Raw genomic sequence first — 132,865 nt, forward strand, 5'->3', positions numbered from 1 at the left:
AGAAACTTCAATATTAGGGCCAAGCTGAGGTTTCTGACTTTCAGCGGGCCTCTTCTTTGTTAAAAAAACATGTTGCCTGTATCCTAAACAAAGTTATTGGATAAAAATCCCCAGCAATTAATATCCTATTTTAAAGATTTCTACCATAAAGCAATAAAACTGTCTTGAAGAACACTAGGATTAATTTATACCATTAATTAAAATATCTCAGGCCTTAATTGTAAACATTCCTGGTTCCAACTGAAATATTACATTTCATACAAAATATTACAAAGTGTCTCTTTATTGGCCAAGTGTAATTGGACACACAAGGAATTTGTCTTTGCTGCATATGCTCTCAGTGCACATAAAAAGACAAGATACATTTGTTAAGAATCATAAGGTACAACACTTAATGATAGTCATAGGGTACAAATAAGCAATCAAATCATAGTAGGAAACAATCAATAGAAATCATAAGGATACAAGCAACAAGTTACAGTCATGCAGTCATAAGTGGGAGGGGATGGGTGATAGGAACAATGAGAAGACTAATAGTACTAGTAATGCAGACTTAGTGAATAGTTTGACAGTGTTGAGGGAATTATTTGTTTAGCAGAGTGATGGTGTTTGGGGGCCTGGTAGTTCAGCAGACTAAAAAAAGCATTGTGATTAACACCAGCTGTCTGCAATTATTGTAAATTCGAATCTCATCAGGCTCAAGGTTGACTCAGCCTTCCATCCTTTCTAAGGTAGGTTAAACGAGGACCCAGTTTGTGGGGGCAATAAGCTGACTTTGTATAAATATACAAAAGTATGAAGGCTATTGCTTAATGCATTGTAAGCCACCGTAGCTTGGTTCTGAAAGGGCTGTAGTCCAGGAGATGGGGACCCTGACCTAGACTGAAATTTTTCCAGTGGGCATAGTATTTATCAGTCCAGATTTCTGAGGAATCTTAAAACTTTTAGTATTCCTGAAATATAATTGTTCTTTTTAAATTTGAAATTTAACGACAGTTGCTAATGCATTTATTTAATTTTATTGATCAAATTCATTGGATAAAAATGTAATCGGAAAAGTTACTGCTAAGTATTTGGCTGCTGTATTTTAATATTTATTTATTTTAGAAATAGTGGGAATTATTTCATTATAGGTAGAATAACAGTCTGAGTCCAAGCTGCTAACCTTCGCTATAAGGAGGTTTGATTCTTTAATATAATATACTCCTAAATACCAGTTGATGAAAACAATATATACCACTGGTTTATGCAGCAGTTTTGGCCATATAACTTCTGCCAGTCTTAACATTTCCTCTGGTCATCATCTGATGGTCAAACCACAAAGTTTAGTGAACTCACACACAGACAATCACTTTGCCACATGACTGCTTTTTTTTTTTTTTTTACAGAAGATGGCTTCACTGGAGAATATAATGGGACTTGGAGGCAGAGATAACCACAATCAAGTGAAATAAAGATAACCTAACTGCTAATGCACTGAATCTGCAAATCCTGATACAGAATCAATATTGCCAGCTCCCAGGAGAAACAAGGCCTATTCTGGTTTACTGAAAGTTAAGTAGCAAGCTTATAGAGAAGACATACCCCACATGTCTGTAATTCTTTTTCCAACTATGGTTCTTCCAGAATCTCACTGGCAAGAATTTATTAATTTATTAAGAAGTAAAAGGTTCAGGTTACATGAATTCCATTAACTGACATATTTCCTGACATATATCCTCAACAATCATTACAGAGGAGTCTTACTCATTTTCTTACTGCCTTTCTATGACCTAATAAACTGGTGAGTCTCTTTACTGACACCAAAAGAGCTTGTAAGTGGCTGTATATCCTAATTTTTTATCAGTAGGAAAGAATCATACTTAACTGTGTCAGACAATTATCAAACCATTTTTAGGCAGGGTTGTTGAAAACGTGATTGGGCTTTAACCACAGACTTTCTTTCCTGAGACAGATTATTTGGATCCCTTCCAATCAGGATTCGTGTATGGAATAGAAATTGTATCATTCACATGTGGATGACCTATGATGGTAACTGATCAGGAATGACACACACTTTCTCAGTGGCATTTGGTATCATCAATCATGGTTTCCTAATGGCTACCAAAAAGAATTAAGTATTGAAGGTCCGTTGGCCACTACTGGACTGCGGCCCATTGGGAACTGGGCCACGCAAGCAGTGGGCAAGCATGCGAAGTTCCATTTGTGTGAGCAGCGGGCACACAGGTGAAATCATCTTTTCTTCCCGCCACTGTTGATCCATGGAGCCAAAAGGTTGGGGACCATTGCTATAGTGGTTCAACTTCTTTCCGGTGTTATGGGGAAATAAGCCTTTGGACACTGTAAAGTGGTATATACTTTAACACCAGGATTAACATCAAAAAAGGACTCAAGAAATAAATGCTGGAATCACGGAACTACCAACTCAAACAATCAGGTAGTAAATGATAGACTAATCAAGGAACTACAAAAGAGAAAACATCCCCATCAGCAATGACAGGGCAAACCGCTATATATAAACAAAGAGCAAACTCTACTCCCTTTTAGCACGGAAGATGTTACCTAGTCTACAAGCAAACAACCAAGTTCAGATGGCACCAAGGACTCCATAAAGTGGTATACTCCAGAGCTTGGCCTTCCGTCTCCCCCTCAAGGATCAGACTACTGGGAAAAGTTATCCATTGTTTTGGAATTAGAATATGCCCTTTTCCATTCTTGTCCAGTTACCTAAAGTAACACAGTGGTTAGAATGCAGTATTGCAGGCTAACTCTGCCCATGTCTGAAGTTCAATCCTGACGGGCTCATGTTTGATTCAGCCTTCCATCTTTCCGAGGTCAGTAAAATGAGGATCCAGATTGTTGGGACTTGGGAGTAATATGTTTTTTTTTTTTATTCATTTTATATTTTAAATTACTAACATTACAAACAACATATACAATATTTCACCCTGTGCTATACATAAGAAAGGAAGATTTGGTTCTTCGGATATATCCTCATGATCGCCAAAATCCACGTTCTCGGGGTACAGGTACTGAAGCATCCAATTTTCCCAGCGCATAGTCCACAAATGGTTTCCAAATTTTCCAGAAAATATCTTCTTTATAGTCACCATTTCTAATTTTAATATCACATGTCATTTTATCATTTAAAGCTAATTTCCACATTTCACAATACCATTCTTCTATTCTAAAATTCACATCTAATTTCCAATATCTGGCTATTATAATTCTACCCATTATAATCATAATTCTAATCAATTCTTTCTCATATTTTGTTGGTTCTATTTCCTTAATTATCAACAGTAATATAGTTTCTGGTCTCAATATTATTGCTTTCCCCATCATTTCAAATATCATTTCCTCCAATTGTTGCCAAAACTTTTTAACTTTATCACATTTGTACCACATATGTTCATAAGTCCCTAATTCCATGTCACATCTCCAACATTGTTTACTAATTTTTTTATCCATCAATGACAATCTTAATGGAGTCAAATACCATTTCCAAACAACCTTATAATTATGCTCTTTAATCCTCACAGATAAAGTCTTCATAATTCTACTCTTCCAATTCACGTTCCAATCTAAATCTGATATTTTAATATTAAGTTCTTTTTCCCAATTCATCTTCATCACCCTTTGTGGTTTTCCATCAAAATTTATAATCTTATATATCTTACTAACGAGTCCCTTTAGCCCAATTTCATCTTTCATAATTTGGAATACTAAATATTCAAATTCAGTTTTACTTCTACTTATCGAACAATTGTCCCTTACCTTCTTAGTCCATTTTTCTATCTGTATTTTTTCAAACCAGCCTAAACCCAATTTTTCAATGATTTCTTTTTTCCTCCTTTCATTTTCTGAAGTTTTTAACCAATCTATTATAGTTTGTATATTTTCATCTTCCATTACCCTATCACGACTTATATTAGTTTTAATTGGCCAATTTTCAATTGTCTTCCCTAAGAAAATTATATCTGGAATTAAAATTTTAACAAATTTGTTCCAAATTTTACTCAGTCCCTTTAACCAATAGCTATTAATTACACATTTTGATTTTGCTTTATCTAAAAACCATGTTGAGCCAAATCTCTTGATGTCCTTTAATTCTAAATCTCTCCAATGACTATCTTCACCTTTAAATATTTTTACCACAGTCCGAATAGCATAAGCCCAATAATAATTGAGTAGTTTGGGGATTCCTAATCCACCTTCCTTTTGATTTTGATACCACATTTTCTTCACTAATCTAGGTCTTTTCCCACCATTGCAAAATTTATTTATGAGAAAAAGATAGATAAATATAAAATGATAAAGTTGTCTTGGTTTGGTAGAATTGCAATGTGTAAGATGATGTTGTTGCCAAAGTTTAATTTTTTATTTGAGATGTTACCGTTAAACTTGACAGAGAAAGATATTGAAGGATATCAGAAGAAATGGGACTTGGGAGTAATATGTTGACATTGTAAAATGCTCAGAAAGTGCTGTAAAGTGGTATATACAGTAAGTCTAAGTGCTATTGCCTATATCTCATTTGGATCCAGTTTTTCCCCAGCCTTTCTCTTTCCTTCCTCATGCAACCATCTTCATATTCATGCTAGAAAGGCGAATGTGTGATTATGCTTTTGTGTGTCAATGTGGTTTCCACTTGTGACAGTGTTTGATATATGTAAATGAATAACTTATTTTTATTAATGGTAGATTTATAATTAATTTTAATCATGAATTCAATTAACGCACATTCATTTTTGTCATTCTCTTACCCTTTGGAGGGTGTGGGCATGCATGTGTATGAATTTACCAGGTATAGTATACACACATACACACACACACAGTTTGTGTCAAATACAGTCTTTAGGATTGTTTTCAGCTGAGACTAATAAATCAAATTAACAAGTTTGGGGAGTTGAGCATTGCACAGGATTTTTGAATTTTTAATTTGTTTCTGTTCTACTTTTTCTTTAAGCCAGGATCATGTGGCAAGATGGGTGAAAAACAAATTTAATAAACAAATAAAAACTCGAAAGCCTTTTTTGTGAATACAATGCTTCCTAATACTAAAGAATTAATTAATTAATTTTAAATTGATCTTAACTGTTTATGTAATTCTCTGTTGTTTTTATAAGCCGCCCTGAGTCCTACGGAAGAAGGGCAGCATATAAATTACATAAATAAATAAATAGATAGATAGATAGATAGATAGATAGATAGATAGATAGAAACAATTAAGCAGAAACCAACAATAGTTAACAACTATGTTATACAACATATTCCTCATAAGTGCCTCACTTCTGTAATTACCACTACCCTGTACAATCAATAATGCAGAATTAAAATGTGTCAATTTGGGAATAACAAAATGCATTAAAGTGTAAAAGTTAAGATAGCTTATAAATTGTGACTGAGGAAGATTCAGAACATTTGTGTCAGCAGACTATAAATGTACAATAAAGGTCTCATTCTTTTATGATGAAAAAACACCAGAGTTAAGGAAGGATGTTTTTAGAATTAAAGTAGTATATTTCTGTGACTAAGTTCAATATGAAGGCAATTTATGAAAATTAAATAAGTTACTTTGGATTCACAAAGATGCTTTTTCTTAAGAAAGTGAAGTTGCCTCTTGAAAAAGCACCTTTGGGACAATCATGATCTGGATGACTAAGAATCTCCATAGACATTTGCTTTGGGTTCCCTTTTCTTCTATTGATAACAGACTTGGGATATGTGTGATTCTTATTAACAGAACAGATAACCAAACACATACCGAAAGCAATACTGAAAAGGCTTATCTGTATGCATCCCATGATTAAGAGAAATTGTGAAGCTAATGTGTAGCCAAATATGCACAAAGGCTATTCAGCAGTGTGAACAATTTGTCCAAGTACTTTCAAATTAGTTATGTAAGAGACCAAACACTAACCCAAGTAGCTCTGAAAAGAAGCTTCCTCCAAATGAAGAGAAAGCACTTGTGTGACTTCATTTATCTGATATCAACAATATACAAACACACATGCACAAAATGAACATTTTTTTCACAAAACGTCTTCATGGTTTTACCCAACCTAGTACCCCACTTCAGCTAAATATAAAAACAAAATGCTTTGAATAATATGAAATTACAAATTCTTGGTATTTTGGATTAGATAGAACACATAAAGCTGCTGTGTGAGCTAGTTGGCTCACATTGGCTAGTTTAGGTTTGATATAATATAGGGAGTTTGCTGACAAATAGGTGGGTGCATATATTGAAGGCTTAGCTTGCTGCTGCTATCATGAGGCAACTTGGGCCCGTGACAAAATCATCCCCCTCAATGGCTCATCTCTGTAAGCCAGGGGTGTCAAATTCGAAGACTACCTATGCTAGCAAGAGAAGAGTTGCTGCCTGCTCTAGATAGAATGAAACTATGCTTGAAGCAGGAGCTCCACAACTCCTGGATTCTCAAGTCTTACTAAACAGCAGATGAAGGCTGTTCCAGAGGGGTCTGATTGGGAAAAAAATGGGCTCTTATCTGGGGTGGGAAAACTTTCCTACAATGCCTCATGCCTTTGTCATCATCCACTTAGAATATTGCAACATCCTCTACTACATACAGTTGCCTTTGAAGGTACTGCTTAAAGCATGTTACACCAATGTTGAGGGACATACACTAGTTACCAATAGGCTTCTGGGTGAAATTTAAGATCTACATAGCTTGGGTTTTAGTTATCCAGAGCAATAGTTCTCAACCTGTGGTCAGTAAACCCTGGGGGAGCCGCAGGGAGTCTGCGAAGGCTTGAAGAAATGTTACAATTTAAATCTTGAGTTAAAGCACAGTTAAGGTCTGTGACCACAAAAAGTATTTAAAGAGGTGAAGAAAAGGTTGATCTAATAAATTTGGTTTTATTAATTTTATTCTGTTTTCTTTGGTTTGACATTTTAGTTCTATACTTTTACTGTATATTGTTTTTTTTAACCATATAAACCACTAAGAAACCTTAGGGATTGATGGTCTATAAATGTGATAAATAAATATTATTCTAATGCCATGTGAAAAAAAGGCAGATTTTCTTTTAAAGCTCTGGATTTTCATAGTTTAACTACCGGTATGTAAATTTAACTATTAAATTAATAACTGTTTATGAGTTAAATAAAATATTAATATCTGTCTGTCTATCGTAGAAGAAAATCTCTATCATATTCAGGTGAGAATACTATGTAATACTTCCTGGATGTCTTGAACCTTCCTGATATGCTCATTACCAAACTTGAATCTATTTTTCTTTCAAATCACAATACAATTTGTTGAAAAATTTCCCTATAACAAAGCTGCTAAAGATATTGTTGACATATCTGTAATAGTGCCTTGGAAAATGTACTCATCCATCTATAGCACTAATGAACTGCATTATCCATCATTCTGTGAGGTCAGCTATTCATGTCATTTTCAAGTATGATTTATGCTTCTGATTCTAATCAGCAAGCCTATCCATTCTGCAGTTTTTATTATATGTTAATTGAAAAGTATGCCATCAAAATTCTAACTACAGAAGACATGGACAATCTACACTGTGACTGCTCAAAGTCTCAAAGGTGTATTTATGCCATTAATTGTATTTTAACTGTAGAAACAGGCAGCTACTTTAGGTGTGTGTATGTGTGTACACACAGAGACAGGTAGACATACACTTATAATGTAACACACACACACATTGTCTTTTAGCAATGCCTAGATGTAGTGATACCAAATGACAGCAATATCAGAAAGAAGAAATATGAGAAGCTGGAGAAGTACCAGGGCCTAAAGGAGGAACTAGAGATAATGTGGAAAGTAAAAGCTAAAGTGGTCCCCAGTGATAGTAGGAGCACTCGGGGCTGCGACTAACCTGGAGAGTGGCTCCAATAGATTCCAAGAACAACATCAAAGGTGTGTGTGTATGTGAATGAGTGAGTATGTGTGTCTCTCCCTAGAATAGTGACATCTGTGAGACAGCCAGTAGAAATAAGTGATGAAATTCTAGTGATTCAGTGCTGAACAACAGGCAAGATAATAGCTCACTTCAAATATCATAACTTTGTGTTGAGCGACTCATTGCTCAGAATCCAAACTAAGGTGAAAATACAATTGCATTCATGGCTTTCTCTGTATATTTCCATACTTTTCTACAATTCTTTGGATGAAAAACAGTAATTATTATTCTGACTTGTTAATTTGGGCATCACCTGAAATCGATTTCCACAAACAAGGAGTTACAAACAACTTTATGCTTTCCAGTTGTGACCTGCCAACTTATACAAAACAGGGTTTATCGGTTCTGACACTATACCACAACTTATGGTTAAGGTTCCCTAATTTTTATTAGGCATGTCTAAATTAAACCAGAAAGTTTAATCAAAATAAAACATTCCGTTTTCAGTAATAACTGTAGAAATAATGCACTGTGACTGTTCAGTCTCGTAATCATAATTGATATGAAAAGTGCTGACACTGTACCATGCACAACCTTGTTCTGGAATAACTAGGGTTCTGTTAAAGTAAAATATCTATTACTAGGCAATTTAGGAATGATTATTGTTGTATGAATATTCTTTTTCCCACGGTGCTTTAACTTTTCATCAGTAGCCATTCCTAATTTATGTCTTTAACATTTTAAAATGAAATTTACACCTACTATAATTTATTTTAGCACCGGGCAGCTACTTTTCCCATTCCAATACACAAGTTAAACCTACCTACTAAGGATACCATCACCTCATCCATTAAATAAGCATTATAAGGAGCTACCCTAAAGAGAAATAAAAAATCCAAAATCTGTGTACTTTTGTTTACCGCTTAGGGTAGATAGAGAAGAGAAAACCAGTTTCGAGAATTGAGGCTCAAACTTTTCCCCGATGCAATTTAACTTTCCCTTGAAACTTTAATCCTACCCAGTCAAATGCTGGCAATGCTTTTTAGCGCCTCAAACGTATTGAAAAACCTCCTTCCAGTATTAGAGATTTACAAAAGCTGGAGAAGTTTAGCTGAGAGTATTTGCCCGGTTTTAACGCAAACGTTTTGTAGCAAAGAGCTCCAGGATGGGGTTTGGGACTGCATAAAGAAAATGCAAATTCCTCCCTCGGGAACCTAGTTGCAGAACTGGGAGGCAGCCCGCATACCGGGTCACATAAAGCCCTCGGGGGGGGGGCGGTTAGTCTTCAATGCATGGGAAAGCCGAGGCCACTTTGGCCGCGGGGGCGGAGTCTCTCGCCGTCTCGTTGCCCCCTCTCCCTCCCTCCTTCCCTCCCTCCCGTCCCATCGCCGCACTTTTTGTCTGAAAAGCGCGGAGAGTCACAACACAACTCTCTTTTCCGCGAGTTGCGACGCGCCCTTTTGCCGAAGCGGATCACAAGATCGGCAGGAACAAGATCGATGACGCCGGCGTCTCGCTCTGCGCCCGGCAAGAAGGGGCTCCCACCAGCGCTTTTGATTTTTTTTTCCCCTCCGGGTTTCAATTCGCGAAGGGCTGGGAGGCGGTGGTGGAATATAAGGAACCGAGGACTATCTCCCCCCCCCCCACCTCCCCGTCGCTTCCCTTCTGAGAGGGAGGGGGCCAAATAACAGGACATCCACACGCATACGCACGCACGCGCGCGCGCGCACGTCTGCCTCAACTCTCCGCAATTCCAAACTCACAGAAAGGAGATTACGGGAGGGGGGGAGAGAGACGAGGGGGGGGCATAGAAACTCGCCGCTTCGAATTAAGAGCCCCTTACCTCACACTTCCCCTCTCTCTCTCTCTCTCTCTCAGGAATAACGCTGTTTTTAGCGAAGAGGACTGGGGATTTGTGTTCCCAAAATGGGTTTCGGGGCTTTCTTTTTTTTTTCCCCTCCCCCCCTCCTTCTCTTTCTTTCTCTCTCAATCTCTCCCCCCTCCCCTCCCCCACACCGTCGACCCCCCGGACTTACCTCGCGCCACATTCCATCTGCTTGGGTCGGTCCAGCGCGCGCATGCACGATGGCGCGCGACCGCTAGCCGCGCTTGCAGCCTGCCTGTCCTTGGCGAGGATTAGGGTAGTAGAAAGCCGCTCGGCTGGGCTCGCCAGCCAGCCAGGCAATCCCTTCCTCTCTCCCGCCACCCCCCCCCCCCTTCCCATCTCTCGCGCTCCCGAGTGTACTAGAATTTAGCCCCGCCCAAAAGGAGGCGGGCGCAAATTAAAAAATCATCAACATCATCATCAATAATAATAATGCTACGGCCGGAGTAGCTTGGGTGGAGATTAGGATCTCTCTCTCTCTCTCTCTGTCCGACCCTCAGAACTGATTGGCTTCTAGAGGTAAAGGAACCAGCGAGAAGATCTTTCCTTGGAGGATTTAAGGAAGAAGAAGAATTATACAAAGGCAGGGTGGGCTTGGAGATCCCGAGCCAGATTCCTCCACTCCTCATCTCCTTGCTAGCTCTTTTAAGTACGGGTTTGAAGTTTGCCCCTCCTCCAAAACAAAACACAACACAACAGAACAGAACAATGCCAGGGCTCTCACAAAAGCGAACTGTTTTGTTTAAAGCATTTGAGTTTTTGAGAGGAATCAAGCGGGACTTTGAAAGCCTGGAAGGATCCGCTTCTTGGGGGGGGGGGCAGACGAATGTCTTTCGTAAAATAGTGCGAAGATCTGTTAATTCGTGGGAAGATTTAACCATTTTGTGATCCGAATCTTTTTCTCTGTCACCTGTCCTGTTTTCCATGGTCTTTTCTGGTCCACGCTTCTGCCTTCCTGGCTAACAATTTTGCCTTCTTCCCCCAACCTATCGGCACATGCCAACAGTCTCCGTCTTCATTCCTTCAATAGTAGCATTATTTTTTAAAAAAAGTTTTTTATTTTAAACACATTAAAAACACATTAAAAATCAAACATATACATACAACAAAAAGTAACACAAAAAAGAAACATATCACTTTTCTTTTCAGCATTATTAATGAAGTTGTTTTAAAAATGGACATACCCTCCTGTATTCCTTCGAAGAAAATATTAAAACTGTTTATACTGGGTGTGTTTTGCATGAAGGATAACTAATAGCAGAAACTTCTTTTGTGTATCCTTTCTCATAGTTTCCTAATCTTAGTGATTTACAAATAAAACTCTTTAAAAGAATACTGACATCAATCGATAGATTAAGACATCCTTCCTCAGGCAACAGATGTTCACTGCACAAAAAAGCAGGAACACATTAAATTTGTATATTTGTATGCTGCACGATTTACACTCTAAAGCTGCAGTTCCAAATATTTGGAAGCCGTCCCATTTAAAGTGGGTGTTTTGGGACCGTTTTTTTAGTTTTGTTTTTGAGTTCAGGAAATATGTATCCTTCTAGCAGAAACTTCCTAGAAGTAAGATTTACTGTATTAAATGTAAAAAAAAGGATCCAGGAGTTGAGGTTATTACATATGTTTGAAAGAGATACACTAAGCTAAGTTAATAAGCAGCATAGTCTTTTTTTTAGCTGCCAAATCTATAATAAATTAACAACAGAAACTTTTAGACAATTAGCACTTGAAGAATGGCGTTCGGATGTGTGATCTATGCCTATGGTTGAAAAAAGTATGGCTAAAATTCAAATTGTAAATGCATGGAAGGCAGAATCATAATTGCATTGAAGCTGGAATGCTTCTATAATACAAAGTAATAAAGTGTAACATTGTGGCAATGAAATGTTTATTCCAAATATTGTGAACTTGGAATGTTATAGGAGTAATATATAAATCAAGCAAGATTTAAAGGAAAATGAAAGTTGAATATTTATTTTCTTCCCCATCAACTTTAAGCAGCAGATTTTAGCAGGCACAATATTGTTTTTTCTACACCTAGGCACCTAGGCAGGAAAAAACAAAGATACAAGTACAGATTAGGTGAAACCTGGCTTAAAAATATTAACTGTGACAGGGACCTTGGAATCCTAGTGGGCCAACACTTAAACGTGTTAAATATGCAATTGTGCATTTTATTGTTGTGAGCTGCCCTGAGTCCATTGGAGATAGGGCGGCATATAAATCACATTAAACTTAACTTAAACTTAAACTTAAACTTAAACTTAAACTTAAACTTTAACATGAACCAGCAGTGTGCGGCAGCAGTCAAAAAAGCTAATACAATCCTTGGTTGTATAAAGGTATAGAGGAAAAGAATCAAAATCATGTGAAGTATTAGTACCACTTTATAAAGCCTTAGTAAGGCCACACCTGGAATACTGCATCCAGTTTTGGTTACCACATTATAAAAAACATGTTCAGACTTTGGAAAAAGTGCAAAGAAGAGCAACTAAGATGATTAAAGGTTTGGAGACTAAAACATATGAAGAACAGTTGCAGGAATTGGGTACGGCTATTCTATAGAAAAGAAGGACTAGGGGTGACATGATAGCAGTATTCCAGTATTTGAGGGGCTGCCATAAAGGAGAGGAAGGTCAATGTATTTCCAAAGCACCAGAACGAAGAAACAATAGTTGGAAACTAATGAAGAAGAGAAGCAACCTGGAATTAAGGAGAAACAGTGAGAACAATTAATCATTGGAACAGCTTGCCATCAGAAGTTGTAGGTGCTTCATCACTGCAGGTTTTAAAGAAAATGCTGGACGGCCATCTGTCTGAAATGGCACAGGGTCTCCTGCTTCAGCAAGGGGTTGGACTAAAAGATCTCCAATGTACCTTCCAGCTCTCTTCTCGTTAATATATTGCTACTGAGGGTGTTTCTATGATTGCAGATTGTAAGACCTCTGCTTTGTGTATCCGAGGGGGTGGGATGGAAGACTCCTACCTTGTAAACACTGTGAAAAGTTACAGTGGGAGTAACTTGACTTTTCTTTCTTTTTCTTTTCTCTTTCACAGCCAGCCATTCAACAAAATCTTTCGTCTTATCAGTTCTGAGGAAAAAAATAGGTAAGCAAGACGTACAAGAAGGGAAGAGGAACTAGCAACATACCAGTATTTCAAGAAATAGAGATTAATAAAAGTTATAATAACAATTTAGCCATCTTAATTTTCAAATGGTAATCAGCACTTTAGCCTATATGAGAGACGTTGTGGGGGGCACTGCAGTGTCCAGCAATTGTCATCATAATCCTATTTATTTATTTAATTGATTTGCTTGATTAAATTAATAAGAAATTTAATGGTCTGAGTAAAAAAAAACATTTAAAATGTCTTTAAACATTCTATTACAAAGGAATAGACAGAGTATGTTTTTTTTCATATTTGTGTAAATGAGAGGCAGTATGGTGTAGTGTTTAAAAGGAACTAGGAAACTCAGTATTTTGGGCATGGAAATGATCCCATTCACTTGCCCAATCTATTCCATGGGAGTTATTTTTGTGGAGGAAAAATAAGAGAGATCTGCATATTAACCAGCAAGCTCCTAGAGAAAAAAGATACTCATTTGACAAATAGAAAAATTAGGTTCATGCAAACCATACAATATATAAAACATAATGTAGGTTTATTTCAGTGGTGGGTTGCTACCAGTTCGCCCTGTGTCAGGCGAACTGGTGGCGGCGGCAGGAGGCTCCGCCCACCTGCCCAGACACTTATGCACATGCGCAGAAGTGGTGTACATGCGATCACGCACCCATGAGCAATCCGGTAGTGACAGGTTTTGAAACCCACTATTGGTTTATTTATACCAAATGTGAAAGATTATCTTAAGACATTTTCATTAAGACAATGCATATAATTAAACTTTAAAATAAACTTCAATGGTTACAAATTGAATTAACATTGGATTCCCTATTGGTTACGGCAACATCACTCTTCTTGAGAAATTAGTATCTACTGCATATTTAATTCATATCTAAGAATTATTTCAGAAGTTTGGAAAAGTTTCTTTTTTTCCTTCATTACTCTTTCATTCTCTAATGAGAATAAGTATGAGAGTAAATATCTTTAGTAAAAATATTGAAAAATTCTGGAAGGATGATTTGAATTTTATTAAGCTTATTGAGACTCTTGTAGTATAAATTCATTTTTAAGTTTATTTTAGCAAGTCAGTCAAAATTGTCCACTACAGTACAGATCAATGAAATTATATTGAATACTTTGTAGCCTTTGCAGTTGGTGGAGTTGTAAGTTGCTTTACTATCCATTTCTCCTTAAGAATAGAAGTTGAATAAATATAAGAGACTGTTTTACTTCCTGTTACTAGGTGTCAGGTTTATTATTGCAAAACACTACTGTACAAAATTAATAGCATCTTTTTTTATCAGTAGTATTTTCAAACATAGTATTTCCACTATTGAAAAATTTAATACAATAACAAAGAGCCATTACAGCACCTAGTAAAGGATAGCAATCACTTATTAATTCCTATAATAATGTTTTTTTTAAGATTAGCTTTAACTCACCAGTGTTGTCCTAATTAAGCTGAATATAGAGTTTTAAATGATTGTATTTTTCTTTAAATTCATATATTCTTTTCTTTATTCTTTATTTTGTTCTCTGGTGTATTTCTCTTTTTAAACCTTTTGTTTGACTAAAAGAATGTTTTAAAGAAAGTGTAATCTACAATGTCATAATAAATGGTGCTTATTTATTTATTTATTATTTATTTATTATTTCATTTTGTATACCGCCCTACTCCTGAAGGACTCAGGGCGGTGAACAGCCATAGAATAAAACATATGAGTACAAAATTTAAAATAAAGTAAAACGAATTAAATAATTTGGCTGAAAATTTAAAACCCCAATAATTTAAGACCAAATTTAAAATTTCCATTTAAAAAGGGGAAAAACTTAGGTCAGGCCAGCTTGATGAAATAAGAACGTCTTGAGCGCACGACGGAAGGTACGCAGATCCGGGATCCTCCGTATCTCCGGGGGGAGCTCGTTCCAGACAGTAGGTGCCCCCACAGAGAAGGCTCTCCCCCTGGGGGCCGTCAGTCGACATTGTTTGGCCGACGGCACCCGGAGGAGCCCCTCTCTATGGGAGTGTACTGGTCGGTGGGAGGCTATTGGTGGTAGCAGGCGGTCCCACTTATAATTATCATTAATGGAGCATTGATGTGCACAATACAAATTTTATATTGAATCAATGCAATGAAATAAATTACTTTTCATTTATTCCAGATTCCTATTCCATTAGTTCAAAATGGTTTCCTGTCCTTTGAATAGGAGGAATAAACAGAATATATAATCAAGTATATATTATTTCTTGCAGAGGTAATAATAACATTATCAAAACAGCATCATGATAATGATTTTTCTACTTTTGATTTTAAGAATATTAGAGGTTTCTGAATTCCATGCTTACAAAGGAGAAAAAAATTATTATATTGCATGTAATGTATGTATAATTTGCTCTAAGTCTTTAGGAAATAATTAATAATATTTTATTTTAAGAAACTAAAAAATTATAGAGAATTAGTCAAGTTTGGTATCTTTGATAGATGAGTGATCCATTAAAAAAGCAGAATTAACTGAAAGCAGCTACACGGTGAACACATGAAACAGCCTAATACTGAAAAATGTTCCTTTTATTCACTACAGACTTCAATTATTGATAACCTGTCACTTAACACAAAGCCAGATATCTCACGAACACAGCATTGTCAGTCTTGGCTATTTCATCAGGAAAGGAAATCTATTTTTAACCAAAGGGTGTATTCACTTGACATTGTAATAACTTTTTTTCTCTGACCATTAGGAAGATGGCCAAGAAAAGCAGAAGAAAAGGTTACAATTACAATTTAATACTGAATGTGCTTCTTCTAAGAAATTATATTAGATTGCTTTTTGTTTTCAATAATTAAAAATATATTTCTTTTTTTAGTTTGCTAAGAATTTAAGAATAATCTGTAGTCTTGTAGATCATATCTCATGGAATAAGAAAAGAATAGATCTTGTGCCATTTATTAACAAAGAACCGATAATGGCATATGTCTGTCTGGGTTAAATTCCACTTAATCAGATACATGATTCTCCATTCTCCTAGCATTCATATATTCACAATATACAATCCCATATATGTCTACCTATAAATAAGTCCCTACTTACTTACATATTGAATTTTAACTTAATATTACTTAAAATTAGATGCTTTAACCAATAATATTCATCTCAGTGAGGTACGGAAAATGTAATTTTAGATGAAAATTTAAAATCAATCAAGTGTCCACAACTTTTTAACAAAATACTCTACAGAAATAAAAAGAACAAAAGAAAATAGAAACTCCTATTTGGAAAACTATAGGCCAAGTCTTTATTGCTTATGAAAGTAAACATATAATACTACTCATAATAAAATACTTCCTAACAGTGAGAACAATTAACCAATGGAATGGCTTCCCTTCAGAAACTGTGGTTGTTCCATCACTGGAGGCTTTTAAGAAGCGACTGGATAGCCACCTGGGTGAAATGATATAGGATCATGATGGTGAACCTATGGCACGCGTGCCACAGGTGGCACACGGAGTCATATCTGTGGGCATGCAAGCGTTGCCCTAACTCAGCTCCAATGCGCATGCATGCACTGGCTATCTGAAATGGGCTGTTCCTGCCTCCGGAGGGCCTACGGGGAGTAGGGAAGGCCGTTTTCACTTTCCTCAGGCTCCTAGAAAGCCTCTGGAGCCTGGGGAGGGCAAAAAACGGGCCTTCCTGTCCCACCGGAAGTTGGGAAATGGGCTGTTTCTGGCCTCCAGAGAGTCTGGAGGAGTGGGGAAGGCCATTTTTGCCCTCCCCAGGCTCCAAAAAAGCCTCTGGAGTCTAGGGAGGGCGAAAAATGGACCTATGTGGCCCACTGTGCAAAAGCGTGCCAAAATTGTGGGTAGCGTGGGGGGGGGGTCACGCGTGCATGTGCTGGGGGGACGCATTGAATTATGGGTGTGGGCATGCACGCGACCTCCCCGCACTCCCCCCGCTTTTGGCACTCGACTGCCAAAAGGTTAGCCATCACTGATATAGGATCTCCTTCTTGGATTAGGAGACCTCCAAGGTCCCGTTCAACTCTGTTATTCTGTTACTTTGCACTTATTTCTTCTGATAGTTTAAATCAAAATCAATATAGTAAATATATAAATAAATAAGAAGTAAATAATAGGTAAATAATTATTATTCTAAAGCCATTTGAAATTATTTTTAAAAATAATTAAAGGTAAATTGGAGAAAAATATTACATTAACTCAAGAAAATATTAAAGTAATCCTATATATGTCTGCTGTACAACCACACTGTGAGGCCAATTAGATTTTGGTTGATTTCTTCGCTTATTTTTTGGTTTTTCAAAGTTGAAACATAATCCCAGTAACCTTGGTGTATCTCTAAGGGATCTAATGGTGTTGCTGCGACTTTGACATCCTTTCCAGATTTAGAAAATCTCTATTTTTATTTATTTTCTCATTTATTTATTACAAATAAATACTTACGGATAAGTAAGTAAAGTAACATGATGGGGTGGAGTGTGAGAGTGTGAAGATGCATAAAAGAGCACATTTAAAAAAAACAATGCTTGAAGAATTAATTAAATTAACATTTAACATTCATCAATTTAAAATGGTGGTGTTTTGCCCTCCCTGGGCTCTGGAGGCTTTCCTTGAGCCTCCGGGAGGGCGAAAATGACCTCCCCAGGCTCTGGAGGCCATCTGGAGGCTGGAAACGAGCCCATTTCTGGCCTTCCTGAACTTTCGGTAGGCCCGTTTTTCACCTTCCCTGAGCCTCCATACGTGCCCTGCACTTACCTGCATCCAAAACGGGCTGTGTGGGGACTCCTGGGAGGGGCGGGGTGGGAGGGGCCAACCAGGAGTGGGATTTGGTGGTTCTCCAAACTGCACAGAATCTTAGCTAGATTCTGCGAACCCCCAGCAGCCACCCCTGCATATATCCCATAACTAAATTAATACTTAGGGTCCTTTTTTGAGGTCAGTAGTTTATTGCGACTACTACTCCGTTTTACAATTGATCTGGTTACTGGACTCTATATATTGCTGAGCTACAATTCCCCCAATCCCAGCTAGCATGTCTAATGAAGTAGGGATGATCATTCAGCAACATCTAGGGCACAAAAGATGCTTGTCCTGATTTAAGGTTTGAATACTCAATACATATGTAGTATTTAATAATTAAGGTGAAAGTTAAAATTCTCATGTTTATTTATCAGCTACAATGTATTCATTAAAATAAGGTTTTATGGGTGGCATGAAAAGGAGCCTTGGTGGCGCAGCGGACTAAAGTGCTGTTAAATAGTACCAGCTGCCTGCAATTATTGCGAGTTCAATTCTCACCAGGCTCAAGGTTGACTCAGTCTTCCATCCTTTTGAGGTAGGTAAAATGAGGACCCGGATTGTGAGGGCAATAAGCTGACTTTGTATAAAAAAGAATACCGCTTGGGGGGGGGGCGAAAGCCCTACTAAGCAGATATATACAAAAGTATGAAGGCTATTGCTTAACGCATTGTAAGCCGCCCTGAGTCTCCGGAGAAGGGCGACATATAAATCGAACCAATAAATAAATAAATAAATAAATAAATAAATAAATAAATAAATAAAGGGAGAAAATTGGAATATTCCCAGGAATACTGAGAATGGCTATAGTAAAACATTATCTTGGATTGTTACTTTTGCTAGACTTTCTGAATCAGAACATTGAAGATATTCGTACTGTATACAAGTAGCTTCCTTTAGCAAAACTAGTAGCGAAATCCTCCACGGGTTGCCACTGGTTCGCTGCCTGTGCATGCGCAGTCTGTGCCAGATGTGCACTGTGTGTGCGTGCATGCACAGTACACACCAAACGCACACTTCGCATGGAAAAAGGAGCCATTTGAAGGTAAGTTGAACAGTGAGGGTGGGAAAATAGCTGTGCCGCGCGATTTAGATTCGCTAGAAAGCAGGATTTCCTGATTTCTAGCGAATATAAATCACGCGGCACAGCTGATCATCGGAAATACCAGTTCAGATGAACTGGTAGCTTTTATTACTACCAGTTTGCCTGAACTGGAGCGAACCAGTACCATTTCACCCCTGGTTTATACTGTTTATTAGTCTGGATATGCAACATCTTTTTTGAAGTCAGTTGTAAAACTGATTTTAATATTATTTGGCACAGAATTTGAATATATTTAAATTCACAAATTGGTTTCTGTGGTAAAACATCAATGACTCATATGGTATATCTTATCTTTGTTATTGAGTGATTAATTGAACTACAGTGCAATCTTAATTACAAATAATAAACTGACAATATAAATTAGATATCAATTAGATCTGCATTCCTTTCATTTATTAATACGTAATAATTCAATATTGTAGTGTTGTGCTGGAAATTGTTCAGCACCTTGGAGAGTACCGCATCTTGTAGAGAAGCTAAGAGCATGAATCAGAAGCACTTGCATTACTGTTCTATATGCTATCAAAGAGAATATTACATTTTCAGAATGGTTGAAATTAGAATTAAAAGTGGGTCTCTTGGCACTGTTCTTTCCCTCTGCTGTTCTTTCCCTTTCCTTGACTTTTTCTCCATTTCTTTGCTCAGAACTGATCACATCACTGATCTTACTTCTCACAATACACTTCTAAACCATTATTCTCTAATAAAGGGGGAAGCTGAAACTGTTTTACTGTATAAGGAGCATATAGAATTAGACTTGTTTTCCATCTTCCAGATTCATTCTATCAACAGAACCTAGTGTCTTTATAAATGGACATATTTCTATAACGGTAGCTAGTAATGCGTTTATTCTGCCGAAAATATGTTAAAGTTCAAAACATTTTAGACCAATACAGCATTAGTTTACATTCACAATATGCCTAATCTGGAATCTGCATGTATTTTATAATTGCAATTTTGATTAAGATTAAAATATATATCAATATTAAATATTAATATTAAATATTAATTAAAGGGGGATGAAACCAGTGGTGAAATCCAACATGTTTTACTACCAGTTCTGTGGGTGTGGCTTGGTGGGCATGGCTTGGGGGGCATGGCAGGGGAAGGATACTGCAAAATCCCCATTCCCACCCCATTCCAAGGGAAGGATACTGCAAAATCTCCATTCCCACCCCACTCCAGGGTACTGCAAAATCCCCACTCCCTCCCCACTCTTGGGGGAAGGATATTGCAAAATCTCCATTCCCACCCCACTCTGGGGCCAGCCAGAGGTGGTATTTGCTGGTTCTCTGAACTGCTCAAAATTTCTGCTACCAGTTCTCCAGAACCTGTCAGAACCTGCTGGATTTCACCCCTGGATGAGTCCCTTCATTCACTCTGGGTCTGAGGCACATAACCAGATCTTTAGGGTCTACAAAAGACCAGCAGCATCAGGGCCAGCCTAATCTTTAGAGAGAGAATGTTGCATAGAGCAAATGGTACCCCAGAAAAAGCACAATTCTTCCCCCCCCCCACCAGCCAGCATTCCCTGGTCAATGCCCTGTCTTCCAGAATGGATTGGACAGGTAGAGACAACTGGGAAAAGACAATCCTTTTGGTAGCCTGATCCCAAGACATGAAGGGCTTTAAAGATAGTAACCAACACCTTGAATTGCACCCAGAAACAGACTGGCAACCAATGCAGCTCACAGATAATGGTGTTACCTTTGTGGAATAACTGACACCATTTGCTACCTGCATTCTGCACAGTTGAAGTTTTCAAATTGTTCTTCAAAGGCAGCCCTGCTTCAAAGTAGACCCTGTGTAGAGCTCATCACAGACAGGAGAGCATGAGGACATGAGTGGCAGTAAGGAGAGCTTCCCAGTGCAAGAATGGGTGCAACGGGCACACAACTCAAAGTCCCCAAAGTCCTTACTAGCTGTTGCTTTTGCCTGCTTTTCCAGAAGAAGCCATGAGCCAAAGAGGACCTCCTGATTGTGCACCAGGTCCATCTGAGGCAGTGCCATTCCATCCATGACCAACAATGGAAAGTCTCTGGCACAAAGGCCATTTGATTGGGATGAGAAGAAATCTGTTGCATTCCATCCAGATTCCCAAAGGTTCCAGACGCTGGAACAGCATCACCCAGGAATCTTGGTTGGGAATATGAAGCTGATATCATCAGCACACTGGTGATACATCACCCAAAACCATCAGTTCTACTTCACCCATGTCCTCATGTAGTTCTTAAACAGAAAGAAAAAAGAACTGAGCCTGTGGCACATCACAAAGTAGGGGCCATGGGCTAGACTTCTCCCCTCCTATCAACACTGACTGGAACAAGCCCTGGAGAAAGGAGGAAAACCAATAGAACACAATGCTGTCCACTCCCAACTCCCAAAACAGATCCAGAAGGTTACCATGATCAATAGCAGTGAAAGCTGAATTATAGCTATCTTGGGTTTGTGCAGTAAATATGTAATATAAATATTTAATAAATATATGGCATCCAGTAAGAAATATACATAACTTGTAGGGCACTAATAATTTTGCATTGCACAAATAGCACCTTGTGCTAATAATAAACTCAATTGATCAATGTCAATAGGATTGTAGCCAGAATAACACCATTTAATAAGAAGAAGGTATAAGCATGTTTGTGAAAATTCAAAAAAAAAAATGACAGAAGCCCCATATTTAAATCCTGGAAGAGGAAAAAAAAACCTGCAACCCATTTAGGATTAGATAAAATGCTAAGTATCTACTAGGGAAGACAGAAAACCTGATTGGGATTGAAATGGAATGGGAAATGGAATGGAATACACTGCAATTTTATTTTAATGTATTTTTATATAATTTCCATCATGCCTATGTACGTGAAAGAGTTCTCTATTGAGGAGATCAAAATAGCCCTCACCCCTCCGTATGTCATTGATCACATGGAAAGGGCAGGATTTTCACACACACACCATCACTATGGACACTGCCAGAATTTGGTTGAACCTAATTGCAAGATTTTATATCAATGTAACAAAAAATAAAAGCCCAAAACCTAACACAAAGAACTTTCATTAATGGATAAGACATGTGTTTGTTTTTTTAAAAAAAACATGGATTCTAAAGTACAAATTGCCCCCATTCCCCCAATATGCTTAACTAGGTCAATGGGAGGATATAAGGCATCAAGACAGCATAAAGATCCAAATAATCCAGTCAAATGAGATAAAGCAGCTTAAATGTATCCCAGGACTGTCCCAGTATGCACAGTGTTAAATTAACTCTCTACTGTCAATTATATCATAGAAACATATAAGCCTTGTTAACCAGACCATTTGGTATACAGAGTCCCTCAAGAAAATAGAAAGAGAAACTGAAAAAAGGATGCCTGTCCATTACAGATCCTACTGTGCAGCCTAGCAGTACAGTTACATGTTTTTCAAACATGATGGGCTGCAGTGATGCAGTGGAAAAGGGGATAGAAATATCATGTAGCTGTGCCCGTAATTTTCTAGTGCAAGGATTCATGGGATACCAGGCAAAAATGGGTAATGCTGCAATAACTTCAAATTGGTAATTTTTGAGCCAATTGTGTGCCAGAATTGTGGTTATAGAGATTAAACTGAGTTAGTGGCTAGCTGGCTCATATGTGTTTTAAGAATAATGGCCATTATTAATATCTCAGCTGAAAACTTATTGGAAATGTGTTCCAATGTCATCTTCCATTTCACTTCTCCATGCCTTTAAAGATGTATTCAAGATTCTCCAATCATTTCACTATTTGCCCATTTGATTAGTATTGTCCTAGCATTCACAGGTTTTCCTAAGTTACCCCTTGGGAAAATATGTCCTGTTGTGTGACACAAAGGTCAGACTTTATGGCACATCTCATAATGAGCTTTAGGCTGCACAGATTTAACAGCTAAAGCTCATTATATTGCAAGTTGTTGTCATGCCCTTTCAAAGGCTATTGTGAAAAGATATTTTTTATAAAAGGAGCTTATCTTGCAGCTCAGTAATCTGTGAATGAGTATTATAGAAGTCTTGAATTAACTAAATGCACTAAGAGTTGGGCAGAGTTCAGTCTTACAAAGAAAAGAAATTCAAATCCTCCTCTTCTAAATGGAGAGCTAGCTGTAATCTGAAGCAAGCAGCTAAAGCATTAGTCACTCTGTGAAAACAGACCAAAAAGAAGAATCTGTCTCTTTCTTTCCCTTCAGAGGAAATACAGAAAGCAAAAGAGCCTTGGCGCAGCAGATTAAAGTGCTGTTAAGTAACACCAGCTGCCTGCAATTACTGCAAGTTCAAATCTCACCAGGCTCAAGGTTGACTCAGCCTTCCATCCTTCGAGGTAGGTAAAATGAGGACCCGGATTGTGGGGGCAATAAGCTGACTTTGTATAAAAAAGAACACCGCTTAGGGGGGACCAAAAGCCCTACTAAGCAGGTATATACAAAAGTATGAAGGGTATTGCTTAACGTATTGTAAGCCGCCATGAGTCTCCAGAGAAGGGCGGCATATAAATCGAACCAATAAATAAATAAATAAACATGGCTGGAATAGAATGAAATTTTGGAGGCAAAGACATTGATGATTGACAATAACAAACATTCCACACTTCAATCTTTTGTTAACAAGTATAGGTAAATTTAATTTGTTCCATTAATTAAATGTTTTAAATAATGTCATCATCATCAATCTTGTCGTCATCATCTTATTTTCCCCCTGAGAAACACTATGTTTTCCTGAAGATAAGACCCAACTGGAAAATAAGCCCTAGCATGACTTTTCAGGTTGCTCGTAATATAAGCCCTACTCCAGTAATATAAGCTCCAGTTAAGAGGGACGCATTTAGTACTGTTTTTCTCTGAAAATAAGACCAAACCGGAAAATAAGCCCTAATAGCAATAGCACTTAGACTTATATACCATTCATAGTGCTTTTACAGCCCTCTCTAAGCAGTTTACAGAGTCAGCATATTGCCCCCAACAATCTGGGTCCTCATTTTACCCACCTCAGAAGGATGGAAAGCTGAGTCAACCTTGAGCCGGCAAGATTTGAACTGCTGAATTGCAGCTAGCAGTCAGCTGAAGTAGCCTGCAGTACTGCACTCTAACCACTGTGCCACCTCGGCTCATACGCCTTTTGGAGCAAAAATTTATATAAAACCCAGTCTTATTTTTGGGAAAACATGGGTGGGTTGGGTTGATCTCCAGTTTAGCTCAATAGTTAAAGGGGGACTTCAATCTGATTCAATAACAACACTTGCTCTTGGTTTAAAAAAGCTGTACAGTTAGTTCAAAGGATTAAAAAAATTAAGAGAGAGATTGTGTAGAAACCTACTGAAACTATAGAGGGCATTAAGTTTTTTATGATATGTAATTAAAATTGTCAGGTCTACCATTCAAGAGAAAATCCCAAAGGTTCTGATTGCACCTGTACCAAGAGATCTTCAGATTCTAGTTCAGGTACAATTCACAATATTTGGGGAGAGGTGAAAGTCTCAAACTAAAGGAACACATTTATTGCTGCACATATTAACTTACCTATACCATTTCCCCCCTAGTCTTAAATATTTAAACAATAAAGTTATCTTCATCTGGGTGTCCTTCAGATGGACTGTAATCCTGAACCATAATCCTCATAAATCCCTATTAGCAAATTTTGGACCACGCTGACTGGGAATTATGGTCCAGCCTTTATGGAAAACACTGTTTGAAAATCTGAATGGCTCACAGCTGCAGAAGAGAAGTTGCAGGCACTCTACAATTTTATTGTCAAACATAGCAGCAAAGAGCGCTGCAATTTATAGAAGAAGCATTGTTGTTGTTCCATTTGTTTTCTGGCGTTTCCCTCTTTGTAGGGACTCCAAACATGAGGCTTTCTCATAAGAAAGCTCTGTGAAGATATAATTCACATATACAACTTGTTCAAGAGATAGATAACATTGTGAGGGTTGTTCTCAACCTTCCTTGGAGGCAAGCTCTAGTTAATATTGGGAGAGGAGAGAACTAACTGTAGAGCTAAATAAACATTCTGCTTCTTTTCCTTTTGACATCTATATGAAGAAATCTTGTGAGGCCATCTGCATGGATTGAAATATCATCAGGATACTAATGGTACCCAGTCATACATCTCTACATCCAGGTTAATCAAATGCTCCCACCAACTATCTTTTGTAGCACCTGGAAGCTGTGAGGATCTGGAGGAAGAATAGACTCTGGCTCAGCCCCATTAAGATTGAGTGGCTATGGGTTCTAAGCCATCCTTCTCACATCCTGAGATTGTCCATCTTTATCAGACATAGTTGATCAATATATTAGGCTTTTGAATTAATGGCTACTGCTCAGCCAATGCCAGCTATGGCCACAAAGGCTATTCTTGCCTTAACTTCCTGATTGGACTGTTTACAATGCCTTCTACATGGACCTGCCCTTGGAGAACATTCAGAAGTTACACTCAGTCCAGAATGCAGCAGTCCAGCCCTACTGATAAGATAGGTACCAACTGGGATTTGAACCCTAGTCTCCTGTGGTGGCTCAGTGGCTAGATGCTGAGCTTGTCAATTGAAAGGTCGGCAGTTCAGTGGTTCGAATCCCTAATGCCGTGTAACGGGGTGAACTCCCGTTACTTGTCCCAGCTTCTGCCAACCTAGCAGTTTGAAAGCACGTAAAAAATGCAAGTAGAAAAATAGGGATCACTTTTGGTGGGAAGGTAACAGTGTTTTGTGTGCCTTTGGCGTTTAGTCATGCCAGCCACATGACCACAGAGACATCTTCGGACAGCACTGGCTCTTCGGCTTTGAAATGGAGATGAGCACCACCCCCTAGAGTCGGGAATGACTAGCACATATGTGCAAGGGGAACCTTTATCTTTACCTCCTGCATCAAAAGTGGTGTTTTAACCATTAGCCTATCCATCTGCATATAATCTTATATGAATAAATTGAAAGTAGGTAATATCAGACAAATAACTGTGTTTATATGAAGTTACATTATAAAAATCGGAAAACAATAGTATAGTACAGTACAAATGCTCATATGATTGTACTTGGGTGAATAAAACTTTAGGTCTGGTCTTGCATTGTTCTTTCAGGGGACTCCGTTAGGAATAGGTTATGTTCTAATGTTTTATGGTTTTACCCCTATGTTCCTTTTTACTGAAAAAATGATGTGAATGTGCCAGATTATAAATAAATAAATGCTCAGTTAGGAAAGGCAAATCGGTTTCAATTAGCAAGAAAGTAACTACAGTCCTCCCTTGGTCCTGCCAAGTTTGGTAGTCCATTTGACCAACTATTCTGCCCAGATTATTTTAATTATCCAAATTCCCATATGTTCCTAGTGCAACTCAGTGGCAAGGAAGAATATCAAATTAGGAAATTAGGCTTGCTAACATTTTAAGCCTGATGTTCTCCAGATGCGATAGGTTAACATTCATATAACATTCAGTCAAATGCTATCGTCTGCTAACCATATGTATAGTTGCTGTCAAAAGCAGGGAGATCTTCTAAATGAGTTGTGTACAGAACTGGAAACATTTCAGATTCCTAGGCATTAACATGAATATTTTAGGCATCTGGGAAATATTCCAATGTATTGGAATTATTCTGTTTTTAATCTAGCACTTTATTTTAGCCATACACACCCATATAGCCAAGTAACAAAAATGTTCTTTTTATAATTTCTAGATTCCAGATTTTGCCAATATAACATATTAAAGGCATATGTTTTGGGTATAGCTAATTATGAAAGTCTACTATAGTGAGTAGAACCAGAAAATATATTAATTAAGCTCATTCATGCTTACCTAGAGAATTAATAACTAAGGAAAATACTTCCTTCAGTTCAATGGTATAAACCAGTTTTTCTCAGTCTTTCCTTCACCATGGTCCCCCTTTAAATACCTTTTGTGGCCATGGACCCCCAAGACTTAACTCAAAATTTAAATCATAATATTTCTTCAAGCCTTCGTGATGAGACAATATGGTGGACACAGGTTGAAAACTACTGGAATAAACTTTTTCCATTCAATTGAACAAAGTTGAAGTGAGATTAAATAAAAGAATTGTTTCTTACTTTCTTCAGATAATTCTTCAGATAATTTGTCCTCCAAATTAAATCAAAATTCCAAATTGCATAACAGCCATTCTTTCAAACATATCACTATTAAATACGATCAAATTCCCACACAAACATGGACATGCCTGGGTATATGTGTTTGTAAATGTATATACGAAAGCCAGTTTGATGCAGTGGTTAAGACATCAGGATAGAAACTAGAAGACTGTGAATTCTGGTTCCACCTTTGGCATGAAGCCAGCTGGGTGACCTTGGCCAGTCACTTTCTCTCAGCCCTAGGAATGAGGCAATGACAAATCATTTTTGAAAAAGAAACCTGTAGGAAATGACCAGGCTGAGCCTGAGGGAGGAGTCAAACATGTCATCAGTCATGAGTCCCTGCATGCCCACAAGAGAGCTAAGTCCAACCGACCTTGAATTCCTTCTTAATTCCCACTTAATTTCCATTGACTGTTAGTAGTTCAGATTCTTGTAATTAATTACATTAATTAATTAATTAAACTTGCAATTAATCTTTATACTAATTTGAACTGCCCGAATCTCCTGATTTCTCTGGTGTTTGACAAAACCTTGCCAAGAAAACTGCAGGGATTTGTTGTCCAGGCAGTTACTAAAAATTGGATATGACTGATTGGATTTTTTTAAAAAAATGGTACACATGCTGTGTATTTGCATGAATGGATGCATGTGGATCCAGAGAAGTGAAGGGGGTGGAAGAAAGAGGGCAGCCTTAGAGAAATTAATTATCTGAAGCCAAATCCAGTCACACAGAGATCCCATTTATTCGACCCTTCCAGCTTTTTAGTAGTTTCCTCGCTTCCCAGATCTTTTTACTTTTCAAAAAGTCTCCATCTGTCAGTGTTTATGTAGCACTCAAAACTAAGCAAGAAGGGAAGAGAAGGAAGTTATTGAAAAACTAAGCAGGATAAACGTCACAAGAACCTCCTGGGGTGCCACAAGCTCTCTTCATAAATCTGGACTTTGCAGCTTCTGGCTCATCATATTATCTTCCCCAAGGGACTGTTGACATTCTAGTATGTTTTGTTCCTAAACTAGGGATTTTCTTTCCAATCCTCTCCCAGAATTATGAAAAAAAGTAATAGCACAGTGATATTTTCCAGAGGCCAAATACAGAACAATAAGGGATGGATGCAGTACGATGGCATATCAAAAGTAGAGTGGATACCATTTGTTACTTTTTTTTAACCTCTGGATTTATCACCCAGTTATAACATACTTCACCAAATATTTTCTTCCTTCAAATTCTTTACAAAAAAAAAATGCTTATCTCCAAGATGTCCTAGATCAGCCCGGAGGCCCATCAAACTGGCAGCCCGGGGGCTGGATGCACAGGCCACGCCCACCCCAGCTCCACAAAGGCAAAAAACGTTGCAATACATCAGGATATGTCACATGACGCGGTTGAGTTTGACACCCGTGTCCTACATAGATCTTCGGGATAGTTTTTCCAAACAGCTCATTCTATTTGATAAAAAAAAAAAAAAAATGCATTCAAAATTACTTTTAAAAGAAAAGAAATACTGGTGAGATTCTCATGGATAGAATGTGGTGTTATAGATAGTCCTCGCCTTACGAACACAATTGAGCCCAAAATTTCTGTGGGTAAGTGAGACATTTGTTAAGCGAGTTCCGCCCCACCTTATAACCTTTCCTGCCACGGTTGTTAAATGAATCACTGCAAATGTTAAATTAGTAACCCGGTTGTTAAGTGAATCTGGCTTCCCCATTGACTTTGCTTGTCAGAAGATCACAAAAGGTGATCCCATGACCATAGAGATTCTGCAACAGTCATAAAGAGCTGAGGTGGCGCAATGGTTAGAGTGCAGTACTGCAGCTACTTCAGCTGACTGCTAGTTCAGCAAATCAGCGGATCAAATCTCACCGGCTCAAGGTTGACTCAGCCTTCCATCCTTCCGAGGTGGGTAAAATGAGGACCCAGATTGTTGGGGGCAATATGCTATTTAGTATACTGTCTTTGGTGTAAGCCGCCCAGAGTCCTCGGAGAGTGGGCAGCATAGAAATATGATTAATAAAATAATAATAATAGAAAAAAGTGTGAAAGATGGTCATAAGTCACTTTTTAGACTGCCCTTGTAACTTTGAATAATCATTAAATGAACTGTAGTAAGTCGAGGACTACCTGTATTTATCCTTATTTACAATGGAGATGGCATAGCAGTTACTGTACCTGCCTTCTTTTTCATCCAGCAGCAGGTTACGCTTTCAATGGCATTCAATTTCCATATTTCTGTTAAATGCAAGGTAGAGCCACAGGGAGCTGGAGAACTGGTGAGATCATTCTGTTTCATCTATCCTTTCTCAAAGAAGGAGGCGGCAAGATTTTGGAAATTGTGGTCCAATTACAATTCCATTCACTTTTGGAATAGCTCTCTTGACCAAAACACAAATGCCATGATTGGTTAATCCAAAACCTCCATCTCTCTCTGAATATAAGTAATTGCTTTCTGCTTTTCTTCTATTGTCTGGCTAATTTTGAAGAAACTATGAGCAACCATGTTGGTTCTCCATTCAATTCTTTATTTTGTCAATGAAACCAAGTTTCACTCTTCTAGGAAAGCAAATATATGAGACCTTCAAGTGATATTCAAAGAACATCACTTTAACTCTAAGCATGCTTCACTTACCTCTAAAAGTCACAGAATATATTTTCCCTTTCTATCTCAAATATTTTTTTCTGTTAACTTTTGCCTGATGTTGAGAAAACTTTGGAACAGAGGTAATCTACAGGCTCTGAATGTGCATTCCTTTAAAAAAAAAAAAATCTCCTGGAGCCTTTTCCATTGCTGAAAATCAGTTGAGTTTAAGATAAGAAATACGTAAAAAACCCTATTGTTTCAGCCCTTATATAGTTGCTTATTTCTAAGCACAATTCAGAATGTGGATAATACCGGTAGCAATAACAATAGCACTTAGACTTATATACTGCTTGACAGTGCTTTACAGCCCTCTCTAAGCGGTTTACAGAGTCAGCATATTGTCCCCAACAATCTGGGTCCTCATTTTACAAACCTTGGAAGAATGGAAGGCTGAGTCAACCTTGGGCCTGGTGAGATTTGAAGTGCCAAATTGCAGGCAGTCGTGAGTCATTGCATAATATCTGAGGATGGACCTTCAGAGGTATGATTGATTGTTGATGGCAAGGAAAATATTCTTCTCAGACGCTATGCTAATCTTTGAAATCCCCTGCATCAAAAGATCAGACTTCAGTGTCAACACATCAAGACCTTCCTTTTTAAGATGGAATCACCTCATATGAACTTAGTTACATTTCTTTCTTTCTTTCCTTCCTTCCTTCCTTCCTTCCTTCCTTCCTTCCTTCCTTCCCTCCCTCCCTCCCTCCCTCCCTCCCTCCCTCCCTCTCTCCTGTCAGTTTTGACTCCTGGTGACTGCCTGCATTTCCTTGGGAAGAAGTAGTTTGCCATTGCCTTCTTCTTCCTAATGCTAGGCGAGTAAGACTGGGCTGGCTTTGGGCCTAAACTAGAACTAGAATTCGTGATCTCCTGCCTTCAAGCCTACTGTCTTAACCACTACACCATTTGGTATAAATCCTTTCAGGATCTATGTGTTCCTTCAAAAAAGAAAAGGAAACAGAAAAATAGGCAAATGCCATTCTTGATGGTCTCAATTACGTCGTTTTAATGCCCAAATCCCCACAGCTGTTCACCTCACAAACACTAAATTGCCCAATCTCCAGAAGAATATCCATCTGTTATAGAGGAGAAGTGAGAGGGATTGAAATTATGCATTTCATTAGAGTTTCCCTCTGCCGTTCTCTAGTCTACAGCTCAATAATCTACACGTGGTGGTTCATGCTACTTTACTGTGGGGTTTTTTTTTTTTAACATTCTTCTTCCAGACCCCTGAAGCTGCTAAAAATACTATACACCTACCTACCCTAAATTCCAATCTGACAGCAGACACTGTTTTTAAGATCATGGGAAATTCTTTGCAAATATTATTGACTTTGCCAAGTTACTGCTGTTAGATTTCATAGAGTTATATCCTTTGACCTTAAAAAAAACTTGAAATTTGGACTCTAGTGAGTATAATGTAATTTAAAAGTCTGGATTTTAAAAAGTACAGTAATATTGATATTTGCCCCCTAGTGGATTCAGGAAAAAAAAGCATCTGGAGAACTTGAAAATGTGAATGTGGAATGTGAACGTGGAACATGAATGTGGACATCATTGCTTTGGGTTCCAGCTTCCAGGTTCATAATTATAAGTTACTATGGAAATCTATGCATGAGAGAAAAACCTTGGTGGGCTGATGCTTTCCCTTTTACCAGCTGCATAGACATTTTAGAAGAATTTGTAGGAAGAGACATATATTTGTTATGGTGGCAAGCAATTGGAAGGCTGTACCCTGATCAACACATTTTATTAGAAAGTGTAAACTTTTTAAATCCTACCTCCAAAACACTTAGAAAGTACTGTGTTGGGGAAAGCAGGATATAGCACTACTAAAATATAAGATTTCCTGTTGGTTTTGAGCAGGAAGTTAACCACCTTTAAAAAATAAATAACCTGGCTTAATCTTAACTAACAGATCTGGATTGTTGAGTTTATTTTTTCCTTTTGCCAGTGGGAAGAGAATCCAATTACTCTTTGGATTTTGCAGCCCAATCTTTGGTTTTGATTCTCCGGTCTAGGAGAAGGGAACCTTTAACCCAGCCCTGAGATCAGTGGTGGGTTTCAATTTTTTTTACTACCGGTTCTGTGGGCGTGGCTTGGTGGATGTAGGGTAGCTTGGTGGGCATGGCTTGGTAGGCATGGCAGGGGAAGGATACTATAAAATCTTCATTCCCACCCCACTCCAGGGGAAGGATACTGTAAAATCCCCATTTCCTCCAAATCAGCTGGGACTCAGGAGGCAGAGAATAGATGGGGGTGGGGCCAGTCAGAGGTGGTATTTACCGGTTCTTCAAACTACTCAAAATTTCCGCTACTGGTTCTCCAGAACTGGTCAGAACCTGCTGAAATCCTTCTCTGCCCTAGATGCTATGTCCAGGACACCTTGGCCTCAGTCTGCTGCTATATATATTTGCAATAAGGCCGTGGTCTTATTAAGGGAGCAAACAAACTTGGTATGTATTATTAAGACCTGATTGGGTGAGGAGGATACAAGGAGGATGCTTTTCTGAACTTTGCTAACCAGGATTTTGAATAAGATATGGGATCTTAAGATCTTTTGAATAAGAACAGAGCAATGATTCCAAGAATGAGAGGAGATTATGAGATTATTGAGATCTTGTCTGATATTAAGGGAAGGAATCCATCCACCATTTGAATGAGATTTAATTATTATGACATTGATATCCAGTTGTATCTATGCTCTCCAAACTGGGCAGATCTAGTAGGAATTGATATCTGAAACCTGGAGGCAATGAGAAAGTAGATGGAATGAAATAATTTGGGGAAATAAAGTTGGAGTTGTTTGTACACTTAACATTATATGGGCTGTGAAGTCCTCCTCTAGCTCAGGAGAGGAACACATTCTAGAGGAGCAGGTCCATGGTATGCAATACATGAATCTGACTGGATCAACCAGTGTGCTGGGCCATCAGTTCAGGGGTGCTATTCAGCAGGTTCTGACAGGTTTTGGTGAACCGGTAGCGGAAATTTTGAGTAGTTCAGAGAACCGGCAAATACCACCTTTGACTGGCCACAGAGTGGGGTGGGAATGGAGATTTTGTAATATCCTTCCCCCAGGAGTGAAGTGGGAATGGAGATTTTGCAGTATCCTTCCCCTGCCAAGCCCACCAAACCACACCCACAGAACCAGTAGTAAAAAAATTTCAACTCCACCACTGCATCAGTTAATCCTTTTTGAGAGTGGGGCCATTATAACTCCATGATCAGGTTACTGTATCTGGACTTGTCCTTGAAGATCATCCAGGAATTGCAATTGTTAACAGAATTAAGCAACCTAAAGGCTGTCAGGAGAGATGTACAGTAATTCATTAGGAAGACCTATACAGTATGATGCAGGTACTGTACTGGTTACCAATAAGTTTCATAGTGCAAGTCAAGATGGTTGTGTGGATCTGAAGGCCTGTGGGTCTTGACCATTTCCTCCAAACAGAATCTGCCCAGTCTGTTCTAATCTGAAAAATAAAGGGGAGAGAAGATAAGAGTCAGATTTCCGTGGTGATCATTCTGGCCAGTAGTGAAATCCAATTTTTTTTTTTTTACTACCGGTTCTGTGGGTGTGGCTTGGTGGGCGTGGCAGGGGAAGGATACTGCAAAATCTCCATTCCCTTCCCACTCCTGGGAGAAGGATATTGCAAAATCTCCATTCCCACCCCACTCTGGGGCCAGCCAGAGGTGGTATTTGCTGGTTCTCCGAACTACTCAAAATTTCCGGTTCTCCAGAACCTGTCAGAACCTGCTGGATTTCACCCCTGATTCTGGCCCTCTGGAACAAATCTCCTCCTGTGATTAGAAGAGCTGCTTTGATTACATTTGAGAAAGAAGTAAAGATATTGCCCTTCCAACCAGCTATAGGAACTGAATGATCATCTAGAGATAAGGAGTTGCTTTTAACTGTTTTTACCAAAATTTTGCTGAGTAATATGTTTGATTCAGTGTTAATATTTTAGTAAGTGCTTCATGTATATTTATAAATGAATAAATAACCTACCCAACCCAATGTAACTATTTTCACAGCAAGGCAAAGATATCCCTTCACACAAATATTTTCTCATCTCATTTTAATGCAGGCCAAAGAGAATTGGATGTGAACTCAAGTACGGCTTTAGAAATATCTTATATAATCTCCTGCAAAGTAATCTCCCAAAACATTTTTAGATTGCGGTGGATGATCTTTTCAGCCTAGTGTTCTATTTCACAAAGATCAGAATAGTTAAAGCTGGGTCTTTCTACTGGCAAATGCATAAATGCAAAAGCTGGATGCAGAGAAAGAGAAAGAAGATAGAGTCCTTTGTACAGTAGAATATGGTTATTTAATACTATGAACTGCAGGAAGAACTACTCAGTCCACCCTAGATAAAATTAAGGCTGGCTACTCTCTGAAGATGATCGTAAGAAAGCAGAAACTCATGTATAGTACAATAGCAATAGCACTTAGACTTATATACTGCTTCACAGTGCTTTACAGCCCTCTCTAAGCGGTTTACAGAGTCAGCCTATTGCCCGCAATAATCTGGGTCCTCATTTTACCATCCTCGGGAGGATGTAAGGCTGAGTCAACCTTGAGCCTGGTAAGATTCGAACTGCCAAATTGCAGGCAGCCAGCGGGCAGCAGAAGTAGCCTGCAGTACTGCATTCTAACCACTGCGCCACCGTGGCACTTGGACATGTAATGTGAATAGATGATGGGACTAAAAAAAGTTGAGAGGAGACAATGGATGCCAGTCCACCAGCTGTTTGCAATTAGTGCAAGTTCAAATCTCATCAGGCTCAAGGTTGACTCAGCCTTCCATCCTTTTGAGGTAGGTACAATGAGGACCCGGATTGTGGGGGCAATAAGCTGACTTTGTATAAAAAAGAACACCGCTTGGGGGGGGGCGCAAAAGCCCTACTAAGCAGGTATATACAAAAGTATGCTTAACGCATTGTAAGCTGCCCTGAGTCTCCGGAGAAGGGCGGCATATAAATTGAACCAATAAATAAATAAATAAATAAGTCATTAGGGTTGGCATGTGTTGGATCTCTTCAATTAAACAGTGAGAAGTTTTACAACTCAGGGAGTGCACCAGTGGTGGGTTTCAAAATTTTTTACTACCGGTTCTGTGGGTGTGGCTTGGTGGGCGTGGCATGGCTTGGTGGGCGTGGCAGGGAAAGGATACTGTAAAATCTCCATTCCCACCCCACTCCAGGGGAAGGATACTGCAAAATCCCCATTTCCTCCTGATTAGCTGGAACTCAGGAGGCAGAGAATAGATGGGGGTGGAGCCAGTCAGAATTTTTACTACCGGTTCTCTGAACTACTCAAAATTTCCACTACCGGTTCTCCAGAACTGGTCAGAACCTGCTGAAACCCACCTCTGGGGTGCATCTTCTCCATTATAGCACCCCAGCATCCCGTACTCTGGAATGAACTGCCCTGAAATCTGACATCCTGTTTCAGAGCTCCTTAAGGACATGGTTATTCTTCCAGAACATGAACTAGGTGGTGAGTGGAATATGCACCTGGAGAAGTAGTGGGGTTTTTGGCAACAGAGTTTTCCCAAAGAGAATAAGAGACTGAACAATCCTAAAATGGTAGGGGAAGAGGTTCAGGGTTGCCAACCCTAGACTTTTTCAGGATGTATCCATCTAGATTTAGAAGTTTGTAGCTTTAGTTTGTCAAGATTCTGTCCACTATGTGTAAGCATATAAAGGAGTGAATTTGATTGGATTTCACTGTATTGTCTCTAGGCTTGGTCCTGACACGCGGTTGGATAATTTTTCAAGTTTTGTTGATACATATTCCTTGTATTGTTGGCCAGATTGTTTTCTATTTTATTATTTGTTTGGCTCTGGTGTTTTTTATGCATTCTAGGTTATTGCATTTTATTCTTTTATCATTGTGAGCTGTCCAGAGAATGGTTGCTGCTTAAATCAATTAAATTAAATTAGTGGTGGCCAGAATCAAATGGACTACTACATTGTCCTTGGATGAACCATGAATTATTTGCAGTCACCATGAATTGAACCTGCCTTTATTATGCTATAATTAGCTGTTTTCTACCAAATGTTTCCATAAGGTACTCAAGCAGAGTATGATTGCCTATGTAACTGATATTCAAAGATAACAAAATTTCTAAGTCAGCAATAGGTATTAACTGTACATGGCACTAAATATTGCATTATCTTTTGATACTGACTGGTACAGTCCAATTGCCTCAGTCAGGAAATAGATTGGCATTATTCATTCTTGAACCCTTTCATGGACGTGTTGGCTGTGTTCACTCTTCATTATTGAGTGCTTTTTAACTGTAACTCTTGGGATTGCTGACTTTCAGGCATGACCTTACCACAATGAAATAAATCACTAACTCATTAATTTTCCTCTATTAAAAGCACATCAGGCATTTTGCTCATAACAGAATCAATATTATCAGGAACCTTGTTTCCTAAAGTGGCAATTTATCCCTTGCCTCCATTAAACAGGAATGCCAAACTTCCCTTGAGCAGCAAACATCACTGAAGTGTGGTTATCTCAAATATTTATCAGCAGTAAAATTCTCTCCGTGGCATTTCAGAATTAAAATCCCAAGCCAAATTCCCGGCCTGTCTCCAGGTGCAGCTGAAGAAATTGGAACAGAAAATGGTTTGCTCTTTCTACCGTTTTAAAAAGTTATATGTCTCTGGGGAGGAGTGGGATGATGTTAAGTGATTTTGGCTAATTTTAACACCGAGACTGTAAAACTGTAGCAATGAAATGAGCCAATATTTTATCACTGAATGTATGTTGGTATATTATACCTACCTTGATTATGTGAGGTTTATGCTGGTTTATAACAGTCTCTAGATCAGTGATCCTAATTTGCATGGAATAGCGTAGTCTAGATCAGGGGTCTCCAACCTTGGCAACTTTACGCCTGGTGGACTTAAACTCCGGGAATTCTGGGAGTTGAAGTCCACCAGGCTTAAGGTTACCAAGGTTGGAGACCCCTGGTCTAGATTAAAGCTGGGCTCTAGGCCCAGCTTGCTGGCTGGGGAATTCTGGGAGTTGAAGTCCGCCAGGCTTAAAGTTGCCAAGGTTGGAGACCCCTGATCTAGATTAAAGCTGGGCTCTGGTTGTGCTTAAGGTATACTGGCCAGAATTTGCCCAAAACAGCCAATGTTGTCCTTACTACCAACAGGAAAAGGTGCATATGGCAATTAGCATGCCTCAACCTAATAACACGAGTTCCTTTTCCTCCTCCTTATATGAAAGCCTCAACTGACCTAAAAGCTTAAATGGTGGCAAAGGACACCATCTCTGAGCCTATCTTGTGATCAACCTTTTTCTTTTTGCATTTTGTTTTTAATGCCTTCACATTGTTGTTGATTTCTGGTGACTGTTTGGACCAGGGATGTCAAACTCGCGGTCCATGAATCGGATGCATCACGTGCTGCCCCCGCCCGGTTTAGCGAAGGGGAAAAAAGTCCCGATACGTCACGTGATGCATCGTGATGCAAGTTTGACACTCCTGGTCTGGACAAATCCCTGCAGTTTTTCTTGGCAAGATTTTGGTAGTGGTTTGCCATTTTCATTGCCTAGGGCTGAAAGGGAGTGAATGACCCAAAGTTACCCAGCTGACAGCTGTATTCAGCAATCAAGAATTTTCCTATTATATTTACAAATCCACATACAGATTAGAATGCACACATGGCTATTGTATTAATAATTTGGTAGATCTCAAGTATTCTTGCTTTAGCTGGCCTTTTACTCTAAGTTTTATTTTGCTTAGCATGCTCTCTGACTGCAGATATTGTCATTTATAAAATATTATCAATATATTTTGCTTTAATATGGTCAACTGTGGTTTGTTCAACAGCAAACAATGATTTGGTGTAATGTATAGACTAAAATATGGAATAGGATCTTGACAACCATAAATTAAAAATGATCTTAGAAGAGGGGATTTCTCCAATTTTTCTCTCTGCAACCAATTTAGGACATTTTATCAAAACATTTACTATCTTTTGACAAACATGCCCCCCCTCCCCCGTAATGGACATGCTCATTACAGTTGTAAATTGATGACTACTTGTATACTGCCTTATGCTAGAACAGTGTTTCTCAACCTTGGTAGCTTGAAGATGGGTGGACTTCAAATCCCAGATTCTTCATCCATCTTCAAGCTTCCAAGGTTGAGAAACAGTGCTAGAAGAAAGCATTAATGACAATAACCAGCCTTGTTCCAAATCCTGCAACCCAGTCTCTTCAGCTGCATATCTTGCTTTGACAGGATCTCTTCAATTTTTTAAAGACATTTCTCTCCCTATCATTTTTAGTTAATCTTCTGTCATAGTTTGGATTGCTTTGCCTGTTAGCTGGTCTGCATTACACTTTATAGAAGCTGATTTTCATTGTATCAAAAATACAAATACTTTTACAGATATATTCCATGACCCGTTGTACCAAACACAAAGGTTGGGGTATATACAATATACATTTTTGGGTAAATAAAAAAAAAGGGGGGGGAGGGGAGGAACACATGTACGGTATATACATGGCTAATTGTCGGCTGGAATGAATGGTGAGCAGAATATTTATATTTCACTCTTCTTTAGCCACCCATCTTATATATATAGCTATGATTCTGTGCAGCTAGCAGTTAAAATGTAAAAACAAGATAAAGGATGGAACAATTTAAAAACAAAAATACAGTGTAAAAGTATTCAGAAGCCATCATAAAAATACAAAAACGTACAGCTCATAATCCCATTCATCAGAACAATCAGTACATCCCCTGCACTGGTTCTACCACATCACTGGGTCCCTGCGTGCATGGGCAAAGCCATGTCTTCAGGTCTGCAAAAAGCCAGCCAGGTTGAGGCCAATCTGGAGGACTGACATTCCATAGGGCAGATCAGAGGTGGGTTTCAGCAGGTTCTGACCAGTTCTGGAGAACTGGTAGTGGAAATTTTGAGTAGTTCGGAGAACCAATAGTAAAAATTCTGACTGGCCCCGCCCCCATCTATTCTCTCCTTCCCAAGTCCCAGCTGATTGGGAGGAAATGGGGATTTTGCAGTAACCTTCCCCTGGAGTGGGGAGGGAATGGAGATTTTACGGTATCCTTCCCCTGCCATGCCCACCAAGCCACGCCCACAGAACTGGTAGTAAAAATTTTTTGAATCCCACCACTGGAGCAGATGCCATGGCAGAAAAGGCTCCTTTCCTGCATGATAAAACTCTGTCTGATGGGACCTGCCACAGGCTCCTCCTGCCCAACCTGATTGGAATCGGTATTTTTTTTTTAAAAAAAATTGATTTATATGCCGCCCTTCTCCGGAGACTCAGGGCGGCTTACAATGCGTTAAGCAATAGCCTTCATACTTTTGTATATTTATACAAAGTCATCTTATTGCCCCCATAATCTGGGTCAAACTATGTTATTAGGGACACGTGGTCCTTCAAATAATCTGACCACATGCCATGTATGGTTTCAGCACCAGGAATTTCCCACACCAGGAATTTTGAACCTGGAACAAATTGGCAGCCAACGCAGCAGAAATGTAACGTGTGCAGATCGTGGAGCACATACAATAGTTTGAACAGCTATAACCAGTTGACATTTCTGAATGCTCTTCAAATGCAGATCTATATAGAGCACATTGCAGTAATCCAGGGGTGTCAAACTCGTGTTATCGGGACTTTTTCCCCTTCGTAAACCGGGCGGGGGCAGGGCCAGCACATGATGCATTTGGCCTGTGGGCCACGAGTTTGACACTCCTGCAGTAATCCAAATGAAATAACTGAAGTATGAATGATCATGAGCAGAGCCTCCTGGCCTAGGAGGGAGAACAACGAAAAGTAATAGATGTTACACAACATCTATTACTTTTTGAATGCTTTTGGAGCAGAAGACAGGTAGGGTTTTCATAAGGTAGTCCTCATTTAGGAACTGCCTCATTTAGCAACCATTTGCAGTTATGGCGATGAAAAAGTAGCTTTACAGCCATTTATAACCTTCTCAGGTTTATTAAGCAAAGGAAAGCTGAAGTAAGATCACAAGCACAGTACTGGTGTCACTTAGCAAGGTCTTCAGTTAATGATCGAGTTGCTAGTCCCAATTCTGGTCTCTAAATGAGGACTACCTGCATTTTAATTTCTATGCAGAACAAATCGGTATCAACTGATAAAGCACAGATATAATCATATACAGATTTATGAAAAATATTTTTATTACATAACACCTTGTTTTTAACAATGTTGATTTCTTTTAAAATTCAGAATACCTGCATCATTCATGTAAAATAGCTTGATACAGTACATGGTATAGTTTTTCCTCAAATTCTAAGGTTCTCCTAACACCATAATCCTTTATTAAGGGCGACCCCCCCACCCAAACCAGCCTTTTCCATCCCGGGGGCCTCCATATGACCAACTCCCCCAGATCTAGCCATGCTGGCTGAAAACATGTGGAACTGAAATCCAATTCATCCGGAAAGTTCCAGGATGGGTAAGAGTGCCCTAAACAAACGTGCGAACATCTTTAAAAATATTTAAGAAAATTTAAAATCCACTACATCAAGCCAGCTCTCAAAAAGTCATGACAAACATATCTGGATGAATGCCGCACTGTGATTTTTTTTTTTTTTTTTTGCAGGGGAACATCACTCATGCTTTTTTAACTTCCAAAGCATGCTCACAAATCAGTTAACACCAAGAGGGGGGAAAAACATTGCCTATGACAATCAGTATAGTTTGCTGAACCAAACAGCTTTATCTTAATAACACACTCATTACTATCAAATAGCAGCTTTAATACCAGTCAAGTCATAGATCTGAGAACAAAATAAACTTATGTTGAAAATTAATCTTTGGGAAGCTTGTAAATCTGCTGGAAAAAATGCTCATGTTTCTTTTTTATTATGTCTTTAAAAAAATCTCTGCAGCAAATTTGTTGGTCATAATACATTGCTCAATGTGGAAAATGGATCAACCCACAAAAAAGTCACTAAAAATCAATGCATATCAAAAATTCTCTCAATTGAAGCCATAGATAGTTTGTTTTCATCTCATTAACACATACTGTATACTTCAAATACCAGTTAAGAGATTTTTTTTTGTCTGTGTGTATTATTGGTCAGATAATGTTGTCAACATCAATAGAATTCACAACAACAAAAATGCTTGCCCCTAGCACATTTCACAGCTTCAACTGCTACAGACTGTCACTGAAAACAATGCATTGGTCAGTCTGAATCATGTCAAGTAAACTATGGAAGTAGCATATCCACAACACAAACTGTGCTAGTACTTTCTTTTCAAGTCTCATTCCATCAACAGGTACAATCTGTGGGAGGGACTACTCCCAGCCTGTGAAAAGTAGCAGAACGTGGCTATCAGACATTTTGACAGTTCCAGTACATTCTTGCAGCCCAAAGCCAGGTTCCAGGCAGACAGCAGCACGGCCACTCCTGCAGTCTTAGCAACAGTGCATTGACTTTATATTCAGATGCAGCTCAGTACCGGTGTGTCTGATGAGAGTACTGTGGAGGCTGCTGGGAGGTAGTTGAATATCCCATGCTACTCTGGGGCTGTGATGTGCTTGGTCCAGGGTTAGGATAGGCAGCATGGGGGTTGGAACGCTGAAAAAGAATTACAACACAGTTGACGTTGTATACCAAGTGCAGTTCATGTTAAACAGGTGAGAAAACATGCTTGATCCAATCCAACTTGGCTTAACCTTTGCTCCCAGTGACTGACTCAGATTGGATCCTGCAACATTATCTTGGGACACATACCGTGTTTACCCGAAAATACGATCTACACAGAAAATAAGGCCTTACTTGATTTTCACCCATGCGCCCAATATAAGCCCTACCCCAAAAATAAGCCCTGATTAAGACCCCGCCCACTCTTAGGTGCATGGGTAAAAATTAAGCTAGGGTGGGGTGGAGCTGCCCTACTACTTACTTTCGGACAGTTACAGCCAGGCTTCGCACACCTCAGCCCATTTCTTCTGCAGCCAGCAAGGCTTTCCTGAAGACCTTTGTAGCCAATAACAGAACTCCGGATTGATCTGGAGCTGTGTTATCAGCTGCAGAGGCCTTCAGGAAAGCCTTGCTGGCCAAAGAAGTTCCTGAAGGCATTTGACAGAGAAAAGGAGACTGGGGGTGACGCGCGCAAATGAGGTGAGTCAGTGAATACCCCCCCTCCCCCAAAAATAAGACTGGTGCCTTTTTTGGTGGCAAAAAAAGGTCTTATTTTCGGGAAAACACAGGTATATGCTTGCTTTGATTCATTCCTCTAAATATTCACAAGAACACGAATGCCGAAGATTAACCCCCACCACAATTATATGTCCTATAACTGGTGTTCATATATACCAACACAATGTTCATTTTTACATTGATTAAAAAAAAAGATTTCTTGCCTATCCTCTTTAAGCAGACTTGATGACAAATGGGTAACAACATTTCAGAAATATTTTGTCAGTGTAATGAAACTACTTCAAATACACTTTCCTGCTCTGGAGCATATGCTGAGTGTGGCAGAATGTGTCCTATATAAAATCATATATTTACCACGTGGGAACCTAAAAATGTATTTGAATAGAAAAAACTTGAGAACTAACAAGGGAATTGGATGGCATATAAATTTAAGATATTGTTATTAATATTTTGTCATCTTTTCACACATGTAGCAGATAAAGTAATACTTTCAAAATTTCCCCAATACCATATAATCAGAAGTGTTTAAGACAGCAGGCCGAGATCTTGAGCTTGATTATATTCAACAGCTGAATAGGAAAAGGTAAATCCTCTTTGATACAAAAAGCTATTTACCTGTGGCACTCATATTTTACTCTAGAGACATTTACTCTACTTGTATGATCTTTAGCTCTTATCACTATTTACTCCAATATTCCTGCGAAAGTGGTTTTCCGTGTTTGGTGCAAGGGATTTCAGTGGGGAGATGGGGAAAACTCAATTCTGCAAATGGATTTCTACTTTCTCAGCAGAAGAGGTATTAAGACTTAAGGACAATGCCTTCACACAGTCTTCCCGATTACTTGGATATCAAATATTTCCTTGATCTTGTTTGCATTTTAAATGCATATGCATAATTTTGAACATTCAAATGTCATCTCTTAGACACCACAAAGAAGGATCTTCTCTAGGATCATCTGTTCCCATCTTGGTCCTCAGGTTTCCAAAAGTGTACTATTGCCAGTGTAACTGAATTCATCTTCCTTGCCACTAGCTGCCCTCTTTCTTTCAACCTTTCCCAGTGTTACAGACTTCTCCAGAGAACTAGCTCATTACATAATATGTCCGAAGTAGCATAATTTGAGCTTGGACATTTGTACCTTCAGTGACTTGATTTGTTTGATGATCCATTTGTTTTCTTGGCTATCCAGGTTATTACGATGAGCAGACCTGGGCATTTTACAGCTCCTGGGCCACATCCGGCACTTTGATCGTCACTGTCTGACCCGTGTGAGGTCAATTGGAAATTAGAAATCAAACTAAATAAATGAACCACATGGGGCAGGAGAAGCCGAGTCAGGTCTGGCTTTGCACAGTTGCCATGCACTCCTTCAGTTGGCTGGTGGCAATGAGAGGACAAGTAAAGTGCTTTCCTGCGCACCTGCGCAGTGCTCGCCCTTCACCTGGAGCTGCCTGAGGCAGTGCTCGCCCTTCACCTGAGCTGCCTGGAGCCGCCTGAGGCAGCAGCAGTCATTATATAAGGGGATCTGGGCTTGTTAACCCACTGCTGCCTCAGATGATGTGGCCTAGCGGGCGAGTAGGCAGAGTGTAGCCAGGAGCTATTGGCCCTCCACAGCAGTCCCAGCTCTCCACAACAGTCCGTTTCCTCATGTGGCCCCTGCTCATGAGCCTTCTCCAATGGCAAACTTCAAAAACATTAATAATCTTTCTACCCTGCTTCTTGAAAGCTCTACTTTCACTTCCATAGAATATCACAGGAAAAAACACGGCCTGCATGATTTTGCTATTTGTAGGTCACTGGGGCATCTGATTATGTCTCCCAGAGCCTTTATTACTATTCTATCAAGGGCTAATTTGCAGGGCATTTATTGTCTGCTGGTTCTTTTATTAGTGATAGTAGATTGATAAAAAGCAAAAAATGTCCAATATTTCGGTATCTTCACTGGCAATTAATCTCATTTTCATTTCTAATGGCTGTAGAATATTTGCACCTGTACCTATCAATACATAACTACAGTTTTACACACACATACACACAAAAACGACCCCTCTCTACCTATGCTATACTAATTGGCAATATTTTCAAAATACCCCGGAAAATGAATGCTAGATTAGAGAGAGATTCTGAAACTTGATTATTTGAAACAATAAATTATTCACATGCCTCCTAGGAAGCCTACCTAGAATGGCAGACATGTAAAGAAATATATTCACTTTCTCCTTATTAAAACTATGAAGTTATACTCCATGAATGACTTTAATAATTTAAAAATAACAGTTAAAGCTGGTTAACCTTATATGAAAAAAAATTACACATTGGACAAAATCTGCTTTAGTACATTCAACAACCATATTTGTCACATATGACTTATTTGCATGTTTCTTCTATTGAAAAGTAATTGTATAAGATTTTTTTTTATAGAAACAATATTTATAGAGGAATATTGTCATGGATAAAATGCTGCTCACTAATATTTTGTTTGACCCCAAAGCTCATCTTGTAAAAAAAATTTTGTTCACAGGGAATATTCTACACCTTCTGACTCTTTTATGTACTTTCATTGATTCCAACATTTTTCTTTGACATAAGGTAGGCAGATGTGTGAGTCTCGAACAGAAATATCCATTAAATGCCAGATTGCAACATAGGCTTGTCCTTTACTCAGAATAGAGCAGCCTGCCACAAAATGGCAAATTCTTTTCAGAAGAAAAGCAAATGACTTGTGAAAAGCTGAGAGTCTTTTCTTTTCTTCTTTTGTGTGCCTTCTGCAAATAATTTCTATTGAACAGAGACCAAAGCAAGAACATGCTAGATAAAAATAGGGTGAACAAAAGGAAAAAGAATCATGTTCTCATCTGCCTACTACATTAATAAATCAATCTCCTAAATTGTCAAAAGATTCTAACATCTGAATATGTAACCTGATTTACTGAATATTACACTGGATATTTTTTTTTCAAAAGCTTTGCTTCCTGAAAAACATTTGGTGATTATGATAGACCCTTTCAAACTGAATGCATGATTTCAGAATGACTGCATCAAGTGGGAATCTTGAGAAATACGAAATTAACTTTTAATGACTATAATGTATTTAATCGCATGTTTCCGACAGCTACATGAATTCAACAGGGCTAAAAGTGTTTTGCTGCTGTTTTTTGTTTGTGCTCAGTGGCTGATGCATCTCACTGTAGTGTACAACAATAGTCACTCAGCACTGATGGATTCCAGTTGCTATGATGCTGTTTTTTTCACTGTCTTGGTAAATTTTTTAATCATACTGTCATTGACTGCACCTAGATTTTTTGGGGAAAAGTTCAAGCATGATTGGAGAAAATGAATCTTTAGTGACATCTTGCATTTCATTGTCTTATATGTGTACAAGTTTGTCAATCAGCTGAATATTGTTTAGCGACCTGTAGTTGCTAAGAAAATTCTCAGTGACATGTGGGATATGACCAGGACGAGCCCGAGGGAGGGGTCAAACGTGTCATAAGTCACGAATCCCTGCACGCCCGCAAAAGATCTAAGACCAGCCCACTTGAATGCCTCTCTTATCTCCTGCTCATTTTCCTTGACCGCCAATTGGTCAGATTCTTGTAGAGAGCTTAAGCTTGCAATAAATCTTTATATTCATTTGAACTACCCGAATCTCCTGATTTCCCCGGTGCTTGACACAACATCCTTGAATGCTTTCTAGGTGATTTTTCTCTAGCCCCACTAACAGATTTTCAAACCACTTGTCACTGATGATGTATCTGATCTGTGGACCAACAAAAAAGCCTTCCTTAATCTTGGCATCAGTTACTCTTGGAAACATCTGTCTCAAAATACCAAAGCGTTCACTTTCCTTGTTCATTGCTTTTACAAAAATATTTTTGTTGGGTCAACAAGTTGTTCATGTGCCACATTTTTCTGTCCTGGAACCAAATTCTTTCGGAGTAGCCATTTCTTTTTAATGTAACATGACTCCTTGCATGACTGTCCCATTTGCATATGTAACTTGTTATAGCTGAGTTGCATTCCAAGCAGAAAAGCCTTTATATTTCAGTTGTATTTGGTGTACCGGATGTGCTTCAACAACAGTTCCATGTTTCCGTTTGTTTCTTTCATGTGTGCAACAGGTACTGAAGGGTGTACATTGCTATTGTGTAAAAAACAAGAAATTTCTATAAAATGGTCAGTGATAGATTAAACTCCAGGTTATTTTTCATGATTGGCAGCCAAAAAAATCTGTAAAATACACCCAAAAGTGTTCAGGATGCAAAATCTTTTTTGTCACGAATCTTGGCGGGAAAGCAATGTAACATTGAAGACCGTTTATGCCCCTTATACTGCATGCAGATTTTATTACTAACTTTTTTTTAATAATAAAAGTGGATTCAAACAGATACATGCACAACGATTTACTTGAAATGTGTGCTAAAACAAATATTTCGCAAAGTAATGCAACAAAGATAAGGAAAGAGAGGCGAAAAAGCGATACCTGATAATCTGAGGTCATAATAAGTCCACCTGAGGTAGTGGTAGGAGGAACTACTCTCACTTTTTTCAAAGGAGGCCCTTGGGTATGACTGTTGTCTTGATTCCCTGGATGGCCAGTTCCATTTGTGTGGTTATTGCCCTGCTGCTGCTGCTGGTTCTTCTCAAGTGGTTAAAGAAAAAAGAAAAATACAACTCAGAAGCAATTCAAATGCTGGAAATATAAAATTCTCTGTAAGATCAATGAGACACCAAGGTGATACTAATTAAATATTAGTATCTAATATTTAAGATACTAATATCTAAGTACTAATATTAAGATACTAATATTTAAGATACTAAGATCTAAGATCTAAAGCAAAGACAACCTATCAAACTATTTACTTGGCCTGTCAAAAATGTTTACTTGGAACTAAATTGAGATTAGGTGTATAGGTAGTCCTCCCTTAACAATCAAAGTGTGATTGGTTAGCAATCATTTGAAGTTAGGATGGGCTTAAAAAGTTACTTATGATTTATCCTCAAAGTTACAACTGCCACACTCACACCCAAGTCATATGATTGCATTTCAGGTGCTTGGCAACTGCCTTGCAAATATGACTGGTTGCAGCATCTCGTGGTCATGTGACCGTGATTTGTGATGTTTCTGCCAGTTTCCAGAAAAACCTTCCCATTTGGGAGAATGGATTTGCTTAACCACCATGTGTTTTGCTAAAAGATCATAGTGATTTGCCTTACCACTGTCATAAAAACAATTGTAAAATTGAGTCAGGTCACACGGTGACCTGCTTAATAACTACATCAACTTACAACCAAAATTCTGGTCCCAAGCGTGGTTGTTAAGTGAGGGCCTTATATAAGTAAGCATTTTAGATTTGCAGCTTTAGCTAAAGTCGATTAATAAGAAAAGAAACTCTATTCCTGAGGATAATAAAATATCTTCCTGTTCTCCAGGAGATAATCTGAGTGCATTGTAATGTCTAAGGCAGTGATAGTTAACCTTTTCGGCACTGAGTGCCAAAACTGGAGCGTGTGCGCCGAAGCACGAGAATCTGGAAGAGAGATGGCAACGGCACATGTGCCCAGAGAGGGCTCTGAGTGCCACCTCTGGCCCACGTAGCATAAATTCACCATCACGGGTCTAAGGTCTTCTATTGTGTAGCAAAGCCCTGAATCTTGTAAAATCGCACATTGCTGGGATCCAATGTTATTTACAGCTTTATGAAAAGCAATTGTTTTTAAGTTTTTTTAGATCTGTTTTAAGATTCTTGCCACATTTTATCATCAAGCTGGTCACATTATCAAATGATTACACAGTAAAAGACAATTACAGTACAAACTGAGATTACAAAATTCAGTCCTGAAGAGGGTTGTTCCATAATACATGCCCAAAACTATTTCTGCTACTCTTAAAAGGTTGCGTTTTACTATTGTCCTTAGTTCTTGTAATAGTGAAGTTTGTTTTCACAGAGATTTATACAACATTGGGAAGTCTGCAACTCTGCAAATACCAGTATTTTAAATCACATCCAAACTAGGCACCGCCCCAAACATCTATAAAGAGTTACATTTGTAACTCTACAAATTATGTGAGCTGTCAGTCTCTGACATTAAGCTTTTCTATATTTGGTAGACATTCTTAAATTTCTCACTGTAATGTTTAGTATTGGAAATAACTGTGATAAATGTAGTGATATTCCCATATTATCAAATATTCATTTTGTTCCCACAAGTGATATTAATTCTCATATTCTGACAAGGAACAGTTCAATAAAAGTAATTCCACTAAATATAGATAGAAAAATATACAACTTCACATTCTTATTATGTGGCCTTCATATACTGAATGATTTTAAGCAGAATTATTAATACCAATCTAATTCTCCAAATAAACAGGCAAGTATAAAACTGTACAAGATGGGGGAAAAGTCTAAATGTACTTGTTTGGTTATACCCCTTGATGTGATACCTACTTTGTCTCCTTTGTCATCAGGCTCCTCTTCAGTTAAAAATTCTCGTTTTGGATATGGGATCTGACACCCTGCAAACACACTGCAAAAGCCCGTTTTTTTAGTATGTTAATGAAGAAATGTATGAAGAAGGATAACTACAAGTACAGGTAGTCCTCACTTACTGATCCACTCATTTAGTGACTGTTCAAAATTACTATGGTGTAAAAAACAGCTTTGTGACCAATCCTCATATTTATGACCACTGCAGAGTCCACAGTCATGTAATCACCATCTGAGCACTTTGCAGCTGGCATGTATTTATATTGTAGCATCCCAGTCACTTGATCACATGCTTCCCAACTGGTTTGTGACAAGCAATTGATGGGAGAATGTGGAATGAAAATCATAAGTCATTGCCATGTGATATTTCTCTTAAAGACCATGGTGACTGGATTAACGATTGAGTGGGAAGTGATATTGCAAGTCTCTAGTGGCTACATAATTTGTGGTGCTTAGCAATGGATTTGCCAGTCAAATTGGGGTCACTAAACGAGGACAATCTGTATTTATTTTCTTTCCTAAGAAGAATTAGTAACTTTATCTTAATAACAAGTTTCAACCCATGATTAAAAGTGGTAATAAAACATTTTTCACTATGAACTAAGTCCCGCTTCACCAGTTCTTTGCAGCTTGATTTTAGGGATTGTGTGTAATCATTAAATGTTCAATGAGATCTTTGGGGTCGGAGGTTAGCAGGCCCATGTTTGAGACCTGAGTGCTGCTGCATGGCAGGGTGAGTTCCTGTCATTCACTCCAGCTCCTTTACATGGATATGAAAAGAGCCCCCATGGGTGTCCCCCAGGCAATGGTGATGTCTCTGGCTAATCCCTTCAAACTGGAAGCACCTTAAATGGTGCCTCTGATATGAAGAGACGGGACCCCACCAAGGCATCCTGATATTGGCTTATGACTAGCACGGCTTCTGCCGATTTACAGAGGAACCATGAAACGGAATCATTGTCACCAGCACAAGTCTGTAACCAGATCCCCAGTATGGCTCACTCACAACAATATACTCTGAATCTCCAGATGGCTCCTCCAATTGGCTTTGTAGATTGGCTTTGAAATATTGGGGCAAGGTGATAACTTGTGTATGCCTTGATATAATTGCCAGAAAGTTGAAAAATAATCACCCAGTTGTGGTCAATCCGGCAGATTTGTCAGTTTACAGAAGTGATCCAGTAGTTTACTATTGTCAAATATATTAAAGCTTAAGGCTGTACATTACAGTGCTTCAAGTCTGGAGGGTGTGGATATAACTCTAGAGCAGTGTTTCTCAACCTTGGAAGCTTGAAGATGGGTGGACTTCAACTCCCAGAATCCCCCAGCCAGCGCTGCTGGCTGGGGGATTCTGGGAGTTGAAGTCCACCCATCTTCAAGCTACCAAGGTTGAGAAACACTGCTCTAGAGGATACCTTTTTCTCTGAATTCAAAGTTCTGCACCTCCTTATTAAAATCTTTTACAAGAGCAAAGAATAAAAGAGTTACACTGTCTGTCACTCTCTCAATAAAGATAATCCAACAAAATGATTAAAATCAATTCAGTCCCAAAATCACATTTCAAATCAGACTGAAACTAGTGTATTCTAAGAATGTCTTCCACCATCCTCTTCAAAATCTTGCACAAAATATCCACACTTTCAAGCCATACAAGCCCCGAGAGATAGGGTTGTTTTTTTTTAAAAAAAAATACCATATACTATATTTGATGGCAACACATTTAAATCTGGCTTTTGAAAAAGCTGCTCTGTATTTACTAAAGTATCAGCTATTCAAATATTTAGGGAATTGGAAAAATATAATTAATTCCAAATGTTGCACAACAGGATACTTTAACCCATAGTCTTTATTTGATACAATGAATTGCTGATGTCATATCCCTGGAGTATATATAATTAGGATCAATGTCAATCTGACTAATCTTTTCAGTTACCTTGAGATACTTTATCTGCAAACATGTGTCTAAGTCAGCAAAGAGTGGAGTTTTTTCATCTATGAAGTCCTCAAACATGTTACAAATAGTTGGTAGATGTCAACATACCAATCAGCTAGCCAAAATCTAGGTATATTGCTGCACAAAATCACATACTATGTGTGATGGATGGTAATATAAATTGAATACATTCATTAAAAAAATAATCTCAGGATGATACAAAATGCTTCTATTTATAGATACAATAGAAGCAATGAAATAAACTGCATGTATTGCTTGCTGTAGACATAACTGTATGTTTTAGTGTCGAGGTCCACAATACAATACAAAGGATGCTGATATGCCTGTGAAGACATTTTTAGCTCCTTGGTCTGTTAAATGGCTTGTCCTAGCAGGATGAGATGGTTCATCAGGTAGCCTGAACCTATGTCATTAAGGGATTTAAAGGTCATAACCAACACCTTGAGCTGCACTCAGAAGTAGACTGGTAGCGAGGGAGTGGACAAGCCCAGCCCGAATGCAATATAACTTTTACCAATTAGAATGATTATGTTGATGGACCTCTAGGCTTTCAGCCGAAGTCTCAACCCAATTCTGGTAATTGGAAAATTACCAGAAGATTCAGAAATCAATGAAGATTCCCTAGTTGTCTGAACAGATCTTCCTAGTTCTGGCAGAGATTTAAGATGTCTTAAATCCAAATCTCAACATTAGACAAAATAATGTCTTGAATACCATTAATTTTCTTGTAATCTCTCTCGTGGATTACCAAAATCACATTACATACTGAGTAGGCATGCTCTTATCAAAGACTATAGAAGCACTCCTCTTAGCTTATCAAATGGCATGCTGTTTGGAAATATCTCAAGAATTAATATTCTCCGGAAAAATTTACCATAAATGAATCTAAGAATTTTGATAACATTAATACCTTGCCTTCATAACCTACTAATGCTTTTATCTTTTCTATTAAGATGCTAAGAAAAAACATTACTCTTTGGTGAGTAAAGACAGGAAGCTATCAAATTAAGATTACAGAAGGATATGAGAATCAAATTCAATATTGTTGAATGTTCTTATAGCAGGAGTCATTGTTTATAATTCTTGTTTGGTTGCCTTTAGTTCCCAAAATGAAACTATCAGCATCTGGATGGAGTGCGATGAAAACTCTTCCCTGGGGTTTTATCGCTTAAAAGAGAAGTTAAAAAAACTTCCAAAATCCCACATGTATCAGGCTATTCTGTTGGGGTGACTAAAATAACTTACAATTGACTTGAGATGGTCTCCTATCCATGAAAGTTATAATCTCTGTAAATCCTTAGCTCTTTCGTGACAGGTATATAAAAGCTGCTTCAACGGAAATTTTAGTTTTATTTGGTATTATATAGGAATCTTACATTTCCACGTAATACTAAGATATAAAACACATTTTTTTACCCTGTCAATATATTCTTTTCACCTAAATCAAGTATAAACGGCTGTGCTTTTTCAGCTTTAATTTCAGTCCCAGTGAAGTCAAACATTACAGAATTGTTTATAACTTTTAAAAAATAATTCATAACCTTTAATTTCCTTGTTATCGTTTACATCAGGATTCAGAACCAGTTTTTCTCAGGATACAAAGATCATATGTCATTTTTACATCCTTGCAGTCTTGAATGAAAAGGCAACAGATAAACCTAATAATCCTTATTCTTTAAAGTACAGGGCTCCATATAGACACAGCTCTTAAGGATTGGAAAGAAAAATGTCTATCGAAGTGGGGCTGCTCCACCACTGAAGTGGGTTACAATACAAGGCTGTATAGTAAATAAACAATAACACTTCTGTGCTGAAAAATCAAAAGTCTATAATACCCCAACTAGCAGATCCCAGAAAACCTCAGCTAATGAATGCTAAGAATTATTCATTTGGCTTCAATTAATCTGTTTCTACTAAACTGCAATTTATATCACTGAATTTATAAAGAAGATATACCAATTAAATAATATAATTTGATATTAAAAGTGGGAAGTCTAGCAGGCACTATATATGATGTTATAATCAATCTGCCAATGAATAAAGGATTAATGCTACAAACTAACACAATCAGAGGTTCATAAAACAAAAATTAATAGGACATTTTTAAAAAATGGCAAACGGCATAAAAAGACATTTCTTGCTTGTCAAGAGTGAAATATCATTCAGTTATTCTCATGAACCCCAGCTCCACTCCTTAATCTCCTAAACATTTTAAGCATTTTAATATCTTTCCTAGTTTAAAATAACTAGAAAGCATTAAAGAAATATGAATTCTGTATCACTTACTCAGATGTCGGAAGTGGATCTTCTAAGAAATAAGGATCCTGCATAGCCTGTTCTGAGGTAATTCTCTTTATTGGGTCCATAGTAAGCAATTTCTGTAGCTAAGTACAATTAAAACAGAAGATCTTCACTGTTGTCAAACCCAGAAAATATTCCACCACTCTGTGAATATATGCATCTTCAGAATCAACAAGCCATTGCTGTCATCCTATATACCTTGCATACAGAAGATCCTAAATTCAGTCCCCAAGATCTGCCTGAAACCCAGGACAGCCATGGTAAATCAACCAATAATATGGAATTTTTCATTTCCCTCCCCATCTGAAGGTAAACAGAACCAATGTTCGCTACTGAGGAGAAAAGCTTGTCTCCAGTTGTTTAGAGATAATATTTGGACCTAGCAAAACAAGCAAAACTGATTGGTTGTTATAAGGTAAAAATGAACAAAGATACAGTCGTTCAAAATTTACATTTGAAGATTTCATTCTCGCTGTTCTTTTTTGCATAATCTCATATTTAATAACCAATACTTGCAAATAAGTACCGTGTTTCCCTGAAAACAAAACCGTCTTATATTTTTTTGCCACCCAAAAAAGGCACCAGGTCTTATTTTCAGAGTGGTGGGATGGTGTTGTCCACTGACTCACCTCACTTGTGCAGGTTGCCCCCGGCCTCCTTTTCTCTGTTAGAGGCCCTTAGGAACTTCTTGTGCGGCCGGCAAGGCTTTCCTGAAGGCCTCTGCAGCCGATAACAGGATTGATCCAGAGCTGTGTTATCGGCTGCAGAGGCCTTCAGGAAAGCTCTGCCGGCTGCAGAAGAAATGGGCCGGCAAGGCAGGTATTGGGGTATGTGAGGCCTGGCTGCAACTGTCAGAAGGTAAGTAATAGGGCAGCTCCACACACACACCCCATCCCCCCCAGCTTAATTTTTACCCGTGCACCCTGGAGTGGGTGGGGTCTTAATTAGGGCTTATTTGGGGGGGGAGGGCTTATATTGGACACACATGTAAAAATAAAGCTAGGACTTACTTTCAAGGTAGGTTGTATTTTGGGGGAAACACGGTATATTTATGAAACACATTAGGGGCACTTTAGATTACTTTTCTAAGGTTTCCATCACTTTGAAGTTGAAAGCAAATAGATTTCAGTCTATAATAAATGCTCTTCTGCAGATGTAATGAAAAGCACTTTAAACATCTCATATGATTGTTTTTGGAAATTATGTCAGAATTCATTCCTGAGTGAACTGTTATGAACTTACCAAATGGAATGCTTTACTATCCGGCTTAACTTTATGTTTTTCCATATATTTGATAAGGCTGCAGTTGGTATATCTGAAAGAAAATACTGGTTCATAATAATCCTGTCATTAAACTGAAGATAAAATGTGTATAAGGGGGTGTTATAGAAGGTAGCAGAGTTGGCCTCATTCAATTTAATTGCTATGAGCAATTTATTTGTATTTCAAAATGATGCCAGAGCTCTGTGGAAGAAGCCCGAGGATGCACATTCCTTTATATATACCACATGGAAATGGCTTCCCATATCACACAAAATAAACAAAAATGAAAACCTGTTAGCAGTTATTTAGTATGTCTCTTCTACAAGATTTCTGGAAGTGAGGCATTTCATAATAGTTTCTAAAACTTATCAAAGCCAAGTCTTTACATTTTATGCCTGCAAGCTAAAAAGTTATACTTTTGTATGCAACAATTAATGTCTTATTAAATCAAAATAGCTTCAAGGTTATACAGATGTTATACTCTGATTTGTGGGGCAAGCAACAATTAGCTCCTTTCTGATCTTTTGATGGGGCTTAGTATCCAGACCAGTGTTTCTCAACATTGACAACTTTAAGATGGGTTGACTTCAACACCCAGAATTTCCCAGCCTATCCTTCCCACCTTCTTGTCTGTTATTCTGCTTACTTTGCACTGGGCTTCTATAGAAGCTATACAGATCTCAATACTATTGTTTCCAAAGTACACATTTGTCTCCAATTTTTTGTTTTTTCAACAATAACAGGAAATCATCTTTGTTTTAGTATCAAGGGGAAGGCCAATCATCAGAGGGTAGAAAATAAAGTTTGCCAGAAAACCAATTTACTGAGTGTACAAATTCATGAAGTTGTAGCTTTGTCAAAATTTCTCAGATCTTCACAAAACTTACGTATTTCTTCTGAAATCTTTCATTAAAGTTGAATGTTCAGGCATCTTTTTAATATCTTCCCAATCTTTATCTATGAAGTGAATATCAGTATAATTTCATCTTTCTTAATACAAAGCTAGGATACCATCACTTAAGCACTGAAAATTATCATCTTCTCTCTCCTCTTCAAATGCAGAGCTTTGCTTTCTTAGTTTTCACCCTTGGTGAACATCCTCTTCTCATAGTTTTTATTAACACAAGAACATGAATCTTCTTTTGTTACTTATTTACATTGTATATTTTTTCCTTATTAAAAAAGCACGAAATACTGTACAGTAAATAAAACAATATACAGGTAGTCCTCGACTTACAACAGTTCATTTAGTTACAATGGCAGTGAAAAAATGACTTGTGACCATTTTTCAGTTACGACCTTTACGACACCATGATCATGTGATCAAAATTCAGATGCTTGGCAACTGATTCATATTTATGACCTTTGCTGTCTCCCAAGGTCATGTAGATCCTCTTTTCCAACCTTCTGAAAGCTAATGGGGAAGCCAGATTGACTTAACAGCCAGGTTACTAACTTATCAACTGCAGTGGTCCACTTAACAACTAAGACAAGAAAGATTGTAAAAAAAAGAAGGGAAAAACATAACAAATGTCTCACTTAACAGCAGAAAATTTGGGCTCAATTGTGGTCGTAAATTGAGGACTATCTGTAATCTGATATAATGTCCAAGTTTTGAATTGATTTAACATAAAACTTTAAAACTAATGCCGCAGTTACCAATGACTTCATTAGCTTCTTGATTACTATATTTTAAAGTCTGATTTGGCTCCCAGGTTATATAATTTTGTAATGTTAAGATTGTAAGATTGAAACAGTTCCAAATGGTATTGATACTGGAGAGAAATGAATATACTGAAGCCCAAATTTATCACCTATCTAAATCATTGGATCCTTCTTTAAAATCCATTTTTGCTCTTTACTGACTTCTATCCTCCTTTCCTCTTAAAATTAAAAATAGCAGTAATGGCTTTAGTTAATTGAACGTGGTAAAATGCAATCAAGACTTTTCCTTAACTGCTGATGATAAATGAACTATATCATGATGAATTGGGGAACTAATGTGATATTAGTTCCTGGGAGTTGGGTGGCATATATACTTAAACCTGAGCATTAACAAAATTTCTATCTGTCAATTAATTACAAAAAGCCACACTGTTTGGGTATGCATATATACTATGCCAATACATCAGGACATCCTAAGTTTTTTGGAAGAATTTGATGCAAATGAAGGTCAACACCAGTAAACAATGGGGAGTTATGATTTCATTTCATTGTATATATAATAGCAATAATCTATTTACTTTAGCATTGCTAAATGTCTACCATTTACAATGTATTAAAATATTCATAGTGGTATTGCTTTAACCATTTGAAAACTAAAAAAAATATGTGTAATTTACATATATCAGCAATAACAGGATATGTACCTGCAGGAAATCCCATTACATTGAATATTCTGTCCAGCTGATCATGATGATACGGATTACTAGTTTTTATATCCTCTTGTCGGCAGTGGAATATTGGCTCTGATGTTAGCAGCTCTGCAAATATACACCCTATAGCCCAAATATCTTTACAAAAAAGGAGAGAGAAAAATCAAATAGGCATTTAAAAAAGAAGAAACAATGGTTTATAGATGTGCTCATGAAGAAATAATTATACTTCCAAGCATTTCCAACTAACATTTCAGTTGTTATGCTAATGTCAAAGATTCTCCTGTATTTTCATATCGCCTATTACAATTCTAGTTATAACAGAAGAGTAGAGCTAGGCAAGAACTAGTAAATTTGTAACCTGCAACTAATTAATGCATTATGTCACTTTGTCTTCTGTTAAAATATTAAAGCTCTCAATAGAAAATTCTCAATTACAGCAAACATGTTTCTATAAGGAAGATGTTTTAAAATGCCATTTTTATAAATAGATTCCCATGACTTGAAACTTCAATAAAGTATCAAAAATTGAACAATTCCCTAAGGAGATTTCAAAGCTTGTATTTAAATCTTATGGGCTATAACTAATACAATACTACTATTTACAAATTTTCAAAACTGCTCCAGAAGAACTTCAATCTTTATAATGGATTGGAAGTGTGGGGAGTGAGATCTATTATGCCTGATTTCATTTACTCATACAATTAGGTATAATTCATAACTATGCAAAATTGAACTGACTGGGGATAACATATTTTCGGATTATAAGTCATACTGGTGTATAAGATGCACCAAGATTTCAAAGAGGTAAGTAAGAAAAAAATTTTTTTTGCCCTCCCTGGCTGTCAGGAGCACTCTGCAGGCCTCCCAAACCCTCTGCGTGCCCTGTTTTTTGAAAAAAAAGGGGCCATTTTAAACCCGTTTTTGCAAAAAACGGGGCACGCAGAGGATTTGGGAGGCCTGCAGAGTGCTCCTGGGGGCTGGGGGAGGACAAGAAAGTGCCCATTTCTGCGAAAAATGGGCCCATTTTTGCAAAAAACGGGGTGCGCAGAGGATTTGGGAGGCTTGCAGAGTGCTCCTGGGGGCTGGGGAGGGCAAAAATGCCTGTTTTTGCTAAAACCGGGCCTGTTTTTCGCAAAAATGGAACAAGGGGGGCGCGGCTTTGGGAGGCCAAAAATGGCTGTATTCAGTGTATAAGATGCACCAACATTTCCACCTTCTTTTAGGGGGGAAAAAGGTGCGTCTTATACTCAGAAAAATATGGTAATTGCAAGCTTGACAAGATTTTATTTTTTTAAATAAATCTCTTTAGAAAACTTAGCAATCATAGGATAAGAGGTCTAATTATGGCTTAAGAGGCTATGGCTGAGAGCATTAGTATGACAATTCTCACAGACATGGCAATGAGCAATGCCCAACTCCAATGATTTACAGTACTATTTCTGTTTGTAAATAGGATTCCAGATGTCATCAGATTATTCAAGACAGAAAAAAATTTAGCTGCCTCCAAGCTGTGTGAATGGGGAACCTCAATTAAAGACTACTAACAGGTAAAAAGGTAGTTATCATTTAGTTTCACATAGTTAAAAAAATAATGAAAAAGACAAAACCTATTCTAAAAGTATTTGGAAGGGAAGTACAGTAAGCAATACTGGTGTTTACCTATATAGTTATCTCTTTTGAGAAATCAGTAAGCACATCTAATTTCTTCATCAGAAATTATTACAGCCTACCTTAGTAAGTTACAGAAAAGCGTACCAAAAATTATCAAAAAATTATATCAAAAATTTAAACCTGGTGACTCCCCCACAGGTGAGATCTAGTGTATTTGTGAGTTTGATTTTAAATTGTCATGAAAAAGAGACAAAGTCAACATAATCAAAAGTTGTATCCAGGGAAATCTTTTGGAAGGAAAAATCTCTTTCTTTTGTAATATCAGCAATTATGATTTTGTAAGTTTTACAGAGTCATCTGGAAGTGAGATGGACAGTAAATAAATTTAATAAATACACTAAAACAAAAATAAATGGTCCTTCAATTAAATTATTAAAATCTATAGGACAAATGTATTTTACATAATACTTTGTAACTCATTCTATCAGAAACTTTGAGCATTATTTAAGTTTTAGATGAAAGAGATAAAGTTGAGGGAGAATTCAGAAACACTTGGTAATAGAAGTTTTTTTAGTAATAATGTAATTAAAACTAAATATATTATTTTAGCTCTAACAATCAGGCTATCATCAAATCATTGGCTCCAGACATGTGCAAGGTGAATGATTGGAGCAAGGGCGTTTTTGCCTTCACTATTCCCAATGAAGTAGTTTTACCTGCATTTGAGGGAACATATTAGTATTGTTTAGAAAATCTGAGGAAACTAAACATTAGCATCCAGTTTCTATGGATTTGAATCATTTTGTCTTAAATCTGGATTCAAAGCCAACAATTTCCTTGTTTTAGAATACAAATCAATTTAAGTGCTAAATGTTAGAAACATTTATTATCAAAACATGAAACATATCAACAAATTAAATAAGGTTTTTGCTAATTAATTGTGAAGAACATGTCTAGGCAATTGAAAGAAGTCTGTACAAGATGTGGCACAGTCTTTCTATGCAAAAACAAATAAGTAAGTCAGAGTTAAATAATACAATATTCCTAACTTAACAGTGACAATCACATTACTTACCAATAGCTTTGGTATAATGTCTTGCTCCAAGCAGTAATTCTGGAGCTCGATACCAGAATGTAACAACTACTGGATCCAAATCAGCTAAAGGCTTCAAAGGTGAATTAAATAGTCGGGCAAAGCCCATGTCAGCTGTAAAATGAGGAGGGAAATTAAATTTTAACATATATGTTGCTTAATACAAACTGATTTGAATTCAAATAGGCAGAAATCCTATATAATTTAACTTTTAAACATATTGAACTTATTTTGAAAGAATTGTACAGAGTGTGTTGCATGATTAAATCATGCTAATATGAACTCTTGGTCATTCAGGATGTCACCCATATTCTGATCAGTCCTTGGAAAGTTTGGAAATCTGGAACCGAATCACTGGAAAATGGCAAGAATATTTTAATGCATATAAAAATATTGATTCATTTAAGACTGAAAATATTTCTAATACCAAATTAGTAACCTGACAGAAACAGTTCAATTTGTAGCAACCGGCAATAAGGCAACTAGCAAATTAATAGAACCTGCTATTCAAAGGTAGCAGGATTCTTCTTTAAGATAGGAAAATAACACATCTGAATTCGTGTTCACTTAGCTATCTAATTCTTCTCTACTTTGATGGATTTATCACATTAAAATAAATGATGCTTGCAAGTATTTAAACAGCAACAGATTAGTAAAATATATCACTTGCATAATAAAACTATTGCTGCGGCTAAGTGCAAAAATAATGCATTTTTCAGTAGAAATTCCAGTAGAGCTGAGAATCTGAGGTTGTAATTATAGGGCACACAACAAAAGTTTTTTAAAAATAGGTTAGGAAACCTAAGAATGTTTCAGGACCAAGGTACCAGATATTTGGATATTCATTAGAAAAAAATCCCATTCATTTGCTCTACTTTAACTATATCGAACCCTATTTATACTTTTATTACATTTCATTTTAAAAATTAATTTTGTTCTGCGTTAGACAATGAACATTTAGCAGTTGAGAAAAAAACGAATGTTGATAGATCACCTTTGGCTGCATAGAAAATGGGGAGGAAGGGAAGGGTAGTGTCCGAATATAAACATCTGAATTTTTTAAAAAAAATTTAAACATCAAAAGACCGACATGATTATCACTTATCAATCCTCAACTTTATCACACTTTTGAAAGGCAAACTTGCTGTTAATGGCATTGGGTGGCTTAACTGAATTGGAAGTGCCCTTTCAAATCCAATACTAATGTGTAACTGTTTCGGGGGAGCAATCGTATTTTTCAGAATTTTGTAAATAGTTCATGTTTGCAAGAAAAGTAGGTGTCAATTTTCAAATAATAGCTGATAGGTTACCTGTATCACAAGAAACATCACTGAAATTAATGCTAAAAGTGCAAACTGTCCTCTCCCATTAGACCATCATGTTTCACTGACAAGAGGACTTAAATTAGTGTTAGTGTTAGTATAATTATGTATTTACAAATCTAAGTGATGGAGTGTTCAATATTGACCAAATTCTATTTCTTTCTAACTGAAACTTACATTGGTTTCAGACAGGACCAGCTAGTTTAACAGACTGCTGTTCAACAGTCTCATCTAATCGAGATCATGTTAATTCCATGTAAATTCATTTTAGAAAAGGAATTTAGACAAAGGGAAATTAAGTATATTTAAAAGTTTTGCAGTAATATCTGGGTATATCTGCTTAAAGATTCAGGATGCACATTAGCCATTTGCTGATGAACATGTCCTCAGGATATACGCAGTCATAATATGTTTGGTTATAGCATGTTGTGAATTTTACTATTATACTAGATGTTTTAATATTTTAAAACAACTATTTAAATAGAATATAGAATTTCTAAATTACAAAAAGCAGTTCTACCACAATTAAAAATGATACAATTTTCACAGCTTTTTCCTATTAAAAAACATGCTTCCTATGATTGAGGAATTATCAATATTTGCATAAGTACTTTTCTAACCATAACTGTTAAATTTATTATTAAATGTTAACATTATTGAGGAAAATTACAACATTTTTAATGAAAGCAGGGCCCAATTTAGGTTCTCTCAGCCTATAACCTGCTCTAACGCTGTCCAACATGAACATATGTTACCTCTCTTCATTTGATCTGTGATCTGGTATATTTTAACAATAAGTATTGACCTATGCACTGTTAGAACATTTTGTCTTAATTGCTACACTGGGACTTATTAAAGATATAAACATACCAATTTTTACTCTTCCTCGCTCAGGACCTTCACCCATAACTAAAATATTAGCAGGTTTCTGTGGAAAAAAAATAAATACACAATACATATACCAAAGTAAACCTAAACATTTGTGGCTGAAATTAGTTTTACTTTCCAATTTTAAATCAAAATGCAGTGGAATGTTAAAAGTGATAATGCCTGTACATTATTAGTTTATTGTAAGGCTACATAAGCAGCCAAATAATTTCCTTCAGAATTTTTTTCACCTCTTTCAAGTGTCCTCACAATAGCTCCTCAGCTATGTATCAGAACACAGAGAAAAATGCGTTGTTTCTCCTGCCTAATTTCCAACATTAGCCAAATACAGAAAAGCAATGCACATTTCCTCCCAAGAAACAATATAACTGTACAATATTTTATATAGAACTATATATTATTCTAAAATTAATCTAATATTTCGTTTTTAGAAAAACAGGTGCTAGTTTGGACTTTAAAGGCTTATTTCACGGAGTTTTTTTTTCTTCTAATGTTTTTTAGTTTCATCCATTTGCCCAATATATTTTCTTTGACAATATTTTTAGAAATTCTTGTAAACAACTTGTGCAATTGCTTTTAAAGTATTACAGAGCTATGCCAATATTAAATTGCTATTTTCTTATTAAAATGTTGCTAAAACTATAAAAAAATAATTGGATTATATTGGTCCTAATGGTGAATATTTGGTTCAGATTTTTATCTCTGAAATCAGTTTAAAGAAATGATTATTGTTCATTCGAGTAATCTGCCAGGAAAAGATACACCTTGAAATACACTAATTTTTCAACATACTTGAATATTGAGGTAGCTATATGGCAATATATGAATTTTAAGATCCATATTAACAATTTCAATCTTTACAAAAATGTATGACAATAATAACATTACCTTTGACAGGAAAAGGTATACAACTGATTTGAAAAGGGTTGTTTATGACTGCATACTTATGCAGATATTCAAAGGAAGCTGTAGATTTGTGCTCATACCTAAAAAACTGATGGTAATGATCACAAGGCACTATTAGGCTATGCAGCTCTAATAGTGACTGATATAATTATAAAAAAAAATCAAAGAAGAATATGTAGAATTGCTATATTGCCTTTCAACATCAGTGAGGAAATAGGTCTTTGGTACTCCCTGAGCCTGATTGTTTTCTTGCAAATGTTTCATTATGCAAATTAGTAACATCAGCAATGCTACAGTACAGTGGTGGGTTGCCTCCGGTTCGGACTGGTTCGCAAGAACCGGTAGTAAAACTGGTGGGAGGCCCCGCTCACCACCCCAGATGTCGTCATCGGCGATCTGCGCATATGCAGAAGCAAGGTGCTTGCACGAGCAAAGCAAGCACACACGTGCGATTCTGTTGCAAACAGGTAGTAAAGATAAGTAGAACCCACTCCTGAACTAGTAGTAATACTAGCATTGATGATCTTACCTAGTTTGATTAATGAAACATCTGTAAGAAAACCACCAGGCTCAGAGAGCATCAAGGACCTCAAACTTCAACTCTCAGCTACAAATATTCTTGGTAGAAATAATATATGTTTTTATAAGGATAAAATATCTAAAGATAAAATATTTAAATTAAAAAACCTTTACTTTTTAAAAGTCTGAAAATTGGTGTCTGTTATCATATCAATCTTATGATACGATTATTTTCATATGTTGGAAAATTCTTTTGAATTGCTCATTCATACTATTTCTATGGATAATTTTCATCAAGTTCATAGAAATGGATTTTCCTTCCATTTTAAAAACAGAGAAAACAATTGATATAAACCTTCTGAGTACTTAGTTAAGCATGAAAACCACAAAAGATTTTGTGATATCTAAATGACTATTCCGTATGCTTTCAGATGCATGCACAAAATGTTACTTTCTGTCAGATTTATTTAATCACCAGGAGTAAAGTTGGATGAGGAAAAAATCATAAACAGTGAGAATTATAAACAAATGAAATACACATGGAAGTCTCGGTTATTTATTACCAGTAATCATTCACAGAACAATGATTTACATATATCACAAACAAGACTGTTATTTTTTGTCCTCTGAAAACTTTTGGTCCTTTAAATTTATATATTTATAAGCAACAAAATTACATAGCTATATATCAAAAAGGGTTTTGAGGAATTAATGAAAATGATTCTAAAATACTTCCTAACAAGCTATTCTGAAAGTTTTAATTTAGATTAGGAATAAATAATCATGAAAAAAATGTCAGAGCTTCACTGGCAAATTATTTAATACTTAATTGTTTAAACAGATATATTAATTGTTTTATCCATATCCCCAAACTCAAATGAATTGACATGTACATGTTAAATTAGAAATAGAATAAAAGAATTAGGGATTATCTTCAGTAATAATTCAACAACAATATTGCACTGAACAACTATACCATATGCAAAGATATGACATTATTCACAGATGATTAATTTCTCCCTTCAGGAATAACATGGTTAATTTGATTTTATTTTCAAAGCCTCCAACTTTTAATAATTTCTTCTGCATAGCATATGCATCGTTTCTAACTCTCTTCGCTATTCTATCTTAACGTAGTTAACAGATAGGTTTGCTACAGCATTTTATACAGGTTGTTATCTATAATGCCTGATCTTTTCTGCATAAAAAGGCAAAACCATACAAAGATATATAGAAAGAAATCCCCCAAAGCTAGATTTCATTTTACAAGCAGACTTACATAAAATCTAAATTTATATATAGTTCTATAAAACCACACATATTATGCTTACAGCTATTTCCAAGCAAAACTCATTAACTAATTGAAAGCAAAATCTGGATTCAATGCAAAACAAAATAAAAATAAAAACATAAATAAAATCCTCCTCTGTGCCTTGGATGCCAAACAAACATCAAGAACCACCGTACCATTTCTTTTACATCCTACAGTGCTGCCCAGATTATGATTATGAATGACTTCTGAGATACACATTCACAATTTATCATAACTTGATTGAATATTGTCTTTGTTACTCACTTTCCTGCTTAAACATCACTGTATCCTTACTTTTAGTTTATTTTGTGTAAGCCTATTTCACTTAATTGCACGAAAAATGATGAAACATAATGCCCTTATCATGGCCACAGCTCTCTTAAAGATAATCCAGATGCCTATAGGAGCTGAGATACAAAACGAACGTTCAGATTTTGGTGAAAAATATATTAGGCATTTGATGGATAAAATGACTTGGATTATTTAGTTGGGATTCTTCCTGGGGAATTTCTAGATTGATGATCAAGAAGTGATCAAGAAGTGAATTCAAATGGTGATTTAATTTATCCTAGAGTGATGGTATTGCCTTGCTTGCATTTAAGGAGATAGTGGTAAGTCCCAATTGCTAGATTCCAAAACTGTTAACCTGTATCCAAGGTTAAAATGAAGGTTGTATCGAAGGAGGTAGTACAGCAATTCTAGAGGGACCTGGAGAAAACAAGACAGCTCTTTCAGTAGACTAATAAAATACTGAATATGCTTCTGTATGAGCTTTGGTCGGACCAAGATTGGATCTGATTCTCCTGGTCCTACTTGATTTCTAAGAAGAATATAAAATCACCAATAATGTGGGCCTTCTGGGAAGCCTATGGGGACTGGAAGTGAGAGCACTGTACTGTGCCAGTTCTCCTCCTTCTTCTGAAGTAATTTCACTTGATGTAGGTAGGTGGAAAGAGATTTAGCCTAAGGCCTTTGCTATTCAGGGTTTCACAGTCTGATGTCAACATTAGGTTGCTAAGTGATAACATCCATCAGCATAGGCTAAGACATTACCAGTATGCAGATGACACTGAGTTATATATACAATCCCCGCCTACATGAATAGGCAATGCTGCATAGCTCCTATCTATTGGTGTTAAGTATATGGATGGAAAGGAGCAGGCTTAGGTTCAGGCCTACAAAGAATGAGTGGTTTGCTTTCAAAGTCTTTCCAGTTTAAGGGATTTACCATCTTGAATTCTTGATGGGTTTGCATTTTTCCAAGGTGGCATTCTGAGGCTCCAACCTAATGAACAGATGGCAGCCGTGGTCATGAGAATCTTTATACAAATCCATCTTGCATTCCAATGACAACCTTTCCTGGACTGAGAGATCCTCATAATCATGTCTTAATAGCTTCCAGTTTGGAGAACTGCAATATACTTCCCTTTGATGATCACTTGGAAATTTCAACTGAACTAGAATGCAGTTGTATAAATAACTATAGGCATTCCACATTTTGTCCATGTAGTATCTCTGCTCTTCTTCAAAGCACCAGGCTACCACAGGGCTTCAAGGTGCAATTCAAGATGCTTATGGTTACCAATAAAGTCTTTCATAGATTAGGATCTGGTTACCTATGGGACTGCATTTCCTTTGACATTTTTGCCTTACCAGTAAGATCTAGAATTGTACAGCACTGTCATCTCATGGGACTTAAGAAAAGTACCTCCTGTGAAACAGCCTTCCCTAAGGCCCATATGGCTCCACCCCATTGTGCTTTGGTAAAGTTGATTAAGCAGGCTTGACGTGATCCACTCCCTGATAGCATATCTTGATTTTATGACTGTGAATGACTTTTCATTTTCCTTATGTGGCTGAACAAACAGAATAACAGAGTTGAAAGAAGTCTTGGGAGGTCTTCTAGTCCAACCTTCTGCTCAAGCAAGAGACCATATACCATTCCAGACAAGTGGTTGTTCAATCTCTTCTTAAAAGCCTCCAGCGATGGAGTACCCACAACTTTTGAAGGCAAGCTGGTCCACTGGTTAATTGTTCTCATTATTAGGAAATTTCTTCTTAGTTCTAGGTTGCTTCTCTCCTTGATTCGTTTCCATCCATTGTTCCTTATCTTGCCTTCTGGTGCTTGGAAAATAGGTTGACCCCCTCTTCTTTGTGGCAGCCCATCAAATATTGGAACACTGCTATCATGTCACCCCCTAATCCATCTTAGATTATATATTACCACTGTTTTACATTATATATTACTATATCACTCTAAATAATAATATATATGATAATGTAATTACCGTATTTTTTGCAGTATAAGATGCACTTTTTCCCCTCCTAAAAGAGGCTGAAAATTTGGGTGCTTCTTACACTCTGAATGTAGCTTTTTTGAAGCTTTTTTTCAGCCCTAACGAGGCACTAGCGAGTGAAGCGATCTCCGTGGTTTGCCTGCTTTTCTCATTGCTTCTCTCTCCAAAGATCATTTGTGCTTTAGAAGCTGTTTTTTATCCCCAAGCAGGGGATAAAACGCATGCACGCTCAAAACCAGCAAACTAATGTGCTTAAGCTGACCAGACTAAGGACCCTAGCCAGATGAATACCTGGTAGGCAGATTCCACCCCCATTTTCCTCCCCAAAAAGTAAGCTGCGTCTTATATTCCGTTGCGTCTTATACTCTGAAAAATATGGTATATCAGAATATTTATATATATATATATATATATATATTTGTCTATGTAAGTTTTCACGGGTATATATGTGTGTATAGTTAATATTTCAGGTTTCTTCCCGTGTAATTGTGGATATATCCCTAAAAGGGTAGAAGCGACGTTTCGACAGAATATCATTATATAATCTCATAAGCCTGATGATGGCAGATGAGATTCTGTCGATGGCAGAACGTCGCTTCTACCCTTTTAGGGATATATCCATAATTACACGGGAAGAAACCCGAAATATTAACTACACACACACACACACACACACACACACACACACACACACATATATATGTAGGTCTTTGGTTATTCGGGTCTTCTCCCACGTAAAATTGGAAGTGTCTTGGCGACATTTCGATGAAGTCTCATTCATCATCTTCAGGCTGGTGTTCTCAGCTTCGTGCTCCTGGAATAACCAAAGACCTACATACAAACACCCGCGAAAACCTGAGAAAATAGATAGATAGATAGATATAATTATATATATAATTATATATAGATAATATTTGTATTATTATTATGCATTAATAATATATATCACTCTTTTACATTATATATTACCACTCTTTCAGTTCTTTTATTATTTTTTCTTTGGTTGTCTTTAAAGAATGAGCTGGACAGAATTATTTCTCAGAATAAGACTGTACTCAAATCAATCAATGAGTCAATCAAGTGTGGTCTATGGATGGTCTGGTCTAAAGCTCTACTTTTTAAGGTTGGGAAATACATAGGATGTAGACGCCACAGGGAATAGCCAAGGCAATAATAAGATAAATTGAGCATGGCTAAGAAAAGAACTTGAGAAAATGTCTCAACAAGCCCCTCTCTGGTTCACCTGAAGATAAAATGAGGGAGGGGGGAAGCATATTCAAGTTTAAAATTCTGTAATTATAGCTGGTACAATAAAAGTCATATATTTATATGACATTTGTTTCTTAGTCAGGTCTACTTTGTAGGGCTGACACAGAATTTATAAACATTACATCAGAATATGTATTGGCAGACACAGTTCAGCAAAATTCCAATTAATTTTGGCTTTTTTGGGTTACAGAGGCTGAGCTCGCATTTTTTTGCTTTGTTTGCTCCAATCTGATCTGAAATGACTTTCTATATAACTTAATAAGTAAGACCAAATATATGTTTATTCAAGAATTTGTTAGATCACGCTAGCCAGGTCTCCTATATAGTTAGATATCCATGTAAATATTAGCCTAATACAGTAATGTTTATGCACCTTTTATTAGTTCTGAATAGCCAACTTTTCCTGTCCAAGAAAAGTGAGCATGGCTAAGAAAAGATTCCTTCACTTCTAAATTGCTCTTTACTTGGGGCTCTCTTTGAAAACTCTACAATTTTCCCATATGCAAAATGCAGCTGATTAGTTATTTGCAGAGTCTAAGTGTTACAATGAATTTGTAAAAGCTGTATTAGTCAATGTGTCTCCAACCCAAACAAAATTGCTAACACTTTTTAAAATTCTTATAATGCAGAGCATAAAGTTATTTGAATTAGATCCTGGGAGTATATGAACTCTTGAGAGTGATTATGGTATCCTATTCATAAGCCTACTAGGAAGGTGGATTAGGATCAATTTTTCTTACTTGCATTTACTTTACTAAGTAACTCTTTTATAGCTATTAAGTCCTCACTTATCTCACAGAAAAAGAAAGAAAGAAAACAAAAATATGCCACTCGGGAGGATATTTGGCAAGGATGGAACTCTTACAAAGGCAGCACCACAATCCCAACACACACAAAAGAATAGAAAGGTTTTGTATACCTTCTATTTTACCATAAATTATCTACCTTTTATTATTTTCACAAGTTGCAAGCACTGAATTTGCAAGCACTTTAGAATGCTAATTATAAAGCTTACTGAGCCTTGGTTGCGCAGTGGTTAGAGTACAGTACTACAGGCTACGTCTGCTGACTGCAATTTGGCAGTTCAAATCTCACTAGGCTCAAAGTTGACTGCCTTCCATCCTTCCGAGGTGGGTAAAATGAGGACCCAGATTGTTGGGGGCAATATGCTGACTCTGTAAACTGCTTAGAGAGGGCTGTAAAGCACTGTAAAGCAGTATATAAGTCTAAATGCTATTGCTATTACTAATAAAGTATCCCCATACATGCCACAATCTTGTGTTAGAAACACCACAGAAAACTCGTTTGCATTATTTGCTAGTATTTTATATTATAAATCATATGAGATTGTGTTTTACTCTTTCTGAAAATAGTAATAAAATACTTATTATTCAAAATAAATAAAGACTTCAAGGCCAAAAGTAGCAGTAGTAAATTATGAATAATCTGCAGTACATATTATTTAATTCTTTAGGCAGTGAAAAAATGTCACAAGAATAACATCAATTATCCATCTTTGTAAGGTAGTAATTATTCCCACATTTCGAATCAGCTCATCCAAAAAGAGGGTTAAAGAAATTTATTTAAAGATGAGAGTATTCTTATACTGAAAGCATAAGAGTATTAAGCTTTTATTCTAAGCGCTGCTGATTATTGCATTGCAAGATATATCAATCCCTGATAGAAAATTGATCAGTAGAAGGTTCTTTTATATTTGAGAAACTATAACATAAGGTATTATCCAAGATTTGACTGCTATTAGTTGATTGCTATTAGTTGTTTAGGTACAATTTAAATGACTAGTGTGAATCTCTCAAATGTATAGCACATCAGTCTACACATTTCACATGCAGATTTGATTTCTTGTGCTAGCAAAAGCAGCAGCAAGAGAAACTAGAAACGCTGCTTTGTTTAGGATTGTATGCAATTCAATACCCCTGACTTGTTTTCCCCTAGTAAGCAGCTATAAACTCACTTGATAAACAGGAATCTGTTATGTTCAATTATTGACACAGGTAGAAAGAACTAAGCAGCCCAAATGTGTGCACAAAATTATCTGTTGAATAATGATTTGATTCAGTTCATACTATTTTATTTATATATTTAGATTTAATCAATCTAAGGCTGTCTAACTCAAGCACTGTGATTCTAGATGACATACAATAGAAAAGTGATAAACCAGGGGGAAAAAAATCCAAACAACATAAAACAAGCACAATTGACATACTGCTTCCCACTAGAACAGGGGTCCTCAATCCCTGGGCCGTAGCCTATTCACAACTGGATGCACGAGTGGCAAGCCAGCCCACATGCACAGCTCTACTTCACCCTCTAAATCCTTCAACTAGACCAGTGATGGCTAACATTTTCCGGACTGAGTGCCCATGCCCAAACCCCCAAATGCAATGCGTCATGCCAAGCAGCATCCCGCCCCCGTACATGTCCCACACATGCACGCACGCCCCCCCGCATGTGCCCTGTCCCCCGTGCATGCGTGGCAGAGACCCGACAACCTGCTGGCTGGCGGAAGGCACACGTGCGGCGGAGATGAACTGGGGTGACAGCTCACGTGCCCACAGAGAGGGAGCTGCGTGCCACCTATGGCACACGTGCCATAGGTTCGCCATCACGGAACTAGATATTAACAATCCAGTATCTTCTTACAGAATCCCTTTACTCTTCTCAGCTATTGACACAGACCACGCAGAGATATCTATCCTAATGTATTGAACGATTGACTGGTGGAGAGGAGCTGCAACTACAGGACCCTGGTACCAGTCCAGTCCTGTCCTGTGTCCACCACAGCAAAACTCTCCCTAATTATCCCAACAGGTAGGCCATCCATGTTCCAGTTCTGTAGATTTATCGATTCTATCTTTTTATGCAGATTAGCCTGTTGGATACTAGTTTGAAAAGTAATAAACTTGCAGTTGCGGGACTATCATAATGAAGCCTGCAAGTCCCCTTACAGCGGCCCAGATGTAATTTGAGCTTATCTCCAAACATATTAATAGAGAACCTGTGTTGATAATATAGCTTTTCCTGCCTTGATTCAATATTTGCCAAATGCAATGGAGGTGCCTAGATGAATTGTGGCTGCCAATCCATTTCACAACAGCCCAACATCCTTAAGTAGAACAAGTTGCTAATCTACAGAACTGATGAAAAAAGTTCTAACGAATCATCCATTTATTACATTATTCCAGGGGCGTCAAACTCAAGGAACTTAGATCTGGCCCATGGAGCCGCCCTGGAAACAGTGAAGGACCAGCCCATGGTGCCTCTGCCAGCGAAAACGGAGCTTCGTTTTCCCTGGCAGAGGGCTGCAGGAGGCTGTTGCAGCTGAAAACCCTGATGCGGCCCTCAATTGAGTATGACACCCCTGAATTAGTCAATGGGGGGCAGGGTAGACAATAAGTGCACAAGAAAAATTATTTTGAAAGAAATAGTTTCTTCTTTCCATACTATTTGAACATGAAGTTCAAAAAAGGTGTAGCAGTAGAACAAAAATGTAGGCTTTGGTTTGAAGGCAACTTTGAATGAATTCCAAGAATAGTGCAAGAAAAAGCTCTTCATAAAAGTCGGGTATTTTATTTATTAGCTATTATTTATATGCTACTGAGTTGCACAACACTATATGCCCTACAAGGTGCAAGAATAACCCAATTATAAAAATCAGTATCACGTTAACATCTTTAAACCTATATAAGTATTTATCTTCAGCTACGAATTTCCTTCACTGAGAGGCCCATGGAAGAGGACTATTTTAACCCTCTTCTGAAAGAATAAAACAGCAGGACCTAACATGATCTCAGGAGGATAGCTGTTACAAAGTGAGGGGGCTGACAATAAGAATACCATTCTCTGGGTCCTGACCCCGCTCATCCTAGATAGGCACTCACAGCATCCTTTTTTGTCTAAATCAGCATTTATTAGCCATGACAAATTTAAGATATGTGGACTTTAATTTCCATATTTCCTAGGATAGCATGCTGGCTGGGGAATTCTGGGAGTTGAAGTGCACACATCTTAAACTTGCGAAGATTGAAAAACACTGGTCTAGATTGTGTAGAGCAGGCAGATTCTGGAGAAGATAGTCCCCAAAATAAGCATTTTTTTCTTTAACTTTTAAAGAGTTCTTTAGCAAAGCTGGTTTTTAGAGCATTTGTTTTACTTAAAACATTTTTCATAGTGTTATTCTAAACATTTCTGCAAACATAAAGGCCATGCATCCTTATTCATACATGTGCACTGTTTGGAATTCAATGAGCAAGTATGTTTTCCTAGACTAATGCTCATTGTATAGAAGGAAACCATAAAGAAATGACTTGCATTGTGAAAGTGATTTGCAGCAAAGGAACAGCAAGTATTTTTTAATCAAGGTTGACTTCTGGTAACAACACAGATATTTTCACAGTTTTTGAATATAGGTAATCCTCGGCTTATGAGCGTTCCCTTTGCGAACGTTCAAAGTTATGTGATAAGCACCCCTAGCATTTACGAACAACTCCCGAAACTATGAATCTTGCAGCACCATGGCAATTGTTCTGCAATATTCGTCCTGCACATTTTGGCCAGCAACATGCCAGGCAAGGCCTCTGGACACCCGAACGGAGCTTCTGAGCGGTGGATCTTCCCCTCAGAATCTGCATTTTGGCCGACAATGTGCGGGTGAGGCTCTGCAGAGGCCCAAATGGAACTGCAGAGGGGCGCATGCAGCTGAGAGGCTGGAGAGGAGGCTGCTTGATAGATCTTCACAAATGACCTGGTGCAGCAGGTTGGGTGGGGTGCGTGAAAGCAATTGTGGGGAGCATGAGGTATTTCAGTGGGTCAGGGAAGCCTTGGGTGCTCTTAGGCAGGTGGCCTGTTTCATCACTAGGCCCCCCGTGGCGTTCCCCACTCTGAAATTAAGTGTGCACTTAATGAGCCTTGTATTCGATTAGTGAATGTGTGGGCAAAAGGAGGGAGTGATCCCATTCAAGGTACAAGATTCACTCCCACGAATCCTCGGGTTACAAATGGAATGGGCAGGCTCCATTCCATTCGTAAGTTGAGGACTACCTGAAGTGATTTGCCATTAATTTTCTTCAACCCAGCCTGCAGCCCTGGGATTTTCTGGTTTCTATTACCCTGTTTCCCCCCAAATAAGACATCCCCTGATAATAAGCCCAATCGGGCTTTTTGAGCGCATGGCAATAAGGCCAAGCGCTTATTTCAGGGTTCAAAAAAATGTAAGACAGGGTCTTATTTTTGGGGAAATACGGTATCCAAGTACTAAGAAGCTCTGACTATTTAAGTGTATGGTTTTCTTAAAAAAAATCAGATTAGACGCTGCACTTGCTGACAATTTGTGCCGGATCCAGGCAAGGAGAACATTTTTCTCATACAAAAAATAAATCTTAATACCTCAACATACATTGATGATCATTAGTTCAGACAGAAAGCAAAGGGTGGACACCATACTAATGGCTATTGAGCCCTAGTTCTAATTAAGTGATGCCAAAAGCAAGAATGAGTACTACGCTCCAACTGCTAGAATGCTCTACCAGCATAGTCTCAACCCATCTGGAGAATCTGTTAGGGAAAGCCTAGACCGATTTTTGGACTAATCCAATAAGGCAACATTTGTGTTCTTAAGAGATTCACAGAAAATAAGAAATGTAATTTAAGTAATTGACAAGCCAAATATGCAAGTTATACTGAATATACTGAATACTGAATCCCTACCTAATAGGTTTTATGTTGTTTTTTAAATAAAGAATGCAAAAACAGCTATGCTGTTTCTCTTGTCAAATATTGAAAAAAGTGACATATGAAATAAAAACACATATTCAAATAGACATTTGCCTCTAAGTTAAACTTGAAAACAAACTATGAATACTTTATATCTAACATATTGTGCAAAACATTATCACTACATAAAAGCCTTATATCTATTTCTAATCCCCACTGTAGATCTACTTACCAAATCCCTGTGTAACACCCAGTTAGCATGTAGATAATGAATGCCATCTAAGATCTGATATAATAGAGATTTCACCATTCCCCGAGGTAACTGAACTGGCTTCTTGTTTGCTTTAGAAGCTCTGTGAAATTTTATTATGTGCTAAAAAAACCAAACATAATTAATCAGCATGAGTGGAAACAGTTTGATACAATGTTTCATTATAGCAAAAATGTCTGCTGTATTCATACTATATTCTGAGTTGGCATTTCTGAGATTAAAACAAGAAATACGTATATCACTTTGTAAGGGTTATACCCTTTTCATTTAATTTTGTACTCAACAGCTGAATTTTGATCTTAAATTTTATATATCTACAGCATATTTATATCTCTGTATCTTGTACATTACAATATATAAACCTTTCCAACAATACTTTCAAAGAATTGTTTCTAAATCTGTACCGCCTGCACATCTAGAACAGGAGTGTCAAACTCGATTTCATTGAGGGCAGCATCAGGGTTGTGTTTGACCTCGGGGGGGGCATGGCCAGGGTGGGCGTGACCAGGTCAACGTCATGTGTCGGGGGCATCTGTGGCAGCCTGAGCACTCTGCCAATGAAAGCGGGCTCCCAAGCTCTGTTTTCATTTGTGACAGCCTTCTGCAACCCTTTGCCAGTGAAAACAGAGCTCGGGAGGGCCACATGCGGTCCTCCTGAGCTCTGTTTTCACTGGCAGAGGCACCGCGGGCCAGTCCTTTGCTGTTTCCAGGTCAGCCCTGTGGGCCAGATCTAAGCACCCCATGGGCCAGATCCATCCCCCGGACTTTGAGTTTGACACCCCTAATATAGAAGATGCAGTATGGCTATAATTACACTAAATAACAAGAAAACGACAACTACACCAAGATCAGATTAAAACAATTTATTTCATAAACTTACATATATTCAATGTTTTCAATAATGGTATAGATCTATTTCTTATGGATATATAACCATTTCTCTACCAGAAGATGAGAATATTATTATGGCCATGTAATGTACTTGATGAGGCACTTTTGTCTTTCATAGCATGTCTAAAAGTCTAAAATATTTTAAACATTTTATTTCCCTTTGTCACTCCCTCCCACAAATGAGTTGCCATTTACTTTATCCAACTTGTGTTAATTTAGGGAAGAAAAAATATTTTCTTATCTGCTACATAGCCAAGTACCAATACAGAAGTGTCTCTAAAAAACATCTTGTGAAATCTTTAAGTATCTTACGGGAAAAAAATATTTGCAATGAATGGCAATGAGGAAAGTTGTTTTGGACTTCTAGCCACTTTAAAACTGGACCTAATCCAAACTTATTTACCATATTTTTTGGAGTATACGACACACTTTTTTCCCTCCCAAAAGGGAGGGCTGAAGGCTGAAGGCTGAAAATTTGGCTGCGTCTTATACTTCGAATGTACTTTTTAGTTTTTTCAGCCCTAATGAGGTGGTAGTGAGTGAAGCATCTCCGCTTCCCTGCTTTGTCTGCTCCCTCAGACTCTCAACTGTGAAGTTTTTTTCCAGCCCTAACAAGGCGCTAGAGAGTGAAGCGATCTCCATGGTTTGCCTGCTTTTCTCATTGCTTCTCTCTACCAAAGATCAGTTGTGCTTTAGAGCTGTTTTTTATTCCCAAGCAGGAGATAAAAACCAGCAAACTAACGTGCTTAAACTGACCAGACTAAGGACGCTAGCCAGATGAATATGTGGTAGGCAGATTTTTTTCTCCCTATTTTCCCCCCAAAAAACTAAGCTGGGTCTTATACTCTGGTGCGTCTTATATTCTGAAAAACACAGTATTTAGAATCACACCCTTTCCCACATTTTTATACTCAACATTTATAGTATTTACATTTAGAGTATCATTGAAAAGTATAGGGAAAAACTGATGACAATGGAGTGTCATGCTTAAATTGAGAAATGTTCGTAAGTTGTTGCAACTGCTGATTGAAGCTCTATCACTTAGTATCCAGGTGACAAACTCGATCGTGTCATGTGATGTATCACGTTTTTGGCTTTTGCAGAGCCAGGGTGGGTGTGGCCTGCGCATGATGCATCTGGATGCCAGTTTGACATCCCTGACTTAGTAGGATAAACAATACTGATGAACATGCAAAGGAACAGGGCTTCAATTTGTAGCTGCACTTGCCATTTTATTGGCTAATCCACAAGCATCCTTACCCAAAGGTCATGTTCCGCATAGTCAAAAAGGAGCCATACTTTTCTGTCAGCATGAGACAGAAACACCTTTTGCAGAGAAATTACATTTGGATGCTTGAGTTCCCGCAACAGCTGTAAAACAAATACCATAGACTAGAAAGATGTACAAACCAAAAATACAAACTGACCATTCTTTTTATAGCTTTAAAACAAATAAGCTTGTTTTTCAGGCTTAATCTGAAATCTTTTAATTCACAAAGGACCAAAAAAAGCCCAGTGTGGGATTCCTTTTAATTAAAGAATTCCTACCAGGTTTTTAAATTGGACTAACAGCTGGGTCAAACATACCTCCCTTAGGATACAGATATCGTTAGTTAAATTTGAACTGAAGGGAACTTCCACAATTTAAAAAATGATGCAACTTTAACCCAAAACTTAACGGCATATAACTAAACCAAATATACTTTGTGGACCTAGATCTTTTATGACTTTTTATTATACATGTCAATCATAGAACAGTAACTCAAGAATCTGACAAATTGCTCAGTATATTATTCTTTATTAATATGTAGGCTACAGATGAAGATATGCAAAGTGGTTTATATTCTATATCACAAGTCATGCTTTACAATCATTCTTTTGTTCAATTGTCGATATTTATCTCTATATCTGTCATATCAATTTGTTCCTTATAAAAATGGACTTACAAAAATAGTAACTTTAAGCTAAAAGATTTAAGATTACTACTGAATGCTTCGTAATAGAAAAGCCAGAGGTAGCACATTTAAAAAGTCTCTTTTGAAAAGTAGCTCTGTAAAAAATACATATTTTTCATAAATATTATTTTAAAATAATGGCAACATAGTGACCTGAACAGTCTCAAAAAAGCCCTTTATTGTTTATACACTAAAAGCCCATCCCTTCACTTGTTCTTTGTTCAGTGGTAAAGACATATTTACAGATAAAGCTCTGTCTGTTTACTTTTTTCCTTTGTTCTTATTTTGTTCTGTAACTAAGGCAAAACAAAGTAGGGCAATTTACAAACAGAAAATTGCGTAAGAGTAATATTCCTTCTATTATACTCATGATCCTGTTCACATCATCCAACTACTATTCAAAGGTAATCTAAGGATGATGATAAAGTACCACCATAAGAAATAGATTGATCTTAAACATGCAGATGAAGAGGTTTTTCACATAACACAATTTTACTTTAACTCAAGCAAAGGTATCTTACATTAATTAAATTCATAATCTGTGTTTGCCCTAGTACAGTTTGTACAACAGTCACCATCTATTTATGTAATTGACTCCTATTGATATTGAATTATAAAATCAGATTTTTTCCTAAGCTTATTTTGAAAATTGCTTCGATAGGAAAACTGACCACTGTACTTTAACGACAATTTACCAATTGCTATGGTTTGTTACTGCAGGTAGTCCTTGATTTATGACAACTGAACCCAAAACTTCTGTGGTTAAGTGAGACACTTGTTAAGTGAGTTTTGCCCCATTTTATGACCTTTCTTGCCTCAGTTGTTAAGTGAATCATTGCAGTTGGTTAGTTAGTTAAGTCTATCTGGCTTTCCCATTGATTTTGCTTGTCAGATGATTTCAAAAGGTCACATGACCTTGTGATACAGCAACGGTCATAAATATGAGCCAGTTGCTAAGAATCAAAATTTTGATCACATGATTATAAGGATGCTGCAAAGGTCATAACTGTGAAAAATGGTCATAAGTCACTTTCTTCAGTGTCATTATAACTTTGAATGGTCATTAAATGAACTGTTATAAGTCGAGGACTACCTGTGCACCTGAACTAGAAACAGCATTATGATCTACTTTATGATCTACTTTAAAAAGACTTTTTCCCATCCTGTTGAAAAACAAGATGTACACTATCACAGCAACTGAATTAAAGTTAATATGAACACTAGTTTAGAACTGAAGTTACTTACAGCTATTTCTCTGCATGCAGACATAGAAATCCCAGTACCTTCAATTTGCTTCAGAGCATAATCTTTATCATCTTTCCTATGATACGGAAGAAAAAACAGCACAAAACCGCATTATAAATTCAAAAGAAGTCTTATAAGCAACATTTTGGGTAACACACTCAGTTAAATGTTCAAAACTATTTACATTCAAGTAAATGTTTGAAAAAAGACAAATACTAGGTAGGTTCAATTCAAATTATAATTTATATAATACATAGCCAAATCCACATAGCTAGCTGGATTGGAGCATGACCTTTATATGGCACATTTATTTTATTTGCTGTGCATAAATATAAGTTGAATGTACCGGAATCTTCAAGAATAAGTAAACATTTGAGTACAAATTCCATGAAATAAACAGCTTGAAAATTATTTTTAAATATGCTATCATCAACTAGAAATACAAATATAAGATACAGAATCTTACAAGCTAGACAAAACATATTACTAAATATCTGTGTTTATGTATTTTCTTTGTATAAAACAATTTATCTTCCAAATACATCAGAAATTGATATATCATCAGAATAGCTAAAATGTAAACTTAAATATTTAACATGAATGCATAAGACTATACCAGTGTTGGTGAACCTTTTCGGCACTAAGTGCCGAAACGGGAACGTGCACACGTGCTGGAAACCGGAAGAGCAGATGATCTTTTGGTTTCCGGCGCATCTGGTCTTCTGGTGTGCATGTGGGTGTGAAGACCAGCTGTCCAGCGCGCATGCACTGGCTCTGCCTGGCCTTTCGGGGGTCCTCCCACCCCCCTGCGGGTGTGGCGGGATATCCCCGACGATCCCGTTCTGCAGCTCGGACAAGGAAAATTGGGCAGGGAATGCCGCCTCCCTCCACTGGAAAGCTGGAACTGGAAAACGCACATGTGCACTGGCCAGCTGGTCTTCATACCCATGTGCACCGGATGGCTGCTCTTTTGGTTTCTGGTGCTCCCGCTGGCCTGCGCGCTGGAACCTGGAAGAGCAACAGGCAATGGGTTGCATGCCCGGAGAGACGGCTCTGCGTGCCACTTCCGGCATGTGTGCCATAGGTTCGCCATTACGACTATACAATCTATTTTCCCATTTCAAAATATATGTGATCTGTCCAAAACTGCCTTGACTGAATGGCTTAGAAATAAAAACAAAATTATACATGCAAGACTGATTTTGAAAAGTAAAGAATAAAAATTATCTTAGCAAAGTACATTTATTTTTCCCATTGTAGCAAACAGCTTTTAAAACTACAACCATTTAACTTGACATAATGTGACATGAAATGTGTTGCACCGAGGGCAGGGAACGCAATCTAAAGGAAATTATCCATCTATTTTAGGAGGTTTGTATGCTCAATCCCATTTCTTTCCTTCATGTTCTCTATATACAGCAGGGGTCCCCAACCCCCAGTCCGTGGACAGGTCCCAGTCTGCGGCTTGCCAGAAACCAGGCCGTGCAAACAAGTGAAGCCCCATCCGTGGGATTCAGGCAGCACATGAAACCACATCCCCTCCAATTCATGGGAAAACCTGTCTCCACCGAACTGACCTTAAGATAAAAAAATCAAGCAGAAATGTTTAGAAAAAATTAAGTAATATTCAACAAAGCTTTGACATCTCTCACTGATATCCTCTAAGTGATCTCCTCTCTTTTTCTCCTTGAAGAAATCTAGGTCCTTCTCACAAATTTGCTGGAGGATTAAGATATCTTCTATAGTGCATTTTAAAATATATGGAAAAATAACTAGAATAATTTCCTTCCCCATTTTGTTGACATAATCTTTCCTTTAACAGAAGTTGGTATGTACAAGAATAAACCAAGTCTGAACTGTAGTAAAATTGGAGAACTCTAAAACTTGGAATCTGTTCTAGGTGAGATTGTACTTTCTTTAAAGTAGATAGTTCTTGAGTTACAACAATAATTGGGACCAGAATTTCTTTGCTAAGTGAAATTGTTAAGTGTGACATGTGATCAATCAAGAGCAATCCTGGCAGTCCCCATTGCCATAATTAACCAAATCCAACCAGTAGTAAGGCAATTGTCCACCCCAATCCAAAACATTTGCTGTTTGGTCTCTCTCAGCCCTGAGCCTTTTAAGGTAAGGGACTGCCTCCTCTTCAATTCCCCCTCATCTGCCTATCTCTCCCCATCTCTGTCCTTTGGCCACACTCTGTAGTGGCATTCCTTGGTGGCAGTGGCACTGGGGTTGAAGTAGAGTTCTGAGGCCTTCAACAGTCTAGAGATTAAGGCACCAGGTCAGAAACAAGGAAAATATGAAAGCCAGTTTTGGGCGAGTCATTCTCTCTCAATCCAATTTACCTCATAGGGTTGTGGTGGGAAAATAGGAGGAAGGAGTATTAAGATGGTTCATCATCACGAGTTATGTATAAAAATAACAAAGGTGGAATAAAAATATTGTTTTTAAAAAATCTAATCAGTCTCAGCTAGCCATCCCCACCCATGGGCCTCTACTTCAGCCCCAATGTTGAAGAATACTGTCCTCAAGATCTGTGCCATGACCAGCACTATAGCATATATGAGCCGCAGTGGTTAGAATGCAGTACTGCAGCTCGATTCTCACAGGCTGAAGGTTGACTCAGCCTTCCATCCTTCCGAGGTTGGTAAGAGGAGGACCCAGATTGTTGGGGCCAATATGCTGACTCTGCAAACTGCTTAGAGGGGGCTGTAAAAGCACTGTGAAGCGGTATATAAGTCTAAATGCTACTGCTATGCTATAAAGCCCAAGCCATCCCTGCCAACTCTGCATTCCACAGGTTTTGCTGCACCTTTGGCATTTTCCCATTGCTAAGAAGGCATTCTTGGCCTGGCCCAATATCAGGCAACTACCAGACATGGCAGACCTTCTTCCCAAAGCCACTCACATCATTCTCCACATCATTCTTGTGATGCTTCAGAAAGCCTTTGGAAACCTTCTGAAGCCTTACAAAGCATTGCGATATTGTTGCACTCACCATTCTACAACGTGCAATGGTGTTCTCAGTGTGCAGGTAATAATCTTGGTTGTATCATTTATTTATAAAGTTCACTAGAAAATAAATTTAAATCCTGTCACCAAGATAAGGAAATGGATGATCGGAAGCAAGCTGCTAAGATTTCTGAACAAATTCCTTCTGATTTTTGGCTACCTTGGATACATGCCTGTCCTTCTATAAGTACATTAATCATGTACTGACTGTAAGCAAAAAGCAGGATTTTGAGTCCCATATACTTGTTATGACCAACCTGTAAAATCCTGCCCAAATGAATGAAGCATTAAGATTCACCAATGGGTTCCACAGTAATTTGCCACACCCAATGCAGCCTGCAAGGCAACCTTGAGACTCCACTTGCAGAGTAAAGGCCAAGATTTTATGTGCAATAAAATCTACTTTTCTTCTTATCTAAATGTAACTGTAGTCTTAGGTTCCCTGGAATTGGGTGAGAATAATCTTTTGCATAACAATGCATCTTAAATTCTCTCCACTTTGTTAAGTACTCAGCAAAGAATGAGAGAGCCATTTGAGAACACATTCTGTGCAGTTAACAACCCTTGTCTATCGAGTGCTATTCTGTCTGCAGAGATTTTTCTCCCCCTGGCCTCTTATCCTGGGGACGTCTATTCCAAATTATTGGAGCCAAGACCAAATCTCTTAACCGCAATTTCTCTTATTATGAACACAATAGAACAAAACAACTCTGGTTCAATTATTGAGTCAGGCTCCCAGGTACCTGAGCCAACAGCAGATTTTTCAACACCATCATTTTGTACCAGCATCTTTCTTGAATCTTGAATCCTCAACCAATATAAATACTGGCAATTAAAAGAGATAGGGGCAAAATAAGGAAGGTCCAAAATAAATGTAGCATTCTTCTTTCAAATCAAGAGGTGAAGTAAGGTCTTGTGTAATCCAGCCAATTGGATGCTACAATAATCTTAAGTGTGACATCATGAGGGCATGAAGCAAGAGCTTGGCCATCTCAGCTGTGAGGAATAACAGATTCTGCAAAAATCCATTTATTTTCAGAAACCACTGGTTTTAATATGTATAAAATATAATTTAAAATTGTATTAATTATCTGGAGAGGCACAGTATAACAAGCGATGCAAAACTATTTTACATAAATAAATTCAATCTATATGATAAAAAAAAACAAGATGGGCACAACAGGTGCAAGTTATGGGCATATATGAAATAGCAGTTACTATAATTCATCAGATTTGGAGCAGATCTGTTGAAAAAAGTGACCAGATTGCAGAAAATGACTGCATTGGCTTCTGAGTGCAGTTCAAGGTCATGACCTTTAAAGCCCTTGATGGCATAGCTCCAGGCTACCTGATGAATCAATTTGTTCTGCTAGGACAAGCCCGCCTCACTTATGCTGGCAGAGAGAGTCTACTGTGGATCCCATCAAAGAACTCCCAAATATTGGGATCCAGAAAAAGAGCTTTCTCTGCCATAACAACCCCCTCTTTGGAACATCCTATCTTCCTCTCTTCTGTAAAAGTCTGAAGACCTGGCTCTGCCAGTTGGTCTCAGGACTCAATGGGGGAGTACCACACTGGAGGTAGCTACTAGATTGATAACAAACCCCACCAGAGGTGGGATTCACTTACCTTCCCTACCAGTTCGCAAATGTGAGCGTGCGCGCCACCTCTGTGCATGCGCATGGCCTTCTGTGCATGCGCAGTAGTTATGCATTATGTCCGAGCAGGTGGGCGGAGCCTCCCGCAGTCGCCACTACTGGTTCGCGCGATCCGGAGAGAACCGGCTGAATCCCACCACTGAACCCCACCTTCCCACTCGCTGCCTGCTTCCCCAACCGCCTTTCTTTTATTCTCATATCACTATATAATTGTTTTCTTTCATTGTTTATTCTATTGTTCGATTACTTTACTACTGTTATGTTTATACTTCTTTTCATTTCCCCATTGTTATTGTTGTAAGCCACCAAAGGAGACCCACAGTGAGATAGAAGGCAAATAAATTTAACAAAGAAACAAATAAGTGGAAGATATTCTGTCCTCATCCACTGCCAGAGAATGAAGGGTGACGTGGTTGTTGCCCGAAGCTCGGAGATAAACAACTTAAAGTCAGCAAGATACAGGTCACTTCAATTCTAGGAGACCTCTCTGTATTCCTGCTATACTTTTCAAATTTTAAGATGAAGCCTTCTCTTCAATATCACAATGTGACAATACTTCTACAGTGGTTTTTTTAAAGTCTTTGTAAACATAAGACTATAGATGTAAGTCGTAGGTATTTTTAGAATTGTGTCTTGCTATCTATGAAACTTGGATTTGCCAGCCTTCATAAAGTCACAATTTACTGCGGTGCTTCGCTAGGATAACAGTGAGCACTCTAATCAGTATATCTATCATTTACTATGCACATCTCAATATCTTTTATCTTATCACTCTAATCTATGTACACTGTACTTCAGCATAACCTGGAATTACCAGAGTGCCCTTGCATTAGCTCATACCTCTCAGCCTCTAACTGAGGACACTGGCCACTTTTAACTATCCCTCCTTGGCTCATCACAGCATAAAGGAGGGCATCACAGCCTGAACAAAATAAAGCTGGTTTTATACTGTACATAGTGGGCAAAATAAATACTATGAACAAAATGTACCCTTTTCCTATCTTTTAGCTATGACCAAAATCAAATCTAATCCATCTCTTTGCTTAATTGTATCAGACCCAAATTGATTCTTCCTGCCCTCAAATATTTCCCCTGAAATCCTATTTAAATCAAAGCATAGAAGTTTCTTCTCCAGTTCACAGTATAGTCCAAGCCTTTGCAAGAAAACTGCAACCTAGATAAACCCTAACTCTTCCATCCTCCATCAAGTGATGACCTCAATATTCCATCTCCTTGGACTTCCTCACAAGGACATGGGTAGGTTCCCCAAACTGGCCAGCAAATCAGATCCCTGGGATTTTCCACTTTGTAGCCCTCAACATTTGTAAAAAATCTTTTGTTTTTCCATTGTTCAGGATCCCTCATTGTTATTATATATAATTAGGCACCCAACAGATAATTCCAATAAACGTGGTTGGAATTCCCTTCAGTGTTGTTCTCCTTTTTCAGACCAAATCCATGACATAAACATCATCTAAACAGATACCCTTCATGGAAATTAGTTCTTCACTCCCTAACAAAAAGAACATTCCTCTCTAACAGACTGATCTTGTTATTATACCTCTGAAGAAAGTAATCTCAACAAGGGTGAGACGAACCCAATTCCATAACATTGGCCAAAGAATTAAGAACTGCACAAAATTTACTTCGCTGTCCTCTCTCAGCATAACTATTTTTACGAATATTGTAACAAAGAGCTAATATCTATATCAGTTATTTTTTTCTCCCTTTAAAACACCTTTCACTTATATATCATAAATTTCAGATTTTAAGTTATTTTTAATATTTTCTTATTAATCTTCTAGTACCTTGGGACCTTCGCTTACTTTGGCTAAAAAGGAGATTTAATCTGGATGCAGAGTTTAATATAGTCTACAGACCTTGTTCCTTTAATTATATTTTCAAAAATTATTCATTTTTGTCTACATTCCTAATTTTTTTTTAAAAAAAGAATCACATTTTATTAGTATAGTGATACCTTGGTACCCCTCATTAATTGATTCCAGGAGGTGCGAAGAGTATCAAAAACTCTTGATACTCTTGATACAAAAACTCTTGAGTGCCAAGCAATTTTTCCCATAAAGAATAATATAGTAAGTCAACAAGTTCTAGCTTGCACGTCGAGTACCAAACGATGAGTGAGTAATGGCACAAGATTTTTGCATCAAAATGTGTTGAGTACCAAGTTTCAAAGCCTCAGAGTACCAAGGTACCACTGTACATAATATGCCCATTTTTTTCCTATTTATTGCAGCAACTTTCAATTTTGGATTTAATTCCCTTTTTACAAAAGCTTTATATTGTTATTAAGTCAGAAAAATACGTATTATATTATATTATAATCCAGGATACTGCACTTGTATGTAAGTGCTATACAATAAGAAAGGTCTGGAGAAAAGTAAAGCATGGGGAAGGGGAGAATTGTTCAGTTCAGCTACAGTAAGATAATCCTACATTAAAAATAACAAAAAGAAATATACTTCCAAGGAACTGCAGCTGATATACAGGAAAATGGAGAAAAAAACCTATTACTTTCCTTGTAATTACAGTATTGGCATCCATGTAGACCATGGATGGTCAACTCAGAAGAATTATATATTATATTTAACTATTATCCTATTGAACAAAAATCTTGAAAGCTTGTGCATCATACACTATGTAGTGATAGTTAATTAGAAAAAATCTAATTTTTTATTCATTCAATCAATGTATATGTCCATTTCTCTGACCATAAGGAGTCTGGGCAGCTAAGTATAGTTTAAAATACAGTAACATAACATAAAACAGAACTGACATGTTAAAAAAAAATCTACCAGAAACTGAACAAATTCATGGATTCTAATTGCTTGAGTGAGTATTATATATTAAGTGACATAGAAAGAATAATTTGGTTCGTTTTGCACATTATGTAAAACCACTGGATTTTTTTTTTTTTTTTTTGTAATTCTCCTCCTGAACTCATGCACTGGAGTGTTGGCTGGCCTTTTGGAGCAGTCAGATAATAATTATAAAGGAAGTAGCCAAAACTGCTTCTTACCAGATTCACTGATGGAAAGCTTTATTGGAGCAAGTGGACAGAGTTATCAAATTCAGTCATTCATTATATTTACAATAACTCTTTTCTACTGTGGTAGGAGATTTAAATTAGTACACGTTTCACTCACAAGTTATGCATCACTCAGAACTTATGATCTTTAGAGCCAAAATTGGTCAATTGGCAGTTTGGCAATAGTATGTTTTAAAATATATATTCACATATTTCTCAACACAAAAATAATTTCTCCTGCCTAGCATTAAGCTTCCTAGCACTTCCCAAATTTTATTCATTGTTATCTCACTTACTTCCAATCTCAATTCAACCAAATATGTTTCCAAGCATTTTGTGTCCATGGCTTCAAGTCATTGTTGACTCCTGGTGACTCCTTGGACTACTAGACCCTGCAGTTTTCTTGGCAAGATTTCAGAACTGCCTTCATCCTATGGCTGAAAGAGAATGACCTGCCCAGGGTCACCCAGCTGGCTTTGTGCTTAAGGCAGGACTAGAACCCACGGTGTCCTGGTTTCTACTCAGTGCAAAATTTAGCCAAATAGCTTTACAAGCATATTGAATAAGAGTGAATTTATTTTTTATTTATTGATTAGCCCTTGGGCCATATCAAAGTGCAGAGTTCCAGAAACAAATCATTACAAAAGTTTGGTAAAACAATTTAAATGAAATTGGAATAACGCATGATTTAAAATGAAATTAGAATAAAATACGATCTAAAATGAAATCGGAATAAAATACAATCATTTGAGATACAAACTGAATATGATTAAAATTATATTATAATGTCACCCCTGCATCTATCCAATCAGTCTTAAAACTACTATTAAAATTACATTATTAAATCAAATGATCTTTCCTACAATCTACCACATTCGGCTGCACCAACTTTGTCCTTTTTTCCATCAACTTTACCGCAAATTTGGCAATCCATTTCACCAGCTGCAAGTTAGAACCTAACAGACAATGTTGCAAGAAGCGCTCTTTAGATTTAGGGGTGCTGGTATAAAAGATCCTGCCCAGCTGATGTTCCCTCAAATCTGAGTATAGGAGGCAATCAAAAATTACATGGTACATTGTTTCAACTTCCCCCATCCCACATAAACAGACTCTTTCTCTTACAGGGATACCCTTATACCTACCCCAAAACATGTTTGTTTGAAGTTGCTCTAATCTCAATTTGGTAAAAAATCTCCTTATGACGGGAAATAAAGGCACAGTTAAATATTTTTCTATTTTAAAAATGTTTATTGGCTGATAACCAGGGGCAAACTTTTACTGCTGTCACCTGTGCAATATCCGATTGGGCACTTATGTCCTTAAATCTCTGTGCAATCCAATTTCGGATCTGCCTATAATTGTACTGCTGCCAATTTAAAGGCATACCAGATACTTGCTTCAGAACTCTTGATAACCAGTTATTTTTATTACTTGAGATAATCTGCTCCATTAGCGCTAATTTTGGTAACCTCCCTTCCTCCATCTTGATTATTTTTAACCAATACTAAACGGTCTTCAACAAGGCCCTAGTGCCAATCGCATGGACTCCCGTTTCTGCCCTTACTACACATGCTGGGGTTTCAGGGGACACTGACAAAATTCTCCTCAGGAACTAATTTTGAGGAGTTTCCAGCCCAGGCAACTTAACCGACCCCCATATTTCTGCACCATAGGTAAATACTGGTTCAATTTTCCCCTGGAAGACCTTTAGCGCTAGGATTAATGAAGAGTTTTCTCTAAAATAAATTTGTTTAATTGAGCCATCCGAGCCATGGCCTTCCGAGCTCCGGCTTTTACCTGCTTATTCCATTTGCCATTTGTCTGAAATACTAGACCTAAATAGGTAAATGACTGAACTTGTTCTATTCTTCTGTCATTTAAAACCCATCTCCTCATATTTTGTTGTCTGCTAAATATCATTACCTTTGATTTCTCTACATTAATTGTCAAGCAATTTTTTAATACAATATGCTGCCAACCTCCCGAGTGACCTTCGTAGCCCCACCTGTGAGGCCGACAGCAAAATTATATCATCGGCATATAACAAGCAATTTACCTGTCTTGTTCCTATACTAGGCCCATGGAGTGATATATCTTCCAAACATTTTGGAAGGTCATTTAAATATAAGTTGAAAAGTGTTGGGGCTAAGATGCAACCTTGTCTGATGCCCTTCTTTATTGGGATTGCATTTGTTACCGATCCTGTCCTGTTCACTCGAACTCTTACCTGGGTTTCCGTGTATAACAATCTAATTAGATATAACAATTTTTCAATTCCCATGGCCTCTAATTTATCTCATAAAATTTGTCTAGCAATTGTGTCGAAGGCTGCCTTCAAGTCTATGAATGCCACGTACAGTGGTTTTTTCCAAAACTTAAACTTTGAATGTGTCAAGATAATATAATAATAACAAATAATAATAATAAAATAATAATAACTATTGAATAATGTGTCAAGATCATTGTAATTTTTTCATTTATTCCTGATATCTTTATATGCAAGAATAGAATTTTTTAATCACCAGGCAATCATTCAGCCTTTACACATATTAAACAAGTGACATAGTCACATTCTAACCAAGCTTTAGCTATATTTTAATAATAGCCAGTCTACAGCTTACACTTGTGGCCTAACCATTTTTTAACACTCACTGTGCTTGTGGCTTTGTCAAGACATTTTTCTTCAATACTAACATTTATCGCATTTTCAATTTAATGTTTGATATATCACTATCATTTCCATTTACATCTCTAAATAATAATTTAATATTTCCTCATATAAGTACCAGTAGTGGGTTCCAAATCCTGTCGCTACTGGTTTGCTCGTGGGTGCACGTGCGCAGAAGCATCCGGGTGGGTGGGTGGAGCCTCCCACCGCCACCAGTTCACCCAATCCAGGGAGAACCGGTAGCAACCCACCGATAAGTACCATTGTAAACGATGACATATTTTGAATTTAATTCATTCAAATGGCGGATCCTTGTTTACACAGTATTTTATTTTCCTCTTTTAATCATTTCTTGTTCTATTTGACTATATTATCTACAAGTATATTTTACTTTTTTATATATCATACATTATCTTCTAACTATTATTTGTGCAGCATTTTTTCTATTGCGCACAATTTTTCATCCAAAACCACTTTAAATTCTCTGTTCTACCAAACATCCTTTTACATATTTTCCATTAGTATTACGCCACTTTTTTTCTGGCAGTCGATAACATAATTCTTTCCACTTTATCCCAAACAATTTTCACATCATCTATTATGTTCAAATACCAATCATCCTATTGGGAGATTAATCTGTCCTCTACTATTCTTTCAGTTAGAACTCATACTTATTTCTTGTCACAACTGTTCTTTTTTTACTTGAAATATACCCTCCCATTTCTTTCATGTTCATTTCACTCAAGACCCATTCTTGGCACTACCAAAAATGCTCGATCCCACAATCGAAATCTTTCATCCCCTTTGTAATCTTCATTTATTCTCTAAACCTTTTATCATAAATAATCATGTATTTGCAATATTTGTAGGCTAGTCTACATCAGATGCTGCCAGAACTTGCAATAAAATAAAAAAATGTACATACAAAAATAGAAGAAAATGCATAAATCCAAAATCTATCATAATCAATTATGCTTTTGAAATATTCATTCTTTTTTATACTCACAAGATACATTTTCTATATATATATATTAAATATATTTAGAAATATATTTGCTTTCTGTACTAAAAGGGAAGGAAATTATATTCATTCTCATTCTCTCTCTCTCCAGTTTCTGAAGGAATGAATATTATAAACAGATTTATGCCTGAACCACATCTTCAAAACAGATCTTTTTCTAAGTAGATGATCATTAAAAAGTCTCAATTTTCACTTGTTCCTGGATCTCTAAACAGCCCAATAATTTTTATGCATTGTTTTCTCATTTCCATATTATTCATGTTGCTTAATGAATATTCTATTCCACCAAATTGTTCATTCAGAATGTTGAGAATTAACATTTGAGTCTTACTTCATCATTTACTCCTCTTAACAACCTATAGACTCCTATCCCACTCATTATATATATATTATTCCTAATTTTTTAATTAATATATTTTAATACATTTTATTGCTAATTAAATCTATGGTTTCAATTTTCTAGATGTCTTTGTCAACCAGAACCCACAAGATGATAACTTCTTTAGATCAACCACATCCTTCCCCTTTCGTTTCAGATAAATCAGATACCTAATTTATTTCAGTATATTGTATATACATTAATTCAGGCTTTTTAGCATTTATTCCTATTATAGTCCAAGTCACAATCTTTCATAGGACATGCCTATCACTAGCTAAGCCCACAGATATTGACTTCTGCAACCAAACAGGTTTGGTCAATTGAGGCTTTCATAGACTACTTTTAAGAAACACTGAAAAGGTATAGATCAGATTACTACCCTTGGCCACGATTGCACCAGGTGTAATTTTCCCTGCTAAAAGTAAGGATAGTTTGGGCATTTTTTAACCACAAATATAACCAAAGCTGATATTTATTTTCTGCAAACTCATGCTATTCTATAAAAGCTAGGATCCTTAAAGACTATGGTATCTTGCAAGCTAACATCCTGTTGTCCACATTTTACAACTATTAGTGTATATATTGTATTAAGAAAACTTAGAGGTTATTGATTCTTTTTAAAAAGTATGTCACTTGGTAAAATAATACGTTACTGCTTTAAATATGTTAAAGTTGAATAACAATTCACATTAAGAAAACACATCCTTTTTATGGTGGATGAAGAAATATATGTAGCCAGAATGGAATTTTACAGTGACACAATATTATATCTTAAATTAAAATACAAAAATCAAATATAACTTGCCCAGAACAGATACAATAGTTTTCACAATATTAGCCACTATATTCAGCAGGGAGCTTTCTTTAAAAACATTATCCATGATAATGTATTATATGCTGGCTGTTTGCTGAAGTCTGTATTTATTAGGATATTATGTATAGTATAAGATGAAGAGTGCAGGAAACACAACAAATAAAACCATAATCATTAATGAAACCAGCTATGAACACAAGAATGTGCTACTAGGGTAGTAGGATAAGAGACAAGAGGCATCGTTAACATAAAAGCCAGAGACACAACCTTAAGAAGATAAGTATGAAGAGAGGCTATGTTCTGGAAGTTAACTGCTATCTCATTTTAGTAATATATTCTCATCCCACTATCCAATGGTTTATTTATACTTGCAAACAGAAAAGCAATTATAAAGCATGATAGTAGTGGAGCAAGGGGAAAAGACTTAATCAGTTGATGATAATTATGTCAGTAATTAAATCCAACACTAAATAATATTGGATTACAACCAAGAGTATGGCAAGAGCTTTGCAAAAAGCTAGTTGGGGACGGTAGTAAAATATTTAGAAGAGCAATTATAGGCAAGAAATATTAAAAAGAGAGATGTAACAGACTTAGTATAGTAGATGCAGGCATGTTTCCATATGGGGAAAAGGCATAAGGTGGTCATCCAGCATGTGTTTTGCCTGCACAAACACCCAGCTTGTATAAAGAATCAGGCAGTAGAGGATGAAAAAGACCTGGGTTTGCCTGAGATCGTGAAGATTTGCGACTAGAGTCATAAACAAAGCAGGACTTGATGCATAAAGCAATGCAGTTCGGGATAAAAAAAATCCTCTCTCTGCTTGCTCAATGCAAAGAAGGGTCTTTTCCCAATAGGCTACACCCCACCCACCCCACTTGTGCCCCATCTTATTTGGAGATGGTGAAGCTGCAACTCGAACCTACCTATGGAATGACTCATTGCATAAGCTTCAACAGACTACCATACCCTTTTTTTCCCTATACGTGGATGCCAAGGCTTTATATACACCAAAGCAAACTCAAGAGAAGAGGTATGGGGGTCAGATTCTGATCAAAACTCCACAGGTCTCTCCCAAAGGGCAAACCGGAGGAGAAAGTTACGACGGTCATTGTCCAGGAACCTACCGGGACCATGAGCGAGGCAGGCTGCGTGGCAGACCGAAAAGCCCTCAAGAATGGCTCCGGGGCAGAGAGAGAAAGAGAGAGAGAAACCAAACGGCCCCGACCCCAAAGGGAGAAAAGAGACTGGCCAAGAGAAGAGGGAGAGACAGACAGACAGGCACGGCAGGCACGACAGGCTGCGGCAACCTTTTCTAACTTGGCGACCTCCAGCCGGGTCCGATTACAGCCTAGGCAGCCTGCCCAACGGAGAACGATGGGACCTGTAGTCTGGCACATCTGGAGGCCAGCAGGTTGGGGAAAAGCGGCGTCCGAAAGTCACGGGGGGGGGGATGAGGAAGGGAGGAAGGAAGGAAAGAGGGGAAGGAAAGAAAGAGGGAGGGAGGGAGGGAGGAAGGAAGGAAAGAGGGGAAGGAAAGAAAGAGAGGGGGGAGGGAGGAAGGAAGGAAAGAGGGGACGGGAGGAGGGAAGGGAGGAAAGAGGGGAAGGAAGGAAGGAAAGAGGGGGGGAGGAAGGAAGGAAAGGGGGGACGGGAGGAAAGAGGGGAAGGGAGGGAGGAAGGAAGGAAAGAGGGGAAGGGAGGAAGGAAGGAAAGAGGGGAAGGGAGGAAGGAAAGAGGGGAAGGGAGGAAGGAAGGAAAGAAGGGACGGGAAGGGAGGGAGGAAGGAAAGAGGGGAAGGGAGGAAGGAAGGAAAGAGGGGAAGGGAGGAAGGAAGGAAGGAAAGAGGGGAAGGGAGGAAGGAAGGAAAGAAGGGACGGGAAGGGAGGGAGGAAGGAAAGAGGGGAAGGGAGGAAGGAAGGAAGGAAGGAAGGAAGGAAGGAAAGAGGGGAAGGGAGGAAAGGAGGGCGGGCGCAGATCGCCCGGCCCAACCTTTGCAAGCGCCCCGACTCACTCACCCGTCCTTCCGCTTGGCCTTGTAGACGTGCCCGTAGGTCCCCCTCCCCACCTTGCAGCCTTCGTACTCGAAGAGGTCCTCCACGCGTTCTCGCTCCCCGGTCAGCTTCACCTTGAAGTCATAGTCCATCTTCATTCAGCGCCCGGGCTGGCCGCCTTTTAAGACGGCAACCCACCACCACCACCCTGCGAAGCCCCCGCCCGCCACCGCCGCCGCCGCAGGCACCAGGGAGGAGGAGGAGGAGGAGGAGGCCCCGCCGCCGCGACGCGGACCATCCAGGTACAGTGGGGAGAAGAAGGGGAAAGCGGCTGCGAGAGCGGGTGAGGCAAGGCGGAGCCCTCTATTCTTCCGCGCCGCCTCCTCCTCCTCCTCGCCTTCCTCTCCTCCTCCTCCTCCTCCTCCTCGCTGCCGGCTCAAGAGCCACACAGGCAAAGCGGCTCTACGCCAGCCGGTATCTCGTTTCTCGATATACGGCAACCGCGCCTGACCGCGCTGCTGCAAAAGGAGAGCGTCGCAAAGCGTCGCCCCTCTCTCTCCTCTCTCTCTCTTTTTTTTTTTTCCGAGTCTCCCCTCGTCCTCGAGAGCGCACCACGTGGAATCCAACCGGCTCCGAGGCGGCCCCTCCTCCCCGGGCAGTTTCCCTCCCCGACATGCACCGCGCCATAGCTGCCAGCTAAAGACTTTGGCAGCAGCGCTACGGGAAATCAACACGGGCCGCATTAAGAAACGTATATTCTAAGCGCCTTGGGGGTGGGGAGCCGTCGTTACACACATTAACCGGATATGTGTTTGGTGTATGCTGGGAGTTGGAGTTTTATCGGCTGTAATCGGAGAAATTTGCGAAGAGGAAAGCCAGGCGCATGCTGGGCGTTGTAGTTCACGTATGTGTTTGGCAAGGAGGAGGAGGAGGGGTTTCCTCTAGTTTCCATGGAAACCTATTTCTGGAAACTGGTTTTGGGGGTCTGAGTGTCATGGTCTCGCCGAAAAGATTACGTCTTTAAAGTAACTGATAGGTAACATTAACCCAGGAGCTACAGCAATTTTCAAAACTGGCGTGGCATTAGGGCAGAATGGTGACATAACCCAAACAAAACATTCCAGCTTTATTTTGAGGATGATGGTAATAAAGTGTGATAACTTTAAAGAAGCACTAGTTGAAGACTTCCCAAAACTTCTCAGTTTCCTAACGAGGCTAAAAAATAAAGAGGATCTTCTTAACTCCTTTTATAAGCAAAGTATAGGTGATGTTAACGATGGTAATGTAATTGGCCCTGGGAGTTCTGCTGCTAAGTGAAAGCGCAACCACATAAATGCACTGATTTACAACAGCAGTTCTAGTTGTGGTTGTAAGCAACTTTCACAAAGTCATTAAGCATGATATTACGTGACCGTATCTTGCAAGTTCTTGTTGGCTTCCCATTGATTTTGCTTGTTGGGAACCCAGCAAGGAAAGTTGCAAATGGCAATCACATGATTGCAGGATGCTGTGACCATTGTAAATGCTAGATGGTTGCCAGGTGCCTGAATCATGATCCTGTGACGACCACAGGGATACTACAACCATTGCAACTTCGAGGATCGCGGGTAAGACTCCACATTTGAGAACTATCTGTATTGCCTGTTGTGGCCTGTCTCCTGTTGTGAAAAACACTACCTAAGCAGAGAGGTTTCTTCCATCACTTTTAATGGACATTTTTAATGGTGAAATCACAGTACTAGTTTGTCTCAAAACTTGGGTGCTATTATTATGCCATAAATTGTTTACTAGAGAGCTCTATCACTGCAGACTCTACAGTGATGTGTTAATTTTTTACAGAGTCTTGCCACAGGCAGTCAATTTTTAAACCAACTTCAAAAGTTATGCCTTAGCTGAAGAAGAGCTTTTGGTGCAGACATGAGCAAGCAGTAATGTTAATCACAATTCAGCAAAAATACTGCAGGATGTTTTCGTTTTCCTCACTTCTCCTTGTCTGGTCAGTTAGATAAACATTTCATTGCCACTTATTTTTGAAAAAAATAAATCATTGACTGAGGATTGAAAATCCTAAAACTAATTATGTGAATTGCTGATTCACTAAACTGCATACTTAAATCATTTTTTGATGATTCAGTTAAATAATACCTTGACTTTATATAGGCCATGCATATAAAGTAATTGATAAATGGGCAAGACTATCTATGACAAAAGTAAATTGCAGTGCCAAGCGAAAGATTTCATGGAACAGTTCCAAGTTTATTTTTGGAAACAAGATTATTATGCCAAACTACACCGCTCTATTTTATGTTTTTATTATTTTCATCGTGCTTAAATAACAGTTTGGATTAATATCAATAATATGTTTTTCTGTTAAAGTTTTATAATACAGTCTTTCTCAAATTGGTCTTTTGCGGTTGCACTTGGACTACAGTTTCCAGAATTCTCAGACTTCCCCAGAACTTTGCCAGGTTGGAAAAAATTTGTAGAGTATCTATGATTATTGAGATCTGCTTTATCATTTATTATCATTTATTGGATTTCTATCCACCCTTTCATTAAGGTGTTTGAGGCAACATAGACTATGCTTTCTCCAAAACAATCCCATAAATAGATTGCTTCAAACACAAGGGCAGTGTTATAAAGAGAATGAAACATCTGTATTTATTTTGGAAGTATATAAGTTATAAGTAAGACCACATTCGGCTTTGGTCACCATATTATTAAAAAATGTTGAGACTCTGGAAAGAGTGCAGAAAAGAGCAGCAAAGATGGAGCAGGGGCTGGAGGCTAAAACACATGAAGGAAGGTTGCAGGAACTGGGCATGGCTAGTCTAGTGAAAAGAAGGACTAAGGGTGACATGATAGCAATGTTCCAATATTTATGGGGCTGCCACATAGAAGAAGGGGTCAACCTATTTTCCAAAGCACCAAAAAGCAAGACAAGAAACAATGGATGGAAACTTATCAAAGAGAGGAGCAATCTAGAATGAAGGAGAAATATCCTAACAGTGAGAACAATTAACCAGTGGAATGGCTTGCCTTCTGAAGTTGTGGGTGCTCCATCACTGGAGGCTTTTAAGAAGAGACTCGACAGCCATCTGTCTGGAATAGTATGGGATCTCCTGCTTGAGCAGGGGGTTGGACTATAAGACCTCCAAGGTCTCTTTCAACTCTGTTATTCTGTTAAGTATCTCTGATGTAATTAAACTATTGCAATTTCTACAAAATAAAATATTACTAGAGACCAAAGTATTTTATTCATTTTCATTTTCCCAACATATTTTGTGATTGCTGTAGGGTTCTTTCAGTTGAAACTCACTGGTTAAGGTCACACTGTATGTTTAAACCCAGTCAGTTACTATCTAATCTTTACTGTTTTGATCTAGAATAATTACACTAATTGAATAAAGGGCAATCATTTTAAAGAATGTGGTTCCTCTGCTTCCTTCTGTTCTGTTTTCACTTATATCTCTTGTAGAAGAAAGTACTGTCAAAGCTTTAATATGTAAACAGTCCCTTCCCCACAGTCAGACTGGTAGCAGAAGGCATGGCTTGAACACTGCAGCTTAATGAAGTCCTTGGAAAACAGGTTCTGTCATTGTGAGGGACAATTTTGTTAGCCATTTTATGCTTAAATCTCATTTCCAGGCAACTGACTGGGTAGTACAAGACTATTAATTCTAGATTAATGGAGTTATGGTCATAGATTCTTTTGATTGTATTATTATGAATAGTAGTAAAGTCACTTTAGTAGCGATATGACTAGAGGAAAGTACTTCTAACAATTGATTTAGGATGCTTCAATTTAAAATAATTTAAAGGATTATGAATTTGCACAACATGCTGGATCTTGAAATGACCCAGTTATGTATGAGGCAGGAATGCAGCATGGTTATTGATGAGTATTATAACAGCAAGCAATTGATAACTTGGCAGGAGAGAAGCATATGAATCTTCAAAATTAGTTGGGTATTGACTAAGGCTAAGTTAGTTTTGGGATCTGAGAAAGCTTTACTGCTGAGCATCAGGAATCAATGTATCTACTGGTAATTGTAGATATTATAATACTATATTTCCCACTTTTGCTGCTTGCTTTTTGGCCTTGGAGTGTCTCTCTGGGACAATACAAGTACTTTATGATTCATGTGAGTTCGAATTATGCATTTTTGGATTTAGTATGAATTGTAAACTAATGCCTGGTTACATTTAATGCAACCCACAATTCAGTTAATTCAAGGCTAGTGTGTATACAGTTAAGGCAAATGCCTGCACAATTGCATTTGAGGTTTCAGACACTGCTAGTCTTTATGTGCAAAATGGAGAAAAAGATTTCATCAGAGGAAACAAGTACAATTTCAAAAAAATAACAGGCCCATTATTACATTAGAGCAAAAATCTGATGTAATTCAATGACATAAATATGATCATAGCATAAAAGAATAGCTGTAGAACTGTATGAATCTATGGTAGTCTGCTAAATTTAAATTATAAGTATACCCTTTTACCATTTACTGTAATATTTCAGTATATACAAGAAATTATATTGAAAAATTGTCATTGCCTAGCATCAAGCTGGAACCAATTGCAGTATTTCTCATAGAAAATATTCCAATTTTCCACTTTAAATAGGGCAAATTCAAATAATATGACCACTTTATGGAATTCATTAACTGAACTAATTGAGACCCGCTGTCTTTATATAACATACTAAATAAAAAATAACCAACCACACTATTGCGTATGCGTTATGTGAACCACAACAATTGATTGATTTCTGGTTAGAGTAGCATGCAAATTCAGATAATTGGGTTGAGTTACTCTCAGATGACTTAACCATTTTATGAATTATATATACAGATCAGATACAAAGAAATAGCAGTTATCTTCATGGAAATTCTGCAAAAACAAATTCGTATGATCTCGGGTACTTTCATGAATGGATCCAATTTTGCTATAGATGAATGAAATAGTTTTAAATTTGATACCCATATAAGTAGTTTCCTATTGTTTTTTTTTCCCCTGCTACTTTTTCCATTTTCCCAGGATAGAAAATACCTAGGATTTCCTGGGTCCCCATCCTAACCGAAGATTAATTAAATCTGACCCCACTTAGCTTTCTTGGAATCAGCCATGGCCTTCTAAAACGCTACGTTCAATATTGTAGCACACACAAAAAATAAATAAAAAATACATCTGCTTTCTCTCTTTCTATCACCGGCGCGATACTGGTGCCGGCCCTTCCTAAGACTGTCACCGCGACTCGGGTTTCCAGGGTCCTTTCGCGAGCGAGCTGGCAAGGAAAAAAAAAGCAGCCGCCGGTCCGAAAAGCCCGTCGCTCTTTCCGCTTTCGCGTGCAACTTCCCGTAAACCCGCCGTTGGCTCAGTAAGCGCAAGGAAAGAGAGCGTTCGCGCATGCGCATTCGCCCCGGAACCCATGAGCTCAGGCGTCAGAACCCGACGGGATTGCTTTGCTGCCGCACCTCAACGACTGGTACTGTAGTTGGTCCGGTCCCTTTCTCGGAAGCTGCTGCCGCCCAGAGAAGATGAACGTTGGCTGCGATGGGGTTGTAAGAAAACCGGCCTTCGGCGGGCAAGGGGGGTGGAGGGGATAAGTAATTGCCGCTTAACCTTTTCCTGGCGACAGCTGTGATCTCCCGGGCTATTGGCTGCTACAGGCACTTTCCTTTAGACTGCCGGGCTAAAGGGGTCAATTGGATGCTGCTCAGCCCTGTTCCTTCCTTCAGTGGATGGCCGGTTGGTCGTGGTGTTAATCGTTCTCTCCCCACCCCCGCCCCTCCTCTAAGTCTCCAGGCGAGGAGGGAAGAGATCAGCGCCATCAACCAAGACGGAAAGAAATCCAGACAGGTAAAGAAAAAGGAAACCCTAAATTGGTATATATACTGTATATTGTAAGATGCCTTGGGAAAGGATCAGCCCGCAAAAGCTTATGCTACAGGGAAGTTGCTGCTAGAGACTGTAAGCGTCTTTGTGGCAATAGATTAAAAACCTGGAAAAAGAAAAACCCTAAATTGATATTATTCCTCCACCTATTCACAAGGTATACCGTAAGATGCCTTGGGAAAGGATCAGCCCGCAAAAGCTTATGCTACAGTGAAGTTGCTAGTCTGTAAGCGCCTTTATGGTTATAGATTAAGGATCTGTTCCTGGGGAAATGCGCCTTTCATGGTGGGTGGAAGAAGAGAATCACACAATCCCGAAATTGCTAGGATCCTTGGATAAGGTATTCAATAGTCCTTCCTTTTCCAGAGTTAACAACACACCTTTATTTGCTGTTTCCTGAAAGTAGTCCTTGGCAAAGGAATAAGGCACTTCATGTCATCTTGCTCTTAACCCTGTTCACTGGGAGTTGTGTAGGGCAGGAAAATAGCAGTGGAATGTCAAGTTTAACGAGTTTTCTGGATTAGTCGCATATTTATTTGCTGGGATAGTATCCCAATCCTTACTGTTCCTCCCATTTATTCACACATGAGAGAGGGTTGTCAAGATTTAATATTAAATATTAATATTTAATATAATGAATATCTGTAAAAAGGAGCATCAAAAGGATTTCTAAAACTGTCTGATATGAGTGAATTTGTACTTGTACTGTTTATGTCATGACAGATCCTTATTTCTAAAACTAGGACTTGTACAGATATGATATATCTGCTGTCATTGCATTTTTTAAAGAAGTAGTCAATGATAGCATGTTCTAAAAGGTGAATCTATAGACATAATAGAGGAGAGACTGCCTGATGATCCTCTTGGTCGATATTTTTTTGCCTGTTATCACAAAATATTCAGCACGTTTTTATTTTGTCATGAATAGGATTCATATATAATCCAATTTCAATTCCCTGTTCAAAGAACTCTGGAAAACTGAAGATGCTCAGTATAACTCAGAGGAGTATCAACATTATACAGTGTTAAAATCTTCATTTTCTCTCCTTAGGAAAAGGGGGGGGGGAGGTAATATTGATTTGAGAACTGTTTTAACTGTTGATTCTTCATTCTTATGGCTTTTAAATACCTGGATGCATTTATTTTTTAAATAAATAAAAATATTCCAATTCTGTAAATGAATAAATCGTACCCACATTTAATCAGTTCTTTACTCTCTTTCAATTAATTGAAATTAATTGTCTAATGAGGTATTTCTATGTAGTACAGTTTTGGTATTTGACAATGGCTAATGGCCAAATTACCTGATAGTTTAGCAAAGAATTTTCACAATTCTTTAAATGTAAAATGCATTTATGAAACCAACCTTGATAGGGATTTGCAGGATATATAACTGTTGAAGGAATGAGTGATGACCAACCTGCATTCGAAATTAAACATGCTTCTCTGCATTTATAATGAGTGACATAGATTTGACATACTGTGTTATAGTCTTTAATGGAAGGTCTGCTGAAAGTTCCTTTGTGATGTTTGCAGACAAAGAATGACATGGCAGATTTTATCTAGTTTATGGAATAGTCTCCCTGGAAGTATGTGTAACTCTACTTTCTGCAGTTCTGCAAACAGGTCAAAACTGTAGCGTTTCAGTGCAATTTCTATCCCAGCTGATTCACTATGGGAGCCTGTCATCTGGAGTTTTATTTTTGTTTTCTATGTATATATATTTCTTTTAATGCTGGAGTTTCTGAATAGCTATTACTGACTTTTCCTTTTTGTCTGATCTTGAAGATGCCCCCAAAGAAATAGATTAAGAAAAGTGTAATGATATGTAATGCTGTTTAGTATAAACTATGATACTTTGTAGCATTGATACTGTAGCATAATAGCATTTTGTACCGTGGATTGTTATCAGTTGTAACCTGACCAAAATAATAATAATAAGAAGAAAGCTTTGATCTCTAGCACTAAACTCTAATATCAAATAAAAACTTGAAGTTCAATTCTACATATGTTTACTGTGTAATAATTTATATTATGTACATTGGAACTTACTCCAAAATTCATGCTGTGCCACAAATAAATTAAGTGTACAGTTCATTGCATGCATATATTGAATTGACAAATATGTGAACGTGTTATTGTTTCTTCTTTAGTAACTTTAAAACCATACGGAACATTCAATTGATAAGTCACTTGATTTTTTTTTCTTCCCTTTTTTAAATAGTTTATTTCTTCCAGAATGGCTTGTTCTAGAACTTGCTCAGGAGAAAATGGAGAACAGGCCACTTCTCAGAATAACAGTGGTGATAGTGAGAGGCAATGGCAGCAGGAACGCCTCAACAGAGAGGAAGCTTATTATCAATTCATTAATGCGCTTAGTGATGAAGACTACAGATTAATGAGGGATCGCAACCTTCTTGGGACTCCAGGTGACTCTTAGTTTAAAATACTTTACATTGAATGTAATACTGAATTATCTGCAGTTTGATAATTAAAATTAATTCAAATAATACTTTAACTTTTATTTTTAAATTGCACACAAAATTTACAGTATCATAGTAGATAAATGATACCATTTGTTACTTACAGTGGGGCAAAAAAGTATTTAGTCAGCCACCAATTGTGCAAGTTCTCCCACTTAAAAAGATGAGGCCTGTAATTGTCATCAAAAGTAGACCTCAACTATGAGAGACAAAATGAGAAAACAAATCCAGACAATCAGATTGTCTGATTTGGAAAGAATTTATTTGCAAATTATGGTGGAAAATAAGTATTTGGTCACCTACAAACAAGATTTCTGGCTCTCACAGACCTGTAACAACTTCTTTAAGAGGCTCCTCTGTCTTCCACTCATTAGCTGTATTAATGGCACCTGTTTGAACTTGTTATCAGTATAAAAGACACCTGTCCACAACCTCAAACAGTCACACTCCAAACTCCACTATGGTGAAGACCAAAGAGCTGTCGAAGGACACCAGAAACAAAATTGTAGACCTGCACCAGGCTGGGAAGACTGAATCTGCAATAGGCAAGCAGCTTGGTGTGAAGAAATCAACTGTAGGAACAATAATTAGAAAATGGAAGACATACAAGACCACTGATAATCTCCCTCGATCTGGGGCTCCATGCAAGATCTCACCCCGCGGGGTCAAAATTATCACAAGAACAGTGAGCAAAAATCCCAGAACCACACGGGGGGACCTAGTGAATGACCTGCAGAGAGCTGGGACCAACGTAACAAAGGCTACCATCAGTAACACACTACGCCGCCAGGGACTCAGATCCTGCAGTGCCAGACGTGTCCCCCTGCTTAAGCCAGTACATGTCCGGGCCCGTCTGAAGTTTGCTAGAGAGCATTTGGATGATCCAAAAGAGGATTGGGAGAATGTCATATGGTCAGATGAAACCAAAGTAGAACTGTTTGGTAGAAACACAACTTGTCGTGTTTGGAGGAGAGAGAATGCTGAGTTGCATCCAAAGAACACCATACCTACTGTGAAGCATGGGGGTGGCAACATCATGCTTTGGGAGCGTTTCTCTGCAAAGGGACCAGGACGACTGATCCGTGTACAGGAAAGAATGAATGGGGCCATGTATCGTGAGATTTTGAGTGCAAACCTCCTTCCATCAGCAAGGGCATTGAAGATGAAACGTGGCTGGGTCTTTCAGCATGACAATGATCCCAAACACACCGCCCGGGCAACAAAGGAGTGGCTTTGTAAGAAGCATTTCAAGGTCCTGGAGTGGCCTAGCCAGTTTCCAGATCTCAACCCCATAGAAAACCTTTGGAGGGAGTTGAAAGTCCATATTGCCCAGCAACAGCCCCAAAACATCACTCCTCTAGAGGAGATCTGCATGGAGGAATAGGCCAACATACCAGCAACAGTGTGTGCCAACCTTACAGAAAACATTTGACCTCTGTCATAGCCAACAAAGGATATATAACAAAGTATTGAGATGAACTTTTGATATTAACCAAATACTTATTTTCCACCATAATTTGCAAATAAATTCTTTCCAAATCAGACAATGTGATTGTCTGGATTTGTTTTCTCATTTTGTCTCTTATAGTTGAGGTCTACCTACGATGACAATTACAGGCCTCTCTCATCTTTTTAAGTGGGAGAACTTGCACAATTGGTGGCTGACTAAATACTTTTTTGCCCCACTGTATATGCCCTGAATCTTAATGAGAAATAAATTTAATTCTATTTATTTAAATTTTATTTCATTGATTATACTGTTACCAGGATTTTTAAAATATGTATTGCAATTTTTTTTCATTTAATCTTTTCTAATTGATTTTGGATAAAGCTTGCAGAAAGTACATACAAAGTAGAGCAAATACAGTTTCTTAAATCTCAGATAACAGCATTGCATAGAAGAAATACACAATAGTTTGAGGTCACTTAACTTTTTAGGCAAATGACTTATAATTGCAAGGAAAAATTATGAAAGATTTTGTGGTTTATGCATTTTTACCATTCTGGTTTTCCATTTATTTCTTTAAAAAAATCTTCAATTGTAATAGCAACTATTGTTTTGTCTGTTTATGTGCATTCGGATAATAAATAAAATTAACAGCATAAAACAAACTCTTTTAGGGGAAATAACAGCAGATGAGCTGCAGCAACGTTTGCAAAGTGCAAAGGAAAATCAGTCATCCCAATCTGAGCCAGAAAATAGAGAATGGGAAGGTAATACTGCTGGATGTAAACTAAATCTTCCTTCCTTCCTTCCTTCCTTCCTTCCTTCCTTCCTTCCTTCCTTCCTTCCTTCCTTCCTTCCTTCCCTTCCCTTCCCTTCCCTTCCCTTCCCTTCCCTTCCCTTCCCTTCCCTTCCCTTCCCTTCCCTTCCCTTCCTTCCTTCCTGTCGTTTTCTTTTAATTAATATAGTTTTGGAGAAAAATGCAATTTATATATATGCTTTAGAAAAAAAATATTTATTAGACTCATCAGCCAACATACTTCATGAGCTTCTCTGAGGCTAAGGAAGAGGATTATTTGTGGAGAACTGTGAAAGGGAATTAAAGAAAACTAGGGTTGGAATTTTGAAAAAAGTGCTTGTTGGAAAAGGTTTGATACTTTATTTCTAGGGGGAAAGCTGCAAAATATCTATGCTGTTACCATTTGTTTATTCTCCCCCCCCCCCTTATTATTTTTATAAATAACTCAAGGCAACAAACCTACATAATTCTGCTTCCTCCTTTTATTTTCACCACTACAACAACCCTGTGAGGTGAATTGGGCTGAGAGAAAGTGATTGGCTGAAGGTCACCCACCTGATCTTCATGACTAAGGCGGGACTAGAACTCACAATCTTCTGGTTTCTATCTTGGTGCCTTAACCACTAAATCAAAGTACATCTTGGATGTGGCTGGTGAAGGTTTAGATGGAAGGTGAAGACTAACAAGCATACCTTGTTAGAAGGGATAGATATTCTGTGGGGTTTTTTTCCCAGAAGCATTAAGAATGCATGTTAAGAAAAAAAATCATCTGAAATAAATTGTAATTGAAAAATCTAGGGATATTTCAGATCATGTAAATTTTTTATTTTTCTCTTTAACCATCTTATTATGAACTTTGCTTATTATGGGATGGGATACCATTTTGTATTCTTTCTTTTTATACATTGGACCAAGTTAAAAACTTTAGAGAGTACTTTAGTCAGTTAATTGACATGAAATTTTACAAACAACTCTTACTAATTTTGGGGAAAAAAACTTATTCAAAACATTGTTGATAATATAGAATATATGCCTATAATCTCTATCCTATTTTGGGTAATTGACATAGCTCATGTATTACAGTATTGAAAGCAATTACTGGATTTTGACATGAAAATAGAAATTGTATTTAGCTCTCTGTGGTAAAATAGTATAGTACAGAAAAGAACAGTATATTGGATTACACTTCATATTATTTCTGTAAGGAGCATGTATTTATATTATCAAGTGACACTCATACTTAATTGCCTTATCTAAATGAAATCAAACCAAAACTCCTAAAAATGTATTTCTTTAATTACTCACAGATTCAGAGACGCTTGGGGAAAACATAACCAGCAACTCTTTGCTTGAGTGGCTGAACACATTTCATCATACAGGAAATTCCACCCATAGTGGCCAGAGTGGAAACCAGAGTTGGAGAGCTGTAAGCCAGGCAAACCCAAGTAGTGGAGAATTCCGATTTAGTCTTGAAATAAATATAAACCACGAACAGAACAATGATATTACTCCTGGGGAACAACTGAATGAGCTCTTACATGGCCATTCCAGTAGAATGCATACGGAAAATAGACCAGTAATTGCAAATAGCCCAGTAGCCAGCCGAACTAGGAGCAGGACATTAGCTAATTCTGTTGGCCATGGATTTGTCTCATCAGGAATTGGAAACGCTAGTGGTTTGCTGACTCAGAATGCTGAAGAAAATTCTCGATTCTTCTCTGGTAGACTTGGAGCTAGAAGTTCGGCAAGTTCAACACCTAACAGCCTTTTAGACGACAATGAACACAACATCATTAGACAAAGGAGAACACAGAGAGTGACTCCAGTAAGATATCACAGAGGGAGAGCTAGAACTCGAAGAAATTCAAGGCAAAGAACGGAGGTTTTAAGATTAAGATCAACTTTTAGAGGCCAATTCCAATCTCTTTTGGAAAATGGGCAACCAGTCAATATACAACAAATACATGCAGGAGCTAATAGGGCGCACACAACCCAACCTTCTACAGAACAAACTGAAGAACAAGCATCATCACTGGGTGTAACTCTGGAAGAGGAAGAATCTGTAAGAGCCGCAGCTGCATCTAGAAGGCATCCTAGTATTACATTAGATCTTCAGGTGAGGAGAATTCGTCCCAGAGAAAATAGAGACCGTGACAGTATTGCTTCTAGAACTCGTTCAAGAGCAGGCATGGCAGACAACTTGGTGACTCTCGAAAGTGATAACGAAGGATTTATTCAGAACGTTTCACGGTCTGAATATGCAGGAATACGGACATACGTTAACACTATACGGATACCTCTTCATAGGGCATCAGATACTGGACTTGGTGAATCTTCATCAGTGGCTGTCCGATCAATTTTAAGGCAAATTATGACTGGATTTGGAGAGCTAAGCTCCTTAATGGATACAGAAACAGGTTCTGAAACTCAGAGGAATAGTCAGCACTTGTCGGAAGTTCAGCCCCCAGTGCCTAACTTGGACACTTTAAATAATATTGATGTATTTAATACAACTTCGCCTGGGGATAGATTAACTGAACAGGGTAGCAGGGAAAGGCAGGGAGAAACAAATTCTATCCAAGACCATCAAAATAATAATGCCCCAAATAGCAGAGCTTCATTTGTTGAAAATGGAACACTTCCCATCCTTCGCCTTGTACCTTACCTTTTATTAGAAGAAGATTCCAGTGACAACTTGAGAGGGTTGACCAAAGACCAGATTGATAATCTTTCTACCCGGAATTATGAGAATCCCCATTCAGAAGATGATGAAATAAGTAAGATGTGTAGCGTGTGCATTAATGAATATGTTGTAGGAAACAAGCTAAGGCAATTACCATGCATGCATGAATTCCATTTTCATTGTATTGATCGGTGGCTTTCTGAAAATTCCACTTGCCCAATTTGTCGGCAACCTGTAGTAACTTAATATAGCAGGCAGTAGATGAATCATCAAATCCAGAGGCCTCTTTTTTTTTTTATTTTACTGACTTTGAATAATAAGAGAGGATGTTTTAGATATGTTTAAAGTAGGAGAAAGGAGCCTAACTTTCCAAGTACAGATATAAGAGGTATAAGAGTAAATATTCAAATGACCTTAATGAAATTATATTTTTCTATATAATTTTGTTATGCATAGCACTTGTGTAATTCGGGAGCTTATGTTATTAATAACATACTTTTTATTGAGATTTCCATTTGTTTTCTGCAGTTATAAAGTAATGTTATTATTCTATAAACAATCCCCCTTTTAAGTTGCCAAAGAACGAACATTGGGGCACCTGGCAAAAAGATACTTGCTATTTGAAGTGCTTTTCATATACAATGTATATTTTTATGGACTACACATGGCACATTTGGCTTTATTTAAATGTTTTTTAGAAGTTTTGCATGCTTTTTATACAGTCTCTCATTGACCCATTAAGGTTTAAATCTTAAGATCAACTAAAATTTAATTCACTCAACTGATTTGGACAGTCCATATTTTAGCATATACAGCCATGATTGCTAATCCATACTCACCACTTCTGTGGTCATTTCAGAACATTCTAGAAAGGAAAGCGTACATTTAATATGGCTGTGCAGCGTTTTGGATACGAAAAGGAAAATGATGCTTTGGAATGTTGCAGGAATGCTCATGTTGGCCCTTGGCAACTTCTTGAAAGCGTGGTGTCTTTTCTTTGGTCATACACCCATCTTCATTCCAGATTAGCATAATCCCAGTTTAGCCTTGGGAAAGAGGCTTTAGTTAAATGAGTTGTCAAAAGATGATTGATACCCAAGCGCAGCACTGCATTCCTTTCAAATCCAAAGCACTGCACACCCAACATATTTAATGCGTTTGACACATATGAAGACAGACTAATTTTAAAAGAATTTTAATTTGTACATGAACAAGGGCAATGATCATACTTCCTTAACACCATGCATGGTTCCTTTTTTTTTTTTAATAAGCAATACTATCAGTTTGCTGTGAACAAAAAGCATGTAATTATTGTTATCTTAAAATGGAGAACTTCCAGAGGATTTTGTTGTTAAGAGAAAATGTATGTTTACTGTAAGATACCAGAAACATCTGTATGCTTGGGTTGAAGGCATATTATACCAATATCTGATAAAGAAATAAAACTACAAAAATGGAAAACTTGTGAATCATTTATGTCATCTAAAATATGAGTGACAAAATTGATGTACTGCTTGTTTCTTTCTTGCAGCTAGTTGAACCTGTTGAGCTTGGTTTGTAGTAAATAGCTTAAGGACAGGTGTATATCAATTAGTTTTAGAATGTCATGTATGTTGTTTCCCCATAGAATAGGGTGAACAGTCTAGGAAGCCAGAACATTTCCTCAAATAATTTTTCTCTTGCAGTAGTGCATACAGTATCCTTTTTGATCACAGTAAACATGGGCCAGCAGTCCACTTCAGATGTTAAAATGATAAATAGCAATAGCATTTAGACTTACAGTTGGAAGAAAAAGTATGTGAACCCCTTGGGATTACATGGAGTTTTGCATGAATTGGTCATAAAACTTGATGAAGCTCTGAACTTCATCTAAGTCACAACAATAGAAAAACACAGTCTGCTTAAAATAATACTACACAAACATTAGATGTTGCCGGGGTTTAATTGAACATAACATGTAAACATTCACAGTGCAGGAAGGAAAAAGTATGTGAACCTTTGGACTTAATAACTGGTTGACCCTCCTTTGGCAGCAATAACCTCAACCAAACGTTTCCTGTAGTTGCAGATCAGACCTGCACAACGATCTGGAGTAATTTTGGACCACTCCTCTTCACAAAACTGTTTCAGTGTAGCAATATTCTTGGGATGTCTAGTATGAATTGTTCTCTTAAGGTCATGCCACAGCATTTCAAACGGGCTGAGGTCAGGACTCTGACTGGGCCACTCCAGAAGGCGTATTCTGTGCTGTTGAAGCCATTTTTTTGTTGAATTACTTGTATGCTTTGGGTCATTGTCCTGTTGCATCACCCATCCTCTGCGGAGCTTCAGTTGGCGGACAGATGGTCGTACGTTTTCCTGCAAAATGTCTTGATAAACTCTGGAATTCATTTTCCCATCAATGACAACAATCCGTCCAGGCCCTGAGGCAGCAAAGCAGCCCCAAACCATGATGCTCCCTCCGCCATGTTTTACAGTGGGGATGAGGTTTTGATGTTGGTGTGCTGTGCCTTTTTTTCTCCACACATAGTGTTGTGTATTCTTCCCAAACAACTCAATTTTGGTTTCATCTGTCCACAATATATTTTGCCAGTAGTGCTGTGGAACATCCAGGTGCTCTTTTGCAAACTTCAAACGTGCCGCAATATTTTTTTTGGACAGCAATGGCTTCCTCCGTGGTGTCCTCCCATGTACTCCATTCTTGTTTAATGTTTTCCTTATTGTAGATGTGTCAACAAAAATGTTAGCATGTGCCAGAGATTTCTATAGGTCTTTAGCTGACACTCTAGGATTCTTCTTACCTCATGAAGCATTCTGCGCTGTGCTCTTGCAGTCATTTTTACAGGACGACCATGCCTAGGGAGAGTAGCAACAGTGCTAAACTTTCTCCATTTGTAGACAGTCTGTCTTACCGTGAACACATGAACATCAAGGCTTTTGGAGATACTTTTGTAACCCTTTCCAGCTTCATGCAAGTCAACAATTCTTGATCGTAGGTCTTCTGAGAGCTCTTTTCTGCGAGGAATGGTTCACATCAGACATTGCTTCTTGAAATCAGTAAACCCAGAACAGGTGTGTGTTTTTAAAGGGCAGGACAGCTGTCAGCAACATATCCAATATTATCACACTGATTGGAGTCAAGTTTGGCTCACTCCTGGCTCCAATTAGCTCTTGGAGAAGTCATTAGGCTAGGGGCTCACATACTTTTTCCTCCCTGCACTGTGAATGTTTACATGTTATGTTCAATTAAACCATGGCGACATCTAATGTTTGTGTAGTATTATTTTAAGCAGACTGTGTTTTTCTATTGTTGTGACTTAGATGAAGTTCAGAGCACATTTTATGACCAATCATGCAAAACTCCACATAATGCCAAGGGGTTCACATACTTTTTCTTGCAACTGTATATACTACTTCATAGTGCTTTACACTATGGGTGGATCACAGATGGTCTTTCCTTTTTCTCTCCTTTCTTATATCTCCAACAAAAATAATGCTCAGTGAGTCCCATTTTATTGTTTCCTCAATTAAAAAAAACCAGCCTAAACAAATGTTTCCTGTTTTTTATCTATACTGACCTCTAGTGTTTTCAACAAACAACTGAGCATTAAATCTGAATCCAAAGTAGAACACAGAAATCTATATAGGTAGACCCCGAATTAGAACCAGAATTGAGCCTGGTATTTTGGTTTTAAGTCATTGCGGTTGTTGAGTGTGTAACCTGACTCAATTTTACAATCGTTTTTACAATGTTATTAAGCGAGTCACTGGTTCTTAAGCAAATTACATGGTTGCTAGGTACTACTGTTAAATGAATCCAACATATCCAGTGGGCATTATTTTTTTTTTGTTATCTAATACAAAACATCAAAAAAATTGCAAATTGCAGTCACACAATCATGATTGCCAAGTGTTCACGGGATGTTTGTGCAGTAATCATAACATCAACTATGGGTCATAAGTAGCTTTTAGCTACTGGTCATTAAGCAAGGAGTACTTGTATGTGTTTTGCGTGTGTGTTTCTGTGTGATCACATTCTCTCAAGCAAGAAGGAATCAAACAAGTAGAATTCTTTTGAGGGAAAGGAATTAGGAAAATTCCTTTTGGGAGAAGATGTGAAAGGCAAAGTTTGCTGTTAAGAGTCAAGAATTCATGGATAGATAGGCTTCCTTTTTTTCTGCCAATCTAGATGAGATTCCATAATTGATTGATTAGATGCCATCAAGTCACCTTTGACTCCTAACAGCTGCATAGATTCCCAACCTGTTCTTTCAATCTATCTCTCCCCCCCCACACACCAATGGTGCACTCATTACCACTGTAACAGAGCCCAATGATCTTGTTGCCTTCCACCTTTCCAGCATTAGAGCCTTTTTCAAATAGCTGGGTCTTCAAATAATATGTCTGAAGTAGGTTAATTTGAACCTTAAGTGAGAATTCTGGATTCACTTGTTTGATGATCCATAGCAATAGCACTTAGACTTACTATATGTACCGCTTCATAGTACTTTACAGCCCTCTCTAAGCGGTTTACACAATCAGGATATTGCCCCCAACAATCTGGGTCCTCATTTTACCCACCTCGGAGGGATGGAAGGCTGAGTCAACCTTGAGCCTGGTGAGGTTCGATCTGCCAAACTGCTGGCAGCTGGTGATCAGCAGAAGTAGCCTGCAGTACTGCACTCTAACCACTGCGCCACCACGGCTCATACAGATCCATCAGTTTGCTTTCTTGGCTATTTGTTTGTTTGTTTGATTTATATGCCGCCCTTCTCCGGAGACTCAGGGCGGCTTACAATGCTTTTAAGCAATAGCCTTCATACTTTTGTATATACCTGCTTAGTAGGGCTTTTGCCTCCACCCCAAGCGGTGTTCTATTTTATATAAAGTCAGCTTATTGCCCCCACAAACCGGGTCCTCATTTTACCTACCTCGGAAGGATGGAAGGCTGAGTCAACCTTGAGCCTGATGAGAATTGAACTCGCAGTAATTGCAGGCAGCTGGCAGCTAAAAACTACTTTAATAGTAGTTTAGTGCACTGCACCACCAGGCTCCTGGTATTCACAGAAGTTTTCTAAAATCCACAGGTGTCAGTTTCCTTCCTATCCTGCTTTTCTAAAGTCCAACTTTAGCTGTCAAAGGGAATATCATGGTGTGTCCATTTCTGATCTTTCTATGTATAGACATATTACAGCATATGAGCATCTTTTCCAAGGCCTTCATGGTTGCTAGTCTGCAGCTTGTTTACAAAAACCAAAACCAGAACTTAATTCCACTTTTTCTCTCAGCATTGTGTTAAAGGGCTTTTTTGGGGAGGAGGGGGAAATCTGATACCTATGTTTAAGATTTAAAGCATCTAGATAATTAAAAAAAACCTCTTAAGTAACTTCTTAGAGCAGGGCTCTCCAACTTTGGCAACTTTAAGACTTGTGGACTTCAACTCCCAGAGTTCCTCAGCCAGCTTTGCTCAGCCAGTTTTGGGAGTTGAAGTCCACAAGTCTTAAAGTTGCCAAGGTTGGAGACCCCTGTCTTAGAGCATCTGCAAATGGGCACACATAGACATATATAAGAGTTACAATAGGAAGGGACTGGGGAAGAAGAGTTCTTCCATAGTCTACACAAGATGCTGTTGGTGAAAGGTTGACCAGCTAAGCAGAGCCCTAAGAAACCAAGAACAAAGAATGGAGGAGGATCATTGGTCATCTTCAGTGGATTGGGAAGACAGATTTTTTTTCTTTTTGGAAAAGAACCAAATCAGTGCCAGAAAAATGCCTAACAAAGCAATCCTCCTTTAAAAAAAGCGCTTCAGAGGCTAGCTGGGTTTTTCATGGAAGATTGAACTATTGAAAAGTGGGGATTGAACTTCCCCACTTTTGACTAGTCCAAGACTTTTCTTCCTTGGAAATATAAGCTGGTTAAAGAGGGAATAGCTTTATTATAGAATTGCAAAAAGCCTGCAATTAAGCAACTGGGGGAGAAGGGAGGAGGTGAAAACTCTGTACATTTGACACAGAAGAAGCTAAGGAATGTTTAGACAGAGGTGTGATAAATACATGCTGGATATTTTTTTTTTGTTAAATTTCAATATTCACATGTGCACCCTGTACTCAGAACAGGAACAAGACAGTATATACTATATATACACAAGCACTTTCTGTTCTTCATTGTAATCCTTTGTAAACAGTAATAAATGTCAACTGTGATGAACATCACACCCTGTGTGTCTGGACTGGTTTCTTGTCCTTACACACCCTCAACGGACAGATGAAAATCCTCTCCCTTTCATCTCATCCACCAAATCTGTACGTTTTTAACAAGAAGTTTTTTTCCCTTTTCTGAATTTTTTTCTTTTTTGTTCCAGATATACAATTGCTTTACAATTCTCATTTGAACTGTTACAAATTTGGTCATCTTAATGACTGCAGATGACTTGTTTTTGTTCTTTATCATTTATGTTATGAACAGTAGCATTTGTTGCTGCAATTACTGTATAAACTGGATGAGTATGCTATGAGTATTGGAAATATATAAGTTATTAGCGAAGAACATTGCTTTTGAATGGTTGCAGTTTAAATTTAGACAAACAGGTTTTTAACTAGAGTAAGCTAAGACAGGATTCAACAGAAATGTTGTATAAATTGATCTTTGGGGCACCAATAAAATATTTTGGGGAGGGAATGTAGTTGCTGCCAGTATAATGTATTTATTCCTTTATTTTTCTTAAAGCATGTTTATTGCATACTTGTGATAAAACTCTAAAAGCAGTTGAAAGTTCAAGTTAAAAAAGCAGACCGTCCTTTGGATGTCTCAGATTATCTAAAGGCATGGCATTAAAATACCAAAAGGAATATAAGGCAGATTGGAAGAAATAAGAAAATTTAGGCACAAATGTTTACAGTTCCAATTCTTCTAAAGACTAGATGTGATAGAAAGAGCTCCGGATTCTTGATGGAATGGCTAGGGACAAAAGTGGTTACCCAGTAACAAGAACAAAGCTGAGCCAGTATGATGGAACTGTTCTGCTTCCCTTCCTTTTCTTTATTGCAGGCAATGGATTAGCTATTGTTGTTCCCAGCGCTCTTTGTCAACTCCTCTTTATTTGAAGGAAGGGTATGCTAGACACATTATAAATAATACATAATATTGAGATACGGTGATATTCATTTCATAATAGAGTTAATAATCTACGATGTGGACTTTGAACAAATCATTATTTCAAACACATCATTACTTCAGTGGAAGAACCGTAGGCTCAGTAGAAGGATAAACAACTTCAAGATACTATATAGCTAGTATTTAAAATAATGAGCTACTAAATCATGTTTCCTTTGTTCCATTTCTGAATCAGAGATCTTCTTCACTGCATAGTTCATCTTGAATGATTAATTGTGCTGGTTTTTTTGTAGTTTTACAAATGCAATATGCTTCTGCATACCTTTTAGGGAGTACAGCTTTTTTTATCATACTTTGCAGAAAATTTTGGGATTTAAATCCCAGCATTTGAAGAGTGGTGAGGAAAGCGATACTAGCGTATGACATTACTATATCAATAGCCATAAAACAGTTAAAAGAATATAAAAAAGTGGATGAGAAAGGTAATAGAATTACCAATTTGCTGCACCCAATATACTAGATCAGTTGAAAGATTTTCTTAAATGCCAAAGAATTTCACATTTATGGCATCTTTCTATGACTTCTAGGAGTTATCAGAGTTTTCTCCTAATACTTTTAAAAATTTCAGTTAAAAACCAAATCTTGCATGTTGAAGAACTTTGCCCGAGATTTTACATCAAAACGCCTTAATTGGGTACCAAAACAGTTTATTTAATTTTATTTTTCTTAGACAATTGTCTCTTCTTCTTTGCCAGTGGGGAATAGTCAGTCTTGGAAAGTTCTAAAAAATAGGCTTGGGACCGAAGAGACTCATTGATTTTAGGCCCAGCCCAACCCTACACCATGACTCCAATACCTTTAATATTTAAACCTGCTTCAGAATTGTTCTTCATTTATTCCATGAGATTAACTAATACTGGAGGAACTTGCTTTTTTCTGACAAAAACAAAACCTGCGGAATTGAAAATAGTGATTTTCCGACTTCCCTCCTGTTGGTCTGCAGCCAGCAAAGCTTTAGGACATGTTTAAGAACTCTTAACAAGACTATTGGATGGTTCTGCTTACCACCACATTGCTTAAAATGCTTTTTTAAAAAAAGTATTCTCACAGTTACGAATGGAAAGCAGCAGAACAAACATTACTGAAAATCAAACCTTTAACCACCTCCTCCAGAAAATCTGAGTTTTCTGCCAGTCATGCCTATAATATTTATTGTGTTTAGCCCTTAAAAAATTATGATTGTTGATTGCCTATCAAAAGTGTTTTGGAGATATAAAAAGTATGTGATATCCGCTTTGGAACAAAAATAAGTAGCACATATTGGATCCAGCTCCACAACATTTAGAATTTGGGTTCTTTTATAAAATTCAATGAACATTAACATTAATCAGTGGGAAGATTAACATATTTGTCACATGGAGGGGATCATTTTTTAACAATTCCCTTGTCCTCTGTAGCTTTTGCACTGTGGCACCAACCACTAAACAGTGCACCAACAGAGTAAACTGACTCCTCACCCATCACTGGCCTCTTTGTTATCTTCAGCAGCATTTATTGCCTGCCCCTTGGTATGCTACTAATGGTAGTAAGTGTACCCCCCAGAAAGCCATCATCAGTGTTGGAGGGTAACCAAGGTATCAAATGATGTTGCATGTAGCATGACAATATCATGCAAATAACACAAGTAATTCATGCATCATTATGGTTTCTATCAGATATCTATGTCTATCTTCATAAAAATTATTAACAAATGAATCCTTGTGACGTGTTATTGTGAAAATAGGTTCTCATGTTTACAAAAGTAAATAATTTAATACTCCACCAGGTTGTTATGGTAGTAAGACTAAGACCAAAAGAGAATCACTTATATTGGTTTATATAGAGAAGGTTGGGGAAAGAAACATAATAAATCTGAATACTGATTGTATAAATAGAACTTGCATAGCTGCTGGAAATCTCTTATGATACTTTTCAGGTTTTCTACAAGTGGTAGATTTTACTTATCAGAAGTTTTTAAATTCCTGTGTGGCTATTAAACAGGTTACAGTTCAGCCTACTCTGGAGGCACTGACAAATGTTCTACTTCCAATATCAATATACTGCCTCTATTTCCTATCTCAGAGGTCAGCAACCTGCAGCTCTGGAGTCGCATGTGGCTCTTTCACCCCTCTGCTGTGGCTCCCCGTCACTCAAAATATGCGGCACAACCGCCAATGTGTAACACCCTCTGGCACGCGATTTAAGCTTTTCAACCCCCAGAAGGCCAACCGTGGATAAATGCAAGAAAATAAAAGTTTCAGAAGAAAACAGACCATTTAATTCAACTATATATGCTAGTTTTGTGGCCACTCAAAAAATAGTCAGGCACAGAGAAGGGTTTTATGGCTCCTGGTGTTTTCTTTTCTGTGGGAAATGGGTCCAAATGGCTCTTTGAGTGTTGCAAACCCCTGTCCTATCTGGAGACTAGGGTTTTTTTTTATCTTCTGCCTTTAAATTTTTTGACTGATTATACTTTTTTTGTGTTTTGCATAACCTTATTAGCATAAAAAAGAAATAGTGTGATGGGTTTGTATTTTCAGGCTTATGTTTTTGTATTGTTTTTAATGTTTATTTTATGTATATAATTTTAATAAAGTTTATACAAAATGGTCTCTAAATAATTTGTACTTAAGACTTCTTTCATGGTTTTTTGATGTAAGAATTCTATAGACTTAGTTTTTCATGTTATTTCGAATCTGAAATATGTTAATAACTTTAAATTCATTGATCATTACAGAAAGAAATAAAAGAGATTAGATGAAATTTCTACTGCATGCCTTAAATCATTATGGCCCTTTTAAGATATAATATCTGCAATCTACGTACATGCCTTATTTTTAGAGAGATCTTAATGAGCAAGAGCGCTGCTAAAAGTGAAGGAATAAACATAATGAATTGTAAAATATTATAATAACTGTTCAAACTTGCTGTAATTGCTGTATAAATTCTATTTGGCAAGGAATGGTTTCACTTTGGTTAATTTTATTATGTCTTATGCAACCTTCACTGTACTGTAATTGCCTGTTTAGTTAAATAAGGAATCTAATTTGTGTCAGTAACAGAATAACAGAGTTGGAAGGGATCTTGGAGGTTTTCTAGTCCAACCCCTTACTCAGGAAACTTGCTTGAAGCTTAATTAAAAGAACATTTTCTTGATTCTAACAGAAATGAATCAGAAAGCTCACCTAATGTTCTGGTGGAAAAGTGCATACATATACATGTTTTAGTCATAACACCCTAATAGAGGATTAGTAACTTTCTTGATTGTAGATTCCATCAAATCAGTAAAAAATGTATTAGTTCCCAGACCAGACTTGCAAGATCAGTTTAGAAATCAATTTTTACCCTGAAAATATGTTCTGTACAAGTTTATTTCATTTCTCTATGCCAAAGGTTGTGGCTCAATGTCTTATACAACTCTGCCCCTAGGTGGTTTACAAATCATGTATTAATTCTTGAAACCCTTTACGTTATTATATTTACATGATGGTTATTGATCATATAAATGCATTTATTATATTTATCAATTTTTAGTGCAAAGCACTGAGTTATGGATTAGTAATGTAAACATTTTAGAGCATGGTTGGATGAGGAAGAAAATTTAGAGGAAGTACAAGGCCATAGAAACAAGAGGAAATATGTGAAAAGTTCAGCGTGAAAAAGATGAGAAGTTTCCAAATACCATGATGCTCATCTGTATGGCAATTCATCTTTTCCATCCCCAAGTGTAGTGATGAAAATTTGATTAATTGAATAGGAAATTAGAATGTAGATTCACTGCAGGATGCTTTATTTGCTTTATTTATTGATGATTAATTCATCTGTATTGAACTGAATTTGGCCTGTGCTGTAGGACCGATGGAAATGGATATTAATTTTAAAGGAAAGAAAAATCCATCTCCATTGGTCCTAGAGTACAGGCCTGATCATTCTTTCCTGTTCTGCAATAAAGTAAATAACAATGTGCATAAACTTATGCATAGAAGGCTCGCTTAAGTTGCATCTGGTTTTCTTAAAGTGTGTGCAAGGTCATGGGACAGTGAGCCCTTTGCAGGTTCTTGGGAAACTTTGCAAGCACCTACTCTTGAGTTTACTATTCCTATTTGGCTCTTGGGCTCCACATGTCCCATCACATATGTGTTAGTACTGATCTTCCAGGAGAAAAGGGACACAGCCAAAAACTGAGCTCAGTAAGTGCTATTCTTTGTGATACTCATGATTTTGCATGAACAGGTTGGATTTGCTTGAATAGGAACACAATTATTTCCTGCTGCCTTACCACTTCTTGAGGCAATGAGAAGCTTCATAAGCAACAATCCATGGGCCAACAAATACAAACACACACACACATATTGCTGATACAGAAATAAAGGGAGACTATTATAGATCTATTTCAAGCTATTTAGCTCTCATCAGCTAGCCATACCCTTACTCAGATTCAAACCTTATCAGCAAAATATAAATTTGGTATAAAATGGTTTGTCGTGAATGCGACTGCTTGAGGGCTCCTGGATTGGAGCTGAAAGGCAAAAGGGAAGCAGTATGCTCCCTCCCATATTGGGGTAGACCAGGTGCTTCAACAGAAAAACACACACACACATACATAAAGTATGACACGGAAGTGAGTACACCATCACATTTTGTAAATATTTAAGTATATCTTTTCGTATGACAACACTGAAGAAATGACACTTGGCTACAATGTAAAGTAGTGAGCATACAGCTTGTATAACAATGTAAATGTGTTGTCCCCTCAAAATAACGCAACACACAGCCATCTAAACTGCTGGCAACAAAAGTGAGTACATACTGTGTATTTAAAACAGTCTTCCAAAGAGGTTGGCCTACACCAGCTGTCTTTGGGCATCTTGAAGGCACCACTGCACGATGCCCATCAAACGACTGTACAATTTACCGCACACTTGCTTTTGGTGACTGTTATCCCACCACTTCTCCACAGCGGTCACGGATCTGTCCTCCGAGGGCCCACTCTGTGGGGAATGATGATCAATATTCCTAAAATGCAAAAGCAGTTCTGGAAACCACCGTGGTTTGTCCCCCACCACAGCTCCCACATCAGGTTGGGTATTGCAAGCCATCGCCTCTGGATGGGGAAAAAAAGGGGCTACCTTTCAACATGGCCCGGCCAGTTCGGCGGATTACGGGAACCGGCGGGAACAGGCAGGGTCGGTCTAGGCTTGCCAAAGGGAGCGCTTAGCCCAGCCTTCACGACAAAATGCGCCAGGTGCGGAGACAACCTCCCCTCTCAGCAGGGCCTACCGACTCCGGGTCGCGCTGCGTCCTGCGGATAAAACCCCCGGAGTTTCGCAGCTGAGAAGCGAAGTTCACACTTCAGCACCGGGGGCCGCCTCACCCCCCCTTTCGTGTCCCCCCCCCCCCGAGTTGCTCGGCTCCTGCCGCAACGAGCGGGGCAGCCAAAGACGCCCAGCCGCAGTGGCGACGGCGACGGGCGCTTCGGCGCCGTCAGCGGGAGGGTTTGCGCGGGAGCGGGCCGGCGAGGAGCAGATGGCCAGGCTCCCGCTCGCTCCGCCGCCGGCCAACCCTTAAAGCAGGCGCCGGGCGGGAGAGCAGACTCGCAGCATGACGACTCCCCGCCGCCTCGACAAGGCGCTGAAAATGTCCCTGCGGAGGAAGACCAAGATTCATTCGGCGGCTGGTGGGTGTGCGCGCGCGGCTGAGGAAGGAGGGTGGGAGGGAGGGACGGGGAGGCTGTATGCATCCCTCCCCAACTGTTAAGCCTACTCCGCGCAGCAGCGGACCCCCCTCTGTCGCCCCCCCCTTCCCCACCCCGATTGTGCATCTCCCATGAGAGCCATGTTGGGATTTAATGGCAACGTTGCGTTTCCCCCATTTCCCTCACTTGGTGAATTCGCGTCAAGGTGTGTGTGTGTGTGTGTGTGTGTGTGTGTGTGTAAGTGTGCGCGCCCGTGTCTCGCCTCCCATTTTCTGCGGTCTGCGGAAAGGAGCGGGAACGAATAACGAAGGGCTTCCTGGGCTTCCTTGTTGCCAGCTTCCCTGGATCTTTTCCGGTTTCCAGTTTCTCTTTTGAACGCTCCTCGTTGGACCAAGGGAAGATTTGGGATCTCTCTCTGGCCTGAGGATGGTTTAGCTTTTGGAAAATGCTCAGAAGATGGGAAGCTCTGCGTTTTGTGTGTGTGTGTGTGTGTGTGTGTTGGCGCTGTGTGTTTCACAGCCTCCTGAGTTTAATGAGATTTATTTCTAGATATAGATGTGCAGGATTGGTCTCTTGGCAAAAATAGCTTTGTCCTCTCAGTGCCCACAGATTTGAAATTGGTGGAGCGAGAATGATTCTCTTTCAAACCTCACTGGCAAGGAGTGTAATCTTCCCTCCTTTCTCCTCTTTGCATAAAGATCAAATGAAAGCAGAACCAGCCTTTTATGTTAAGGGCAAGGATGATGTTAAGGGCAAGGATGAGGTGTCGTCCAATCCAGTTTGGCCCACACAATCCTTCAGCAGCCTATCAAAAAACAAAGATGTATGCATATACACACAACAAAATAAGTATTTCTGTCTTGCTTTTGATTAGCTGTTCCATTTATCCTTTCCAGAGGTGAGGAGCTATCACTGTCTTCTTCTCCCTGCCTGGCTGGGGATGATGGAAGCATTCCTGAGAACACTAGATTGAGTTAATGTCATATTGCAATCCTAAGGCTAGAATCCTGTGCACATAACTTTGAAATGAAGATCAATTTGGCCAAATGAGGGTGCTCTTAAGTACAGTAAGCACATAGAGAAGAAACCTGCACACACTAGATTAGAGATAGCTGAATCAAGCTTTCTGTAGGAATCCCTTTTTAAAGTATAGTTCCTGAACAGAGCTCAATTCTAAGAGAATTAATTCTTTCCATAATTCTCCCCAGCACCAACTTCTCCTGTTTAGTAATTTAGAAAATAGAAAAAAGGCAGTTTGTATAAATAGCTGCCTTCTGGATTACATTGTACAGAATTACTAGCCAATTTGATGGAAATTGAACTTCTAGTCATCTGAATAAAAAATAAGTCTTGGGCAGCTAAGATCTGAGTTAGGTATACATTTCAGTAGTTCTATTCATGTGTTATGTGTATAATACATGTCTCATGTCTCGGTTGGGGCTGCCCTTGGGATGCACCCGGAGACTACAGTTAGTCCAGAATGCGGCCGCGCGGGTTATTACAGGGGCTTCTCGTTACTCCCATGTGACACCTCTCCTGCGCGAGCTGCACTGGCTGTCGGTGGCTTGCTTTCCGGGTTCGTTTCAAGGTGCTGGTGCTCACCTATAAAGCCCTACATGGCTTAGGCCCGGGGTATCTGCAGGATCATCTCCAGCCTTCCTCCCACCGTCCAGTGTGCTCATACAGAGCGGGCCTCCTCAGGGTGCCGTCAACCAGATAATGTTGTCTGGTGGCCCCCAGAAGGAGAGCGTTCTCTGTGGGAGCGCCGACCCTCTGGAATGGGTTGCCCACCGGCCTCAGGACAGCCCCGGACCTCCTCTCCTGCTGCGAATTGAAGACGTGGCTTTTTCACCAAATGGGCTGAATCCGTAGTGGTGACTTCAAATAATTTTAATAATTTTTAATTGATTTTAATTTAATTTTAAACTGATTTTAAATTGTTTATGTAATTCTTTTTATTTTAGGTTATATCAGTTTTTTTTATAATTGAATTGTGCCTTTTAATAAGATTACTATTAAAAAAGAAGCTATTCGTAAAATAGCTTCTATTTTAGAGCATAATATCACATGCTCTAGATGACTCAGAAAAGGACAGTGAATAAATCTGGTGTATTTTTGCTTTATCTGGGGGAGTTTCCTCATGGAATAATGCTATCTGGTAAAGGCATCTGCTCTCTAAAATCACTTCTGTACAATCATATGAGAAAAAAAATAAAAATATGAACCAATATATCTGTAGTGAAAGTTTGTAACTGTATTAATTTGAAATCAACATTCTTTACGTAGTGAGTGACTGAAATTTCACCTCTCCCAAGTTTCTACTTTTGAAGCTTAATTATATTCATAAGACTAGATAATTTAAATGTTCTTGACATATGCAGTGTTTTGAAGAAATACTACATGTTTTCCATCTAAAAAAACATATCATTAATTCAATTTATATAGCCATGCTTGTTTAGTCAGAAAACATATGAAATCAGAAGTTGGAATCGGGATTCCAGCTACCTTAGCGGTTAAAGTCAATAGCTTTGAATTAAACCAATCCATTTTGTTGTTTTTCATGATCATTTGATGAAATAGAAAATGATCCCATTCTGTACATGTTTAAGGCCCATGGGGGAAGTCAGTGGCACTTGAGCTGGATTGGGGCAATGAAAGACTGCAAACACTAATGGGAGAATAGATATAATCCAGTCAGGATGACAGATCAGAAAGATAAACTGTCAAGGATAGAGTCTAAAGGAGTATTAAAATCAGGACCACGGACAGCTCTAATTGACTTTTTGCTGGTGGTACTTCTCCAGAGTCTGGTCAGAATTTATTCTCAAAAAAGAAAACTGGTTAGTGAAGCAACTCTTGGAAGTATCAAGCTCTTCCTCTAGTTTCTTTGACCCAATGAGAAGTACCAAAAGAGCCTGCTCTCTTTTTACATATTTAGCACTGGACTTGCAAATTTGTAAATGAACATGCTGAGACAGATACAGCAATATGAGATTGCTTCAGGGATGTGAATAGTATTTCAGGGGTGTGAAATTTTCAGAATTTCTCATTCTTTGCTAGTCTTCATTTTCCTCTTCAATGTAATTTGAATTTATATTTTAGTACCCCCTTTCTTAGAAATTCCCACCCAGTTCAAACACTTTTTCCCCAATCAGTTTTTTCAATCATGAAATCATACCGGTGTTGTTTGGAATTGAAGTAAAAGGCATTTCCCTTAAAATTAAGGACTCCGGGATTACACGGTCACTTTCCCACAATATTTCTGCTATTTCTCCTTCCTCAATTAAGTATTTTCTATTAGTATCAAATCCACTTTACATCTCCAGTTTCAAAGATAAATTAATTAAATAATAGAAGCCAGAGTTTTAGAGATTTCAGGAAATCTTGGGTTCAGTTTCACATGTTGTATTAACAATTGTTGGTTGCATTGGCTAGTTTTCACAATTTGGAGAATTCAATAAGGAGATATCTCAGGCTTTGCAGGGATTTCTATCACTCTGAATAATACAAATCTCTGCAAGCCTGAGATGTCTTCTTGAATTTTCCAGACTTTTTATTAGTATAATTTTATTATTGCAAAAGGTTAAAGGAATTAGATACATTACTGGAGGATAATTAATTTTACTTAAGCCTAAATGTAAACAAAATCTAATTTAGTTTTTTGTTTTGGCTCCAACCACTACAATTGTTAAAGGCCTGTTGTGGCTGTCAGCCCAGAAAAATATGCACAGATATGTCAGAAGCCACGCTGTACAACTAAAATATTTGGATTTATATAACACTTACATTGGGACTAAAGCAAATACTTAAATGTTTGTCTTAAAATTACATAGTTGGAAAGGAACTTGGAGGTTTTATTGTTCAGCCATATTCAGTGAATGATCCAATGATTTAATGATTTAATAATTTAAATAATAAAAAAAAACAATTCAGTGAAGGAGAGTTCTACTTTCCAGTGCTCTACTAGTATATAGCTCTAGGAAATTTCTACAAAAGTTGCTTGAAATTTGTTTCTCCGGTTTCCATTATTAGTTCTATTCCTGCAGTTAAGCAATAGAGAATATACTTATTTTGACTGCTGCATGACAGCAATTTCAATATTTGAGGACTAAGGAGAGATTAAGTCATGTCTCTTTCCTTAACTGTTTCTTTAGTTAGACAATTATGTACAGCTCTTTGAAAAGTTATGATTTCCTTCAGATTTCTTACAATTATTTCTCCCATTATCATATACAGTATGTTCAATTTAAACCTCCTTAAAATGTGATATGTAAGTGCTATGTAGGTGCTAGCATGTGGCAGGAAGAAATGATTTAAATATAATCTTAAATTTGCTTATACTTTGGTGAGCTAAATACCACGTGACTCAAACCACCCTAAAACTTGTTTTTGGAATGACAATATTAAAGTTTGCATCTCCAAATTTATATCCAAATGATAAGTAAGAGGCTTTTAATTGATTTATATTTAAATTATTCTCTAAAATGCTTATATCTCTTCTCTTGTATACCCAGACAGCAAAAACATCCATCCTGTTTTTTTTCCTGCCTCTTTTAAGTTTACTAAAAATAATCCACCATCAATATCACACTTAATGTTACAAAGTGCATTTTTCAAAAAGATCGCTCATGGTTTGCAAAAATCTAGAGGTCAAGCATCAGCACCATTAATATTGATCAATAAAAGTGCTGCTGAAATCTCTGTGATCTCCAATAAAAGTCAGAATATCCTTGCACCAAAGCAGTAATTAAAGTATCTGTTTTCCAGGTTGCAAAATGGAAATATAAATATTAGATTTAGTGGTGCCGAGCTGTAATTTTTATGCTTATCATTTGCCATCTGTCCTTGCTTGTAAGAATACTCTTCAAACTTTATGGTTTTCTGGGTCTCCTAAAAAACTTTAGCATTCCAGACTCAAAATTGGATCTAGGAACTTCCTTCAGCTTCCAGAATTCCCTTTCCTATTCTTCATCTTTTGTGACAAATTAACAGATTGAGATTTCCCTTTTTTGCAAAATTTGTAGTTTCTTACATTGCACAGTAATTAATGTGCTAATTGGGAAAAAAAGTCATAACGTAGCCAAAACTGACTTTATTATTCCCACTAGGGAAATGTGGTTTTTCTTCTTTACAAATGTATCAATACAGAATAATATTAAGACTTTTTGGTCCCCTGACAACCATCTTTGCAGTAAAATGGTTGTCTAAAAGGCTGATTTAGAAAATGTTAGGCATATTTAACTTTAAATCAACAAGACAAATTAATCAATGAGGCAGTTGGTCATTACTAGCATATTTTTCATGTATTTTAATGGACTTTAGTGCTACTACTTTTCTTTGGATCAATGATGAAGGAGTCTGTTAGTTAGAATGTCAATTTATAATATCACTTTAAAACATTTTCTTAAACATTTAAGTACTCTTGGTTGATTATACATTGCTTTTGTGGTTAGTGAAAGATGTTCATGCTTCATAATAAATATTAGTATGCAAAACATCTTTTTCTATTTGACCCAATCATGTTCAACCAGGGCTTTGATACCAACATTTGAAATTAGTTCATCAGGTTTTGATTTTATATTTAAAGAGATAGACCCTAAGCACTACATGGCTTTGTCCTTGGAGTTTGGGAGAACATTTCAGGATTCTCAGAGAAGAAGAAAGTCACACAATTCATGGAATCTTGGTTGTCACTCAATGTCTGGCATAATCAGGATCCGCAACAATATACACCACTTTGGACTCCTCTTGTCTTTTCTGAAACTCCATTTCACAAGAAATTCATTTGCTTGGATGAGCAACGGGCAATTTATGTATCTACTTGTTCATTTCCAAGAATTTCTCCAATGTTATGTTACTCTGTTTCAGCACTTTATATTAAGAAAATATTCCTATAGCTAAAATCTGTATGTCATCTCTATTTAAAAGTACCTCAACGGGCCCTGTAGAAATGAGGAACACCGTAAAACTCCGCTTAGAGTCACCTCTGCAAGATGGGTGCACAGAAGTGTAATACACACACACACACGCACACACTCATTGAATCAATGAATGTATTACATAGATATTTCTGGGCAATTGATGCAAGCTTTTGTTACCACAAGAATGGCTGTTGCTTGTGAATTTCAAGAAACATTTGGTTGGATGTCTCCTATCCACATGCATTCCTTTCTCAGGATCTGATCCTGAACTTTATACCTGGAACCCCAAAAGAAGCCAACTTGCATATGAAAAACCTAATTATAAGTCTCCAAGCAGAATGGGACAACTCACCACAGTCAATTTGCCATGGCCAACTTGCCACGGCCAAGTCACTGCAGGACTATTCGCCATGAGACAATTCAACAATTATAAAACTTAAATTAATTTTGACAGAACCGTGGCCAATAGTAATAAAATAAAAATCATCAATCCAGAAATACAAGAGTTACAATAATTTTGACAAAAATGTGGTCACCAATAATAAAAGTGCCTGAATGAAACGATTAATACAATGTTGAATTGTCTTGCAGTGAGTTGTCCTAGACTCATCACCAAGGGTCATGTGACTGTGAGACAAACACCATACAAATTTAATACTGTAAATATATAAAATAGCAGAGTGGAAATGTTAATGGTTTATATAGCAGACATATGCTGAAAACTTCTCTAGATTGTTTGCTTGTTTGTTTATTCATTCAATATGTGTAGCCATTCAATTTACACTTGTCACTCCAAGTTCAGTTTATGTTCCATTATAAGTTGCTCTTGTAATTAAAAACAACCACAAAAACAACCAACAAAAAAACCCCATAGCAAATAATACCATTAAATCCCAATAAAAACCATAAAATATATGCTAGGAAATTATAAGTAATGCATCAATCAATGCAGCCTTCTAGCTTAGCTGGCTTCACAACTATATCCCCAAGGACAATGACAAAGCCATATCTTTTTAAATGCAAGTAAATTTTTTTTAGTCTAGGAACCATCAATTAACCTATCAGCATTGTACCATTTTTAGTGCTGTTCACTTATAGCTGTCCCAAAATGACAGCTTCAAGTTTTCAGATATCTGGAGGACTTATACTTGGCAGGTTCCCAGTCCATTACTAAGTAATAGAAACTCATCTGGGAAAAAATAATAGAAAAAAAATATAAAAAAACCCCCAACCCCTAATGAAATTTACACACATATACACAAACAAATATTTTGCTTATTCATCTTTTTCAGTGGAAAAATGACTTGCCCTAGAGGAAAACAGAAATAGATCAATAATTTTTTTAAAAAGCCAATTAATGGATCACAGATCAGGTTCAGAATACAAGAGATAATTATAGATAGCAAAGATAGGATTAAAATAGAACAAAAGAGCAAGTATAGGATGTCCTTACAGTCACAGCAATTTTAAACTAAATTGTTGTAAAAACAGTGAGGCAAAAGGCAACTTCAGTAGGACAAAAAGAGTTAAGATGGGGTAGGATAAAAAGAAAGAAATGAAAAATATGAGCTAACTCAGAATAAACAATAAACCTTCATAGTGATAAGGTTTCCTAGTGGGTGTATTCAGATTCTGATACTTTGAGTAAAGTTATGTTGGAATATAGTCAAAATTGCTTATATAAAATACCTAAGGTTTTTGTGGAAGTGAGACTAAGATAAATACACCTCAAAATGACATCAGAGGAAAGACATTGGATTGAGGATAGATCAGAAGGCAAACCGATAGTTAGATATGTACTTGAGTGGAATCAGATGCTCAAATTGGGGCTTAATGCAAGTGGATTGAGAATTATGGCTGAAATATATGATGAAAAGAAACTTGGAAAACCTTATTCAGGATTATTGAGGGCCAGCTGCCAGCATAACCTATCAGTTACTGGCATATTGTTTTTCCTTGACATGCTAGTAGGCATTGTCTAGCTAAAAACTGGAGCTGGACCGAAGAGTCCAGATGTGATCCCTCACTCAGGTCATGCGGGATACAATGTAACATTTGTGAGAATACAAAATGGGGAAGGATCAAGTAGCTGTTTTGAGTTACCTGAAGAAAAGATATCAGAGTGTTTACAGGTTTATATATAAGATGTCTGTATACAGACTTACATGTGGTAGGCACATACCAGGCAAGCAATCAGTCTTCAACTCTACATGGAGAACTACAATGCAGATAGAACACAATAAGGAGAGTGATACACGAGGGGGGGGGGAGAGACGCCCTCTAATGGCCTCCCTTATATAGACATCTTCTTAAAGAGGCAATAACCCTGCTGACTCATCCTCAGTCTTAAAGGGGCAATAACCCTGCTGACTCCTTCTAGTTCATCATCCTGGTCCACAGCCTTACAACGGCTGGTCACTTTAAATCTTCATTACCCTGACAAAAGATGGGATAAATAACCAATAATAGTACAGAAGCCGAAGGAGCATGGTGGCTTGAGCGGTTGGAACCCTGGGTAGGATGTTAGCAAGCCTGTGTTCGAGACCTGAGAGCTGCATGGGGCGGGGTTGAGCTCTTGTCATTCACTCCAGCTCCTGTCAGGGATGGGAAAGGAGCCCCCAACTGGGCGTCCCCAGGACAACAGTAATGTCACTGGCTAATCCTTTCAAGCCGGAAACGTCTCAGTGTTTCTGACTCAAGTGCAAAGTATGGAAACCAAGAACTTTCAGTATGTTTATCTGGAAAAAACTCTATTAAAGGCAGACCAGAACAGACTTTCAAATAAGGATGCATGCAATCTTTTGCATGGACAGTAAACCTAATGAGTCTTGTTCCCAAGGTAAAATATTTAGAGCACCTTCTCCCAATTGGCCACATTCATATGTATTTGTTTATAATTACTAGCCACAACTGACTACGATGGCTAGGAATTCTGCGGACTGTAGACAAATATCTTTGGAAGCTGAGAAAGAGTGAATTGGAGCTAAGCTGCTTTCCCCTGCGTTGAGAACGAGCGCTACAGAAGGCACAGGAGTCCTTTTTGCTGCCACTTTCTTCTTCTCATTGCTGCTTCATTTCCTGTTGCCATGCTTGTCCAGCTCCCCCCCCCCAACATTTCTCTTGGTCTTAGTAATCTTTTTTCTATAAGCCTTGACTTCTTCCTCTTTCCTGCATAGTCCCCTATGCAGCTTTCTGTTCTCATTCTTTTGGTTCCCTGATTTGAAGGTTTTGATAGCATTGTGTAATATTCATTTCTGGGAAAATGAATATTAGTACTAGAACCATAGTGGATGTACATTTAAGCATTTCTGCTCAGAGATCCAGCTGGGATGCCTCTTCTGTCAGAGCACGATCATACATCTTGTCTAGAAGGATCGATCTTCCTTCCTTCCTTCCTTCCTTCCTTCCTTCCTTCCTTCCTTCCTTCCTTCCTTCTTTTTTTGGATTGGCTGCTTCTTTGTGGAATCAAATAACAGCATAGAAAAATTATGCAAATTGTTCCAATCCAATATTTCACAACAGTGTTTCCTAGATTAGGTTGGATTATATGCCTTGTTATCTCTATTTCTTTTGTGAGATAATTTTCTGCTTTAGATAAAGATAATATCTGGAATGTGCAGGCCTCAAAAAGTAATAAAATGGAGAAGACTAAACTATTAAAAATCCCCATACTTTTTAATGACATTAGTCTATTTCAAATAGTATAATATAGTTAATTTAAATAAGGTTTATTAAATAAATTACAGTATGCTTGGTTTCTATAACAACTAAGACATAAATTATTTTTTACAAATTACAGTGAGGCAACAGACTAAGCATAATTATGTGAGCCTAGCAACCTAGCTGTTCTTACTCTCACTGATATAATTGATTCACCTACTTTTCAACATACGATATAATATTTAGGAAGAAAATATTTCCTATGGCAGCTTAATGCAGTGCTTAAACTCTGTAAAGTTTATTAAGGTACAGTATATAAAATTAAAATGGAAGGTCATATTTGATTTGTATTTTCCACTGCATTTGATTTTTTAGGAGAGAAATCCTTTTAAAGAGTTTCAGTAGAACAATTTAATTAAATTACCTTTTTCTGCAGATACTAGTGCAATTCAATATGCAAGAATGTACACACGTATACACATCACTGTAGGTAGGAAAAGAGCAAGCAGAGCTGGAGGTGGTGGAGGTAAGTACACCATCATCTTAGAGTCATTATACTACCACAAACGGTCCAAGTCCTCTTGAATTCCGTTGACCCTTATCTGGTGCCAATTTAGTATTGAACATTAGTTGACTAGATTCTTGTGTATAGGATTGAGCAATAAATCTTTTAAGCCTCAACCTGATCCTTTGTGCTTGACAGTCACATAGAAACTAGTCTGTTTAATGTCATTCCATTTTTCCTGGACAATTAAATGGTAATGCTTCATTTGTTTCTAAATAAAAAAAAAAAAACGGAGCCTCCATCAGCCCTTCAGAAAGTCTAAAGCTTGATTTGTGTCATTCTTCCCAAGCAAAGCATATTGTGGACTCCTGCAGAAATTCCAGTTTGACAGCAAAAATATTTATAAATAATATACAGAAAAATGAGTATTAAATTTATTAATTTCACAACCAGCTGCCAACAAGCAATGTCAGTGGAGAAACCCGCAGTAAAATAGCAAGCTATGTTTTACTTAATAACCACAAGTCACTTACTTACTAACTATAATAATACGCACTAGTTTCAAAACAAGCTATATGAATAGATTATTGATGGTGGAACTGTGTTTTCTTAAATACAAGTGTTAGATTGTCTCCCACTATTAAAACAAAAATACTGTGAGATTTGAAAACTTTATAAAAGGTGGCAGATTTGAATCCAGACTTAAATCATATGCTTAAAATACCCATATAAACTAATGAGACTTTATGACACCCATAAAAAACCCTCAAAAAACAAAGGAAATTTAGATAATTATGCTTAGCTGCAAACCTGCTGATTTCAATGGGCCTAATCCAACAATGACCAACTCCAAATCCAATTATTCCTCTTTACTTTAAATTGTGTTCATATAACCGATTTATAATGTGAGTTATTTTGTTTAGGTTTAAGTATGTTGTGTGAATCCAGTTAAGGGTGGTTTAGTTAACCAAACAGTATTAAACTACACTTTATTATTTATATACTAAATTTATATACTGTTCAACTCCCAATAATGGTAGGTAGTAAAATGTTTAATGCTGAATGATTATTTCCTGTATTTGTTAAACTGATAACCTAATCTTTCCCCAGGAATTTAGGGCAATTTACATGGGGATCTCACCTTCATTTTATCCCTATACCAACAACCCTATGATATGGGTAAGACTGATAGAGAGTCCAAAAGAGAGATTAAAGTTATCCCTGACTTTTCATGATTGAGGAGGGATTTGAACCAGGGTCTCCCCAGACCTAATTCAGAATCTCAACCAGTATATTATAATGAGTTCCAAGCACTTGATTGAAATGATGGGTTCAGACAACATAAAATAGTTTTACGGGTAAAGCATCTGATACTCAAGATTTGGTAGTTTAATTAGGAAAAACAGTTATACTGATTATATGACATTAGATTTGCTGATGCCTCACCCTGCAAATGTCTAATAGGACATTTTTTGTCCTACCTTAAAAGCTGACATAATACCGAACACAAAAAGAACTAGAAAAAAGAAAACAAAGACAAATAAACTCAAAGGGCAGACTTGATGGACTGCTAGATCCTTTTCTGCCATCAGTTTTCTATCTTTCTATGTTTAACTACTATTTAAGGAAAAATGCAATGTTAATTTTAGATTACTCTAAACTTTGTCTCTCTAATAAATGTGATAAATTAGTAGTAGATATTAGATTTGAAAATAGAAAATACGTTTTAAAGGTGCATTTCATTATCTTTTTCTAAAAAAAAAAAGTGCATTATTTTTAAATCCAGCTAGCCTTGCAATGCCTATAATGACATTTTTGACCCAAGTTATATGAAGTTCAAATGAGTGTGAGAAAACATTCTCTTTTTAAAGGTAGTTGAAAATGTATAATGTATAAACTTATTACTTTTAACATCTCCTGCTTTTTGGTATCGAGCCTTTAAATATTTACTAGCTCCATACTCACTTCGCTGGAAGGCTTCAGGCTTTTAAACTTTCAAATATTGCAGAATTTTATAGGATTTTAAAAGCATATATCACAATGAAATAATTATGTAGAAAAATGAAGCTTTCCCTTAATTTCACAGCTTTTAAAAAATTCTCTATGACTTTTCTGTAAATTCTAGAGACATCCAGTCAGGTTTTTAATGCAAAGTCAAACCTCTAATGAAAGTCTGTCAAACATTAGTGAAGCGAAAACCCTTTTGCCTTTTAAATAAAAAAGGAGTCATTTGCTACGGTTGCATACAGTAGCTCTAGTTCAGCTTTCTCCAATTCAGTGACTTTCAGATGTGCTGGACTTCAGTTTCTACAATTCCTAGTCAGTTTGCTATATTTTGTAAGCTAACGAGAAGAGCCGAAATTCAATGTAAAAGATCTGGAAGGTATCTAGGTAGGGGCAGCTAGAACCTACCTGTGGGTTGATGAAAAATTATGGGTTTGTCTCCCATTTTAATTCATTCAATGCGTTGTGATTTTATTATAAAAATATTATTTGAACAAAGTGGGATATCGAAACTTCTGCCTTAATTATAATGGCATTATCTTCATTGAGGGTCATGCATAGGGCATAGGACCTAGATATCTTCAAGACCGCCTGCTGCTACCGATGGCCTCCCATCAACCTGTGCGCTCCCACAGAGAGGGCCTCCTCGGGGTGCCATCAGCCAAACAATGTAGGTTGGTGACCCCCAGGGGGAGGGCCTTCTCTGTGGGGGCACCTACCCTCTGGAACCAAGTGCCCCCAGAGATAAGGAGAATCCAAGACCTCGGTGCCTTCCGCCGTGCCCTTAAAACTTTCTTTTTTCAGCAAGCCGGGCTGGCTTAACACTTTTAAATGTTTTTAATTGGTTTGTCATTGTTTTTTAATTACGGGGCCAAATTTATATATATCTTTTTAATAATATTTTAATGTTTGTAGTCTATGTTTTTATCTGGCTGTACACCGCCCTGAGTCCTCAGGGAGAAGGGCGGTATATAAATTTGATATAAAATAAAATAAAAATAAATTAGTTCAAGAATGTCTCCTCAGGATATTTCAAGGCATCTGGGATGATCTCACCACAACCACACCAGAAGCAGTTAGCTGGCTAGTTTCCACATCTATCCCATTGCAATTCAATGACGCCGTATTATGGTGCTTTTATTATGGTTCTATCTTAATTTAATATATTACCACCTCTATACTGCAGCGTTGTTCATATATCTTATCTGACACTTTGTGTAAACTAAATTTGTATACCAGTGATTGTATGACCTCTGTAGAGGCTGTACACTAAATGAATAACGATCATGTTTCATTACTTCTATCTAAGCAGCCTTCCATAATCAAGAACATCTCAACCACCTATGTTGAACCTACAGCTTCCAAAATTTCAAGTCAAAATCATGTGAATGGCTTTTCCAACTTGCAGTACTGAAAGTTGTAGCCCCAAAAACATTTGGAGTGCACCAAGCTATGGAATCTGGATATAGACTATCAGTTATTGAATATGAACAAAGATTTAGATTACTGTTTAAAAAAAAGGGAATGGTTTCAATTTGCTGAGATTTGAAATCTCCAGACACCATTCTAATGTCTTATTAATAAAAATGAATAATGATTTGGATGAGGGGATAGATGGGGAACTCATCAAATTTGCAGATGACACCAAGCTAGCAAGAATAGCCAACACTCCAGAAGAGAGGCTTAAGATACAGAAGGATCTTGACAGACTTGAACATTGAGCACTATCTAACAAAATGAAATTCAGTGGTGAAAAAAAGTAAGGTACTTCATTTAGGCAAGAAAAACAAAATGCGCAGGTACAATATATATGCTCAATAGTAGTAACTGTGAGAGGGATCTTGGAGTCCTAGTGGACAACCATTTAAATATGAGCCAGCAGTGTGCTGCAGCTGCCAAAAAACCCAACACAGTTCTAGGCTGCATAAACAGAGGGATAGAATCAAGATCACGTGAAGTGTTAATATCATTTTATAATGCCTTGGTAAGGCCACACTTGGAATATTGCATTCAGTTTTGGTTGCCACGATGTAAAAAAGATGTGGAGACTCTAGAAAGAGTGCAGAGAAGAGCAACAAAGATGATTAGGGGACTGGAGGCTAAAACATATAAAGAATGGTTGCTGGAACTGGGTATGTCTAGTCTGATGAAAGAAGGACTAGGGGAGACATGATAGCAGTGTTCCAATATCTCAGGAGCTGCCACAAAGAAGAGAGAGTCAAGCTGTTCTCCAAAGCACCTGAGGGCAGGACAAGAAGCAATCGGTGGAAACTATAATTAAGGAGAGAAGCAACTTAGAACTAAGGAGAAATTTCCTGACAGAACAATTAATCAGTGGACCAACTTGCCTCCAGAAGTTGTAAATGCTCCAAAACTGGAAGTTTTAAAGAAAAGATTGGATAACCATTTGTCTGAAATGGTATAGGGTTTCCTGCCTAAGCAGGGGGTTGGACTAGAAGACCTCCAAGGTCCCTTCCACCTCTGTTATTTTATTTTAATAAAATCCTATTCAGAGTTAGGCATTAGACTCATGCCAGAATGTTCTGCCACAGCCTAGTTCTA

The 132,865-nt window shown here is 37.8% G+C and overlaps 2 protein-coding genes across 4 annotated transcripts; one reads left to right on the top strand and one right to left on the bottom strand.

Moving 5' to 3' along the window:
- Window positions 1-39,747: 39,747 nt before the first annotated feature.
- On the bottom strand, window positions 39,748-92,240 carry CDK8 (cyclin dependent kinase 8). Of its 3 annotated transcripts, none has more exons than XM_070943893.1 (13): window positions 92,081-92,240; window positions 77,461-77,536; window positions 75,521-75,631; window positions 73,331-73,471; window positions 61,045-61,102; window positions 58,835-58,966; window positions 56,140-56,283; window positions 54,658-54,727; window positions 53,750-53,822; window positions 52,493-52,590; window positions 48,214-48,292; window positions 46,245-46,400; window positions 39,748-41,175 (listed from the first exon to the last, which is right to left on the bottom strand). In XM_070943893.1, exons 1-13 carry the CDS (start codon window positions 92,212-92,214, stop codon window positions 41,050-41,052), a joined length of 1,398 nt encoding a protein of 465 aa, XP_070799994.1. In that variant the 5' UTR covers window positions 92,215-92,240; the 3' UTR covers window positions 39,748-41,049. The 3 variants fall into 3 exon arrangements, with proteins under 3 accessions (XP_070799994.1, XP_070799993.1, XP_070799995.1); XM_070943892.1 differs by having other exon boundaries at window positions 46,245-46,403; XM_070943894.1 differs by lacking the exons at window positions 73,331-73,471; window positions 75,521-75,631; window positions 77,461-77,536; window positions 92,081-92,240 and adding an exon at window positions 66,791-66,804 and having other exon boundaries at window positions 46,245-46,403.
- Window positions 92,241-97,576: 5,336 nt separating this feature from the next.
- On the top strand, window positions 97,577-106,760 carry RNF6 (ring finger protein 6). Its single transcript, XM_070943895.1, has 4 exons — window positions 97,577-97,921; window positions 100,182-100,386; window positions 102,562-102,654; window positions 103,991-106,760. Exons 1-4 carry the CDS (start codon window positions 97,772-97,774, stop codon window positions 105,610-105,612), a joined length of 2,070 nt encoding a protein of 689 aa, XP_070799996.1. The 5' UTR covers window positions 97,577-97,771; the 3' UTR covers window positions 105,613-106,760.
- Window positions 106,761-132,865: the final 26,105 nt, after the last annotated feature.

This window comes from Pituophis catenifer, unplaced genomic scaffold (genome assembly GCF_029215685.1).
Source record: "Pituophis catenifer annectens isolate HBS135680 unplaced genomic scaffold, rPitCat1.0.hap2 SCAF_4, whole genome shotgun sequence".
NCBI lineage: Eukaryota > Metazoa > Chordata > Lepidosauria > Squamata > Colubridae > Pituophis > Pituophis catenifer.

What these genes read in the sequence shown, in the direction of transcription:
- RNF6 (XM_070943895.1), top strand. Translation starts at nt 97,772, where the DNA reads ATGCTGCTCAGCCCTGTTCCTTCCTTCAGTGGATGGCCGGTTGGTCGT. An exon ending in ACGGAAAGAAATCCAGACAG is followed by an intron (nt 97,922 to 100,181) that starts GTAAAGAAAAAG and finishes TTTTTTAAATAG; the next exon opens with TTTATTTCTTCCAGAATGGC. An exon ending in AGAAAATAGAGAATGGGAAG is followed by an intron (nt 102,655 to 103,990) that starts GTAATACTGCTG and finishes AATTACTCACAG; the next exon opens with ATTCAGAGACGCTTGGGGAA.
- CDK8 (XM_070943892.1), bottom strand. Translation starts at nt 92,214, where the DNA reads ATGAAGATGGACTATGACTTCAAGGTGAAGCTGACCGGGGAGCGAGAA. An exon ending in CTGCATGCAGAGAAATAGCT is followed by an intron (nt 75,632 to 77,460) that starts GTAAGTAACTTC and finishes TTTGTTTTACAG; the next exon opens with CTGTTGCGGGAACTCAAGCA. An exon ending in GGGTGTTACACAGGGATTTG is followed by an intron (nt 61,103 to 73,330) that starts GTAAGTAGATCT and finishes TTTTTTCCACAG; the next exon opens with AAACCTGCTAATATTTTAGT.